The sequence below is a fragment of the Oncorhynchus gorbuscha genome, linkage group LG10 (assembly GCF_021184085.1).
Source record: "Oncorhynchus gorbuscha isolate QuinsamMale2020 ecotype Even-year linkage group LG10, OgorEven_v1.0, whole genome shotgun sequence".
In the NCBI taxonomy this organism is placed as follows: domain Eukaryota; kingdom Metazoa; phylum Chordata; class Actinopteri; order Salmoniformes; family Salmonidae; genus Oncorhynchus; species Oncorhynchus gorbuscha.
This window is the reverse complement of record NC_060182.1, coordinates 43,869,137-44,013,315: the sequence shown is the minus strand read 5'-3', so window position 1 is coordinate 44,013,315 and position 144,179 is coordinate 43,869,137. Positions and strand designations below refer to the sequence as shown.

The 144,179-nt window shown below is 42.1% G+C and overlaps 3 protein-coding genes across 5 annotated transcripts in view; 1 reads left to right on the top strand and 2 right to left on the bottom strand.

The window, feature by feature from the left end:
• The window catches only part of LOC124046162 (phosphatase and actin regulator 3-like), a 57,871-nt gene extending 10,698 nt beyond the window's left edge, over positions 1-47,173 (bottom strand). Inside the window, exons 1-7 of one of the 2 annotated variants that reach the window (XM_046366237.1) lie at positions 46,839-47,173; positions 10,562-10,726; positions 7,292-7,456; positions 6,259-6,477; positions 4,769-4,988; positions 3,861-4,102; positions 1,681-1,834 (exon numbers count right to left, since the gene is read on the bottom strand). In XM_046366237.1, the coding sequence (XP_046222193.1) occupies positions 1,681-1,834; positions 3,861-4,102; positions 4,769-4,988; positions 6,259-6,477; positions 7,292-7,456; positions 10,562-10,726; positions 46,839-46,950 (1,277 nt within the window). In that variant the 5' untranslated portion in view covers positions 46,951-47,173. The remainder of the gene's footprint in view (positions 1-1,680; positions 1,835-3,860; positions 4,103-4,768; positions 4,989-6,258; positions 6,478-7,291; positions 7,457-10,561; positions 10,727-46,838) is intronic. The other variant, XM_046366238.1, reaches the window with a different exon arrangement.
• A 7,141-nt stretch (positions 47,174-54,314) lies between these two features.
• Positions 54,315-91,260, top strand: LOC124046160 (GPI transamidase component PIG-T-like). Its single transcript, XM_046366233.1, has 12 exons — positions 54,315-54,904; positions 55,515-55,692; positions 57,833-57,960; positions 58,510-58,610; positions 58,841-58,927; positions 65,098-65,185; positions 66,565-66,662; positions 66,906-67,065; positions 73,906-74,106; positions 83,437-83,602; positions 83,915-83,998; positions 88,847-91,260. Exons 1-12 carry the CDS (start codon positions 54,361-54,363, stop codon positions 89,094-89,096), a joined length of 2,085 nt encoding a protein of 694 aa, XP_046222189.1. The 5' UTR covers positions 54,315-54,360; the 3' UTR covers positions 89,097-91,260.
• A 1,576-nt stretch (positions 91,261-92,836) lies between these two features.
• On the bottom strand, positions 92,837-94,520 carry LOC124046161 (whey acidic protein-like). Of its 2 annotated transcripts, none has more exons than XM_046366235.1 (4): positions 94,359-94,520; positions 93,847-93,993; positions 93,429-93,566; positions 92,837-93,126 (listed from the first exon to the last, which is right to left on the bottom strand). In XM_046366235.1, the coding sequence occupies exons 1-4, from the start codon at positions 94,459-94,461 to the stop codon at positions 92,990-92,992; spliced, it is 525 nt and encodes a 174-aa protein (XP_046222191.1). In that variant the 5' UTR covers positions 94,462-94,520; the 3' UTR covers positions 92,837-92,989. The 2 variants fall into 2 exon arrangements, with proteins under 2 accessions (XP_046222191.1, XP_046222190.1); XM_046366234.1 differs by having other exon boundaries at positions 93,847-94,020; positions 94,359-94,516.
• Positions 94,521-144,179: the final 49,659 nt, after the last annotated feature.

Here is a 144,179-nt window from a genome sequence, read left to right as displayed (position 1 = left end):
TGACTAGCATCACTACTCTGGACGGTTCTGACCTAGAATACGTGGACAACTACAAATAACTAGGTGTCTGGCTAGACTGTAAACTCTCTTTCCAGACTCATATCAAACATCTCCAATCCAAAATCAAATCTAGAATCGGCTTCCTATATCGCAACAAAGCCTCCTTCACTCACGCCGCCAAACTTACCCTAGTAAAACTGACTATCCTACTGATCCTTGACTTCGGCGATGTCATATACAAAATAGCTTCCAATACTCCACTCAGCTAATTGGATGTAGTCTATCACAGAGCCATCCGCTTTGTTACCAAAGCGCCTTATACCACCCACCACTGCGACCTGTATGCTCTAGTCGGCTAGCCCTCGCTACATATTCGTCGCCAGACCCACTGGCTCCAGGTCATCAATAAGTCTATGCTAGGTAAAGCCTTATCTCAGCTCACTGGTCACGATAACAACACCCACCCGTAGCACGCGCTCCAGCAGGTATATCTCACTGGTCATCCCCAAAGCCAACACCTCCTTTGGCTGCCTTTCCTTCCAGTTCTCTGCATCCAGTGACTTGAACGAATCGCTGAAGCTGGAGACTTACATTTCCCTCACTAACTTTAAAAACCAGCTATTTGAGCAGCTAACCGGTCGCTGCAGCTGTACATAGTCCATCTGTAAATAGCCCACCCAATCTACCTACCTCATCCCCATATTGGTTTTATTTACTTTGCTGCTCTTTTGCACACCAGTATCATTACTTACACACCATCATCTGCTAATCATCATCTGCTCATCTATCACTACAGTGTTAATCTGCTAAATTGTAATTACTTTGCTACTATGACCTATTTATTGCCTTACCTCCTCATGCCATTTGCACACACTGTATATAGACTTTCTTTTTTCTATTGTGTTATTGACTGTACGCTTGTTTATTCCATGTGTAACACTGTGTTGTTGTTTGTGTCGCACTGCTTTGCTTTATCTTGGCCACATGACTGTAAGTCGCTTTGGATAAAAGTGTCTGCTAAATGGCATATATTATTGGCCAGAGTGACTTATACATGAATATTGCATGGCCCACAGTGACATTCTGTGCATTAAGATTATTATTTTTGTTCAACTTTTTTTTTTACGTTGTTCTTCAGAAAACATGCACTTTATTTTATTTAAACGTTTTGTTCCTCAGCAATGTTGATGCAATTTTGCACATGTTTACATTTGAAAGAAGTTGTAATTCATTCAAATTCTTAGTCTCATTTAATGTACATTTTATATAACAACATGTTTCCTAAGTCCTAGATGACTATGTTTGTTACTACGCTGTACCACAGTGCTGATAAAGGACAATATCCATCCATACCTTTGTCATCTAGGGAATTTGGGTCACTGGACCTTCTCAATTATTAGTACCCCAGTTCTAGGGTAGGAAAGATGTTGAAGGGGAAGAGATGTCATAGAGGTCGGCCTACAGGATGTGATCTAGATGGGATTTTTCTCAATTGGCCTTTTCGGCATTCCTTGCTCCTTGCCTCCTTCCCAACCATATTGGACAAGAAGATCCAAGGTCCCTTTCCTTGGACCTTCTTCTCCAATGCCTTTTGAGAAACAGGGGTGACGAGACGATGTGAGGTGTTATGGAAAGATTAAGTGAGAAAGGAGTGGGTGAGGAGAGAAGATGACTACTTACTTGGCGAGTTTCATCTCGATCTGCTGGCGTATATCCTGACGCTCCTGTTCGGTCCGTGCTGGGAAGATATTCCGGTCTTCCAGCTCCTCCTTGCTGGGCCGATTCCGAAGTTTCACCGTCAACAGCTCCTTCCTTAGCCTGCGAGGTAGTGTACCTGCACACACACACACAAACGACATCAGCGATCACTTCAAGATCACTCTCACAAAAAATAAACCTAACCTAAAATGTTCACACGCAATTTAAACCTTATTGTAAATCATGTGGACCTCTCAAGTTTAGTCCATAATGCCCAACAATAAAAAAACAAGCTTTTTACATTTGTCAGATTAAAACTGCTGTGTCTGCCATTTGTGTCTGTCTGTTTTCCCCCAAAAAAATTAACACAGGAGTTAGAAAGAAAAAAAAAATGAAAGTCTATTTTTGAATTGTTATAACAGTTGAAGTCGGAAGTTTACATACACTTATGTTGGAGTCATTAAAACTCGTTTTTCAACCACTCCACAAATTTCTTGTTATACTATAGTTTTGGCAAGTCGGTTAGGACATCTACTTTGTGCATGACACAAGTCATTTTTCCAACAATTGTTTACAAACAGATTATTTCACTTATAAGTCACTGTATCACAATTCCAGGGGGTCAGAAGTTTGCATACACTAAGTTGACTGTGCCTTTAAACAGCTTGGAAGATTCCAAAAAATGATGTAATGGATTTAGAAGCTTCTGATAGGCTAATTGACATCATTTGAGTCAATTTGAGGTGTACCTGTGGATGTATTTCAAGGCCTTCCTTCAAACTCTGTGCCTCTTTGTTTGACATCATGGGAAAATAAAATGAAATCAGCAAATACCTCAGAAACCAAATTGTAGACCTCCACAAGTCTGGTTCATCCTTGGGAGCAATTTCCAAATGCCTGAAGGTACTACATTCATCTGTACAAACAATAGTACGCAAGTATAAACACCATGGGACCACGCAGCTGTCAATCCGCTCATGAAGGAGACGCATTCTGTCAACTAGAGATGGACTTTGGTGCGAAAAGTGCAAATCAATCCCAGAACAACAACAAAGGACCTTGTGAAGCTGCTGGAGGAAACAGGAGGAAACAGGTACAATCTATATCCACAGTAAATAGAGTCCTATGTCAACATAACCTGAAAGGCCACAAGCCTCAGCAAGGAAGAAGCCACTGCTCCAAAACCGCCATAAAAAAGTCTGACTACGGTTTGCAACTGCACATGGGGACAAAGATCATACTTTTTGGAGAAATGTCCTCTGGTCTGATGAAACAAAAGTAGAACTGTTTGGCCATAATGACCATCGTTATGTTTTGAGGAAAAGGGGGAGGCTTGCAAGCCGAAGAACACCATCCCAACCGTGAAGCATGGGGGTGGCAACCTCATGTTGTGGGGGTGCTTTGCTGCAGGAGGGACTGGTGCACTTCACGAAATAGATGGCTTCATGAGAGAGGAAAATTACGTGGATATATTGAAGCAACATCTCAAGAAATCAGTCAGGAAGTTAAAGCTTGGTTGCAAATGGGTCTTCCAAATGGACAAGGACCCCAAGCATACTTCCAAAGTTGTGGCAAAATGGCTTAAGGACAACAAAGTCAAGCTATTGGAGTGGCCATTACAAAGCCCTGACCTCAATCCTATAGAAAATCTGTGGGCAGAACTGAAAAAGCGTGTGTGAGCAAGGAGGCCTATAAACCTGACTCAGTTACACCAGCTCTGTCAGGAGGAATGGGCCAAAATTCACCCAACTTATTGTGGGAAGCTAGTGGAAGGCTACCTGAATTGTTTGACCCAAGTTAAACAATTTAAAGGCAATGCTACCAAATACGAATTGAGTGTATGTAAACTTCTGACCCACTGGGAACGTGATGAAAGAAATATAAGATGAAATAAATAATTTTCTCTACTATTATTCTGACATTTCACATTCTTAAAATTAAGTGGTGATCCTAACTGACCTAAGACAGGGAATGTTACTAGGATTAAATGTCAGGAATTGTGAAAAACTGAGTTTAAATATATTTGGCTAAGGTGTATGTAAACTTCCGACTTCAACTGTATATTGCTTGGGAATTAGTTTAACAAGGGGGATGTCATTAATCTATGTTGTTCATTTGGTGGATATCATTGTATGCGATCTTTCCTTTAAGAATGGACACACCGGAGATGACAGAGTCGTTCCAGTCGTCCTGATCATGGGGGAGGCCCGAGCTGTCGGAGAAGCACTGGTCCAGCCGCACATTCTCCTTGTTCTCCTCCGCCTCCATCTTCCTCTCCGCTTGGTGGAGCCAGTCGACAAAACCACCACCCGCCACCGACTGATTCTCCGAGCTGGAGGACCGAGAGATCCGCCCATCAGATCGCCGCCAAGGGGGCGAGCACGGCTCAGCAGGCCCATGCACACTGAGGGGACACGGGAGGGAGGAGGGAGGAGGGAACGTGGGGGTTAACAAAACAGGGGGGGTTAATGGATGGGTGAGCAAGGCAGTGCAGGTCTTATGGGAGGTAGCATTGGGTCAATTTGAAAGGTAACAGGTAGGAGTTAACATGGATGGGTGAGTGGGTGAGTGGTGAAAATACCATAGGAGTGAACACTGGGTTCTTCAATTATGGGATAGTGAAAATGCAACATGGCGGTAGTAAGCTAATTGGCTGCAACATCACTGAAAGGAATGATGTTGAGGTTAGATGTGGGGTTGAACATTAAATAACGCTTTACTCAACACCAGTAGGTATAATGCATTCTGATTCAGTTATAATGCATTGTAAGATATGAGAATGTCTAGTCGCATGTCTGACAGTGTTTATAATGTCTTGTCATAGTCTCATAATGAGCCTGACTAAATACCAGCCATTTTGAGTCAGTGGAACTGTTGATACAGAGACCTAACATATTATAATAAACGTTATTTTAAGACATTATAAAGGCTCATGTATGCTTATAACAAGTTATAAATTATTCTGCCCACAGGCTTTAAGTTTTACCAAACATTTGAGACAACATGAACTCCCGGTCACATGATGGGGAGATTATATGGCTGTTTGCTGTGAATGGGTTGTGCCCCTCACCTTTCTTGCCGATTCGCCTTTGAGGCAAAGGCTCGTTGTAGTTCTTCCATGATACAGCTAGGGGGCATTGGAGGGTGCATAATATTGGTGAGGTGAGGAGACCCTGAGGGGTTGGAGTGGGGCCCTCGCAGGGACACCATGGTGGCCAGGCTATCGGGAGCCCTGGGAGGCTCCTTAGGCAGGAAAGAGTTGGCCAAGTGTGAGGACACAGGGGATGGGTCTGAGGGGCAAAGAAAGACAAAGGTCAGGTATCTACTGTACTTTGTATTTGTTTATGCATACATGTGTAGATGACCTTATGTACAATGTAATAACTGATACCAATGATGTTTAGATGATGATGACTCCAAATTAAAATCTGTACTTTGTTTGTCTATGACAGCACAGTGTCTCAAAACGATTTGAGTGGTCCACAATGGGTACGTCCACATGTACAGGAATAATTCCATGTTAAACTGTTTATGGCAGTAGGCAGATTATGCAATTGTCATGTAAACCCCTTACTCGGCTTATCTTAACCGGTGTAAAGTCAAAAAAACGAAGTAAGCATACGCCGATTAAAACACCTGGTTTTCTGAGCAATCTTTCATCTTTTTAGGACATGTAAACTCTTTAATGGGCGTTCCAGCTGTGTATTTGATCTTTGCATGTGCCAGCACCAGCCGAGCGAGCCGAGTTCGGAACAACTGAATGTATGGGTCTTAGAAGTCGTTTTCAGAATCAAACATGCTTCCCAGAAATAACATGGTCCATGTTGTAGAACGTTTATTTTGATTGGCGATGTTTTGCATTTACATCAGAGTGCCATCAAGTAGCCTGATTTCAGATGTATCCATGTAAACAGGATTATTAGGGAAATCGGCCTCCTTGCAAAGCATGTAAACGCTTTAATTGAACTATTATATTCATCTGACTATCCACCATAATCGCATGCTCAATGTGAATTTTAAAAACGTACTCTCGTGGTATGGGTGGTCCATCCTCTTCATGCACAGATGTGTGATCCTTTGGTGTGTTGTGTACAGTATAGGTAGCAGATGTCAGCTAGTTAGCGGTGTGTGCTAGTAGTAAACCATCATGCCATGACAGAGTAGTATTACCCTCAGCCAAACAAAACTATTGGTACGGTAATGGTAGGAAGGAAGCATGCTATAGCTTTTGTAGTTTTGTGTCATTGGTGATGTGAGATTGAATCCTGGTCGGCCGTACATGGATGGTCTCCGTCACATGTTTGGGGGTGTTTATGTGCTTGTACATGTGGGGTTCACACTATCCTTGTCTGAGTGTGCAGTGCAGTACATGTGTATGTATTTGCTGGCTGATGTGTTTTGGCATGATGGTCCCTTCCTAATTATATACTCCAACCGGGTTTAATTCCATTTCAATCAATTCCAATTTTTCTCAATGCTTTTCAATTAGGAACAATTGGAATCGTAATGAGCTCGATTCGAATTGACCCCTACCCTGATACACTACACTCGTCTACTCACCCTCGCCACTGCTCAGCTGTGGCATCACCGGTTTGGCCGCTACTGGAGGTGGCGTGGTTCCTCGAGGTATTTCCTCTTCTAGTCTCTCCTCCGTCTCCTCTATGCCCTCCTGGACCTCGTCGGAGGCATCGGCACTAGGCTGCGCCTCCTCTTCTCCCTCCTCTTCTGTTTTCTGACTGCTCTCCTCCTCTGGCTCACAATCCTCTGGAGGCGCAGCCGCTGAAAGACATTTGTTTAATTGAGTTTAAATCAAAGTTTAATCAGGTGCCACCATTTACAGTGAGATAGTTGTTGTCAGTGAATGAACCATGCTATTATAAGTACCATTCTGGTTGTTTATACATTATCTCTGTTGCCCCCTAGTGGCTCTTAGGGAGTATCATGTGGCTAAACGTAACCTTTGAATAATTTGTACAGTATAAGAACATGAATAATAAAATGATCTCTCCATATCATAGATCATGTATCTTGAGTTTTTCCTATTGTAAATACTGTCAAAAGTGTATTAATAATTGTTCACAATTATAAAGAAAAAATAAAATAGTGGTTAGAAGATATATTTTGAAAGTCTATATAGTCCCTTTGACATGCCTATAAACTATTATCAAAGATACACACGAAGGATTCAGTCGAATTCCATGGCCCTCTGTAAGTTTGGTTACTCTGAAATGTGTCACTGGCTAAAGCAATACGGTTGATGGTAGACTTCACGGCTATCCTATCCTGTGTCAAATAATTCATCTTCTTCTAAAGGAGTACAAAACATAAAAGGCTAAGTTCAGTACATTCAGCTCATATTCATAATTTGATTTAGAATCCAGAATGCTGGAGTATATAGCCCAAATAAATCAAAAATGCTTCGCTGTGAAAATACTGAGGACTGTAGCTCCACCTTGCCCTATGACAGGCTAGGAGGTGGAAGTTTCATCATATATACCAATCAAATCCTCTCAGATCTCCATAAGTGCATAATAACCCATAGGATTTAGGATTGGGTCTTAGTTTTCTTTGTAGGGTTGTTGGGCTGTCCTACCTGGCGGGGGGAGTTCCTCCTCTGGGCCCAGGTACTCCACACTGCTGACCGTGAGAGTGGCACTGAGAGACCCCCCAAAACTCCCCAACATGCCTGTCCCGTCTGAGGAGCCCTGCAAGGGGGAGCCGGGCTCGGGAGAGATGCACCCACTGGACAATGCCACATCTGCAGGGAGACAACATACAAGGCTTAGTCTGCAGTATTCTACAAGTTGTACCTTCTATTTCACGCTCATGGTCTCCATAGCATGACTACATTACATTATTTTCATATTGGGTTTGATTTCAATCACTTTTTGACCACACCCATTTAGATTTAAACAAAACTTTCCATACATACAGTGCCTTCTGAAAGCAGACACCTTGACTTTTTCCAAATTTTGTTAAGTTACAGCCTTACTCAAAAAGGGAATGAAAATAAAATACTCAGCAATCACACACAATACCCCATAATGACAAAACAAAATTGTTTTTTTAGAAATTTTTGCAAATGTATTACAAAATAAAAAACAGAAATACCTTATGTACATAAATATTCAGACCCTATGCTATGAGACTAGAAATTGAGCTCAGGTGCATCCTGTTTCCATTGGCCATCATTGAGATGTTTCTACAACTTGATTGGAGTGCACCTGTGGTAAATTAAATTGATTTGACATGATTTGGAAAGGCACACACCTGTCTATATAAGGTCATATAAGGTTGAAGGAATTATCTGTAGAGCAGGATTGTGTCAAGGCACAGATCTGGGGAAGGGTTCCAAAACATTGCTGCAGCATTTAAGGTCCCCAAGAACAAAGTGGCCTCCATAATTCTTAACTGGAAGAAGCTTGGAACCACCAAGACTCTTCCTAGAGCTGGACCGCCCGGCCAAACTGAACAATTAGGGGAGAAGGGCCTTGGTCAGGGAGGTCACCAAGAACCTTATAATCACTCTGACAGCTCCAGAGTTCCTCTGTGATGGGAGAACATTCCAGAAGGACAACCATCTCTGCAGCACTCCACCTATCAGGCCTTTATGGTAGAGTGGCCAGACAGAGGCTACTCCTTAGTAAAAGGCAAATAACAGCCCTCTTGGAGTTTGCCAAAAGTCATCTTAAGGAGTCTCAGACCAGGAGAAACAAGATTATCTGCTCTAATGAAACCAAGATTGAACTCTTTGGCCTGAATACCAAACGTCATGTCTAGAGGAAACCTGGCACCATCCCTACAGTGAAGCATGGTGGTGGCAGCATCATGCTGTTGGGACGTTTTCAGAGGCAGGGACTGGGAGACTAGTCAGGATTTAGGCCAAGATGAATGGAGCAAAGTACAGAGAGATCCTTGATGAAAACCTGCTCAGGACCTCAAACTGGGGTAAAGGTTCACCTTCCAACAGGACAACGACCCTAATCACACAGCCAAGACAACGCAGGAGTGGCTTCGGGACAAGTCTCTGAATGTCCTTGAGAGGCCCGGCCACAGCCCAGACTTGAACCCGATTAAACATCTCTGGAAAGACCTGAAAATAGCTGTGCAGCAATGCTCCCCATCCAACCTGACAGAGCATGAGAGGATCTGCAGAGAAAAATGGGAGAAACTCCCCAAATACAGGTGTGCCAAGCGTGTAGCATCATACCCATGAAGACTCGATGCTGTAATCGCTGCCAAAGGCGCTTCAACAAAGTACTGAGTAAAGGGTCTGAATACTTATGTAAATGTAATATTTGAGTTTTTATAAATTTGATAACATTTCTATAAAGCTGTGTTCTCTTTGTCATTATGGGGTATTGTGTGTGGATTGATGAGGGGGAAAATCAATTTACACTCCAATTAGGATAATATGTTAGGTAGCCTAGTGGTTAGAGTGTTGGGCCAGTAACCAAAAGGTTGCTGGATCAAATCCCTGAGCTGACAAGGTAAAAAATATATGTTCTGCTCCTGAACAGTTGACCCACTGTTCCCCGGGAGTGCATCATTGTAAATAAGAATTTGTTTTTAACTGACTTGCCTAGTTAAATAAAGGATCAATAACAAAAATACTGTAAGTATTAATTTGTGTATGGCCACCACCCATTTCATATGATATGTGATGAATTACAATTTGTATTATATGTTACGAATTAGCAAAACATGTACACTGTGTTACAAATTTGCAAAATGCATGATTTGTTACGAATTCTAGCGAGGTGGCTAACGTTAGCTAGCTAGACTAGGGGCTAGGGTTAAGTTTAAGGGTTAGGGTTAGCTAAAAGGGTTAAGGTTAGCTTAAAGGGTTAAGGTTAGGGAAGTGGTAGCTAAAATACTAAAGTTATACGTGATGAGATTCAAGCTTGATGTTCGTGCTATACACTCACCCATTTTTGTTCGTGCATACGTTGTAGTTTAGACCCTAATTTGTGTCACCTGTGGTGTTTGTGTTGTGCCTGCAATCGGTTGAGACTTATTATACTCTTGAATAGAGAATCAGAGAATGTTATAACTTGAATGGGAATATAATTTGTTTTAAATTATACTGCCGATCTTCCATAGGAAACCTATTGAAATCATAGAAATATAGATAATAGAATATACATTTAAGTTGACATTCGGGCAGGGGATAGACCAGCAGACATCTTGTGGTAGTTTTAAATATCAATGGCATACCAGCTAAACTGTAGTGGCCTGAAGTGATTGAAATGACACGCACCCTGTATTCAAGGGTATGCAGCTGTCTCAACCGATGACGTGCACAGCACAAACACCTCAGATGATGCAAATTAGGGACTAAGCTACAGCATATGTGAAAATTAAATCCATCAGAGCTTACACGCTAAGACAATTCATGTTAAAGGTTAAAAAATAAATGATAAACTAGTTAAACTACTAACCTGATTGTAGTAAGCTTAGTAGTAAGCTTTTAAATGATATCAAACCATTAATATTTTTCATTGATGAAAAAATGGATGTCTCATGCTATGGTGGGGTATGCAATATGGGTGCGGTCAAAAAGTGATTCATTTAAAATGGAATGACCCTATTCTGAAATAGCTTCCTTTTTTGTGTCCTTTCTTTCATGACCCCTGATCTGACAGAAATGGAGAGTCCTATTTGGGGTCATGGTAAGTTGAGATAGAGGAAGCCATTTTAAATATTTGGGGAATTACTCAAGTCCCTTTACTCCTAATCCACTACGCCTGCATGTGTGCATGTTTGTGTAGATTCCATCTCTCTCTCTCTCTCACACTCACACTCACACTCACACACACACACGCACACGCACACGCACACGCACACGCACACGCACACGCACCAGTGGAGCTCTGCTTCAGCTTCTCGTTTTTCTTTTTCCTCCACTTCCAGGGTTTGAAGATGCGCCCCAGGCTGGCCAGCTTGCTGTTGCGGCGGATGGGCGGGGTGTGGACTCCCGACACCAGGCAGCCAGTATGCAGCACCCTCTGATGGTCCATCACCTCCACTGCAACCAGAGAGGTGTGTAGCAGACAGGGAGGATGGATATTAGTTAGCAGTCAATTATGCAAATCATGTCATGTGTCAATGTTCACCCTTTTCATTATGCAGATGAAACCTACTTTTGGCCACAAGGCCACAGGCCCACACAACAGCTGCACTGATGTACACATAGTCTTACGGATGTGTTGTGTTCATATTCAATTGCAAAGAAACAGGGTACATACATAGGAAATGTACAATAAATAGACCAGAAAGAATCCAAGCGATAAACATTAGTGTGACTAAACCTGCCCGCTTGACCCTATCCCCTCCTCTCTTCTCCAGACCATTTCCGGAGACCTTCTCCCTTACCTCACCTCGCTCATCAACTCATCCCTGACCGCTGGTTACGTCCCTTCCGTCTTCAAGAGAGCGAGAGTTGCACCCCTTCTGAAAAAACCTACACTCGATCCCTCCGATGTCAACAATTACAGACCAGTATCCCTTCTTTCTTTTCTCTCCAAAACTCTTGAACGTGCCGTCCTTGGCCAGCTCTCCCGCTATCTCTCTCTGAATGACCTTCTTGATCCAAATCAGTCAGGTTTCAAGACTAGTCATTCAACTGAGACTGCTCTCCTCTGTATCACGGAGGCGCTCCGCACTGCTAAAGCTAACTCTCTCTCCTCTGCTCTCATCCTTCTAGATCTATCGGCTGCCTTCGATACTGTGAACCATCAGATCCTCCTCTCCACCCTCTCCGAGTTGGGCATCTCCGGCGCGGCCCACGCTTGGATTGCGTCCTACCTGACAGGTCGCTCCTACCAGGTGGCGTGGCGAGAATCTGTCTCCTCACCACGCGCTCACCACTGGTGTCCCCCAGGGCTCTGTTCTTGGCCCTCTCCTATTCTCGCTATACACCAAGTCACTTGGCTCTGTCATAACCTCACATGGTCTCTCTTATCATTGCTATGCAGACGACACACAATTAATCTTCTCCTTTCCCCTTCTGACGACCAGGTGGCGAATCGCATCTCTGCATGTCTGGCAGACATATCAGTGTGGATGACGGATCACCACCTCAAGCTGAACCTCGGCAAGACGGAGCTGCTCTTCCTCCCGGGGAAGGACTGCCCGTTCCATGATCTCGCCATCACGGTTGACAACTCCATTGTGTCCTCCTCCCAGAGCGCCAAGAACCTTGGCGTGATCCTGGACAACACCCTGTCGTTCTCAACCAACATCAAGGCGGTGGCCCGTTCCTGTAGGTTCATGCTCTACAACATCCGCAGAGTATGACCCTGCCTCACACAGGAAGCGGCGCAGGTCCTAATCCAGGCACTTGTCATCTCCCGTCTGGATTACTGCAACTCGCTGTTGGCTGGGCTCCCTGCCTGTGCCATTAAACCCCTTCAACTCATCCAGAACGCCGCAGCCCGTCTGGTGTTCAACCTTCCCAAGTTCTCTCACGTCACCCCGCTCCTCCGTTCTCTCCACTGGCTTCCAGTTGAAGCTCGCATCCGCTACAAGACCATGGTGCTTGCCTACGGAGCTGTGAGGGGAACGGCACCTCAGTATCTCCAGGCTCTAATCAGGCCCTACACCCAAACAAGGGCACTGCGTTCATCCACCTCTGGCCTGCTCGCCTCCCTACCACTGAGGAAGTACAGCTCCCGCTCAGCCCAGTCAAAACTGTTCGCTGCCCTGGCCCCCAATGGTGGAACAAACTCCCTCACGACGCCAGGACAGCGGAGTCAATCACCACCTTCCGGAGACACCTGAAACCCCACCTCTTTAAGGAATACCTAGGATAGGATAAGTAATCCCTCTCACCCCCCCTTAAGTTTTAGATGCACTATTGTAAAGTGACTGTTCCACTGGATGTCATAAGGTGAATGCACCAATTTGTAAGTCGCTCTGGATAAGAGCGTCTGCTAAATGACTTAAATGTAAATGTAAATGTAAACCCATGACAACAGGAACAGGCAGGAGGCAGACATTTTGGTTTCTGTAGTCAGTACAGGCTACAGAGTCTTTCAACAAAACAGGGGGAAAAGGATGGGAAAACCTCACTTCACTGAGGAATTGAGTGTTGTTGGAGTACAGTGGAGAAGAGGGAGGGTGGACAGAGCCTCGATGCCTTGTGCAACATGCCTCGTTCTCTCTCTCTCTCTACAAATGCATGGGATGGGATGTGGGGGAGAAGCGGGCTCTGGAGTTTGACCCCAAATAATGGAGAAACGAGTCAGTTGACCGGCACACACGTCTGGCCGACTAACTGTCAACCAGCACACAACGGAATCCAGGTCAAGCCTGAAGACGCGCGGCAGCGAGCACAGCGAGATTAGAGAAGGGGGGAGGAGGTAGGAAGGAGGAGGGGGAGCATTGCTGTTGCCATGGCGACAACATCCAGATGCTGCAGTCAGTCGGGGGAGAGGAGCCTCCTTGGAGGCAGAGCAGCCCAACTGCATGCAGGGAAGGGGGTAAGCAGCATGGAGGAGGTCAGTGAGTAGAAAAGGGGAGGGGGGGGCTAGGTGGGAGGGAGGAGAGGAGAGTTGAGGGGGGATTCTAGGCTGTTGCCATACGGAAGGAGAATCTCCAGTAGCCAATCAGAGCCCAGTAATTCATAATGTATATCAAGTATTCCTACATTTTCCATAGAGGGAAACCTGTTTAAAAAAAATTGAATTTGGAGAAAGCTCAGAATTTGTTTCTTCACCGGATGGGGATATATTAAAAAAGTGTGCAAAATTTCCATCATGAATGGGCTGTACCACATGTGGTGAACAATACAATTTCAATTAATATGCTAATGTACATTTGGATGAATTAAATCCATGTATCGTGTTTAGGCAGCACCCCATTTCTTTGCAGTTATGTACATAGTCCACATTATGTATTAGTCTTCCAGCTGTTGCCTACAAGTGCTAAAAGTCTGGAAGACTTACCCAACCTATCACATTTAGGCTAAATACATTGATGGTGGGAAAAAAGGGAGATTTTATGATTGCAGCATAAGAAGTGTTCATGAGAGTCCAATGATTTTCATAGTAGACTCTGCATACAGTATTCTAGTTTTCACACGTGCTAGCCTCCTATAACCTTTAAGAAGGATGTTTTAAACGTGAAGAATATAGCAGAGATCCATATTCATTGCAATGTTACTTAATAATAATGAGGATTCAATAAAGAATCCTAGTGTACTAAACTCAGAACTACAGTGGTACTGCATGTCAAGGGGGACCCCACCCCGTTTAACCATGCTGTCAGTGAATTCAAAAACCGGAATATTTTCACAGAGAAAACCTGCTTTGTATAGCTCCACAGCTAGTATTTTACTGTGAAAATAAGGAGAACAAAGCAAATGTAATTTTAACTGCCGTTATGGTTTGCCACTCATGTACATATGACAGGACAGATTCAAAATTCAACATGAAAAAGATTTGAGCTACATCTAACCCTCCTAAAAGAATATGTGGTATCACTGCTGCACATCCGATGTCAATACACTCTGTTTTCCTGTGACTCCAGTGTCTCTTTGAATCACGGCAAAGTGCACAATCAACAGAGATATGTGCGACGCTCAGATATAGAGCAAGATGTATATTTTCAAGCATGATTGACAGTGTTGTGAGGTTACTGTTGTACGGTCACAATAAAACGATGAACTTCGTTTGCATCTTAATATGTTGTAATGCATACCCTGTTAGTGTGGAAGCTGTGGTCACTAAGAGTTCTTCAAATTGTGTGATTATAGTCACAACAATTGTGCCCTGCTGACTGGCCAAGATGAACTCCCTCACTGTTCACACACTTAAAGACCAGGGTCATGTTCCTACCAAACGGAAGAAAACAGATTGAAACAAGGAGGGACTAGTTAGACTTGTTGGTTTTCCAATGCAGATCATTAATAAAAATGTGTTATGTTGTGTGCGTTAATGAACACGACCCTGCTCTGTATTTGGTGCTACTTAGCTTGCCTTTTCCTGACATATCTCAGTAATACGTTACACTGAGTGAGATACTGCCAGCTCTAACAAATAATTGCAATTCATTTCTAGCTGTCTCTCTAATGACAAAAGTAAACTGTCATAAAACATGACTGACAGAATGCATGACTGACCGAATGCATGACTGACAGAGTGCATGACTGACAGAGTGCATGACTGACAGAATGCATGACTGACAGAGTGCATGACTGACAGAGTGCATGACTGACAGAGTGCATGACTGACAGAGTGCATGACTGACAGAGTGCATGACAGACAGAATGCATGACTGACAGAATGCATGACTGACAGAATGCATGATGACAGACATGATTGTAACTAAAAGGCTGTTGTCCTAAGGTAGAGTTGAAAGGTGGGCTGTTCATAGGTGCAATGACATAAGTAGGCCAAACATATGCCTTATGAGCGTGTTTCAAGGGCATTGTTGAAGGACACCTCATGGTGCAATATCACAGTTGATGGAGGTCACACAAACCATATACAGTACACATGGCTTGTAGAGTGACATGTCTCAAATCCTACATAGTGAAAACGAATGGATCCACCAACCTTCAGAAATCAATTCATACCTCAGGATATGGCTTTGTCTAGATATTTACATGTCAATTGCTCCCTCTGATAGGCCAGGTGGACTTGTTGCCATATCGCTTTCGCCTATCCAATCGTCTCATATCTATCCAAGTGTATAGGGGGTATTTGGGATTCAGGGTCTTCTCAGGTCAGCTCTGTTCAAATCCATTCCTCCCACCCCCCTCACCCTCTTCACTCGGAGGACTAACAATGTGCCCTTCAACAGGCCACTTCCTTACCCATGCTATGCCATGCCAGCTAACCTCCTCACTTACCCCCCTGGCATTGCAACTGTGCTGCCATCTGGCCATGGCCTACGGGCCTGTCACAGTCTGAGCACACAGCTAACTACCAGAAGAGAGTGAGAGGATGCTTGTGTCTATGCTTCCTAGTGAGCAGCCACACATTGATTTAAGACCCCTGATCTGAGAGACTAGCGAGCACCTGCACCACCATTACACAAAGGGAGGTGCAGAGTTCAGAGTGACCCAGTCTTTATGAAGAGTCCATGCTAGCAACTGGTCCCTTATATCTCAGTTATTGCATAGTACTGCCTTGAATGATAACATTGTATAATTGCATCTTTTTCAGATGCCAAAAATCTGAATGATCTGATAATTCCACTAACAGGCCAAATAGGGTTGACCAAGACCAGATTTGGGCTGCTATTTATATTTATATATATATATATATACAGTACCTAGTGAAAGTCTACACACCCCTTGCACAGTCTTCATATTTTGCTGCCTGAACATATAATCTAAAAAGGGATTAAATTAGTTTTCCTACAATTCTACACAACCTACTTTGTTTTCCAGAGTGAAAGAAAGCCATAGAACATTTTCCAGATTAATTAGAAGAAAAAAAAGAGAATGTCTTGATGTCTTAACACCCCAGAGTTAATACTTGGTGGAAACACCTTTGGCAGCCATTAGAGCTGTGAATTGTTTTGAATAATATTCTACCAACTTTGCACAACTCTCAGGGCAACATATGTCCATTGTTTTTGTCAAAATTGCTTCCACCAAGGATTAATTCTGGGGTGTGAAGACATATGCAATCAATACATCCTCACTTTGTATTTCTAAGTCATTTGGAAAATGTTCTATAATTTGTCTTTCATTTTGAAAATGTGGAGTAGGGTTGTCGGGATAGATAGTGAAAAAATCTAATTGAATCCCATTTAAGATGTTATTTTAAGGCAGCAAAATGTGAAGACTGTGCAAGTGATGTCCCCTTAGATTGATGAGGAATTGAAACATTTTATGGTTGAGAAAGGTATGGCAAATAAACCTGGCAGCACGACCGATTGGCAAAGAAACTATATAGAATAAAAAGAAAATAAAAATATAAAGAATGATAGTAAAAAGCTTTGGAGCACCTTAAATGAAAAAAAGCTAATTCATCACAAAACCCACTGATATTGCCAACTTTAATGATTTATTCATTGGCAAGATTAGCAAACTTAGGCATGACATGCCAGCAACAAACACTGACACTACACATCCAATTATATCTGACCAAATTCTGAAAGACAAGCATTGTACTTTTGAATTCCGTAAAGTGAGTGTGGAATAGGTGAAAAAATTATTGTTGTCTATCAACAATGACAAGCCACCAGGGTCTGACAACCTGGATGGAAAATGACTGAGGATAATAGCGGACAGTATTGCCACTCCTATTTGCCAGATTGTCACATTCTGACCTTAGTTCTTTTGTTATGTCTTTGTTTTAGTATGGTCAGGGCGTGAGTTGGGTGGGTTGTCTATGTTTGTTTTTCTATGAGTTGGTATTTCTGTGTTTGGCCTGGTATGGTTCTCAATCAGAGGCAGCTGTCAATCGTTGTCCCTGATTGAGAACCATATTTAGGCAGCCTGTTTTCACCCTTGGTTTGTGGGTGATTATTTTCTGTTTCATATCTGTTACCAGACAGAACTGTTTCGGTTTCATTTCGTTCTCTTGTTGGTTTTGTATTTTAGTGTTCTGAGTTCTATTAAAGAATATGAACACTTACCACGCTGCGCATTGGTCCTCACCTTTTTCCACCACAGACAACCGTTACGCATATCTTAAATTTAAGCCTACTAGAAAGTGTGTGCCCTCAGGCCTGGAGGGAAGCAAAAGTCATTCCGCTACCCAAGAATAGTAAAGCCCCCTTTACTGGCTCAAATAGCCGACCAATCAGCCTGTTACCAACCCTTAGTAAACTTCTGCAAAAAAAGGTTTGACCAGATACAATGCTATTTTACAGTAAACAAGTTGACAACAGACTTTCAGGACACTTATAGGGAAGGACATTCAACAAGCACAGCACTTACACAAATGACTGATGATTGGCTGAGAGAAATTGATGATACAGATATCGTGGGGGCTGTTTTGTTTGACTTCAGTGTGGCTTTTGACTTTATCAATCATAGTCTGCTGCTGGAAAAACGTATGTGTTATGGCTCTACACCCCCTGCTATATTGTGGATAAAGAGTTACTTGTCTAACAGAACACAGAGGGTGTTCTTTAATGGAAGCCTTGCCAACATAATCCAGGTAGAATCAGGAATTCCCCAGGGTAGCTGTTTAGACCCTTACGTTTTTCAATCTTTACTAATGACATGCCACTGGTTTTGAGTCAAGACAGAGTGTTTATGTACACAGATGACTCAACACTATACATGTCAGCTACTACAGCGACTGAAATGACTGCAACACTTAACAAAAAGATGCAGTTAGCTTCAGAATGGGTGGCAAGGAATAAGTTAGTCCTAAATGTTTCCAAAACTAAAAACATTGCATTTGGGACAAATCATTCACTACACCCTAAACCACAACTAAATATTGTAATGAATAGTGTGGAAATTGAGAAAGTTGAGGTGACTAAACTGCTTGGAGTAACCCAGGAATGTAAACTGTCATGGTCAAAACATACTGATACAACAGTAGCTAAGAGGGGAGGAGTCTATCCATAATAAAGCACTGCTCTGCCTTCTTAACAACACTTTCAACAAGGCAGGTCCTACAGGCCCTAGTTTTATCGCACCTGGACAAGTGTTCAGTAGTGTCGTCATGTGCCACAAAGAGGGACTTAGGAAAATTACAATTGGCTCAGAACAGCCATGACTACATGGAACTCTGTTCCACATCAGGTAACTGATGCAAGCAGTAGAATCAGATTTTAAAAAACAGGTAAAAATACACCTTATGGAACAGTGGGGATTGTGAAGAGACACACACAAAGGTACAAACACACGCACATGTACATTGTGATATTGTTTTATGGTGGTATTGTACATTTTGTATTGTAGATATGTAGTGGTGTAATAATGTTATAAGATGTACTATTGTATATTTTGTTTTATATGTAATGCAAGTGCCTTAATGTGTTTGGACCCCAGGAAGAGTAGCTGCTGCCTAGGCAGCTGCTAATGGGGATCCATAATAAATACAAATACAAAATAGATTTACTGTCTGAGAAACTGTCTGAGTCTGAGAAACCAGTCTATGTGTGGTATTGTCAAATGTGTTGCCTACTGGCTTTAAAGGAGAGAAGCAATGTCAGCAAGGAGAGCAGCCAATAGGAAGTGCCCGGGGGCCTTGTCTGCTACCATATGTTTCAGTTAAGATTGGGGACAGGTGGGGGAGTACTCAAATAGACTGCATGCAGCCTCACTACAAAACACTTAAGGATCAAGTCTTGTTTAACTTTTCAAAGAGGCCTGTTTTGGCCCTTTGGTTTGTACCTTGGTTTGTATGCTGCTTAGGTTAAGAGCTAAGTTGGTTTTGATTTTGACACACGCAAGTACACTACACACACACACGTATACACAAACACGGCACATGCTCATACACAAACACGCATGTACACAAACACGCATGTACACAAACAGGCATGTACACAAACAGGCATGTACACAAACAGGCATGTACACACACACACACACACACACACACACACACACACACACACACACACACACACACACACACACACACACACACACACACACACACACACACACACACACACACACACACACACACACACACACACACACACACACACACACACACACACACACACACACACAAAATCACCCTAGGGATCCAGCATCTCCCTGAAAGCCATAGCCAACAGATAACCCCAGTGGGATGTACTGTAGCCAGTCCTGCTAAAAGTCTCTCTCTTGCCCAACTCCTGTCACCCACATAATAGGCTCAGGCACTGAGAATAGACATGTGTCATTTTAGCCAGAAAAAGAGCACCTACAGGTCTTTGGTTTCCAACAGTTATCAGAGTAGACAGAGACGGCCTCCTGAGTGGTGCAGTGCTTGAGGCACTACAGATCCAGGTTCGATCCAGGGCTGTGTCGCAGCCGGCCCGAGACCGGGAGACCCATAAGGCGACAAACAATTGGCCCAGCGTCATCCGAGTTAGGGGAGGGTTTGGCTGGCCGGGATGTCCTTGTCCCATCACGCTCTAGCGACTCCTGTGGCGGGCAGGGCACATGCACACTGACACATCGACAAGCGTACTGTGTTTCCTCCGACACATTGGTGCGGCTGGCTTCCGGGTTAAGAGAGTAGTGTGTCAAGAAGCAGTGTGGCTTGGCAGAGTCGTGTTTCGGAGGATGCATGGCTCTCAACCTTCGCTATGGGAATTGCAGCGATGGGACAAGACTGTAACTACCAATTGGATATCACGAAATATCACGAAAACTAGACAGGCATCTTCCTCCTGTTTTTCCCCCTGTTTTTTTAAATTTGTCAGATGAACTACTAACATTTGAAGCGTTTTAAGCCCATGTTTTTCCAGCGGTAATTTGCAAGAGGGGGCACACTAACTGGACCAGGCAAAGGGTACCACCCTCTCTTATTCTTCCTAGTAAGTGTTTCCTTCCAAGGTGCACCAAGGAGCAAAGATATGCTAGACAGAATGTTAGCTACTCTAGTGAGTGCAAACAGTATCGTCAGTGGAGGGGAGAGAGAATGTAGAGTGACACACACACACAGTTTTGGATTTTATTTTAGCTGCCGGTGATGGGCAGGAGTCGCAGGAGGTACGTTTTAAAATGAATTTGATCAATCTATGTAGCCTATTGATTCCTACTTTATGAATAAATTATAATATAATGTAATGATTAATGTAATACTAGCCATCTAGCAATTTTATGAAGTTGGCTTTATCTAGCTAGATTGGTAGATTTGGAACCTATCTCATAACTAGCTACCAAGCCATTTCAGGCTATGAATGAAGTTAAAGTATCTTGTCTGACTATCTTAGCTGGCATGCCTGCTGGAAAGGTTGCTAAACTTGCTTTAATTCTTGGGTTATAATACTATATACCAGTGTGGCAGTTGTACTAAACTCCTAAGGCATAAAAGTTCTAAATAATAAATGTGCATCATTATTAGTTAAAATGACAATTGAACAGGTGAAGAGGTATGCTTAGATAACTATGCAGAAACATATACAGATCTTTGGCTCTAGATTGCAGGAAAAAGTCGTTTCAGGTATTTTGGGGCCCCTTTCTCTTGTGAATGGTGGTGGTTTCTGTCTACTTGATAGTTGCAGAGACTAGCAGGATCAGGTAGGTGTGTGCATGTATATTGCAGTTATTCCGCTGATTTAGGGCAATCCCTGAAAGATTTATATAAAACATGAGTGTGTGTGTGCGTGCATACGTGCGTGCATATGTGTGAGAGTGTATGTGCATGCGTTATGAGTTTGCAAAATTCTCTGTGTAGACCCTTGAAACCTATTTGTCTGTGTGCGCAGTGCATATGTGTAGGTGTGTGTGGTGTGTGTGGTGTTCACATACCAGTGAGTGTGTATGAGTGTGAATGGCTCTCTTCCATTGGGCCCCCTGCAGGCAACACACTACTGGAAGTCTACACTACAGCCTCATTGTGGTGAGGCAGGAAAGACAAAGAGAGGCGCACAGAACACGGAAAATCACTACCATTTACATTTAATGATACCTACATGGAATGGTTTTTACCACGAATAAGGAATAGATTCAGAAATAAGTTGACCATTATATTGATAAACTAAGTCAGACTACTATTGCAAGTACAATAACCTTGTTATGGGCTACAGTATGTCTGGGAATGATGTATCCTGAATAATAATGTGTAAAAAAAAAATTCTGATGCTGGATCCCAATGCGCTGACTCAACAAATACACAAACACATGGAAAATTCAGTTGGATACTGAATACAGCAGACAGTAGTAAAGCGTTAGCTTTCACAGACAGCAAGTGTACATTACTGTGTCAATGGCAATTGTGTGTGTGTGTGATTTGGTTTTACTATCCTTGTGGGGACCAGATGTCTTCACAACGATAGTAAAACAAGGACAATTCTGACAAGTGGGGACATTTTGCCGGTCCCCATAAGGAGAAGGGCTATTTTAGGCTTAGGGGTTAGGTTTATGGTCACAATTAGGGGGGGGGGGTGTGTGTGAGAGAGAGAGATGTGTCATATCTGCCATAAGAGGACAGAGACATGAACTGGGTGTGTCGGGAAAATAAACCAGTAAGAATAAGTAGCTATGATCCATTGTGTGTGTGCATATAGAGAGGTAACCCAGGTAACACTGTAATTGATACCTCTCTCTCTCTCATAAGGTTTGTGAATACAGGCCTAGGAGTTCCACTGCAATGCGAGTGTTTTGCTCTCCATGGTGCTGAAATCCCCAATGCTGCCATGTAAACATACAGAATGCCCACCATCCATACAATAGTGTTATACATCTCTCTCTCTTCTCTCTCTCACAGACATACACAAATGCCATGCATCCTACCACACACTCAAAACAGTCCGGCGAGACAATGAATAGATCAATTAATTTCCCTTACAACCAAATCGCTTCTATCACTGTCATCTAATACAGCTATGTATTTAATTTACCATCTCTAGAGAGGGCCTGTGAGGATTGTTGTGTTCAATACTGCTCTACTGTAAGTGCTTATCAAGCTAACAGTTACTCTGAAAGGGCTTCCTCTACTCTCACTCGGTAATGATTCGATGATGGCACCCATTGAGTGGCTGGGAAGACTAGCTCTTCTACCTTGTCCGCCTTGGGCTCATTGTTCTTTTTCAGTCCACCCCTCCCCCCTCCTTCTCTCCTTCTTTCTATTCCCTTGTGTTCCCAGCCCAGACAGTGTTTATTTGAGTAAGGGACTGGGAATTCCCTCTCCCTTGATCATCTATCTCTGACAGAATCGGCCACATCGTCAGAGTGGGAAACCCAGACTATAGATGGTGGGGAGAATCCTAACTTCCACTTAAGTCAAATTTTCACTAAGTAACACATAAATTTCAATGGGATACTATAAGTGAACATTTGACTAAAGTGGGAGTTAGGATTGGTTGTAATACCAGCCAAAACAAAGGGTGAGTGGGGCCCCTTAGTCTACAATGATTCTGTTCCTTGCTCCCCTTGATTAGAAAGGACTGGATAGTTGAAAGCAACCTCCTACCCAGTTGGATAGTGGGATTTAATTGCACCATATGGCTTTCACCAAACCAAGGTTTTTGTTTCTGATTGGAAAATTACTAACGAAAGGATACAAGGGAAAACACTTTAGAAGGATACCAGAGCATGGTATTGGTATAGAGCCTCAAAAAAGGTGAGAAGTTGTTGATTGATGTTGATGATTACAGAAACTATCCAAAAGAGCTCATGTAACTTTTACAACAAGTGTATTTACAGCAGATTCACACAGTCTATCCCTGTAATGTTGGCCAGATGCAGGCCCAGGAGGGCAATACTATAGTATCTCTCTGGCTTTTCACACAGGCAGAGTCTGTCTCGTCCTCTGTTGTACAAGGGCCAAAACTAGAGCTTTCCTCTTATTGCTCTACTCTAGTGTAGCTTGGCCTCCTAAATTCCTGTCTTTAGCTCCATTATTTTCTCCCTTAACACTGAGGCCTATGCTTTGCTTGGGTCCTAGTTCCACCACGGTCTCAAAGGGCTGACTGCTGACTGCTTTCCCACTCAGTCTGATTCCATCTGTGATTTTTCGGTGTTGCACAAGCTCAGGCAAGCATGCCCGTTCTCCAACACATCAACACACACACATGCTCGTAAGTACATGTATGCATATAGACACGCACAAACACACCACACACACACACAGTTCACACATTGACTACCTCAGGGAATAAGTATAACCATGAGGCTTGTTGCTGCTGTGTTCCATTTTCATTCGTGTGGAAATACAGCGACCCCACAGTGAGCAGTGCTCGACAAGGCATACACTAACAGTTTGTCCCATTCACTTCACTTGCAGTTCTTGTATTTACAATATTGCAGTACCACATGCAGTGATGCCACAGTACAGGTTGAATGGTAAGAACATAGCGAGTTGGTGTCAGTGGGGACAGTATATAACAGTAGTGGCAATACTTGTGTGACTGATGCTGGGTGGTACAGATGCTCCCGTGCACTCACTCTCATTTCAAATCAAATCAAATGTTATTTGTCACATACACATGGTTAGCAGATGTTAATGCGAGTGTAGCGAAATGCTTGTGCTTCTAGTTCCGACAATGCAGTAATAACCAACAAGTAATCTAACTAACAATTCCAAAACTACTGTCTTATACACAGTGTAAGGGGATAAAGAATATGTACATAAAGATATATGAATGAGTGATGGTACAGAGCAGCATAGGCAAGATACAGTAGATGGTATCGAGTACAGTATATACATATGAGATGAGTATGTAAACAAAGTGGCATAGTTAAAGTGGCTAGTGATACATGTATTACATAAGGATGCAGTAGATGGTATAGAGTACAGTATATACGTATGCATATGAGATGAATAATGTAGGGTATGTAACATTATATTAGGTAGCATTGTTTAAAGTGGCTAGTGATATATTTTACATCATTTCCCATCAATTCCCATTATTAAAGTGGCTGGAGTTGAGTCAGTGTCAGTGTGTTGGCAGCAGCCACTCAATGTTAGTGGTGGCTGTTTAACAGCCTGATGGCCTTGAGATAGAAGCTGTTTTTCAGTCTCTCGGTCCCAGCTTTGATGCACCTGTACTGACCTCGCCTTCTGGATGATAGCGGGGTGAACAGGCAGTGGCTCGGGTGGTTGTTGTCCTTGATGATCTTTATGGCCTCTTTAGTGCTTTTGGTGACAAGCCGAATTTCTTCAGCCTCCTGAGGTTGAAGAAGCAGTGCTGCGCCTTCTTCACGATGTGATGTGTATGCCAAGGAACTTAAAACTTACTACCCTTTCCACTACTGTTCCATCGATGTGGATAGGGGGGTGTTCCCTCTGCTGTTTCCTGAAGTCCACAATCATCTCCTTAGTTTTGTTGACGTTGAGTGTGAGGTTATTTTCCTGACACCACACTCCGAGGGCCCTCACCTCCTCCCTGTAGGCCATCTCGTCGTTGTTGGTAATCAAGCCTACCACTGTTGTGTTGTCCGCAAACTTGATGATTGAGTTGGAGGCGTGCGTGGCCACGCAGTCGTGGGTGAACAGGGAGTACAGGAGAGGGCTCAGAACGCACCCTTGTGGGGCCCCAGTGTTGAGGATCAGCGGGGTGGAGATGTTGTTGCCTACCCTCACCACCTGGGGGCGGCCCGTCAGGAAGTCCAGTACCCAGTTGCACAGGGCGGGGTCGAGACCCAGGGTCTCGAGCTTGATGACGAGCTTAGAGGGTACTATGGTGTTGAATGCCGAGCTTTAGTCGATGAACAGCATTCTCACATAGGTATTCCTCTTGTCCAGATGGGTTAGGGCAGTGTGCAGTGTGGTTGAGATTGCATCGTCTGTGGACCTATTTGGGTGGTAAGCAAATTGGAGTGGGTCTAGAGTGTCAGGTAGGGTGGAGGTGATATGGTCCTTGACTAGTCTCTCAAAGCATTTCATGATGACGGAAGTGAGTGCTACAGGGCGGTAGTCGTTTAGCTCAGTTACCTTAGCTTTCTTGGGAACAGGAACAATGGTGGCCCTCTTGAAGCATGTGGGAACAGCAGACTGGTATAGGTATTGATTGAATATGTCCGTAAACACACCGGCCAGCTGGTCTGCGCATGCTCTGAGGGCGCGGCTGGGGATGCCGTCTGGGCCTGCAGCCTTGCGAGGGTTAACACGTTTAAATGTCTTACTCACCTCGGCTGCAGTGAAGGAGAGTCCACATGTTTTCGTTGCAGGCCGTGTCAGTGGAACTGTATTGTCCTCAAAGCAGGCAAAAAAGTTATTTAGTCTGCCTGGGAGCAAGACATCCTGGTCCGTGACTGGGCAGGTTTTCTTCTTGTAGTCCATGATTGACTGTAGACCCTGCCACATACCTCTTGTGTCTGAGCCGTTGAATTGAGATTCTACTTTGTCTCTATACTGACGCTTAGCTTGTTTGATAGCCTTGTGGAGGGAGTAGCTGCACTGTTTGTATTCGGTCATGTTACCAGTCACCTTTCCCTGATTAAAAGCAGTGGTTCGCGCTTTCAGTTTCACGCGAATGCTGCCATCAATCCACGGTTTCTGGTTAGGGAATGTTTTAATCGTTGCTATGGGAATGACATCTTCAACGCACGTTCTAATGAACTCGCACACCGAATCAGCGTATTCGTCAATGTTGTTATCTGACGGAATACGAAACATATCCCAGTCCACGTGATGGAAGCAGTCTTGGAGTGTGGAATCAGCTTGGTCGGACCAGCGTTGGACAGACCTCAGCGTGGGAGCTTCTTGTTTTAGTTTCTGTCTGTAGGCAGGGATCAACAAAATGGAGTCGTGGTCAGCTTTTCCGAAAGGAGGGCGGGGCAGGGCCTTATATGCGTCGCGGAAGTTAGAGTAACAATGATCCAAGGTTTTTCCACCCCTGGTTGCGCAATCAATATGCTGATACAATTTAGGGAGTCTTGTTTTCAGATTAGCCTTGTTAAAATCCCCAGCTACAATGAATGCAGCCTCCGGATAAATGGATTCCAGTTTGCAAAGAGTCAAATAAAGTTAGTTCAGAGCCATCGATGTGTCTGCTTGGGGGGGAATATATACGGCTGTGATTATAATCGAAGAGAATTTACCAAGTGTAGGGCTGAAGAGACACAGTCACTCACTTTGAAAGTAGCAGCTACATTTACAACCAACTGATGAAATGCATGTTCATGGATCAAGTGTACAAGTCGTGGCCCACATCTCTCAATAAACGTTTTTGAACCTGCATGGGATTACTTGGAATATTGGTATTTCTTAGGAGTTCCTCTGTGATAATTATCAAGCTAAAAGTGCTTCTGTTGTCCTCTATGGAGAACATGAGTGGCTCAAGAGGAAAATGAACAGAGCTCCTGCCGCAACAAACAGGTGGCCTTAACTGGCATCCCAATCTTGGCAGGCTGAGATGAATGAGTCGTGAGCTGACAGCGTTGTGAATTACAGCTCTAGTTCTATAATAGAAATGGGTTTAAAGGGCTAGTTCACCCAAAGTCCATTATTGATGACCCAACAATCGTTATACAGTATCTAAATGAGGTGGGAAGAGAAGCTCGGAGAAGGGCCTCCCTCCCACCCTGTAGTGGCCGTGATCATTTTAACAAAGTGATGACTCATATCCTGCCAGCTTGGTCTCATGATATAACATAGTAAACGTAAATCCGGGACACTCAGATTAGTATGATATGTTACATTCGCTATGGTTACATCAGACAGAAGGTAAGGCCTCCCGAGTGGCGCAGTGGTCTAAGGCACTGCATCGCAGTGCTAGCTGTGCCACTAGAGATTCTGGGTTTGAGTCCAGGCTCTGTCGCAGCCGGCCGCGACCAGGAGACCCATGGGGCGGTGCACAATTGGTCCAGCGTCGTCCGGGTTAGGGGAGGTTTGGCCAGCAGGGATGTCCTTGTCCCAGCACGCACTAGCCACTCCTGCGCAGTGCACACTGACACGGTCGCCAGGTGCACGGTGTTTCCTCCACCACATTGGTGCTGGCTTCCAAGTTAAGTGGGCACTATGTCAAAAAGCAGTGCGGTTTGGTTGGGTTGTGTTTCGGAGGGAGCACGGCTCTCGATCTTCGCCTCTCCCAACTGTACGGGAGTTGCAGTGATGAGACAAGACTGTAACTACCAATTGGGGAGAAAAAATAAAAAATAAAATAATAATACATCTGACAGAAGGTTACTTCGACAAAAACTGAAGTACGGTGGATGGGTAGGTGTATGACGTGAATGGCTAGCAACCCAAAGGTTGCGTGTTCAAATGTCATTATGGACAAATGTAGCATTTTAGCTCATTAGCAACTTTGCAACAACTTACTACTTTTGAGTTATTTTGCAACTACTTAGAATGTTAGCTAACACTTCCCTTAACCCCTTAACCCTAACTTTAACTCCTAACCCCTAGCCTAGCTAACATTAGCCACCTAGTTAAGGTTAGCCACGACAAATTGGAATTTGTAACATATCATATGGAATGGATGCTGGACATCCACAAATGAATACATAGTACCATACAAAACGTAGCCCATCATACTATTTGGCATGTCACAGATTTACATTTACTATGTTATGTCTACCCGAGTCCAAGTTGATCCTGCTTCTGACTCGTTAATTACCCTGACATTGCATGCAGCGAGAGTGTGGGACGCCCAGCAGATCTAGGTGCAGAGGTAGGCTTCAAGACCAGGGTTACTGTGACACACTGAAGCAGCAGGTGAGATAGACAGCCAGAAATAGAGAGAGAGAAGGAATGAGTGAAAAATGTTGTTATGCAGGTGAATGAGGACCCAAAAGCGACTTAACAGAAACAGAGTTTATTCCAGTCTTAACAGAAAACCTGTGAATTCTTTCACAGGTAATGTCCAAACAGGAATAACAGAAATCCTCTAGTCTGTAGAGGGGAACAACTGGAGAAGCGGCCACAGACTGCAGGTCGCTTCGGGTTGGCGCAGGCCGTAGCTGATAGAGACACCTGCTCACACGCAGCATCTGATGAAGGCAAAAACACGACAGGACGGAACAAGAACACAGTACAGCAAACAAGGATCCGACAAGGACAGAAGCGGAAACAGAGGGAGAAATAGGGACACTAATCAGAGGGCAAAATAGGGGACAGGTGTGAAAGAGTAAACGAGGTAGTTAGGAAAATGAGGAACAGCTGGGAGCAGGAACGGAACGATAGAGAGAGAGAGAGAGAGAGAGAGAGAGAGAGAGAGAGAGAGAGAGAGAGAGAGAGAGAGAGAGAGAGAGAGAGAGAGAGAGAGAGAGAGAGAGAGAGAGAGAGAGAGAGAGAGAGAGGGAAAGAACCTAATAAGACCAGCAGGGGGAAATGAATAGAAGAGAAAGCACAGGGACAAGACATGACAATCTATGACAAAACATGACAGTACCCCCCCACTCACCGAGCGCCTCCTGGCGCACTCGAGGAGGAACCCTGGCGGCAACGGAGGAAATCATCGATCAACGAACGGTCCAGCACGTCCCGAGATGGAACCCAACTCCTCTCCTCAGGACCGTACCCCTCCCAATCCACTAAGTACTGGTGACCACGTCCCCGAGAACGCATGTCCATGATCTTCCGTACCCTGTAAATAGGTGCGCCCTCGACAAGGACGGGGGGGGGAGACGAACAGGGGTGCGAAGAAAAGGCTTGACACAGGAGACATGGAAGACTGGGTGGACGCGACGAAGATATCGTGGAAGAAGAAGACGCACTGCGACAGGATTAACGACCTGAGAAATACGGAACGGACCAATGAACCGCGGAGTCAACTTGCGAGAAGCTGTCGTAAGGGGAGGTTACGAGTGGAAAGCCACACTCTCTGACCGCGACAATACCTAGGACTCTTAATCCTACGTTTATTGGCGGCTCTCACAGTCTGCGCCCTAGAACGGCAAAGTGCAGACCTGACCCTCCTCCAGGTGCGCTCACAACGTTGGACAAAAGCCTGAGCGGAGGGAACGCTGGACTCGGCGAGCTGGGACGAGAACAGAGGAGGCTGGTACCCAAGACTACTCTGAAAAGGAGATAGCCCGGTAGCAGACGAAGGAAGCGAGTTGTGAGCGTATTCTGCCCAGGGGAGCTGTTCTGCCCAAGACGCAGGGTTTCGAAAAGAAAGACTGCGTAATATGCGACCAATCGTCTGATTGGCCCGTTCTGCTTGACCGTTAGACTGGGAATGAAAACCGGAAGAGAGACTGACGGAAGCACCAATCAAACGACAGAACTCCCTCCAAAACTGAGACGTGAATTGCGGACCTCTGTCCGAAACGGCGTCTAACGGGAGGCCATGAATTCTGAACACATTCTCAATGATGATTTGTGCCGTCTCCTTAGCGGAAGGAAGCTTAGCGAGGGGAATAAAATGAGCCGCTTTAGAGAACCTATCGACAACCGTTAGAATCACAGTCTTCCCCGCTGACGAAGGCAGACCGGTAATAAAGTCTAAGGCGATGTGAGACCATGGTCGAGAAGGAATGGGAAGCGGTCTGAGACGACCGGCAGGAGGAGAGTTACCTGCGCGCAGTCCGAACAAGCAGCCACGAAACGGCGCGTGTCACGCTCCTGAGTAGGCCACCAAAACCGCTGGCGAATAGAAGCAAGCGTACCCCGAACGCCGGGGTGGCCAGCTAACTTGGCAGAGTGAGCCCACTGAAGAACAGCCAGACGAGTAGAAACAGGAACGAAAAGAAGGTTACTAGGACAAGTGCGCGGCGACGGAGTGTGAGTGAGTGCTTGCTTTACCTGTCTCTCAATTCCCCAGACAGTCAACCCGACAACACGCCCTTCAGGGAGAATCCCCTCGGGGTCGGTAGAAGCTACAGAAGAACTGAAGAGACGGGATAAAGCATCAGGCTTGGTGTTCTTAGTACCCGGGCGATAAGAAATCACGAACTCGAAACGAGCGAAAAACAACGCCCAACGAGCTTGACGCGCATTGAGTCGTTTGGCAGAACGGATGTACTCAAGGTTCTTATGGTCAGTCCAAACGACAAAAGGAACCGTCGCCCCCTCCAACCACTGTCGCCATTCGCCTAGGGCTAAGCGGATGGCGAGCAGTTCGCGGTTACCCACATCATAGTTGCGTTCCGACGGCGACAGGCGATGAGAAAATACGCGCAAGGATGGACCTTATCGTCAGAATGGGAGCGCTGGGACAGAATGGCTCCCACGCCCACCTCTGATGCGTCAACCTCGACAATGAATTGTTTAGTGACGTCAGGAGTAACAAGGATAGGAGCGGATGTAAAACGCTTCTTGAGGAGATCAAAAGCTCCCTGGGCGGAACCGGACCACTTAAAGCACGTCTTGACAGAAGTAAGGGCTGTGAGAGGAGCTGCCACTTGACCGAAATTACGAATGAAACGCCGATAGAAATTCGCGAAACCGAGAAAGCGCTGCAACTCGACACGTGACTTAGGGACGGGCCAATCGCTGACAGCATGGACCTTAGCGGGATCCATCTGAATGCCTTCAGCGGAAATAACAGAACCGAGAAATGTGACGGAGGAGACATGAAAGGCGCACTTCTCAGCCTTCACATAGAGACAATTCTCTAAAAGGCGCTGGAGGACACGTCGAACGTGCTGAACATGAATCTGGAGTGACGGTGAAAAAAAATCAGGGTATCGTCAAGGTAAACGAAAACAAAGATGTTCAGCATGTCTCTCAGTACATCATTCACTAATGCCTGAAAGACAGCTGGAGCATTAGCGAGACCGAACGGCAGAACCCGGTATTCAAAATGCCTTAACGGAGTGTTAAACGCCGTTTTCCACTCGTCCCCCTCCCTGATGCGCACGAGATGGTAAGCGTTACGAAGGTCCAAATTAGTAAAGAACCTGGCTCCCTGCAGAATCTCGAAGGCTGACGACATAAGGGGAAGCGGATAACGATTCTTAACCGTTATGTCATTCAGCCCTCGATAATCCACGCAGGGGCGCAGGGTACCGTCCTTCTTCTTAACAAAAAAAAACCCCGCTCCGGCGGGAGAGGAAGAAGGCACAATGGTACCGGCGTCGAGAGAAACAGACAGATAATCTTCGAGAGCCTTACGTTCGGGAGCCGACAGAGAGTATAGTCTACCCCGGGGGGGAGTGGTCCCCGGAAGGAGATCAATACAACAATCATACGACCGGTGAGGAGGAAGGGAGGTGGCTCTGGACCGACTGAAGACCGTGCGCAGATCATGATATTCCTCCGGCACCCCTGTCAAATCACCAGGTTCCTCCTGAGAAGAGGGGACAGAAGAAACAGGAGGGATAGCAGACATTAAACATTTCACATGACAAGAAACGTTCCAGGATAGGATAGAATTACTAGACCAATTAATAGAAGGATTATGACATACTAGCCAGGGATGACCCAAAACAACAGGTGTAAAAGGTGAACGAAAAATCAAAAAGGAAATGGTCTCACTGTGGTTACCAGATACTGTGAGGGTTAAAGGTAGTGTCTCACATATGATACTGGGGAGGAGACTACCATCCAAGGCGAACATGGGCGTGGGCTCCCCTAACTGTCTGAGAGGAATGTCATGTTTCCGAGCCCATGCTTCGTCCATAAAACAGCCCTCAGCCCCAGAGTCTATCAAGGCACTGCAGGAAGCTGCCGAACCGGTCCAGCGTAGATGGACCGACAAGGTAGTACAGGATCTTGATGGAGAGACCTGAGTAGTAGCGCTCACCAGTAGCCCTCCGCTTACTGATGAGCTCTGGCTTTTACTGGACATGAAATGACAAAATGTCCAGCAGATCCGCAATAGAGGCAGAGGCAGTTGGTGATTCTCCGTTCCCTCTCCTTAGTCGAGATGCGAATACCTCCCAGCTGCATGGGCTCAATACCTGAGCCAGTGGGAGGAGATGGTTGAGATGCGGAGAGGAGGGACACCGTTAACGCGAGCTCTCTTCCACGAGCTCGGTGACGAAGATCTACCCGTCGTTCTATGCGGATGGCGAGTTCAATCAAAGAATCCACGCTGGAAGGAACCTCCCGGGAGAGAATCTCATCTTTAAACTCAGCGTGGAGTCCCTCCAGAAAACGAGCGAGCAACGCCGGCTCGTTCCAGTCACTGGAGGCAGCAAGAGTGCGAAACTCTATAGAGTAATCCGTTATGGATCGATCACCTTGACATAGGGAAGCCAGGGCCCTGGAAGCCTCCTTCCCAAAAACTGAACGATCAAAAACCCGTATCATCTCCTCTCTAAAGTTCTGATACTCGTTAGTACACTCAGCCCTTGCCTCCCAGATAGTTGTGCCCCACTCCCGAGCCCGTCCAGTAAGGAGTGATATGACGTAGGCGATACGAGCTCTATCTCTTGAGTATGTGTTGGGCTGGAGAGAGAACACAATATCACACTGGGTGAGAAAGGAGCGGCACTCAGTGGGCTGCCCAGAGTAACACGGTGGGTTATTAACTCTTGGTTCCGGAGACTCGGAAGACCAGGAAGTAGCTGGTGGCTCGAGACGGAGATTCTGAAACTGTCTCGAGAGGTCGGAGACCTGAGCGGCCAGGGTCTCAACGGCATGACGAGCAACAGACAATTCCTGCTCGTGTCTGCCGAGCATCGCTCCCTGGATCTCGACGGTTGAGTTGCGAGGATCCGTAGTCGCTGGGTCCATTCTTGGTCGGATCCTTCTGTTATGCAGGTGAATGAGGACCCAAAAGCGACTTAACAGAAACAGAGTTTATTCCAGTCTTAACAGAAAACGACTAATCCTGAATTCTTTCACAGGTAATGTCCAAACAGGAATAACAGAAATCCTCTAGTCTGTAGAGGGGAACAACTGGAGAAGCGACCACAGACTGCAGGTCGCTTCGGGTTGGCGCAGGCCGTAGCTGATAGAGACACCTGCTCACACGCAGCATCTGATGAAGGCAAAAACACGACAGGACGGAACAAGAACACAGTACAGCAAACAAGGATCCGACAAGGACAGAAGCGGAAACAGAGGGAGAAATAGGGACACTAATCAGAGGGCAAAATAGGGGACAGGTGTGAAAGAGTAAACGAGGTAGTTAGGAGAATGAGGAACAGCTGGGAGCAGGAATGGAACGATAGAGAGAGAGAGAGAGAGATAGAGAGAGGGAAAGAACCTAATAAGACCAGCAGGGGGAAACGAATAGAAGAGAAAGCACAGGGACAAGACATGACAATCTATGACAAAACATGACAAATGTAGATGTGGGGAGGTGGTCAGAGAGAAATTTAAACTGGCCTGGGCCCTAGGACCATGTCCCAGGACTACCTGACATGAGGACTCCTTGCTGTCCCCAGTCCACCTGGCCATGCTCCTGCTCCAGTTTCAACTGTTCTGCCTTACTATTATTCAACCATGCTGGTCATTTATGAACATTTGAACATCTTGGCCACGTTCTGTTATAATCTCCACCTGGCACAGCCAGAAGAGGACTGGCCACCCCACATATGCTCTCTCTAATTCTCTCTTTCTTTCTCTCTCTCGGAGGACCTGAGCCCTAGGACCGTGCCCCAGGACTACCTGACATGATGGCTCCTTGCTGTCCCCAGTCCATCTGACTGTGCTGCTGCTCCAGTTTCAACTGTTCTGCCTTATTATTATTTGACCATGCTGGTCATTTATGAACATTTGAACATCTTGGTCATGTTCTGTTATAATCTCTACCCGGCACAGCCAGAAGAGGACTGGCCACCCCACATAGCCCGGTTCCTCTCTAGGTTTCTTCCTAGGTTTTGGCCTTTCTAGGGAGTTTTTCCTAGCCACCGTGCTTTTACACCTGCATTGTTTGCTGTTTGGGGTTTTAGGCTGGGTTTCTGTACAGCACTTTGAGATATCAGCTGATGTACGAAGGGCTATATAAATAAATTTGATTTGATTTGATTTGAAACAGAGGGGCTGGAAACTTGAGGTGTGAATATCTGTTTAAATGTGGTTTACAGATCAGATATAAATAGTAAAACATATAAAATAGTAAATACAGACTCACAGCTAGAGCAAGAACAAACACAGAAACCCAAGTAGACCTTCGATCAAGCCTGAAATGAACTAGTTGCATGTGAGGTGAGATGGTATGAATGATACTGACAGAAAACAGTGGTAGGCCTATCACCTCATGTCACTAATACTGTGTAAAATACAGTGACTTCAGAAAGTATTCTTAACACTTGACTTATTCCACATGTTGTTGTTTTACAGCCTGAATTCAAACCATAACTGTTTTCTCACCCATCTACACATAATACCCCATAATTACAATGTGAAAACATGTTTTGGACATGATTTATATCTGGGGAAGTGTATAAAACAATTTCTACAGTGTTAAAAGTTTCCAAGAGCAGTGGTCTCCATCATTGGGAAATGGTAAAAATATAGAACTACACAGACTCTGCCTAGAGCTGGCCGTCCGACCAAACTGAGCAACTGCGCAAGAAGGACCTTAGTCGGGGAGGTGTCCAAGAACCCAATGACCACTCTGACAGAACAACAGAGTTCCTTGACTGAGATGGAAGAACCTGCCAGAAGTACAACAGTCTCTACAGCACTTCACCGATCTGGGATTTTTGGGAGAGCGGCCAGACAGAAGCCACTCCTGGGAGAAAAAAAGCACATGACAGCACATCTGAACTTTGCAAAAAGGCAAGTGAAAGACGTTAAGATCATAAGGCAAAAGATTATGTTGTCTAATGATGTAACTCTTTGATCTGGATGCAAAGTATATATCTGGAGAAAACCAGGCAGGAACTGGGAGACTGGTAAAGATAGAGGGAACAATGAATGGAGCCAAATACAGGGAAATCCTTGATGGTAACCTGCTTCAGAGTGCAAACAACCTTAGCCTGGGGGAAGATTTACGTTCCAACAGGACAATGACCCCAAGCATACAGCCAAAGCAATGCTGGAATGGCTTCAGAACAAGAATGTGAAAGTCCTTGAGGCTGCTGATTATCCCGCACACCTGTCACCATTGTCTCGCGCACCTGCGCCTCATGACAATCACCTGGACTCCATCACCTCCATCATTATCTTCCCTATATCTGTCACTCCCCTTGGTTCTTTCCTCAGGTGTTATTGACTCTGTTTTCATCTCGGTGCATTTGTGTTTCATGTTCATTGTTTATTTTATTTATTAAAACACTCCCTCCCTGAACTTGCTTCCCGACTCTCAGCACACTCGTTACACCCAGCCAAAGCCCAGACTTGAATCCCATTGAAAATCTGTGGAATGACTTGAAGATTGCTGTTCCCCATCTAACATAACAGAGCTTGAGAAAATCTACAAAGAATAATGGGATAAAATCCCCAGAAAACCTAATACAGACATACCCATGATGACTCAAAGCTAATACAGACATACCCATGATGACTCAAAGCTGTAATCGCCACCAAAAGTGCTTCTACAAAGTATTGACTCAGGGGTGTGAATACTTAGGATAAATGAGATAGTTCTGTATTTCATTTGCAATACATTTGGAAAAATGTCTAAACATGTTTTCACTTTGTCATTTTGGGGTATTGTGTGTAGATGGTTGAGAAAGAAAATCTATTTAATCCATTTTGAATTTATTGCTGCAACACATTTTTTTTGAATAAGCCAAGGGGTATGAATACTTTCTGAAGTCACTGTGTATGTATAAATACACTGAGTTGTCCTTATGTTAGGTCCTGATCTGGCTATGCCACATGGCTGTGGGCTATACTAGCTAATTTATCAGACAAGATTTGCTTAGAATTGCGTGCCATTATTTTATATTATTTTATAGTATGAAGTATACAGTTGAACAAAGCTGAATTAAATATAAGCATTTTCTCCAAACGATTTGAGAGTACATGCGGGCGGCTATTCTGTGTTGAGGGGTTAACAAAGAAATAGGTACTCCTATATGCTTCATTTAGTCATTATTGTAACTTTAGGTTGTACACACTTCATTAGTCTCTCATTCACAATTTGACAATCACTTGATAATGACTCAAATTTCACAGTGGCATCCCCTTTGTGGCTGTAATGCACAAAAGAAAATCCATGCCTTTTGTGGCCAGTGGCTGCATTGTGCCTTTCTCCCTGAGTGCTGCGTACTCCTAAGCACCTCTCACTCACATGGCTCTCCATGACATGATCGGGTCTTTCTTACAGGCTACAAGTGAAGAAAGACACATTGTGGACACAACTGCGTGTGTCCTTATCCAATTCCGAGGTGCATATCCATTATAAAGACATTGGAAGAACTGTCCACATTTACTTTTCGTCAGCCAACAAGATGAGTAGGCCTAACGAATAGCAAAAGCACTAGCCTATGTCAATCTACTATCCCACATAGTAGAAAAAAATCAACCTATTCTATTCTGTGTGATAAATAAATATTCCAAACATAGTCTGGGGCAGTTGTGGGAGGCAATAGATCTTAAATTAATACAAGCACAAGCATAAAAAAATGTGGCTGACGCAACAGATCAGAACGTTTAGCTTAAAATGTTAATAACTATCAGGCTGTTTCTTCACATTATAAGCGCAACAATGCACACATGGCGTAGGCTATAAGCGCCAATGTTCCATTAGTGGGAAAACACTATTATCAATTTCGTATGCTGGGCATCATTCACAAGTGATAAAATGTCATTCACAAGTGATGGGATCCATTTCTTTTTTTGTAGAGCCCATCACTCTGTTTTCTCCCGCAATTGCATAGCCTATAGAAATGTTGCGCAACATGAGATCATGGGCTCTCATGAAGTGTTTTAGTTTCTCAAATACATTTGCATTCATGTCAGAGTGATTAGAGGGACAATGGAGTGCTGAGAACCAGGCAGTTAACAGCATCAGAGCTGGGAGAAGTCTAATTACAAGTTGTAGAAACATTTCAAGGATGATCAACGGAAACAGGATGCACCTGAGGTCAATTTCTAGTCTCATAGCAAACGGTCTGAATACTTATGTAAATAAGGTATTTCTGTTTTTTATTTTTAATCCATTTGCGAACATTTCTAAAAACCTGTTTTTGCTTTGTCATAATTGTTGAGGAAAAATGTTATTTAATCAACTTTAGAATAAGGCTGTTACATAAACAAAATATGGAAAAAGTCAAAAGCGCCGACAGAGATGGCCGCCTCGCTTCGCGTTCCTAGGAACCTATGCAGTTTTTTGTTTTTTTACGTGTTAGTTCTTACATTAGTACCCCAGGTCATCTTAGGTTTCATTACATACAGTCGAGAAGAACTACTGAATATAAGATCAGCGTCAACTCACCATCAGTACGACCAAGAATATGTTTTTCGTGACGCGGATCCTGTGTTCTGCCTTACAAACAGGACAACGGAATGGATCGCATGAAGCGACCCAAAAAAACGACTCCGAAAAAGAGGGAAACGAGGCGGTCTTCTGGTCAGACTCCGGAGACGGGCACACCGTGCACCACTCCCTAGCATTCTTCTTGCCAATGTCCAGTCTCTTGACAACAAGGTTGATGAAATCCGAGCAAGGGTAGCATTCTAGAGGGACATCAGAGACTGTAACGTTCTGTGCTTCACGGAAACATGGCTCACTGGAGAGACGCTATCCGAGGCGGTGCAGCCAACGGGTTTCTCCACGCATCGCGCCGACAGAAACAAACACCTTTCTGGTAAGAAGAGGGGCGGGGGCATATGCCTTATGGCTAACGAGACATGGTGTGATGAAAGAAACATACAGGAACTCAAATCCTTCTGTTCACCTGATTTAGAATTCCTCACAATCAAATGTAGACCGCATTATCTACCAAGAGAATTCTCTTCGATTATAATCACATCCGTATATATCCCCCCCCAAGCAGACACATCGATGGCTCTGAACAAACTTTATTTAACTCTTTGCAAACTGGAAACCATTTATCCGGAGGCTGCATTCATTGTAGCTGGGGATTTTAACAAGGCTAATCTGAAAACAAGAATCCCTAAATTTTATCAGCATATCGATTGCGCAACCAGGGGTGGAAAAACCTTGGATCATTGTTACTCTAACTTCCGCGACGCATATAAGGCCCTGCCCCGCCCCCCTTTCGGAAAAGCTGACCACGACTCCATTTTGTTGATCCCTGCCTACAGACAGAAACTAAAACAAGAAGCTCCCACGCTGAGGTCTGTCCAACGCTGGTCCGACCAAGCTGATTCCACACTCCAAGACTGCTTCCATCACGTGGACTGGGATATGTTTCGTATTCCGTCAGATAACAACATTGACGAATACGCTGATTCGGTGTGCGAGTTCATTAGAACGTGCGTTGAAGATGTCGTTCCCATAGCAACGATTAAAACATTCCCTAACCAGAAACCGTGGATTGATGGCAGCATTCGCGTGAAACTGAAAGCGCGAACCACTGCTTTTAATCAGGGCAAGGTGTCTGGTAACATGACCGAATACAAACAGTGCAGCTATTCACTCCGCAAGGCTATCAAACAAGCTAAGCGTCAGTACAGAGACAAAGTAGAATCTCAATTCAACGGCTCAGACACAAGAGGCATGTGGCAGGGTCTACAGTCAATCACGGACTACAGGAAGAAATCCAGCCCAGTCACGGACCAGGATGTCTTGCTCCCAGGAAGACTAAATAACTTCTTTGCCCGCTTTGAGGACAATACAGTGCCACTGACACGGCCTGCAACGAAAACATGCGGTCTCTCCTTCACTGCAGCCGAGGTGTGTAAGACATTTAAACGTGTTAACCCTCGCAAGGCTGCAGGCCCAGACGGCATCCCCAGCCGCGCCCTCAGAGCATGCGCAGACCAGCTGGCCGGTGTGTTTACGGACATATTCAATCAATCCCTATACCAGTCTGCTGTTCCCACATGCTTCAAGAGGGCCACCATTGTTCCTGTTCCCAAGAAAGCTAAGGTAATTTAGCTAAACGACTACCGCCCCGTAGCACTCACTTCCGTCATCATGAAGTGCTTTGAGAGACTAGTCAAGGACCATATCACCTCCACCCTACCTGACACCCTAGACCCACTCCAATTTGCTTACCGCCCAAATAGCTCCACAGACGATGCTATCTCAAACACACTGCACACTGCCCTAACCCATCTGGACAAGAGGAATACCTATGTGAGAATGCTGTTCATCGACTACAGCTCGGCATTCAACACCATAGTACCCTCCAAGCTCGTCATAAAGCTCGAGACCCTGGGTCTCGACCCCCGCCCTGTGCAACTGAGTACTGGACTCTTCAACCTCAGGAGGCTAGGTGGTCCTTCTGTAGCTCAGTTGGTAGAGCATGGCGCTTGTAACGCCAGGGTAGTGGGTTCGATCCCCGGGACCACCCATACGTAGAATGTATGCACACATGACTGTAAGTCGCTTTGGATAAAAGCGTCTGCTAAATGGCATATATTATTATTATATTATGGACTTCCTGAAAAGGCCGCCCCCAGGTGGTGAGGGTAGGCAACAACATCTCCTCCCCGCTGATCCTCAACACTGGGGCCCCACAAGGGTGCGTTCTGAGCCCTCTCCTGTACTCCCTGTTCACCCACGACTGCGTGGCCACGCACGCCTCCAACTCAATCATCAAGTTTGCGGACGACACAACAGTGGTAGGCTTAATTACCAACAGCGACGAGACGGCCTACAGGGAGGAGGTGAGGGCCCTCGGAGTGTGGTGTCAGGAAAATAACCTCACACTCAACGTCAACAAAACTAAGGAGATGATTGTGGACTTCAGGAAACAGCAGAGGGAACACCCCCCCTATCCACATCGATGGAACAGTAGTGGAGAGGGTAGCAAGTTTTAAGTTCCTCGACATACACATCACAGACAAACTGAATTGGTCCACTCACACAGACAGCATCGTGAAGAAGGCGCAGCAGCACCTCTTCAACCTCAGGAGGCTGAAGAAATTCGGCTTGTCACCAAAAGCACTCACAAACTTCTACAGATGCACAATCGAGAGCATCCTGGCGGGCTGTATCACCGCCTGGTACGGCAACTGCTCCGCCCTCAACTGTAAGGCTCTCCAGAGGGTAGTGAGGTCTGCACAGCGCATCACCTGGGGCAAACTACCTGCCCTCCAGGACACCTACACCACCCGATGTTACAGGAAGGCCATAAAGATCATCAAGGATATCAACCACCCGAGCCACTGCCTGTTCACCCCGCTATCATCCAGAAGGCGAGGTCAGTACAGGTGCATCAAAACTGGGACCGAGAGACTGAAAAACAGCTTCTGTCTCAAGGCCATCAGACTGTTAAACAGCCACCACTAACATTGAGTGGCTGCTGCCAACACACTGACACTGACTCAACTCCCGCCACTTTAATAATGGGAATTGATGGGGAATGATGTAAATATATCACTAGCCACAGTATATAATATAATGTTACTTACCCTACATTATTCATCTCATATGCATATGTATATACTGTACTCTATATCATCGACTGCATCCTTATGTAATACATGTATCACTAGCCACTTTAACTATGCCACTTTGTTTACATACTCATCTCATATGTATATACTGTACTCGATACCATCTACTGTATCTTGCCTATGCTGCTCTGTACCATCACTCATTCATATATCCTTATGTACATATTCTTTATCCCCTTACACTGTGTATAAGACAGTAGTTTTGGAATTGTTAGTTAGATTACTTGTTGGTTATTACTGCATTGTCGGAACTAGAAGCACAAGCATTTCGCTACACTCGCATTAACATCTGCTAACCAGACAGTAGTTTTGGAATTGTTAGCAAATAAAATTTGATTTGATTTTTGATTTGATACTTTCCGAATGCACTGTTTATGACAAGAATGAACACAAAGCTCAAACGTGAGACTTTATAATTAATATAAGTGCTTCAATCTGATCGCAATGCATGTTTTAAAGTCACTTTAATTCATATTATTATTAAGTTGTAGGAGGTCTCTTTCACAGACATGTCAAATGAGAGGGTAGCTAAGTCAAATTATTGGTTCATTCAACTCGTGTTCATACCACATTCCAACCATATATTTTTTTGAAATTTTACCCCTTTTTCTCCCCAATTTCGTGGTATCCAATAGTAGCTACTATCTTGTCTCATCGCTACAACTCCTGTACGAGCTCGGGAGAGACGAAGATTGAAAGTCACGCGTCCTCCGATACACAACCCAACCAAGCCCACTGCTTCTTAACACTGCGCCAACCCGGAAGCCAGCCACACCAATGTGTCGGAGGAAACACCGTGCACCTGGCAACCTTGGTTAGCGCGCACTTCACCCGGCCCACCACAGGAGTCGCTGGTGCGACTCCAATGAGACAAGGATTTCCCTACCGGCCAAACCCTCCCTAACCCGGAAGACGCTAGGCCAATTGTGCGTCGCCCCACAGACCTCCCGGTCGCGGCCGGTTACAACAGAGCCTGGGCGCGAACCCAGAGTCTCTGGTGGCACAGCTGGCGCTGCAGTACAGTGCCCTTAACCACTGCGCCACCCGGGAGGCCCTACCAACCATATTGTTAACAAAAAATATGCTCATTATGTGGTGGAAACATGGAAATGACCTGAATGAAGCTAATATATGACAGTATTTCAAGTGCCACAGATGACTGGGGTTATTGACAAATGCCTATAAGTCTCAAGCCGGTTACTCAGGACGATAGTAATTGAAAGCACCTTCAAGCGCAGTTGAAAAGACAGACGTGCTAGGCTTCTAGCGTTGCTGTAACTTCCAGTCCATTGTCTGCATGACTTGACTGACAGCACTGAGCACATCATGACTACTTCTAGTTTACTACTCCTGACGACAGGTCCAGGCTGGTGTCAGGATTCCTTTCCAACTGAAAGACATTTTCTCACTGCTGCTGTCCCATCTTGTCCAGTGAGGTCCTCACCATGGGCCTCAGATCTGAGGCATTTTCCTAATGCCACTTCCTCTTGATACCAGCTTTTCTGCTAAAAGAGCAGTAGGAGTGCTGATTTAGGATCGGTTTTGTCTTTTAGATCACAAAGAATAGGATTACATGGACAGGGGGGTCCTGAGACTCTTGATACTTACGGCCCTGTGTCTCCTTTATTTGGTGCCTTGGTGCTCAGGAGCAGGAGGCAGAGAAGAGGTGCATGAAGTGTGAACTCAGTCAGGTCAGGGAAGAGGAGGCACATTAGGCAGCTCTATGAACAGTATACCTTGGTTGTATTCGTTAGGGCACATTGTACCAAAATGTTGTGCAACGGAAACCGAAATAAAAATTGTGTTTCTTATTGGACAACTTCAGATAGTACCTCCATGTTTATGACAATGTTCTTACGTTTAGTAAATACGACCCAATTCAGTCCATCTTGTGGAACAAAGCCTTCGAGCCTTCGAAGATGAAGTAAATCTCTGCTTGTGTAATTTTTGTAGGGCTTCAACACCTTTTTTTTAATCAAGAATAAGTCCACTACTGGAAGTTTTTCCTGCATGGGTAGGCCTTTTGTGGATTCCTATCTTTGTTGTTGAGCATCCTCCTCCTACTGTCATTTGTTCGCTGAATCAATCAATCACATTTATTTATAAAGCCCTTTTTACATCAGCCGATGTCATAAAGTGCTATACAGAAACCCAGCCTAAAAACCCAAACAGCAAGCAATGCAGATGTTGAACCACAGTGGCTAGGAAAAACTTCCTAGAAAAGCAGGAATCTAGGAATAAACCTAGAGAGGAACCAGTCTCTGAGGGGAGGCCAGTCCTCTTCTGGCTATGCCGGGTGAAGATTATAACAGTACATCGCCAAGATGTTCAAATGCTGAGGTCTATCTTAACTTGCTTAATGAGCATTTGAGCAGATTTGTATGGTGTGAGTGTGGTGGTGTGTGTGCGTGCGTGCATGTGTTTGTGTAAATAGTTTTATGGTATCATTTTATTTGGATAGTCCACAGTAGATAGTTTGTAGATGTTTATCTAACTGTACTATTCTGAAGTCTTGCATATTGTCAAGGTTTCTGATAAACTTCACTTGTCTACATTCAGAGTGAAGGGGGGGAGGTTATGATGCTTGAGCGTAAACTCAAACCTTTTACATTAGCAATCAAAATGCTGTTCTTTATAATAAAGAACGCTTGGCTAATTGAGCATGTACACAAAATAATCTGAGTCACAACAGTTTAAAATATCATGATGGGGAAAGATTATACATGCGCTTGAAAAAGTCCTTGAAAATGGTTGAATTTGACCTGCCAGTGTCTGTTTCGAACCCTGTATATGCTACTTGCTCAACCCGCAAATGAAAGATAAAATCATCTGCTATTGTCAGTATTTTTTAAAATTCTGGCCAATAGCTTTCCGTTGACACTGGCCCGGACTGCTGACAAATTTACCTGAATGTCGAACCCTGTGTTGTGCAGTGTGTGTAGCCATTAGCCAAGTGAATGAGAGGCTAAACATCTGCCGGTAGATGGAAAGGCAAATAAAAGGGAACTACAACGTAGCCTATGCCTACCTGGCAGAATCATGATCATTTGCATCAATGGTCATTGCACCAGTGGTCATTTGTTTTGAAAACTCCCATCACAACTGCACGACACTGCTAGCCAAACACAACTTACACTGGTGCTTAACTGAGTTAAAGGCCAACTACAGAGAAAAAAAATTGACGTTTCTCTGATTTTTCCCAAACCCCAAGAATTGTCCCCAGATGTGGTTTAAGCATTGTTGAGGACTTAGCGACATCCAATGTTGCTTATTTCAAATATGGCTAGTAAATATTAGCCTTGTTCTGTATGGAATACGGTTATATTATGGGACACAGGCCAGGTTATTATAAATTATTTAAAAAATTGGTGCGAGCAAATCATTTGCTGGTGCCACTAACTGAAAAAGTTAGTGTAGAGCCCTGCATTACCGTGTCAAACATAGGTTTGTTCACAACAATGGCTAGTGTTACATACACATTCCAACTGGAATATAAGACCCTGCAGTGTTTTCCCTAAAGGTCTTTAAGCGGGGTGCAAACCCCCCCAAAGTAACATCCTGTCCTGGCAACAACACCTCAGACTAATATTTCATATAACCCATAGTATTTTAAATACAAATCAGCCCTTGAAATAATACAAACTTAGTGGTACAGTACATTGCCCCGACAAGGATAGAGGGTAAAATTGCCTTGAACGTTCTACAACTAATATACTCACACTCTCTCTCTCTCTCTCTCTCTCTCTCTCTCTCTCTCTCTCTCTCTCTCTCTCTCTCTCTCTCTCTCTCTCTCTCTCTCTCTCTCTCTCTCTCTCTCTCTCTCTCTCTCTCTCTCTCTCTCTCTCTCTCTCTCTCTCTCTCTCTCTCTCTCTCTCTCTCTCTCTCTCTCTCTCTCTCTCTCTCTCTCTCTCTCTCTCTCTGCAGCTGCAAAGGCCACTGTGTAAAAGGCTTAGTAATCCTTTGGCAAAGACTGTGAGCCGCGACGCTCACACAGTGATGATACACTGAGGACGGACAATGTGTACTTTGGGTCACCAGACACTGCTATTGCTCTCTTGAATGCCACAGAACTGTATTTACGCTATAGTCCATTAGCAGTGCCCTGTGAATGGGTGCAGGCTACATGTGTAGGCACATTCAAGTATAAGACACAGTTATCATAGCCACTGCTTCAATGCTTCAGGACAATAACCTAAAACACAAGGGCCAAATCTACACTACAGTTGCTTACCAATGTTATGAGTGTTCGAGTTACAGTTTTTTTTACTTAAATCTACTTAAAAATCTATGGCAAGACCTGAAAATGGTTATCTAGCAATGATCAACAACCAATTTGACAGAGCTTGAAGAATTGTGAAAAGATTGGGGCAAATGTTGCACAATCCAGGTGTGGAAAGCTCTTAGAGACTTACCCAGAAAGACTCACAACTGTAATCACTGCCAAAGGCGCATCTACAAAGTATTGACTCAGGGGTGTGAATACTTATGTAAATTAGATATTTCTGTAATTAATTTTCAATAAATTTGCAAACATTTCAAATAACATGTTTTCACTTTGTCATTATGGGGTATTGTGTGTAGATGGTTGGGGAAAATAATCACTTTAACCCATTTTGAAATCAGGCTGTAACACAACTAAATTTGGAATTAGTCAAGGAGTATGAATACTTTCTGAAGGCACTGTAGCAGTCTTTTTTTAAAACCTTTATTCAACTCAGCAAGTCAGTTAAGAACAAATTCTTATTTACAATGACGGCCTAGGAACAGTGGGTTAACTGCCTTGTTCGGGGGCAGAACGACAGATTTGTACCTTGTCAGCTCGGGGATTTGATCTAGCAACCTTTCAGTGTGTGTGTGTGTGTGTGTGTGTGTGTGTGTGTGTGTGTGTGTGTGTGTGTGTGTGTGTGTGTGTGTGTGTGTGTGTGTGTGTGTGTGTGTGTGTGTGTGTGTGTGTGTGTGTGTGTGTGTGTGTGTGTGTGTGTGTGTGTGTGTTAGAAAGGGAGAGGGAACAGTAAAAGGTCAAGAACCTGCTCAATTTAGCCATGAATATGCCATAAACATACTGACTTCCTAAACTGATACAGCCTGGCACCAACACTTAATAGCTGTCCAATAAAATACTTTATTAAACGGTTTAAAAAAGATATATATTATAACAAAATGCCATTAAGCTAGCAGACTATTGCCTAAAAGCACTTGAGAATAAAAATGCTTGGTTGGTAAATAACATGCTTCTAGGCAGGGAGGGCCTGTTTATTTATGAAGGGTAAGATCACCCATATAAGTGAGAACAGCTGAGAGGTAGGCTGAGAGGATGGTTAACTTAAAGGGGAGTAGCCTATGATTGCTCTAGGTGCTCTGTGCACACCTGCATGGTCCACACCATAGGGAATTATTCTATATGTCGGGCAGCACTGACGTCGAAGTCTTTGATCCTATACATCACGTGGAACGCTGGGTCATTGATCATAGGACTGTTTGATCAGCTCAACCTCAACATGGGATCCAATTGATGCTGCCAAGCGCAGTGGCCGAGTCGGGATAGGCAAGGGTCCATTGAATGAAGGTCCAATATATGCTACCACCGAAACCGAGGCTTATGCAGAACGAAATTGCTCAAATAATAATTATAAATGTGTCTGCTCAATGTCAGTGTCTGTGCGCTCAATGTAACATTGAATCCTAATATAACCTAGCGACGCAAAAATGTGTCTAGACATTTCGCCTAAAATGATGGACCACACAATGAGCTTTCTTCACTGTAGCCATATGTATGTCATCTTTGCGTCCAATCTTATTGGGCCTATATATAAATGTATTTAAATTGATGCAATGATGTCTGAAATATTATGGGTTTGTGTACAATAGGCTTCGCATTATAGGCTCAAGTTAATTTATAATCTTCACATTTACTGCAAAACCACATAGCATTTCACGAACAAACAGCTTATTTTGGGAGAGCATCCATTCATTGAAATAGAACTGGAGGAAAATGGCAAACGCGTCATGATATTTTCCTACCAATTGTCTGCGAATCTTTTTTTATTGTGTTTTCTGTCAAATGGAAGCGTGGAGTACTTATTATTCTGATATGGTCCTCAAATCCCATTTAGCAATTGGGGATGGCTTTAGGAGACTACTGTAGCCTATCGCCAAAACGATGAAAATAATACAACGCCAATACATTAGTCTATAACGTTTGAATATCCAGATAAAAAAAATCATGTATCTTACCTGTGCTGTGCACTAGATCGATGCCGGACTCTGTGAGTAGGTTTGGGTCACTTTGAGATCTGCCTCTATGCAGAAGACAGCCATCTATTCCATTTCCATCGGATGTAGCCATTGGGGATAGAGCACATGAATACTGAATCAAATATTCAAAACCCTACCAGAGGCAGGCAAGGTCAGAAGTAAGCAGCAGTAGTGCAGATATAATTCGTTCTGACAACAGCCGCTTTGAGCATCTAATGGGGAGCCATGGGTGCTGAGCAGAAATTCCTAGTATGTTGGAGCCACTGAAGTATAATAAGAACGGTTGAAGCGCGCGTGTGTGTCTGTGCGCGCTCGTGTGGGCGTGGGAGGGGTGATACGGATGTGCCGGTCTATATGTCACTACGGCCTGATTGTTCCTCGCAACATTGTAGCCGGCGTACCCCCTAGCTCGATTGTCCATTGTTTGTAATCTATGTATGCTTGTGTTCCCTCATATGCTTTATGTATTGATTTGTTGTTAATATATAAATAAATAAAATATTTTTTAAACATTGTAGCCGGCGACACAAATTTAGGCCAGGCCGCCTACTTACACAATCTGAATGTATTAATGTAGCCTACTGATTTATGATGCTGGTTTGGTCTATATGGATGGTGATGAGGTTGTATAGAGCAGAACATCAACACGTGGTGAAATTGGTTCATTGAATAAATCTCAGGACTAACGTTATTAGTTTTGAATTGTTTAAAAAAATACTGCAATGTATCCCAATATTTCAATGTAATGCATTTATGAATGGCATTGAAGGGATTCAGAGACAACAGCTGCATAGGCCTAGTGGTATTGGCTGAAGGGAGATCAGTAGGCCGATTGATATAGTAGAGAGCTTAATAGACAGAAATGTCTAACATTGGCTTTAATACCTTGAGAAACGACAATGTATCCTAAGCCTCCTGCTCAACGACTGTATAGGCTATGAAAAACACATACATTATTATATTATATTCAAATGTAAATATGTTAGGTTCAATTGATCAAACAATTAATAATACTTAAAAATGTAAGGTAACAAGCAAAGCCATTTTAGACTTTATGCGCATATTTTGCGCCTTGATGATTGTCCATTGGAAGTAATTTCATCCTATTGGTCAACCCTGCTATGATGCGCCGATGAGGAAGTAGTTGCCGTTGCAGAGATTTTGGATATACTGACAAGATACACGTGTCTCCGCCCTAACAAATTGGAGTCGTTGTCCACAAAGTGGCACGGGGGGCTGTCTAGCTCCCGCCTATCCTTTCTTTGGATTGGTGGATACATCTCATTGTTGTAAACATTCTGAATCGTCGATGGGGGTTTGTTGACGTCAACCGCCTGTATTCAATGAATGGCGAGAGAGAGACACTACGCCGCTAGCCTCACGCATGACTATGCATAGCCATCTAGAGACAACTCCAATATGAAGTGTTTTTTTCTTGCCGGGATGTCACGTGTCCTACTTATATCAGTACACTATTAACAACGTAAGCATTACGAAACTTTTATTCAGTCAAATAAACCTCACGCAGCAAATAAGTCATTCGTTTTTTGTTGTTGACAAAATTCGAAACTCTTGACCTCCACATCAAATGACTGTGATTGGTTTACGAAAATACGCCACCTGTTGGAGGGCGACAGATTTTCCGCCTAGTTGGGCCACTCTTTCTCTGCCTGTCTGGTATTAGAACATACTGTACTGTCTTCCGTATTAGCGTTACTGCATCAACATTCGCGTTCTGGCAGCAACATTAAGACTTCCGGTTTTCTGCTTTTGCTTCAAAATAAAAGACAACGGTAAAACGCTATGCGTATGATACGAAATCAATAATAGTGCATGATGTTAAAATAATGATACAAAATTAAAACTACATATGGGGAAAATCTAAATGAACATATTGTCTTACTGAGAAAAAACTATTCTATGGGCCGATGTAAAAGTGGGGTTGGGAAGTAGACCCTACGTCTGGAGAATGTATGTATGGTGTCATTTCAAGGGGCACGGAATAATAGTGTTGCTGGTCTTTTACTCCGCCCATTACATTGGCCACAATTCAAATCACTGTATTACATATTGGTTTATAGAGAGACAGCTATGTAGAGGATTTCTCACTAGGGTCTGTAGAATATATATACAGTGAGCTCCAAAAGTATTGGGGCAGTGGCACATTTTGTGTTGTTTTGACTCAGTATTCCAGCACGTTGGATTTGAAATGATACAATCACTATGAGGTTAATATGCAGACTGTCAGGGTATTTTCATCCATATTTGGGGAACCATTTAGAAATTACAGCACGTTTTGTACATAAGTCCCACCATTTTAGGGGACCAAAATGATTTGGACAAATTCAATTATATGTGTATTAAAGTAGTCTAAAGTTGAGTATTTGGTCCCATATTGGCCCCATATTCCTAGCACGCAATGATTACATCAAGCTTGAGTGAGAAAGTTACAGAGGCACAAATATCATACCCAGACAAAAAACTCAATAAGGTCTGTAGAAACTACCTCCAAATTAACCGGTGCTATCCACGTAGTAGTCAATGCTTATATACACGCTAAACTATCAACACTCAAAATCAAACACACGAGGCAAACTTTTTAGTCTAAACGAAAATCGTATTTATTTAAAATGTAAATGTAATGAATATCAACCAGGCTATAGGTACATTCACTTACAGTCACCAATTTTCTTAAATGTGTCAGTTGAAATTGATGGTCTAACACACTTTATGATAGATTCATTCGTTTCAATCCCTCATTCGTTAAATTAGCGATGTACCATTTTGTTTCATATGGAAAACCTATGTCAAAATCAGTTGCATTTTAAAATTAGATTTTCATATATCAGTTCGGAGAAAATACATTGCAACTGTGTGAATGTCACTAGCAATAGAATGTATACATGTGTCACAGTTCTCTTTAAGACTAAATCCATTTCTCCTCTCCACTCTGTTTGATTGGTGTTTTTGTATCAATTAGTTTGTCTTTGATTGTGTTGCACTGACTTAGCTTGTGCTGTCACCCTCATCTCCTATTTCATTACATATGGGTGACGGGATCAAGGAGATGGTCAACTCAACCTGTTCCTCCATCGGATTAACAAGACTGAATGTAACCTCTATTCTAGTCCCACATACTGTACTCCTAAGATTTTTAACACTACATTGAGTGACAAAACGTTTTGGCAACTTCCTCCTAAAATTGGAAATCACATTTTTTCTGCATAAACGGAATGTATTGCCATTGAAATAGCATGGTAATCCAACATCCCACATTTTTTTTGTGATTCTTAACAGCACAAAAAGGTTGACATCAGCAAGAGCAGGGCAGGTCAGGGTTTAGGATTGGGATATCCATCCAGTGTGTAATGAAGTTTTATTTACATCATTCCAGCAGCGCACAACTTGGGAAGGAAGTACATTTTCTTAGAAATATACCTTTTCCCTGTGCTTCTCCAAGCATGCACTTCATATAGCCTCGGCCTATTGCCTAGTATTAGGCTATGGATCATTTGACTGAGACCACACTAAATATAGGGTCACTTGCTACTGCGCGCCCAGCAGAGAATCAGGGATGAGAGGCAGCACATACATACATTTTACTTTGGCACCTAGATTAGTTCTCTCTCTGTAAGCTAATATGGAATTTATGGGCCTATTTGTATTGTATTGGGACCAATGGAGTGGGTGGAATAGAAAGTGTTGCCGGGCACGTACTGCAGACCTCAGTCCACCATGGAATAACACCATACAGTGCATTCGAAAAGTATTCAGACCCCTTCCCTTTTTCCACATTTTGTTACGTTACAGCCTTATTTTAAAATGTATTACATATGTTTCCCCCCTCACCAGTCTACACACAATACCCTATAACAACAAAGCAAAAACAGGTTAAGACATTTTTGCAAATTTACTAAAAAAGAAAACAGAAATACCTTATTTCCATAAGTATTCAGACCATTTGCTGTGAGACTCAAAATTATGCTCAGGTTCATCCTGTTTCCATTGATCATCCTTGAAATGTTTCTACAACTTGATTGGAGTCCACCTGTGGTGAATTATTTTGTTTGGACATGTGGAAAGGCACACACCTGTCTATATAAGGTCCCACAGTTGACAATGCATGTCAGAGCAAAAACCAAGCCATGAGGTCGAAGGAATTGTCCGAAGTGCTCCGAGACAGGATTGAGTCAATGCACAGATCTGGGGAAGGGAACCAAAACATTTCTGCAGCATTGAAGGAGCCAAGAACACAGTGGCCTCCATCATTCTTATATGTAATACGTTTGGAACCACCAAGACTCTTTCTTCCTAGAGCTGGCCGCTCAGCCAAAATGCAGGGTGGGACTAATAACAAGGTAACTAATGTAAAATATACTGTGTCCATCAAAATATATATAGGTTCAAAACTTGTGAAACAGCACAGTTAAAAATATATGACAAAAATAAATCCAACTGGATGGTCTTCAGAAATAGATGGGAGGGGTTGAGGGTAGCAGAAGGATAGGAGTAAAAACAAACAAAAGAAAATCTGTTTTTGAATAGCTGTGTCCGTAAAATGTACATAGTATGTATGAGCTGGAAGTAGAATCCTTAGTGTTGTTGTTCATTAGTTTACTCTAATTAGGGGAGGGGTGGTAGGGTTAGTGGAAAAGTACATGGAATGTCCCAATGCTGAAACACCAGCGTAACAAAGCAAAAACATAAACTAAGCCGTTGACCAAAAGAGAAAACTATTCTAGCTTCATACCCAAGACTTCTAGACTGTAATCGCTGCCAAATCTGCTTCAACAAAGTATTGAGGTAAAGGGCCTGAATACTTATGTGCAGTTGAAGTCAGAAGTTTACATACACTTAGGTTGGAGTCATTAAAACATGTATTTCAACCACTCCACAAATTTCTTGTTCACCAAGTATAGTTTTGGTAAGTCGGTTAGGACATCTACTTTGTGCATGACACAAGTCATTTTTACAACAATTGTTTACAGACAGATATAATTCACTGCATCACAATTCCAGTGGGTTAGAAGTTCACATACACAAAGTTGACTGTACCTTTAAACAGCTTGGGAAATTCTAGAAAGTGATGTCATGGCTTTAGAAGCTTCTGATAAGCTAATTGACATCATTTGAGTCAATTGGAGGTGTACCTGTGGATGTATTTCAAGGCTTACCTTCAAACTCAGTGCCTCTTTGCTTGACACCATAGGAAAATCTAAAGAAATCAGCCAAGACCTCAGGAAAAACATTGTCGACCTCCACAAGTCTGGTTCATCCTTGGGAGCAATTTCCAAACGCCTGAAGGTGCCACAAACAATAGTATGCAAGTACAAACAATAGTATGCAAACAATAGTATGCAAGTATAAACACCATTGGACCACGCAGCCGTCATACCGCTCAGGAAGGAAACAAGTTCTGTCTCCTAGAGATGAAAGCACTTTGGTGCGAAATGTGCAAATCAATCCCAGAACAACAGCAAAGGACCTTGCGAAGATGCTGGAGGAAACAGGTACAGATTTATCTATATTCACAGTAAAAGGAGTCCTATATCGACATAACCTGAAAGGCCACTCAGCAAGGAAGAAGCAACTGCTCCAAAACCGCCATAAAAAAAGCCATACTACGTTTTGCATGAGGACAAAGATCATACTTTTTGGAGAAATATCCTCTGGTCTGATGAAACAAAAATAGAACTGTTTAGCCATAATGACCATCAGGTACACCTCCAATTGACTTAAATTATGTTTTGAGGAAAAAGGGGATGCTTGCAAGTCGATGAACACCATCCCAACTGTGAAGCACGGGGGTGGCAGCATCATGTTGTGGGGGTGCTTTGCTGCAGGAGGGACTGGTGCAATTCACAAAATAGATATGAAAATATGTGGATATATTGAAGCAACATCTTGGTCGCAAATGGGTCTTCCAAATGTACAATGACCACAAGCATACATCCAAAGTTGTGGCAACATGGCTTAAGGACAACAAAGTCAAGGTATTGGAGTGTCCATCACAAAGCCCTGACCTCAATCCTATAGAACATTTGTGTGCAGAACAGAAAAAGGGATGTGCGAGCAAGAAGGCCTACAAACCTGACTCAGTTACACTAGCTCTGTCAGGGGGAATGGGCCAAAATTCACCCAATTTATTGTGGGAAGCTTGTGGAAGGCTACCCAAAACATTTGACCCAAGTTAAACAATTTAAAGGCAATGCTAACAAATACTAATTGAGTGTATGTAAACTTCTGACCCACTGGGAATGTGATGAAAGAAATAAAAGCTGAAATAAACCACTCTCTTATTATTCTGACATTTCACATTCTTAAAGTGGTGATCCTAACTGACCTAAAACAGGGAATTTTTAGTAGGATTAAATGTCAGGAATTGTGAAAAACTGAGTTTAAATGTACAGTATTTAGCTAAGCTCTATGTAAACTTCGGACTTCAACTGTAAATGTTATATTTTCATTTTTAATACATTTGCAAAAATTTCTACAAACAAGTTTTTTCTTTGTCAATTCATCCCCTTTTTTACACTGCAAGCATATGAGTATGTTTCAACAATGCATCTTTTCTCTTTGGAAGTTTCAACATCCATTATCTCAGCAACAGTTTGGTCATGTCCTGACTCCATGCTACTAGCTATGAAGACATTAGCAGGCTTACTTAACTACACACGCTGAAACTTTTTGATAACTAACGTTTTTTATTTTACCTTTATTTAACTAGGCAAGTCAGTTAAGAACAAATTCTTATGTTCAATGACTGCCTAGGAACAGTGGGTTAACTGGCTGTTCAGGAGCAGAACGACAGTTGTACCTTGTCAGCTCGGGGATTTGATATAGCAACCTTTCAGTTACTAGTCCAACACTCTAACCACTAGGCTACCCTGCCGCCACAACGTTAGCTTGTTCATTGGAAATCTTCAAAAGTTTGATTAATTACAGTTTGATTAATTAATTATTTTTGTGAAAAAAACAAATTTCAACTGCAGTCTAACACTATAAACCTTGTGAGAAAACCCTAAAATTGATCCTCAGCTGGAAATGTCATGCCGCCATCTTGAGCATCCCCCCAAACAGTATCCATGCACTGGCCAGCAACACTCCGTATTATTCGGCCCCATGAAATGACACCATATATACATACATTCTACAGACCCTACTTAGTATTCCCCAAAATACGTTTACTGTGGCACCCATAATTTAGTAATATAATAATAGTTTTTTCTCTTTTAAGTTAATATGTGTTACATATAAAGTGATTCATTTGGGGCATTTATTTGAAAACCCAAATGTAATGCAAATGTCACATAAATATAAACAAATATGCTTCATTAATCTTTAGACAATTATTTCCATATATCATGAATAGATACAGGTTATTGACACCTTTCTATTATTACGTAGGGGAGTTTTATTTTGAAACATCTCGCTATTTCGTGAGCCGGAAGTACTTTTTTAGTGTTGCTAATGGCACGCTGATTGTTCAGCAATCGGAAAAATGGCAGCGCACAGGTGCAATATTTTTATGCTGGTGTTCGTTCTTTGTGGATTAACATATGTGTTTGTTAGAGCGGACATAGAAGATACAAATCACGTGAAAGATGCTGAAAGCGTGGCCGTTGATATTGCACCGAAGGCGAATATAGGCGCGTCACTGCGATCAACTAAAACCGAGGACCAAACCCAGGCCGCTGAAGAGGAGAGGCAATGGGAGACCGAAACGAATCCCGCAGATGCCCCCAGCGACAACAAGGCTGACCATGTCCATGATACCATGCAAAACCTCGACAGTCGTCCAGCACCGTATGCAAAAGACCAAACCCAAGAGGCAGCGGAAGAGGAGAGGCAATGGGAGGCTACCGAGGTCAAAGAAGCTGACCATGTCCCTGACACCATGCAAACCCCAGACGTCCCTCCACCAACGCCCGCAAAAGATCAGTTTCAGGAAGAGTTGGTGATCAGACCATTGCATTCTGGGGATATCTATGCCAGCTTCCAGTTCCGCACCATGTGGGATACAGACTTCTTACGAGGAAGTAAAGGTAAATATTGTGGTTCAATATGATGCGTGGGTCAATCACATAATTTATCAAGTAGTCACACAGGGACACCACCAGTCGTCAGTGCATATCCAGCACAGGAGGTTGGTGGCATCTTAATTGGGGAGGACAGGCTCGTGGTAAGGGCAGGAGCAGAGTAAGTGAAATGGTATGGAAGACATGGTTTCCAGGTGTTTGATGCCATTCCTTCCGCTCCGTTACAGCCATTATTATGAGCCGTCCTCCCCTCAGCAGCCTCCACTGAATTCGTCATGGTCCTGTAGACTCACAGAGCAGGCTTTTGTTCCAGCCCAGCACTAAACATTTTATTCAACCAGTCAAGGGCTTGATAAGTTGAATAGTTGAACCAGGTGTCTTATTGCTGCTGTGCTATGTTGACTAGACGTGCATTCATTGTCATCAGTACATAGGACCTAGGCCTAATTTGTATGAGGTATGTCCACTGTCCAGTGCACACTTTTGGGAGATTATAGGCCTAGATCTGGTACGTGCACACCCCTAAACTCAAGGATGGATTTTATGAACGACATATCAAGTCAACATATTAGTGTTCTATGAAACTCACTGTTTCCTCCCAAATGTTCATTTTCAGTCTCCCACTACCGACTCTTCCCAAAGTCGCTGGGCCAGGTGATTTCAAAGTTCTCTGTGCGTGAGCTCCACATCTCCTTCACTCAGGGCTACTGGAGGACCATGCAGTGGGGCCAGCCATTCCTACCATCGCCCCCTGGTGCTGAACTGTGGGTATGGTTCCAGGACACTGTCACTGAGTGAGTACATATAATATAACTGTGTATTTATTTATCCCTACAAGTTCACGTTCTTTATTGTAGAAGATAATGGAGTAGCTTTGGATCTGTTGAATCATTGTTAGTCGGTTCTGGTGTCAACAGGGGCTGTATGAATACATCTGTGTGGCTCTAGGCTTGTTCATATGATGTTAATCACTTTTCGACTGTACCCCCTTTAGATTTGAATGAAACCTTTCATACATTTTGTCCCACGGATGAAGTTGTCAGAAAGTGACTTCAAATGGATGTCAAACTCAACCATTTCTATTTTCCAGTGATGAAGACACTGTTGATGAATCATGGTGGGGTATGCAAAATGGTTCAAATTTGAGCACCTCTATCTCCTGACTGTTTTGGCATTCAGTTCCAAAAAGTCCCTTTCTGACTACTTCTACCATGGGCAAACATGTATGGAAGGTTTCGTCCAAATCAAAAGGGGTGCTGTCCGAAAGTGGTTGAAATCATATGGAACGACCCTGTAGTCTCACCCATTTTGTAAAGTATGACCGCAGGTACCGCTATTATTTGCTCCATTGAGTCTTCGCCCATGAACATATCGCAACATTTGACAGGCATGTCTATCTGGTGGCTGGTTGCAGATACTACCATTCTCCCAAACTATATGGGCATTAAAAGTGATCGAGTTGTCTATTAAAGTGAATGTCCACTGATGTGAATGATCCAGTGCCTTCAGAAAGTATTCACACCCCTTGAATTTTTACACATTTTGTTGTTACAAAGTGGGATTAAAATGTTTTTTTTTTGTCAATGATTTACACCAAATAATTATCTTCACTATCTTGATTTATATCGTTTGTGTTAAATCACCTTTGGCAGCGTTTACAGCTGTGATTCTTTCTGGTAAGTCTGAGAGCTTTGCACACTTGGATTGTACAATATTAGCCCATTTTATTATTTTTAAAAGTGTCAAGCTCTGTCAAGTTAGTTGTTGGTCGTTGCTAGACAGACATGTTTAAGTCTTGCCATATATTTTCAATACTTTTTTTTTTAAAGTAAACTATAACTCAGGAACATTCAATGTCAACTTGCTCAGCAACTCCAGTGTATTGTGTTCTAGGTTATTGTCCTGCTGAAAGATTAATTTATCACCCAGTGTCTGTTGGAAAGCAGACTGAACCAGGTTTTCCTCTAGGATTTTGCCTGTGCTTAGCTCTATTCTGTTTCTTTTTATCCTAAAAAAGCTTTCATGTGTTGTTGGATTTGTCCTAAACATAATGCTTTGTATCCAGGACATAAAGTTAATTTCTTTGTCACATTTTTTTCAGTCTTACTTTAGTGCCTTATTGCAAACAATATGCATATTTTTTAATATTTGTATTCTGTACAGGCTTCCTTCTTTTCACTCTCCTTTATTTTAGTATCGTGGAGTAGGCTTAACTACAATTTTGTTGATCCATCCTCCATTATCTTTTGTCAGAGTCATGTTTTAGCTGTTTTAAAATCCCCATTGGCCTCCTGGTGAAATCCCTGAGTGGTTTCCTTCCTTTCCAGCAACTGATTTAGGACGGTCGCCTATGTCTTTGTAGTGACTGGGCGTATTGTTACACCATCCAAAGTGTAAAATGAATAACTGCACCATGCTCAAAGGGATATTCAATGTCTGCTTTTTCTTTTAATCCATCTCCCTTCTAAGTAAGTGCCCTTGTTTGCGAACGATAGGACAACCTCCCTGGTCTTTGTAGTTGAATCTGTGCTGTTCACCTTGAACCTTAAAGATAATTGTATGTGTGGGGTAAACCAGTAGGGTAGTGATTTTAAACATGTTAAACACTATTTTTGCACATAGTGAATCCATGCAACTTATTACGTGACTTGTTAAGAACATTTATACTCCTGAACTTTAGGCTTGCCATATCAAAAGGGTTGAGTACTTATTGGCTGAAGACATTTCAGCTTTTCATTTTTTACATTAATATGTAAACATTTATAAAAACACAATTCCACTTTGACATTATGGGGTATTGTATGTAGATCAGTGACACAATTTCAATTTTAAATTCAGGCTGTAACACAACAAAATGTGGAAGAAAAAAACAAGGTGTGAATTATTTCTGAAGGCCCTGTAACTGTACCCTTCGTTTGATCCTTCGTCTTATAGTGTGGACGGTGCCTGGAAGGAGCTGACCAACGTTCTCTCAGGGATCTTCTGTGCCTCCCTGAACTTCATTGACTCCACCAACACGGTGCAGCCCAGTGCCTCCTTCAAACCTCTTGGCTTGGGCAACGGTATGTTTCCTCACACTCAACAGTCTCTACAGTAGCTCGCCTACCTCTGAACTGAGAGCAGTGCTCATGAAGCACCAGAGTGAAACAGAGGTACCATCTGTAATTGTCCAGTAAAGGAAGACTTCTACGGTGTGACCATGAATAATGATCCGGTGCCAACCAATGCTTTGTTGTTATGGCAAACTGAAAAGACAATGCCTTTAGTCTTTACAGCAGGGGTGGGAAATCCTATGTCTGGTTCGGGGGGAGTTTTTACTCAAGCCAAGCGGTTAAACACCCCATTCAACTACCTAACTAGTCATATTCAGGTGTGCATCTTGGCTAGAATATAAGCCTGCAATCTTACCAGCCCTGGTGGGGTATGAATCCTACTCCTGAACAGAGGGCAGTGCTTTAGAACAGCCATATTTTTGTCATATGTACTCAAAAGGATTCTCAAAGAAGTGAGTTAAAGATGTGAGACACTACAGTTGTGATGTGTGACTCTCCATAATGTCTTGTCTGTTGATTTTTGTCGTTTCATGTACCTTCTTTGTATCCTCTAATCAGTAACAGACCAGCGCTTCCTCCGCTATGCTGTGTTGCCGCGGGAGATCGTCTGTACTGAGAACCTGACTCCGTGGAAGAAACTCCTCCCCTGTGGCTCCAAGGTACCTGTCTGTCTTATGTTTGATGCTCTTATGAAAGTTGCATCTAGCCAAAGCTTTTAGACTTTTGTACAATACATCTGAAGTCTGTCATAACTCCTATGAGTGCAATGGCTTCCTTCTTGGCTTATGTGTTTCGCTTTGGGTGGTTATTTTTGTTATCAATTTCTTGTAGTTAACTTTGTGTGTGTGGTGATTAACCATGTCATTCATGTTGCCCCTCCTTCCACTAGGCTGGTCTGGCAGTCCTGATGAAGTCTGAGAAACTCTTCCACAGCAGCTTCCACTCCCAGGCTCTACACTTCAGACCTGTGTGTCAGGTAATACAGTTTGTAGTGCACATACACTACCAGTCAAAAGTTTTAGAACACCTCATCAATCTAAACGCAATACCCCATAATGACAAATATATATATATACACACACATAAACTCAGCAAAAAAAGAAACGTCCCTTTTTCAGGACCCTGTCTTTCAAAGATCATTTGTAAAAATCAAAATAACTTCCCAGATCTTTAATTGTAAAGGGTTTTAACACTGTTTCTCATGCTTGTTCAATGAACCATAAACAATGAATGAACATGCACCTGTGGAACGGTCGTTAAGGCACTAACAGCTTACAGACTGTATGCAATTAAGGTCACAGTTATGAAAACTTAGGACACTGAAGAGGCCTTTCTACTGACTCTGAAAAACACCAAAAAAAAGATGTCCAAGGTCCCTGCTCATCTGTGTGAATGTGCCTTGGGCCATGCTGCAATGAGGACTGCAGGATTGGCCAATAAATTGCCATGTCCGTACTGTGTGACGCCTAAGACAGAGCTACAGGGAGACAGGACGGACAGCTGATCATCCTCGCAGTGGCAGACCACGTGTAACAACACCCGCACAGGATCGGTACATCCAAACATTACACCTGCGGGACAGGTACAGGATGGCAACAATAACTGTCCGAGTTACACCAGGAACACACAATCCCTCCATCAGTGCTCAGACTGATGGAGGGATAGGCCGAGAGAGGCTGGACTGAGGGCTTGTAGGCCTGTTGTACGGCATTCGTGTTTATCGTTGAAGGAATGAGCGTTACACTGAGGCCTGTACTTTGGAGCGGGATCGATTTGGAGGTGGAGGGTCCATCATGGTCTGGGGCAGTGTGTCACAGCATCATCGGACGGAGCTTGTTGTCATTGCAGGCAATCTTAAAGCTGTGCGGCCCAGGGAAGACATCCTCCTCCCTCATGTGGTACTCTTCCTTCAGGCTCATCCTGACATGACCCTCCAGCATGACAATGCCACCAGCCGTACTTCTAATTCTGTGCGTGATTTGCTGCAAGACAGGAATGTCAGTGTTCTGCCATGGCCAACGAAGAGCCCGGATCTCAATCCCATTGAGCACGCCTGGGACCTGTTGGATCGGAGGTTGAGGGCTAGGGCCATTCCCCCCAGAAATGTCCGGGAACTTGCAGGTGCCTTGGTGGAAGAGGGGGGGTAACATCTCACAGCAAAAACTGGCAAATATTGTGCAGTCCATGAGGAGGAGATGCACTGCAGTACTGAATGTAGTTGGTGTCCACACCAGATGCTGACTGTTACTTTTGGTTTTGACCTCCCTCCCCCTTTGTCCAGGGACACATTATTCAATTTCTGTTAGTCACGTGTCTGTGGGACATGTTCAGTCTGTCTCAGTTGTTGAATCATGTTATGTTCATGCAAATATTTACACATGTCAATTTTGCTGAAAATAAATGCAGTTGACAGTGAGTGGACGTTCCTTTTTTTGCTGTGTGTGTATATATATATACACACACAGCATATATATATATATATATATATATATATATATATATATATATATATATATATATATATTAGGCACACACAGTATATCACAAAAGTGAGTACACCCCTCGCATTTTTGTAAATATTTGAATAAATCCTTTCATGTGACAACACTGAAGAAATGACACTTTGCTACAATGTAAAGTGGTGAGTGTACAGCTTGTATAACAGTGTAAATTTGCTAAACCGCTGGCAACAAAAGTGAGTACACCCCATGAAAATGTCCAAATTGGGCCAAATTAGCCATTTCCCTCCCTGGTGTCATGTGACTCGTTAGTGTTACAAGGTCTCCGGTGTGAATGGGGAGCAGGTGTGTTAAATTTGGTGTCATCGTTCTCACACTCCCTCATACTGACTGGTCACTGGAAGTTCAACATGGCACCTCATGGCAAAGAACTCTCTGAGGATCTGCAAAAAAATAATTGTTGCTCTACATAAAGATGGCCTGGGATATAAGAAGATTGCCAAGACCCTGAAACTGAGCTGCAGCACGGTGGCCAAGACCATACAGCGGTTTAACTGGACAGGTTCCACTCAGAACAGGCCTTGCCATGGTCGACCAAAGAAGTTAAGTGCACGTGCTCAGCGTCATATCCAGAAGTTGTCTTTGGGAAATAGACGTATGAGTGCTGCCAGCATTGCTGCAGAGGTTGAAGGGGTGGGGGGTCAGCCTGTCAGTGATCAGACCATACGCCGTACACTGCATCAAATTGGTCTGCATGGCTGTCGTCCCAGAAGGAAGCCTCTTCTAAAGATGATGCACAAGAAAGCCCGCAAACAGTTTGCTGAAGACAAGCAGACTAAGGACATGGATTACTGGAACCATGTCCTGTGGTCTGATGAGACCAAGAAACTTATTTGGTTCAGATGGTGTCAAGCGTTTGTGGCGACAACCAGGTGAGGAGTACAAAGACAAGTGTGTCTTGCCTACAGTCAAGCATGGTGGTGGGAGTGTCATGTTCTGGGGCTGCATGAGTGCTGCCGGCACTGGGGAGCTACAGTTCATTGAGGGAACCATGAATGCCAACATGTACTGTGACATACTGAAGCAGAGCATGATCCCCTCCCTTCGGAGACTGGGCCGCAGGGCAGTATTCCAACATGATAATGACCCCAAACACACCTCCAAGACGACCACTGCCTTGCTAAAGTAGCTGAGGGTAAAGGTGATGGACTGGCCAAGCATGTCTCCAGACCTAAACCCTATTGAGCATCTGTGGGGCATCCTCAAACGGAAGGTGGAGGAGTGCAAGGTCTCTAACTTCCACCAGCTCCGGGATGTCGTCATGGAGGCGTGGAAGAGGACTCCAGTGGCAACCTGTGAAGCTCTGGTGAACTCCATGCCCAAGAGAGTTAAGGCAGTGCTGGAAAATGATGGTGGCCACACAAAATATTGACACTTTGGGCCCAATTTGGACATTTTCACTTAGGGCTGTACTCACTTTTGTTGCCAGCGGTTTAGACATTAATGGCTGTGTGTTGAGTTATTTTGAGGGGACAGCAAATTTACACTGTTATACAAGCTGTACACTCACTACTTTACATTGTAGCAAAGTGTCATTTCTTCAGTGTTGTCACATGAAAAGATATACTAAAATATTTACAAAATTTGTGGGGTGTACTCACGTTTGTGATATACTGTATATTATAGTTGAAGTCGGAAGTTTACATACATCTTAGCCAAATACATTTAAACTCCGTTTTTAACAATTCTTGACATTTAATCCAAGTAAAAATTCCCTGTCTTAGGTTAGTTAGGATCACCACTTTATTTTAAGAATCTGAAATGTCAGAATAATAGTAGATATATATTTTTTTATTTCAGCTTTTATTTCTTTAATCACATTCACAGTGGGTCAGAGGTTTACATACATGCAATTAGTATTTGGTAGCATTGTCTTTTAAATTGTTTAACTTGGGTCAAATGTTTCGGGTAGTCTTCCTCAAGCTTCCCACAATAAGTTGGGTGAATTTTGTCCCAATCCTCCTGACAGAGCTGGTGTAACTGAGTCAGGTTTGTGGGCCTCCTTGCTCGCACACGCTTTTTCAGTTCTGCCCACAAATTTAATATAGGATTGAGGTCAGGGCTTTGTGATGGCCACTCCAATAGCTTGACTTTGTTGTCCTTAAGCCTTTTTGCCACAACTTTGGAAGTATGCTTGGGGGTCCTTTTCCATTTGGAAGACCCATTTGCGACCAAGCTTTAACTTCCTGACTGATGTCTTGAGATGTTGCTTCAATACATATCCACATCAGTTCCTTTCCTCATGATGCCATCTATTTTGTGAAGTGCGACAGTCCCTCCTGCAGCAAAGCACATGATGCTGCCACCCTAGTGCTTCATGGTTGGGATGGTGTTTTTTGGCTTGCAAGCCTCCCCCTTTTCCCTCCAAACATAATGGTCATTATGGCCAAACAGTTCTATTTCTTTTTCATCAGACCAGAGGACATTTCTCCAAAAAGTACGATCTTTGTCCCCATGTGCAGTTGCAAACAGTAGTCTGGCTTTTTTATGGTGGTTTTGGAGCAGGCCACTCAACCTGATAGTGGCTTCTTCCTTGCTAAGTTGACATAGGACTCGTTTTACTGTGGATATAGATACTTTTGTACCTATCTTCACAAGGTCCTTTGCTGTTGTTCTGGGGTTGATTTGCACTTTTCGCATCAAAGTACATGAATCTCTAGGAGACAGAACACATCTCCTTCATGAGTGGATTGACAGCTGCGTGGTCCCATGGTGTTTATACTTGCGTACTATTGTTTGTACAGATGAATGTGGTACCTTCAGGCGTTTGGAAATTGCTCCCAAGGATGAACCAGACTTGTGGAGGTCTACAATGTTTTCTGAAGTATTGGCTGATTACTTTTGATTTTCCCATGATGTCAAGCAAAGAGGCATTGAGTTTGAAGGTAGGCCTTGAAATACATCCACAAGCACGCCTCCAATTGACTCAAATTATGTTAATTAGCCTGTCAGAAGCTTCTAGAGCCATAACATCATTTTCTGGAATTTTCCAAGCTGTTTAAAGGCACAGTCAACTTAGTGTATGTAAACTTCGGACCCACTGGAATTGTGATTAAGTGAAATAATCTGTCTGTAAACATCTTGTCATTGTCATGCACAAAGTAGATGTCCTAACTGACTTGCCAAAACTATAGTTTGTTAACAAGAAATTTGTGGAGTGGTTGAAAAACAAGTTTTAATGACTTCAACCTAAGTGTATGTAAACTTCTGACTTCGACTGTATGTGTGTGTGACACTTTTTTTTGGTTACTACAATATTCCATGTGTGTTATTTCATAGTTCTGATATCTTCACTATCATTCTACAATGTGGAAAGTAGTAAAGATAAAGAAAATCCCTTGAATGAGTAGGCGTGTCCAAACTTTTCACTGGTGTTATTTACACACACACACACACAAAGAAGCAATAAAACTGGCCATCTGTTGACTAGTTGAGTATCTGGAGCATCAGCATTTGTGGGTTTGATTACAGGCTCAAAATGGCCCGAAACAAAGAACTTTCTTCTGAAACTCGTCAGTCTAGTCGTGTTTTGAGAAATGAAGGCTATTCCATGCGAGAAAATGAATAACCAGAATAGAAAGAGGTGTGGTAGGCCCCAGTGCACAACTGAGCAAGAGGACAAGTACATTAGTGTCTAGTTTGAGACTTCATTAAATAATACTCGCAAAACACCAATCTCAATGTCAACAGTGAAGAGGCGACTCCGGGGTGCTGGCCTTCTAGGCAGAGTTGCAAAGAAAAAGCCATATGTCAGACTAGCCAATAAAAATAAAAGATTAAGATGGGCAAAAGAACACAGACACTGGACAGAGTCGCCGCTTCACTGTTGACGTTGAGACTTGTGTTTTGCGGGTACTATTTAATGAAGCTGCCAGTTGAGGACTTTTTTTTAGATTTACTTTTCAAACAACCGAATGTGAGAGGTTTTAATTTGAATTAAGGGAAAAAGGCCGTTATTGAACATAAGTTGAGACATTCTTACTAATCTGCTAGAGAACCAGTTCTGATTTAAGTATAACTTTTGTGTGAGTTCTAATGCCCTCCGAATTCAAATTAATTATATAAATGGGCCCATTTTAATTTTGTCTGGCTTGCCTTTCCAAATAAAATGTAATTTTTTTGCTCATCGTTTAAAAAGCAAGTCGCTAGGTGTAGGCAAGGTCATAAGCAAATAGGTAACCTGGGATATGACTAAAAAGTTAAATCGGTGTGAATTCTTTCCACAAATAGATAGATCTTGCTACCATGGAAAGCAAAATACCTATCTATTTTTGTTTACCTTCTATTCAAATGTATTATAGTGAGAGAATATTTATTTTGGGATATGAAATAAGCTTTTTGTGCATATGGAACATTTCTGTGATATTTTATTTCAGCTCATGAAAAATGGGACCAACACGTTACATGTTCATATTTTTGTTCAGTGTAGTTGGTCGTAGTCATTTTTTAATGTAAGAGTGTAGGAATAGAGAATCTTCGTTAATTGTCTCACGGTCTTCATTGTCTCAAACAAAACCACTGGTTTCTCCTTCCATGTTACATCTTTCCTTCCTATCCTAATCCCATTTGAAATCTTGTCACTTTTGATGAGCCCCAGCCTTGATATGACACTCTACGGTTGTTTCAGGACTGGAAGTGCAAATCCACAGTGTGGGAGCTGAGACAGACACTGAATGTGGTGTTCGACCTGCACACCTCTGGCCAGGGCAAACGAGGTGAGAGGTCTCTTGCATTCAATATTATACCCCTTTCACACACACCTAAGCTGAGCCGAACTGTACTGCACTGGCCTGTTTATGCATCCACCATATATTTGCTGGAAACTTAAAGGAAAATAACAGAGCCAGCGCAGTATGGTTCGGGTCTGCATGATAGTGTGAAAATGATATAAGCAATTTCACCCCACTATTGCTAAAACACACCGGTGTCACCAAAATCTACCGTACCTTCCACCGATTCATGTAGGTGCTAGGCTTGAACGGGATATCATATATATATATATGTACTGTATACTGAGGTATTTGGGGAAAAAATACGGGATGGTTTTTCAATACTGTCAAATATTTGAAGTTTTTCAATAAATCTGAATATTTTTTGCTTTTTAAGCAAATACCTGCAGTGTAATAAATTAGGAGATTAAGCAGATTGCGTTCTTCATTTGACCTTTCTCGTAAGTCCAGCTATGTATTAGGTTTAACTTACTAGTTAGCTAAGTAAGTGGCTAAATTAATAAGGAGGTTGGGCGTCATATAGTTTTATCTTTCTGCCGTGTTTGAGAAGTCAAATCGCTTTGGATGAGTTATCTGTACAATTGCCACTGCTGCCATCTTGATTTCCTTGCGTTTATTTTTTCCCCTATCCATTCTCGGCCCGTCCGCTTCTTCCCCCTCTTCCCTGAGCAGAGCAGGCAGGCCTGTGGCCATAGCGACTCCACACAGACTCAGTGTGTACACATGTTGCTCCAGAGCCAGTACTATTCTTCCTTCAGACAAGCATGCATCAAAACGTTGTTCTTTTGCACAATGTGTCTCGTTCATATTTGTTTGAAAATGCCCAGACTCACCAAACATTACATTCGGTGGCTCCTACCTACACTTGTATAGACATTATGAGCTGGATTGCCTGTCTTTGCAATTAGTTTATTTTCAAATGTTCTTAGCTTTCTGGTAATGGTCGCCCCCTGTGGTCTTTAAAAAAGAAAAATGTGTGCCCCTTGTGTACTAAGACGGTAATACTGTAAATCCCGTGATGAGAGAAGGACGATATTAACATTTGGATACCCCACAACCCAGGTAGGTGGATTTGTGTTCTAGCTGGATGATACAAAGCAAAAAGGGCATGTTTTTCAAATAAAATCAAACTTGATTTAAAGTGCATTTTTAAAGTTGCAAAACCTGTTAGTGAAACAATAAAATTAAAGAAATAAAGAACAACTTTTCATATAAAAGTTGCTTATGTCTAATGCGGTGTACAAACATGGACCTTTCTGTGCTCCTTGAAAAAGACTGTTCAATACCTTTTTTAAATACAAAAAGGGGCCAAGATGAATGTGTTGTTACAATGGTGATGTTGGTTATTGGGTGTTTTTTGACAGAGTGGTCCCTGTTCAAGATGTTCTCTCGCACCCTGACTGAAGCCTGCCCGCTGGCCTCCTCCAGTAAAGTGTACGTGGATGTCACAGACAACCCTCAGGTCTGCATCTTTACACGACTGTTAACTTTACCCAACTCCACATTTTATTCAGTTGGCAGACAATTTTACTCTTGAGCGCATATGCATTATTGTTAATTCATTGATTGGCGAATCAATATTTGTCTTTGTATATGAATGCTTGCATGTGTGTGATTTGTTAACTCTAAAACATCAGACAACACTATGGAGAAGTGTTATTCTATGGTAATTATGCAGGCAGGTGTTGTTGTATTTCCCCTACAGGGAGAGCTGTTTGAGCTGAGCCCAACCACTCCCCTGCTCAGCCAGGCTGTGGTGCTTGGGGACCGGAGAACCTACTCGGTTTATGACCTCACTAACCAGGCCACGTTTGGACAAACACGCTCCCTCAACATGCTGCTGCGCTGGCGAGCAGCTGAGAGTGGTGAGTGACCTGTTTTTTAAAATTATTTTTTAACCTTTATTTAACTAGGCAAGTCAGTTAAGAACAAATTCTTATTTTCAATGACGGCCTAGGAACAGTGGGTTAACTGCCAGTTCAGGGGCAGAACGACAGATTTGTACCTTGTCAGCTCGGGGGTTTGAACTCACAACCTTCCGGTTACTAGTCCAACGCTCTAACCACTAGGCTACCCTAGTGAACACAACACGTGAGCTGCGTTTTAATTCCCGAAAATATGTCCTTTCCCTCGACTGTCTGTTCCCCTCCATTCACAAATTGCTGTTACACAAGTGGAATAAGGAACAATCCCTATCCGTCTTGTATAATTACAAAAACTGCTCAACCCCATTTACAATACAATTATTATGCAGTTACTAAAATACTAAGAAACTGCATGTTAATACAATGTTACTAGTATAATTTGCAGTTGCTGCCAGGGCTGTTGCGGTGACCGTATTACCGCCACTCCGGCGGTCAGGAGTCATGAAGACAGTCAAATTCCACATGACCGCTTAGTCATGTTAATTAGGCTTCTCCAAGCTCTGATGCTGCTGCTGATCATTAGTAGCCTATCAAACTTGCTGACTGCCTGGCATACTCAGCACTCTCTTGTCCCTCTAATCACTTTGACATCAATGCAAATGTGTTTGAAAATCTGAACAAACACTAAATGAAAGCCCATGAGCTCATGTTGTGCAACATTTCTGTAGGTTATGCAATTGCGGGAGAAAACAGAGTGATGGCCTCTACTAAAGAGAGGAGGATCCCATCAGCTTTCTATAGGCTAGGCCTACTATATTTATTTCTTAACTTTCCTAATATTAAGCACATAGGCTATGCCATGTTTGGAAGATAAACAATCTGGCTGGCATGAAAATGAACACTGGTTTCAAGACCGGTGCATGGTAATGGTCCATTCTAAATCAAAACAAATTTCTCACACCTTATTTACTATATGTAAAGACAAGATTCGATCAAGAATAGAATATCACTTGTGAATTATATACATTTGAAGTCAGAAGTTTACATACACCTTAAACAAATATTTAAACTCACTTTTTCACAATTCCTGACATTTAATTATTGTAAAAATTCCCTGTCTTTGGTCAGTTAGGATCACCACTTTATTTTAAGATATGAAATGTCAGAATAATAGTAGTGATTTATTTCATCTTTTATCACATTCCCAGTGGGTCAGAAGTTTACATACACTCAATAAGTATTTGGAAGTATTGCCTTTGAATTACTTAACTTGGGTCAAATGTTTTGGGTAGCCTTACACAAGCTTCCCACAATAAGTTGGGTGAATTTTGGCCCATTCCTCCTGACAGAGCTGGTGTAACTGAGTCAGGTTTATAGGCCTCCTTGCTTGCAAACATTTTTTTAGTTCTGCCCACACATTTTCTATAAGATTGAGGTCACAGCTTTGTGATGGCCACTCCAATAGCTTGACTTCATTGTCATTAAGCCATTTTGTCACAACTTTGGAAGTATGCTTGGGGTCATTGTCCATTTGGAAGACCCATTTGTGACCAAGCTTCAACTTCCTGACTGATGTCTTGAGATGTTGCTTCAATATATCCACATAATTTATTTTCCTCATGATGCCATCTATTTTGTGAAGTGCACCAGTCCCTCCTGCAGCAAAGCACCCCCACAACATGATGCTGCCACCCCCGTGCTTCACGGTTGGGGTGGTATTCTTTGGCTTGCAAGCCTCCCCCTTTTTCCTCCAAACATAACAATGGTCATTATGGCCAAACAGTTATATTTTTGTTTCATCAGACCAGGGGACATTTCTCCAAATTGTATGGTCTTTGTCCCCATGTGCAGTTGCAAACCATAGTCTGGCTTTTTGTGGTGGTTTTGGAGCAGTGGCTTCTTCCTTGCTAAGCGGCCTTTCATTGTATGTCAATATAGGACTCGTTTTCCTGTGAATATAGATACTTTTGTACTTGTTTCCTCCAACATCTTCACAAGGTCCTTTGCTGTTGTTCTGGGATTGATTTGCACTTTTCGCATCAAAGTACATTTATCTCTAGGAGACAGAACGCATCTCCTCCCTGAGCGGATTGACGGCTGCCTGGTCCCATGGTGTTTATACCTGCGTACTATTGTTTGTACAGATGAACGTGGTACTTTAAGGTGTTTGGAAATTGCTCCCAAGGATGAACCAGACTTGTGGAGGTCTACAATATTTTTTCCTGAGTTCTTGGCTGATTTATTTTGATTTTCCAATGGTGTCAAGCAAAGAGGCACTGAGTTTGAAGGTAGGCCTTGAAATACATCCAGCTCAAACTGACTCAAATTATGTCAATTAGCCTATCAGAAACTTCTAAGGCCATGACATCATTTTCTGGAATTTTCCAAGCTGTTTAAAGGTACATGTATGTAGTGTATGTAAACTTCTGACCCACTGGAATTGTGATACAGTGAAATAATCTGTCTAAACAATTGTTGGAAAAAGTACTTGTCATGCACAAAGTAGATGTCTTAACTGACTTGCCAAAACTATAGAAATTTGTGGCGTGGTTGAGAAACGAGTTTTAATGACTCCAACCTAAGTGTATGGAATCTACTCTATCACTTGTGAATGATGTCCAGCAAAAAAAACTGCCTTTGTTTTTTGCGTCTTTTCCGAATCATAGTCGCACACCTCATGTAACCTAGGTCCACAGACGATGCAATCTCAACCACACTGCACACTGCCCTAACCCATCTGGACAAGAGGAATACCTATGTGAGAATGCTGTTCATCGACTACAGCTCAGCATTTAACACCATAGTACCCTCCAAACTCGTCATCAAGCTCGAGACCCTGGGTCTCGACCCCGCCCTGTGCAACTGGGTACTGGACTTCCTGACGGGCCTCCCCCAGGTGGTGAGGGTAGGTAACATCTCCACCCCGCTGATCAACACTGGGGCCCCACAAGGGTGTGTTCTGAGCCCTCTCCTGTACACCCTGTTCACCCACGACTGCGTAGCCACGCACGCCTCCAACTCAATCATCAAGTTTGCGGACGACACAACAGTGGTAGGCTTGATTACCAACAACGACGAGACGGCCTACAGGGAGGAGGTGAGGGCCCTCGGAGTGTGGTGTCAGGAAAATAACCTCGCACTCAACGTCAGCAAAACTAAGATGATTGTGGACTTCAGGAAACAGCAGAGGGAACACCCCCCTATCCACATCGATGGAACAGTAGTGGAGAGGGTAGTAAGTTTTAAGTTCCTCGGCGTACACATCACAGACAAACTGAATTGGTCCACCTACACAGACAGCATCGTGAAGAAGGAGCAGCAGCGCCTCTTCAACCTCAGGAGGCTGAAGAAATTCGGCTTGTCACCAAAAGCACTCACAAACTTCTACAGATGCACAATCGAGAGCATCCTGGCGGGCTGTATCACCGCCTGGTACGGCAACTGCTCTGCCCACAACCGTAAGGCTCTCCAGAGGGTAGTGAGGTCTGCACAACGCATCACCGGGGGCAAACTACCTGCCCTCCAGGACACCTACACCACCCGATGTCACAGGAAGGCCATAAAGATCATCAAGGACAACAACCACCCGAGCCACTGCCTGTTGACCCCGCTATCATCCAGAAGGCGAGGTCAGTACAGGTGCATCAAAGCTGGGACCGAGAGACTGAAAAACAGCTTCTATCTCAAGGCCATCAGACTGTTAAAACCTGTTAAGGATGATGCGAATTTTCGCAGCTTTTCGCAGCTTTTTGTTAAAAATCGCGCAACATTTCAAAGTCCTGCTACTCATGCCAGGAATATAGTATATGCATATGATAAGTATGTGTGTATAGAAAACACTCTGAAGTCTCTAAAACTGGTTAAATCGTGTCTGTGGCTATAACAGAACGTGTTTAGGAGTAAAAATCCCTGGGAAAACTGTTCACCAAAAACTCAATGTATTGTCTAAGGCGACAGAAAATAAATGAGGCTCCCATTAGAATGCCTACAGCTTCCACACGATGTCTCCAGTACTGGCATTTCATGGCTGTTTTATCCTTGGTTAGATGACGTATAGGCACTTCCTGTCTTGGGGCGCACCGCAGGATGTTATGAAAGTGAAAACATGGACGATGATTTCAAGACTTGCTGCTATCGAATACAGATCACCCCGTGATCAATTTGATAGATTATTAACGTTTATTAATACCTAAAGTTGGTTTAGAAAAGTAGTTTGAAGTGATTTGTAAAAGTTTATAGGCAACTTTTGTAATTTTAAAAAGTGACGTTGTGTCTTGTAAAGGGGAATTTTCCTGGATCAGACCGGCCTTCATAAAATGACATTTTACCTATACAATGACTGATTTAATTGGGAAAAAGACCCAATTGTGATGTTTATGGGATATATAAGAGTGCCAACAAAGAAGCTCGTCAAAGGTAATGAATGTTTTATATTTAATTTCTGCGTTTTGTGTAGCGCCGGCTACCGCAAAATCTTTTGTTTAGGTGTCGTTCAGGTATTTTGCGGGGGTGCATGCTATCAGATAATAGCTTCTCATGCTTTTGCCGAAAAGCATTTTACAAATCTGACTTGGTGGCTAGATTCACAACGAGTGTAGCTTTAATTCAGTACCTTGCATGTGTGTTTTAATGAAAGTTTGAGTTTTATCAAAAACTATAGGTGGCGCTCTAAAATTTCCGCTGATTTGGTCTTTGCACAGGGACACCCATCCATAAGAAATTGCCACCACTAACATTGAGTGGCTGCTGCCAACACACTGACTCAACTCCAGCCACTTTAATAATGGGAATTGATGTAAAATATATCACTAGCCACTTGCTACAATGCTACTTAATATAATGTTTACAAACCCTACATTATTCATCTCATATGTCTACGTATATACTATACTCTATCATCTACTGCATCTTTATGTAATACATGTAACACTAGCCACTTTAAACTATGCCACTTTGTTTACATACTCATCTCATATGTATATACTGTACTCGATACCATCTACTGCATCTTGCCTATGCCGTTCTGTACCATCACTCATTCATATATCTTTATGTACATATTCTTTATCCCTTTACACTTGTGTGTGTATAAGGTAGTAGTTTTGGAATTGTTAGTTAGATTACTCGTTGGTTATTACTGCATTGTCGGAACTAGAAGCACAAGCATTTCGCTACACTCGCATTAACATCTGCTAACCATGTGTATGTGACAAATAAAATTGGATTTGATTTGACCTAGCCCATAGGCATATGTTTTGATAAGGTTTGTATCACAAGTAAAGTGGCCAAATAATTTCTTTAAAATTTAGCACATTAATCTGCTTTACAAGGGGTGTAGAGCCTAACTGGCATACATAAGCAGTGTGTGAGTTTCAAGTTTGGGGAAAATCATTTTTCTATAAAAATACACCTTTTATAATGAAAGCATTAGATGCATAATCACATTAGCGGTCAGTTTTGATAATGGTGTTTTCCCACTAATGGAACATTGGCCCTTATTGCCTACTACCATGTTGCACTTATAATGTAAAGAAATACAATTTTAACCGAAAATGTTGTGATCTGTTGCATCAGCTACATAGTCTGAGACAATTGTGGAATACAATGTTTTGGATATTTATTTCTCACATAGAATATGTTGGTTTTTGTACTATGGGGGATAGAAGATTGACTTAGGCTAGTGATTTTGTTGTTCGTTAGGCCTACTCATCTTGTTGGCTGACGAAAAGTGAATGTGGACAGTTTTTCCAATATCTTCAATACGCACCTCGGAATTGGATTAGGACGCACGCAGTTGTGTTCCCCGAAGTGTCTGTTTTCACCCGATCATGTGATGGAGAGCCATGTGAGTGAGAGATGCCTAGGAGCATGCAACACTCAGGGAGAAAGGCACAACGCAGCACTCTCATTCACAATTTATCCAAATCTTGTCTGTATGATATGACTAATGATGATTTGAAAAAAGTTTGTAGAACAAACACATTTACATGAATATCTTTAAATTAAGCATATAGGAGTACCCATTTCTTTGTTAACCACTCAACACAGAATAGCCGCATGTGAGCAGTCCCTCAAATCGTTTGGAGCTTTGTTCAATTCTATTCTTCATAGGGCACAACGGCCACTGGCCGCAAAAAGCATGGATTTTTTTAAGGGTGCATTACGGCCACAAAGGGGATGCCGCTGTGAAATTTGAGGCATTATCAAGTGCTTGTCAAATTGTGAATGAGAGCCTAATGAAGTGTCTACAACCTGTGCAAGAAACTAAGCAGAACTCTTCAAATCATCATCATCAAACTAAGCAGAACTTTTCAAATCATCATTAGTCGTAGCATACAGCCTTACAATGAATTAAACATCTAACCATATAGCCCAACGTTTGTAGAACTACATTTACATTAATAACTCTAAATTAAGCATATAGGAGTATCTATTACTTTGTTAAACGCTCAACACGAATAGAGCAGTCCCTCGTTTCGAGCTTTGTTCAATTGTATTCTTCATACTATAAGATAATGCCACGGAATTCTAAGCAAATCTTGTCTGCTAAATTAACTAGTGTAGCCCACAGCCATATGGCATAGCCAGATCAGGACCTAACATAAGGACAACTCAGAGTATGCTATTCTGTTCTTCTGAAATAGTCTACATAGCCCTAGTTACTGCACAGTAAGATCAGGTAATGTGTTACCGAAAAAGGTGAAAAAATTGTGATATAAATTCATTTCCATGTAGAGCATTTAAAATGGTGTCTGTATAAAACTCACCATAGAAATTATATTTATGTTTTAATAATTTTATGATTGACAATATGAACACTCCCTCCTTCCCCCACCCCAGGAGACATGCTGCGTCCCCTACTGCATGGAGAGCGCTACGTGGCTGGCTACGGGCTGCAGACGGGAGAGATCCACACCCTGATGTACAACAACCACCCATACCGGGCCTTCCCCGTGCTCCTGCTAGACACTGTGCCTTGGTACCTGCGCCTCTACATCCACACGCTCACTGTCACCAGCAAGGGCCGTGACAACAAACCCAGTGAGTACTTCAGTCCCGCTGTTCACCTGCTGACCCTGGTCCACCTAAGCCTGATATAAATGGCAGTTACCTATTGATAGCAGTTGAGGGAAAGGCCATTTCTTCCCACATGGGGGAGCACATGCTTCAGTATCATAAAGCCTCATGCAGCCACAAAATGTGCCTGACCTAAAATGTTATATTTTGAAGAGAACTTGACAAAGCAAAAACAGGTTTTTGACATTTCTAGAAATGTCTTAAAAATAAAGAACATACCTTATTTACATAAGTATTCAGACCCTTTGCTATCAGACTCTAAATTAATCTCAGATGCATCCTTTTTCCATTTATCATTCCTGCGATGTTTCTACAACTTGATTGTCATCCATTTGTGGTAAATTCAATTAATTTGAAAAGGCACACACCTGTCCCATAATTGACAGTGCATGTCAGATCAAAAACCAAGCCATGAGGTGAAACTAATTGTCCATAGATCTCCAAAACAGGATTTTGTTGAAGCACAGATCTGGGGAAGGGTACCAACAAATATCTGCAGCATTTAAGGTTCCCAAGAACACAGTGGCCTCATTCGTTCTTAAATGGAAGAAGTATGGAACCACCAAGACCCTTCCTAGAGCTGGCCGGACGGCCAAACTGAGCAATCGGGAGAAGGACCCGATGGTCCCTCTGACAAATCTCCATAGTTCTTCTGTGGACATGGTTATCCTTCTGGAAGGTTCTCCCATCTCTGTAGCACCCCACTAATCAGGGCTTTATGGTTGAGTGGCCAGATGGAAGCCACTCCTCAGTAAAAGGCACATGAGGACTCTGGCCATGAGAAACAAGATTCTCTGGTCTAATGAAACCAAGATTGAACTGTTTAGCCTGAATGCGTCACGTCTGGAGGAAACCTGGCACCATCCTTATGGTAAAACAAGGTGGCGGCTGCATCATGCTGTGGGGATGCTTTTCAGCGGCAGGGACTGGGAGACTAGTCCGGATCGAGGGAAAGATCAACGGCGCAAAGTACAGAAAGATCCTTGATGAAAACCTGCTCAAGAGCACTCAGGACCTGGCTGGGGCGAAGGTTCACCTTCCGTCAAGACAATGACCCTAAGAACACAGCCAAGACAACGCAGGAGTGGCTTCGGGACAAGTCTCTGAATAACATCTTTGTGTGGCACAGCCAGAGCTCGGACTTGAACCCGATTGGACATCTCTGAAGAGACCTGAAAATTGCTGTGCAGCAACGTTCCCCATCCAACCTGACAGAGCTTGAGAGGATCTGCAGAGAAGAATGGGAGAAACTCCCCAAATACAGGTGCGCCAAGCTTGTAGCGTCATACCCAAGAAGAATCTGGTCTGTAATCGCTGCCAAAGGTGCTTCAACAAGTAACTGAGTAAAGGGTCTGAATACTTATGTAAATGTGATATTTAAGTTTTTTTTCTATTTTATGAATCTGTACAATTTTTTTTTTTTTACTGTTCGCTAAGTGTTTGTAGATTGAGGGAATATTTATTTCTTTTTTTTAATAAGGCTGTAACGTAACAAAATGTGGAAAAAGTCAAGGGGTCTGAATACTTTTCGGTTAGGACATTGTCAGTTCCAACAATTGTTTACAGACAGATTATTTCACTTATAATTGACTGTATGACAATTCCAGTGGGTCCGAAGTTTACATACACTAAGTTGATTGTGCCTTTAAACAGCTTGGAAAATGACAGAAAATTGTGTCATGGCTTTAGAAGCTTTTGATAGGCTAATTGACATAATTTTAGTCAATTGGAGGTGTACCTTGCCTTGGTTTCTCAAATGATTGCCTCGCCTGGTTCACCAACTACTTCTCTGATGGAGTTCAGTGTGTCAAATCGGAGGGTCTGCTGTCCAGACCTCTGGCAGTCTCTATGGGGGTGCCACAGGGTTCAATTCTTGGACCGACTCTCTTCTATGTATACATCAATGATGTCGCTCTTGCTGCTGGTGAGTCTCTGATCCACCTCTACGCAGACGACACCATTCTGTATACTTTTGGCCCTTTGGACACTGTTAACAACCCTCCAGACAAGCTTCAATGCCATACAACTCTCCTTCCGTGCCTCCAATTGCTCTTAAATACAAGTAAAACCAAAGGCATGCTCTTCAACTGATCGCTGCCTGCACCTGCCCGCCTGTCCAACATCACTACTCTGGACGGCTCTGACTTAGAATACGTGGACAACTACAAATACCTAGGTGTCTGGTTAGACTGCAAACTCTCCTTCCAGACCCACATCAAACATCTCCAATCCAAAGTTAAATCTGAATTGGCTTCCTATTTCGCAACAAAGCATCCTTCACTCATGCTGCCAAACATTCCCTTGTAAAACTGACCATCCTACCAATCCTCGACTTAGGCGATGTCATTTACAAAATAGCCTCCTTCACTACTCAACAAATTGGATGCAGTCTATCACAGTGCAATCGGTTTTGTCACCAAAGCCCCATATACTACCCACCATTGCGACCTATACGCTCTCGTTGGCTGGCCCTCGCTTCATACCCGTTGCCAAACCCACTGGCTCCATGTCATCTACAAGACCCTGCTAGGTAAAGTACCCCCTTATCTCAGCTCGCTGGTCACCATAGCATCACCCACCTGTAGCACGCGCTTCAGCAGGTGTATCTCTCTGGTCACCCCCAAAACCAATTCTTTCTTTGACTGGAACGAACTACAAAAATCTCTGAAACTGGAAACACTTCTCCCCCTCACTAGCTTTAAGCACCAACTGTCAGAGCAGCTCACAGATTACTGCACCTGTACATAGCCCACCTATAATTTAGCCCAAACAACTACCTCTTTCCCTACAGTATTTATTTATTTATTTTTCTCCTTTGCACCCCATTATTTTTATTTCTACTTTGCACATTCTTCCACTGAAAATCTACCATTCCAATGTTTTACTTGCTATATTGTATTTACTTTGCCACCGTGGCCTTTTTTTTGCCTTTTACCTCCCTTATCTCACCTCATTTGCTCACATCGTATATAGACTTGTTTATACTGTATTATTGACTGTGTTTGTTTTACTCCATGTGTAACTCTGTCGTTGTATGTGTCGAACTGCTTTGCTTTATCTTGGCACGGTCGCAATTGTAAATGAGAACTTGTTCTCAACTTGCCTACCTGGTTAAATAAAGTTGAAATAAACTTTTTTTAAAACCTGTGGATGTATTTCAAGGTCTACCTTCAAACTCAGTGCCTTTGCCTGACATCATGGGAAAATCAAAAGAAATCAGCCAAGACCTCAGGAAAAACATTGTAGACCTCCACAAGTCATCCTTGGGAGCAATTTCCAAACGCCTGAATGTACCACGTTCATCTGTACAAACAATAGTACACAAGTATAAACACCATGGGACCACACAACCTTCATAGAGCTCAGGAAGGAGATGCGTTCTGTCTCCTAGAGACTTTGGTGCGAAAAGTGCAAATCAATCCCAGAACAACAGCAAAGGACCTTGTGAAGATGCTGGAGCAAACCGGCACAAAAGTATCTATATCGACATATCCTGAAAGGCCGCTCAGCAAAGAAGAAGGCACTGCGCCAAAACGGCTATAAAAAAGCCAGACTACGGTTTGCAACTGCACATGGAGACAAAAATCGTACTTTTTGGAGAAATGTCCTCTTTTCTGATGAAACAAAAATATAACTGTTTGGCCATAATGACCATTGTTATGTTTGGAGGAAAAAGGGGGAGGCTTGCAAGCTGAAGAACACCATCCCAACCGTGAAGCACGTGGGTGGCAGCATCATGTTGTGGGGGTGCTTTGCTGCAGGAGGGTCTGGTGCACTTCACAAAATAGATGGCACCATGAGGAACGGAAATGATGTGGATATATTGAAGCAACAGCTCAAGACATCAGTCAGGAAGTTAAAGCTTGGTCGCAAATGGTCTTCCAAATAGAAAAGGACCCCAAACACACTTCCAAAGTTGTGGCAAAATGGCTTAATGACAACAAAGTCGAGCTATTAGAGTGGCCATCACAAAGCCCTGACCTCAATCCTATATTAAATTTGTGGGCAGAACTGAAAAAGCGTGTGCGAGCAAGGATGCCTACCAACCTGACTCAGTTACACCAGCTATGTCAGGAGGATTGGGACAAAATTCACCCAATTTATTGTGGGAAGCTTGTGGAAGACTACCCGAAACGTTTGACCCAAGTTAAACAATTTTTAAACAAGTTAAACAGTGTACGTAAACTTCTGACCCACTGGGAATGTGATGAAAGAAATAAGATTAAGTAAATTCTTCTCTCTACTATTATTCTGACATTTCACATTCTTAAAATAAATTGGTGATCCCAACTGACCTAAGACAGGGAATTTTTACTATGATTAAATGTCAGGAATTGTGAAACACTGCATTTAAATGTATTTGGCTCAGGTGTATGTGAACTTCCGACTTCAATTGTATGGTCTTCTCTATTCGCAACAGAAAATTGACAGTCAAATGATTTGGCATAAATAAAAGCAAGCACCAAATGCTTGATAAGTGTATGACATGTGAAAGCTTAATTACAATATTAGTGGGAATGGAATATAATTGGATAATTACAGGGAAGTTCAGATTGATGCAGCGTGTGGATCGCTATTTCTAAGATCAATATGGACAATGCTCTGTGCTTGAAGTTGAATAGGCACTTTACTAACAAGGGGGCTTTGTTAGAGCACTATTTAAGAAATGAGAGAGAGGCTTACCGGTTTGACAGATGCAATTATGTCATCCATATATTTTTGTCGATAGGCCTATAGCTATTTCCTCCCATTCTGTCGTCATGCACTCCTGTGTCAGACTCGGGCCTCAAGTCTGGGGTGGAAAATGTACTTCTGAAAGTACCATGCTTAGATTCCTAATGACATTTCAGATTGATTTCTTTGCAAACAGCGATAGTTTAGTTCTGAACAAGACCCACTAGTTTTGCTTTGAAGAAACACTTCATATTTAATATATTTTAATAGAGTATGTAGGCTTATTAACATAGTTATTGGTGATTCTACCACTGTAATCAGATCTTCATTTTTATATTTTCAATAAATTAGACCACTAACCACATGTTAATTGTGTAGTTTAACCTATTGTGTAGGGCTGTGAATTGGGCAGCTAGTAGGCTATTTGCTAATAGGCTAATTATGTTCAGCCCACAGACAAGCTCAGGAACAAATTGGCTGGAGGCCAAACCTAGCTGTATATTGTAAATTCAACCATCATTCAGATCATCCAAATGTGTGGATATAGGCCTAGTACTAAACTTGAAGAACTTGTGGTTTGTCTCTGAAATTGTAGTTGCTCACCAGTGTTATTTTTATTGCTATATATATATCCTCTTACATTTAAATTCCAGGTTGCATATCACAATATTTAAGCGCATATCGGATGGTCTGCTCTGCCCATAAGTCACACCAAGCATAGGGTCACTTTTTTTATATCATTTTTACCCTGCTCTGTGTATTCAATGTATTCCATTTAAAATGTGACTCCCAGTGTGGCTAGTTCCAGGGCTATTATGACGCATCTGACAGTTCCTTCTCTATATGTGCCTAGGGCAAGTGCAGGGGGTTGCCTAGCAACACATGCCTCGGCGGGAGACACGGTCTGCATATTCCCATGATTTGTGAATCTATGCGGACAGTACAGCTAGCGCGACAACTAAAATGGCTTTAAAAAAATATGATTTCATCTAATAGGGAGAAGTAGCTAACAAAATAACTACATTATGGTATTCACTTATCATAAACTATTTACATAATATAAATTTGTGTACACAATTCTTACTTACCTACTGTTTTATATTGATCATTTTATGGGAGAAGTTTTTGTTTAAGCTGTTGGGTTTCTCACCTCTGCTACACCTATATATTATGTTCCTGTCACTATTAGGGCTGTGACGGTATTTGTATAACCATGTAATCAATGATATTGGATGATTGTTGTTTTAAAATCAACTTCAAACTTTACTCAAAAGCAGCAAATTAAAAGGAAGCCTGTTTTATGTCTAAACTCTGATATAAGGAGAGCTAGGATGAGGGAAAAAAATGACAGGTGCGGTTGAGTCTGTTTCCACGTTAACATGGACTCTTTACAACATGTTTAAACTTGGCTGCTCCTTGGTTCAGCAAGCAAACAAATCTTCAGTTGCCTAGGCTATGCATAGGATAATTTTATATCTATCTATCTAAGATTTGAGAATGACACAAATATAAATTTTCACAGTCTGCTGCCTCAGTTTGTATGATGGCAATTTGAATATACTCCAGAATGTTATGAAGAGTGATCAGATTAATTGCAAAGTCCCTTTTTGCCATGCAAATGAGCTGAATCCCCCCCAAAACATTTCCACTGCATTCCAGCTGACATGTCATTGATGCTCTTGTTAACACAGGTGTGAGTGTTGACAAGGCTGGCGATCACTCTGTCATGCTGATTGAGTTCGAACAACAGACTGGAAGCTTCAAAAGGAGGGTGGAGCTTGGAATCATTGTTCTTCCTCTGTCAAATATGGTTACTTGCAAGGAAACACGTGCTGTCATCATTGCTTTGCACAAAAAGGGCTTCACAGGCAAGGATATTGCTGCCAGTAAGATTGCATCTAAATCAACCATTTATCGGATCATCAAGAACTTCAAGGAGAGAGGTTCAATTGTTGTCAAGAAGGCTTCAGGGCGCCCAAGAAAGTCCAGCAAGTGCCACGACCGTCTCCTAAAGTTGATTCAGCTCCGGGATCGGTGCACCACCAGTACAAAGCTTGCTCAGGAATGGCAGCAGGCAGGTGTGAGTGCATCTGCACGCACAGTGAGGCGAAGACTTTTGGAGGATGGCCTGCAAGAAGGGCAGCAAAAAAGCCACTTCTCTCCAGGAAAAACATCAGGGACAGACTGATATTCTGCAAAAGGTACAGGGATTGGACTGCTGGGGTAAAGTCAATTTCTCTGAATCCACTTTCCGATTGTTTGGGGCATCTGGAAAAACGCTTTTCCGGAGAAGACAAGGTGAGCGCTACCATCAGTCCTGTGTCATGCCAACAGTAAAGCATCCTGAGACCATTCATGTGTGGGGTTGCTTCTCAGCCAAGGGAGTGGGCTCACTCACAATTTTGCCTAAGAACACAGCCATGAATAAAGAATGGTACCAACACACCTCCGAGAGCAACTTCTCTCAACCATCCAGGAACAGTTTGGTGACAAACAGTGCCTTTTCCAGCATGATGGCGCACCTTGCCATAAGGCAAACGTGATAACTAAGTGGCTCGGGGAACAAAGCATCGATATTTTGGGTCCATGGCTAGGAAACTCCCCAGACCTTAATCCCATTGAGAACTTGTGGTCAATCCTCAAGAGGCGGGTGGTCAAACAAAACCCCTCAAATTCTGACAAACTCCAAGCATTGATTATGCAAGAATGGGCTGCCATCAGTCAGGATGTGGCCCAGAAGTCAATTGACAGCATGCCAGGGCGGATTGCAGAAGTCTTGAAAAACAAGGTTCAGCACTGCAAATATTGACTCTTTGCATCAACTTCATGTAATTGTCAATAACAGCCTTTGACACTTATGAAATGCTTGTAATTATACTTCAGTGTTCCATAGTAACATCTGACAAAAATATCTAGACTCTGAAGCAGCAAACTTTGTGAAAATGTATATTTGTGTCATTCTCAACTTTTGGCCACGACTGTACACATATGTACAGTGGCAAGAAAGAGTATGTGAACCCTTTGGAATTACCTGGACTTCAGCATAAATTCGTCATAATATAAACATTCACAAAGCAGGGTTGGAAAAGTATGTGAACCCTTGGATTTAACTGGTTGACGCTCTTGGCAGCAATAACCTCAACCAAACGTTTTCTGTAGTTGTGGATCAGACACAACGGTCAGGAGGAATTTTGGACCATTCCTCTTTCCAAAATTGTTTCAGTTTAGCAATACTCTCGGGATGTCTGGTGTGAACCGCTCTCGATGTCATGCCACAGCATCTCGATCTGTGTTTAGGTCAGGACTCTGACTGGGCCACTCCAGAAGGTGTGTTTTCTTCTTTTGAAGCCATTCTATTGTTGGTTTACTTCTATGTTTTGGGTTGTTGTCTTGATGCATCACCCAACTTCTGTTGAGCCTCAGTTGGTGGACAGATGGCCTTATATTCTCCTGCGAAATGTCTTGATGAACTTGGTTATTCATTTTTCCGTTGACGATAGCAAGCCGTCCAGGCCCTGAGGCAGCAAAGCAGCTCCAAACCATGATGCTCCCTCCATCATACTTTACAGATGGGTTGAGGTTTTGATGTTGGTGTGCTGTGCCTTTTTTTTCTCCACACCTAGTGTTGTGTTCCTTCCAAACAACTCAACTGTAGTTTAATCTGTCCACAGAGTATTTTGCCAGTAGAACTGTGGAACATCCAGATGCTCTTTTGCGAACTTCAGACATGCAGCAATGTTTTTTTTGGACAGCAGTGGCTTCTTCCGTGGTGACCTCCCATGAACACCATTCTTGTTTGGTGTTTTACGTAATCGTAGACTCGTCAACAGATGTTAGCATGTTCCAGAGATTTCTGTAAATCTTTAGCTGACACTCTAGGATTCTTCAGGACGGCAACAGTGCTGAACTTTCTCACTTTATAGACAATTTGTCTTACTGTGGACTAATGAACATCAAAGGCTTTTAGATATACTTTTGTAACCCTTTCCAGCTTTACGCAAGTCAACAGTTCTTAATCTTGGGTTTTCTGAAATCTCTTTTGTTCGGGGGGATGGTTCACATCAGGCAATGCTTCTTGTGAATAGCAAACTCAAATTTTGTGAGGTTTTTTTTTATAAGGCAAGGCAGCTCTAACCAACATCTCCGATCTCGTCTCAATGATTGTACTCCAGGTTAGCTGACTCCTGACTCCAGTTAGCTTTTGGAGAAGTCATTAGTCTAGGGGTTCATATACTTTTTCCAACTATATAATGATTGCTATTCGGCCAATTTTTATGATGGTGACTTCAGTCATTTGACTGACAAATCCTCCATCCAAAATGCCATGACCTTCACATTTGGGGCGGCAGGTAGCCTGGTGGTTAGCGCGTTGGGCCAGTAACCGAAGGGTTGCTGGATCGAATCCCCAAGCTGTCATTCTGCTCCTGAGCAAGGCAGTTAAGTTAACCCACTGTTCCCGGGTAGGCCGTCATTGTAAATAACAATTTGTTCTTAAATGACTTGCGTAGTTAAATAAAGGTAAAAAAAATATATAAAAACAGCCCAAGTCGTCATTTTACTTGTCTTTCATTGTTGTGAGTAAATAAATACAATTTCTCTTACTCCCCTCTTTCTACCTAGGCTACATTCACTACCAGCCATCCAAGGACCGCCTTCGGCCCCACCTGCTCGAGATGCTGGTCCAGCTGCCCCCTAACTCTGTGACCGAGGTGACCATGCAGTTTGAGAGGGCACTCCTCAAGTGGACCGAGTACACCCCCGACCCCAACCATGGCTTCTACATCGGGTATCACTTGACTTTGACTTTGATTCATGTTCACTTTTTACAGAAACTGAAAAAGAGCAATGCTATGGGTGAAGTTCTGTACTCTGTCTCTGTCTAATGAAATGCAAACTGTGATTGAAATTGTAGGTATAAATACATTTTTCATGTTTGCCAAGTGCTGTCAGCTTTTAAACGTGCCCTTTTCTCTTGTCTTGCTTCAATTCTGATTGAAGATGGGGCCATTGCTGAAATTGAGATGCTACTTGCTTGTAATCTCTCGACGTTCAGGTTTGCAGTAGAAGATATCTGATTAAATGTTGTCCCTCGCTTCAGGTCTTCTGTTATCAGCGCTCTCGTGCCCAGTGTCGTTGCCATGGATACCAACAGCACTCGGGAATGCCCACTTTTCAGCAGCTTGTGAGTAATGAGGCTGTTTTTTTTAAGTAGTGTTTGAGCACTTACGTAGTAGTTGTCTTAAGTGTGTTAGTTTATCACCTGAGGTAATGCAATTTGAATGCATCTCAAGGAAATTACACCAAATAAAATCCTATTTTAAAAGTAGTGTACTAATCCTCAATTCCATTGATTTGAAATGGAATTGACCCCTAACTCTCATACAGCGGTTCCTCCTTTAAAAGTTTCGAGCTTACACCACGGGACTTAGAGGTACACCTTCATTGCTCCAGACCACCACAAGGGAGAGTTAAAGCACTCATTATGCGTTTGTGTCCCAAGGTTTTAATATGACTAATCATATCGTTATGTTTGGAGGAAAAAGGGGGATGCTTGCAAACCGAAGAACACCATCCCAACCGTGAAGCATGGGGGTGGCAGCATCATGTTGTGGGGGTGCTTTGCTGCAGGAGGGACGGGTGCACTTCACAAAATAGATGGCATCATGAGGAAAGGAAAATATGCAGATATATTGAAGCAACATCTCAAGACATCAGTCAGGAAGTTAAAGCTTGGTCGCTAATGGGTCCTCCAAATGGACAATGACCCTAAGCATACTTCCAAAGTTGTGGAAAAATGGCTTAAGGACAACAAATTCAAGCTATTGGAGTGGCCATCACAAAGCCCTGACCTCAATCCTATAGAACATTGTGGGCAGAACTGAAAAAGCGTGTGCGAAGCAAGGAGGCCTACAAACCTGACTCAGTTTCACCAGCTCTGTCAGGAGGGATGGGCCAAAATTCACCTAACTTATTGTGGGACACTTGTGGAAGGCTATCCAAAACATTTGACCCCAAGTTAAACAATTTGAAGGCAATGCTACCAAATACTAATTGAGTGTATGTAAATTTCTGCCCCACTGGGAATGTGATGAAAGAAATAAAAGCTCAAATGAATCACTCTCTACAATTATTCAGACATTTCACATTCTTAAAATAAAATGGTGATCCTACCTGACCTAAAACAGTGAATTTTTACTAGGATTAAATGTCAGGAATTGTGAAACTGAGTTTAAATGTATTTGGCTAAGGTGTATGTAAACTTCCGACTTCAACTGTAAATATATATATATATGTGTGTGTATATATAACATTTCTTATCGAGCCGTGATGCCTGCAGATTACAGATTGCCTTTGCCGATCACTCATCTTCCTTCATCAGTGAGTCAATGGCTTGAATAGTCATTGACTCACTCACACATTGAAAAAGAACAAGATGGGAGTCACAATCCATGCCAGCCACACCTGTGTGCTCAGGAACTCCACCTCCTACAGGAAGAGTCAATATACAGTACGTGGCGGGTTCGTCAGGTTTTTGGTTCACCCTGACATTTCCATTCCTCTTCTGACAACAGAACTTGACCAACTGCTCACCAGGCAGAGCAAGGGATACCGGGCCTGTTCTGCTATTCCAAGGATGTGTAACCGAAGAGATGCCACGTGTGGGCACAGAATACAGTACATAGCCTTCCCCCTGTGGGCCTCTATTTCAGCATAGTTTCGCGCTGCTCTGAGACAAGCATGGAGAAACGAAAATGTCAAATATTCCATGATATTCTTAAGATATGTGTTGACTGAATATAAGTAAGTGATGTCTGCTAAATAATCAAGTTGTAACGGCGTTCGTCTGTTGAATGAAGAGAGTCAGACCGAAATGCAGCGTGTAGGTTACTCATGACTTTAATGAAAGTATCGCGGTACATGAAATAACTGAACTAAATACAAAAACAACAGAACGGAATGTGAAACTAATTACAGCCTATCTGGTGACTACAACACAGAGACAGGAACAAACACCCACAAAATACAAAGCGAAACTCAGGCTACCTAAATACGGTTCCCAATCAGAGACAACGATAAGCACCTGACTCCAATTGAGAATCGCCTCAGGCAGCCAAGCCTATACAACACCCCTAATTAGCCGCAATCCCAAATACTACAAACCCTAATACAAAAAAACAACATATAAACCCATGTCACACCCTGGCCTACCCAAACATATTAAAAAAACACAAAATACAATGACCAAGGTGTGACACAAGTTAGGTTTCTCCAGAAATAAATCATTCTAAATAACTGGCTTTATTTACAAATGAGTGAGAATGTCTCACCCCATGTTCAAGAATTGCCTTTTTCTCGCTCGTGCTGGGTTAAATGAAAACGAAATCTCCAAAATATTTTTACTTTTAATTCATTTATAATGATATAAAAGCCCCTTAGATATTCTCACAGATCCTAACGGAAAATGCCCCTTAGATATTAATATAGAGTACTCAAATCCTATAAATGTAATTATTGTCTGAAAGTCACATCATTGAAAACATATTTTAAGATACATTGTTGGTCTTATTTATTTAAAGAGCATATTGAATTTAGAAGCAAAAGCCTACAACTATTTTAGTACTGTTTCGGCTGCTCTGAGACAAGCACGACACAGAGATTCTTTAGCTAAATAGCCCAGTACTGTACTGCCGGACCTCGCGTTGTGCAGTGTAGAGGTCGACCGATTAATCGGAATGGCCGATTTAATTGGGGCCGATTATAAAATTTTGATAGCAATCGGTAATCTGCATTTTTGGGCATTGCACTCCACAGGAGACTGCGTGGCAGGCTGACTACCTGTTATGCGAGTGCAGCAAGGAGCCAAGGTAAGGTGGTAGCTAGCATTAAACTTATTAAAAAACAATTAATCTTAACATAATCACTAACTACACATGGTTGATGATATTACTAGTTTATTTAGATTGTCCTGAGTTGCATATAATTGATGCAGTGCCTGTTAATTTATCATTGAATGCCAAACGGGTGATTTAACAAGCTCATTCGTGAAAAAAATCACCTTCGTTGCACCAATGTGTACCTAACCATAAATATCAATGCCTTTCTTAAAATCAATACACAAGTATATATTTTTAAACGTGCATATTTAGTTAATATTGCCTGTTAACATGAATTTCTTTTAACTTGGGAAATTGTGTCACTTCTCTTGCATTCTGTGCAAGCAGAGTCAGGGTATATGCAGCAGAATTGTACATAATTATGACATAACATCGAAGGTTGTGCAATGTAACAGCAATATTTAGACCAAAAAACGTTTTATTTTCTAAATTATTTTAGCATATTAATTACCTAAGGCTCGTATTTCTGTGTGTTATTATATTATAATTAAGTCTATGATTTGATAGAGCAGTCTGATAGAGCAGGCTCGTAAGCATTCATTCAAGCAACACTTTCCTGCGTTTACCAGCAGGTCTTCGCTGTGCTTCAAGTATTGCGCCGTTTATGACTTCAAGCCTATCAACTCCCGAGATTAGGCTGGTAATACTCAAGTACCCATTAGAACATCCAATATTCAAAGCTATATGAAATACAAATGGTATAGAGAGAAATAGTCCTATAATAACTACAACCTAAAACTTCTTACCTGGTAATATTGAAGACTCATGTTAAAAGGAACCACCAGCTTTCATATGTTCTGAGCGAGGAACTAAAACGTTAGCTTTTTTACATGGCACATATTGCACTTTTACTTCTCCAACACTTTGTTTTTGCATTATTTAAACATGTTTCATGATTTATTTGAGACTAAATTGATTTTATTGATGTATTATATTAAGTTAAAATAAGTGTTCATTCAGTATTGTTGTATTTTATATATATAAAATTGGCCGTTTTTTAATCTGTACCTCCTTTTTTTGGTCCTCCAATAATCGGTATCGGCGTTGAAAAATCATAATCGGTCGACCTCTAGCTACAGTGCCATATTTTCTGTTCCATCCTAACAGTTTTTCATGGAACGGAAACACCATCATTTTAATCAAATGAATTAAGCGAGTACCAGTCAAAGGTTTGGACACCTATTCATTCCAGGATTTTTCTATATTTGTTATTGTTTTCTACATTTTAGAATAGCAGTGAAGACATCACAACTATGAAATAACACGTATAGAATCAGTTAGGAACAAATTTATATTTACAAGGACAGCATACTCTTTCCTCCCCAACATGGATTTGAACCCCGGTCTCACACGTGCCCTGCATTCTGTAGTACAGACATGGTCTGCTCTCCCTTATGTATAAGGAATTAGGCACATTCCAATGTTTACTACAGTATGTATTGTAGACTGCACAATAGCCTAATAAAATAATGATAAAAAAATACTCTTTCAAAATGCAGATGTTGATTTAGTTATGGATCCATAACAAATTACTATGGGAATAAATATCACTTATTTACAGAAATATTGGAACAAAGTTGTCTAATGAAGGCAAACCATTTAGAATCCTCCAATCCTATAGCCTACTCCTAAATGTCATGTTGTACATCGCCATATTTTCCATACTAGCGGAAACCCTGAGGGTTTCGTTTTTCATTTTTCTCTGAATAGAAACGCCATAATATTAATCAAATAAATTAAGCCACATTTCTTAAATCAATCCCATATACTATGTTATTACAAAAAAGGTTTTAAATTCTCTGGTAATGCCAATAAGGAATACAATCAAATGCTTCTCAAAGATGCCATCTGGGGATCAAACTAGCGATAACTTGCAGTAACAGAAAAAATGGCTGAGAATTAAATGATGTGCCACAGAATGCTGCGGCAGCACACAAGGTGTACTCCAGTATGACGCAACTTTTAAAGGAGGAACCACTGTAGGTTTTTGTTATAAGACATTTCATTTGCATAGGACTTTTTCTTTACAGAGGAATCTCACTAGCTCTACATTGGCAAAAACAAAGGCATTCAATTTTAAATATTAAAAACACATTTTTTACAATAAACATACCTCACCTTGTCTTTCTTCCCAGTTTCCCCTGTAAAGAGGAGTCCAGTTACTTCATGCGGGTCTACACGGAGCCCTTGCTGGTGAACCTGCCCACCCCTGACTTCAGCATGCCCTACAACGTCATCTGCCTCACTTGCACTGTGGTGGCCGTGGGTTACGGTTCCCTCTACAATCTCCTGACCCGCACCTTCCAGGTGGAGGAGCCCAGTCCGGGCCTGGCCAAACGGCTAGCCAACATCATCCGCAGGCTACGGGGTGTGCCACTGCTGTGATGAGCCAAAATGCTAACTTAAACAACAACAACAGCAGAGGTCGGTGGCTACATCACTTGGGAACTGTGAATGTAAAGTTTCAGGAAGATAACTCTTTAAGTGCTGGAAGCTTCGACAAAGAAAATAAATGACTCCTTAAGTTTGTTTCGTGAATGATAAAGGAGTTGATGAACAATGAAGTCTCATGGATTCGATGGACGTTAAAGGCTTTTTCTTGCCCGTGAGAAGCAAAAAGGGTGGCCTTTCTTCAGTGCACTACTACTGCTGTTGGTCTAGTTAAACAGAGAATAATGCATTTTTCATGTTTAAGGCAGGAACCAAATTGTTTGCTCCAGGGTTTCAGTGGGGACAGATGGCTGCAAGAATCACAGCAAGCTCATATTGGTTCCTGGAAAAAGTAATTGTCTGTTATAGATCACTAGGAAGCCATTGCTCTGAGATCTGGGGTCGTACGTATCAAGCATCTCGAAGTATGAGTGCTGATCTAGGATCGTTGTGTTCTAGAAAACAACTGGTCCTAATCAGCACTCCTCCTCTGAGACGTTTGGTACATTTTGGCTCCAGATTCATCTCTTAAATCTTTACTGAGATAAATAAGGTTTGTGTTTTTAGTTGATGTTGAAATGCTAAATGCACTGACTTACAGAACTTTCATGAACAGTTGTCTTTTGTTTTGATACGTGGGATTTCGTATCACATTTGTTCATTAATCATAGAACCAGTCAAAACGTTTGCACTTGTAGAAGACCCCCAAATCTCTACTGGAAACGACTGTTGATTTTAACTTGCGTTTGTCCAAATTTCTGTTTGAAGTTGTAGTGTTCTCTAATTGGCATTATCTTTTGGTAAGCCTTTGTAGCACAAATACCCAACAGACAACATTTTAAAAAGATGAGTTTGCCATTCATTTCTATTAGGAACTTGACTAAGGCTAAGCACCCTCCATGCATTTACTTTTTAAAACTGCTCGTTCTTTGTATATTAAACTGTGCTTGATACATTAATTTTACTGAACGACATTCAAATGTGTGAACATATATTGGGTAATCTTGGGTATATAAAAAAATAATACATCTATAAAACTGGCCAACTGACCAAACATTTGTCTTTTTTGTTTGAATCCAATGGCTTTAAGTCAAGGCACCACACCCTAATAAGGTACATCCCCCCCCCCCTTATTCATATCACAATTTTACCAGTTGAATGTAGACACAAACATAATACATTTTGTATTACAACTTTCCTGAAATGTTGTATTAAAATATGCAAATGGGGCTCATTAAATATGTGTACATTTGCATATACTGCAGAATCTGTTTTTCTGGACACTGGATGAAGTCAGCCTTATTTGGTGTCATTTTTTTAAGACACTCCAGGACCAGACGTGTTGTGGATAAATATTGTTTTTAATCTTTCTATCTGTGAAAAACTAAAGTCACATGTAAAATGCATTTTAGGTGCGTTTTTTTTTATTTTTAAGAAAATGTGATCTAGAATAAAACATTTACAACATATCAACAATTCCCTCTACACAAGTCTGGAGAATATATCTAAGGATAACCACACAACATTTGGTGAATGCAGAAGCTTCTGAAGCTGAGAAAAAACATGTTTTCATGTGAGAAGGTCTGACTTTTGGGAAATGGCAGTTAAAGAGCAGTACAAGGAATTTATCTTAGCAAATGCAAAACACCTAATTAGACCCAATCGCAATCTCTTCAAAGTTAGTTACTACATATAGTCCAGATTGTAACGTTCTCTACGAAATGGGATTTTAATTGCCTGACGACTCAAACCGAGTTCTGGTCTTCCGCTGCTCAATTGTTCCCTACATACAATCTGAGACTGCAATCATTGAAGTTGTTTTGGGTGATGTCAAAATGAGGGAGGGGTTTGTTGTACAAAGCAAAGTCATTAGCGATTGAATTGTCTCTAACCAATCACAGTATCAAAGCCAATGATGCATTTTCAAACTTGGTTTTTGGGACCAATCAGATGGTCTAGAATATATTTCCATGTAATGTGGCGGCGCAACGGGTTTAGGTAGCCAGGAAAGGCTTTTGAATGATGTATTACTAAATGTAGTAAGCTTCGAAATTATGGATGTATGTCCATTTGAATGACGGTACTATGATAAACTAAATCAAATAAACATTTACATCAAGTTTTTACATTTTTATGTTTACATTTTGAAATACCTAATTTAGGGACAGAAATACCCCAAAATTCTAAATCGATAAGTAGATGCAAACGAAGTAAGTTAATCCTGTGGTGCCTCGCCTTAAAAGAAGAAATACATGGAGGCTTGTAGATGGGCCATGTGAATCTCAATTGTCTCAGACTAGGATCAGGTCACTCCTGTCCATATAATATTATCCATTATGATCCAAGTCAACACTCATTCTAGATCAGCACTCCTACTCTCGGTTGATACATACAGCCCATTGAAAGTCGAATTGTGCCCTTGATGAATGCTGTGTATCCCTGCTTCTCAGTCTAAAACATTATTTTTGGACTGCTAGGAGAACTCTTGGGGATTCCTGAGAATAAATGATGAGGAACCACTTGGCTGCAACTAAGCATGGATCAACTGTATCAATATATAGCAAAAGAGTATTCCCGACATCACCCCAAAAATCTGAGGGGGCACAAAGTACGTAAGGATGGCTGCGGGGTTCTCTAGAAGTTGGACAATGTTGCATTTTTCAAATACCTGAAATCGCTTTTTCCTGCAATCTAAAGCCATAATGATTATGCTTAATTCTATTTTATTTTTTATTTTAAAGACTTTCTGCATGCTCTTGAGCTGTCTTTATCCTCCTAACTGGGGGTTCCTTTTTTAAAAGAAACTAAATATGCTACCCTGCATCTCGGCAAACATCTTGGTAGAAGATACATATGCACATATGCCTCTGATGACATAACATGTCATAAGCATTCAAAACGACTGATGTCATTTTATGACAAGCCATAGAGTATGGATCTATTCAGTAGAAGGTAACATTACATTTCTACTTGAATGTTTTGTTTCGTGAAGAATAGATCATATCCCTATTCTATCTGATAGAGGAGACAATGTGTCATCACTATTCATTCTATTTCTGTCTGTAATGTTCAGAACGTTTCACATCACTGAATTACACCCCAGGTCCAGGAGTTCACTTTCTGTATTCCATCTCAATTGCACCAGTTATGGAAGTGCGTGTATGTGGAGGGTAGGGGAGGGAGCGGCTGATTATTTTCTCTATAAACAAACTTGGCCTAACTCCTGCCAAGTTCCAGCAGAACAGACAGACACAGAGACCCCTTTCTTTGTCAGCCAGTCATTTTCTCTCTTGCATGTGTCTGGCACTCTAGAGTGGAACAAAAAAGCCCTCTGCATTCCTAATCAGTGATGGTCATGTCCGGTTTAATAGCTCTGCTTAACTCTGTCCATTTAGGCAGGGAAGTGGGTATACCTTGGCATGGAGCGTAGACACTTTGTGCAGAGTTGAAGGTTCGAGGAGGTGTAGTAGCACACTAGAATGTTTTCTACAGCTTTTCTTTATCCCAAATCACTGGTCAAATAGAAGTATATGTACTGACTCTGGTGGACAGCCAGTACATACTTTAACAATTTCCATTCTTGGAGTGTTCCATAATTTGTTATTGTAGCTCAGTGCCGCCATAAAAAACCCATAAAAAGGCATCTCAGACGCTCAAGACTTCCACCAACAAGGTCATAAATGCACAGGAATGTATTTAAAGGCTACAAAGATGGTTTTATTGATTGGAATACAAACAAGAACAAAAAACACCCCCTCTAAAAAAAAGAAAAGCCAACAAGCATTCTTGTTCTTGAAAGAGGAGTCTATTAGCATTGTCACTAATCTCCCGACCCAAACCTTGCCGTCCTATGAACATGGCTCGCTGCAGGCGTGGCCGCAGGTTGTCCGGCAACACTTCTGTTCTTCTGGGCACTGGCCGTCATGGTAACAGTACTCAGCACACATAGGGGTCCCCTTGGGCAGGGCACATCGACCGGGCTTCACTGTGGTAACAGAAAAGAGGTGTTCAGTTATACTGTAGCAACATTGGTCTCTAGTAACAACTTGTCTGTCGACACTGACTGTTCCCATTTTGAAGTCTTACTATTACAATGCTCAAGGTCATATGGACTCTATAGACATACATGGCTCTGGGAATTCTGAAGTGTCTCAGCTCTAGAAAGAGTATATGAAATGGATCTTCCCATGTGCATGACATGTACATAACTAGCCCAGCTTTCTTGTTTCCAGAGTAATGCAGCAATAATGGATGGGGCGTATCTGTCACTTTGGGACCATCTCCTACCTGTGTAAGGTGTAATGCACTCATGCCCACATCCGTTGTGGCAGCATTTTTCATCATTGGAGCAGTCACTGTCGTTGGAACAGAACTCTGCACACATCCCTGAGCCCCATAGTCTTCGAGGGCACATTCCTGGCTTTGCTTTTGGTACACAATTTGCAGAGCAGACATGTCAGGGAACCCAACTTACTGCAAAAGGACATGAACATATGGATACAATTGGACTACCATTTTCTGAAAATCTCATATATGTGTGGAGATGGTTAGCCTACTATAAATAGGCATTTGCATTTGTGGGAAGAATGCAGACTCCAAGTATTTTTCTGTCTAAGTATAGGAATCATCCATGTTTTTCACATATCACCCATGAAAATGCATGACAGCATTCTGAACATTGTTAATAAACCAGTCAGGTTCTTACTGAAGGCAGGTGGGACACACACGGCGCCACAGTCAAAGACACAGCACTTGTCATCTCCAGGACAGTCGTCGTCACAGACACATCCCTTGTGTGACGGCACGACGTTCAGAAGCCGTGGGCAGTGACCTGCCTTCTGGAGGGTCGGCACTGTGAGAGAGCAGGAGGTATCGTGAACTGTGGAGACCTCATATCAAGTTAATTACGGTGTAATTACGCAGTAACACAGCAACCTTGTGGCAATGGGTTACAAAACCAATTTCAGCTAATAGTTTTTCTCTCAACAGAAGCTTTCTAGTTCACACGCAGACTCTGTATATGCTTTCAACCAGCAAATGAAAGTCATATATTTAGTAAGTAACAACAAAATAGGTTGCAAATGGGCTTATGCACAACTATAGCCTAGTGTGTCTCACCACATAGGTACGCCTACAAGAAAGCAGTCAAATGTAGTAGGCAATACTTCAACAAATCCGTTTCATGACAAATAATGCAAAGTAATTAGAACAACTCACCTGTAGATTTGCCTCCAGTTTCAGCAGCAGAGACTATTTTCAAATCTACAATTGCCAACAGAACAACAGCCAAAGCACAAAGCGCTGAGGAATTCATCTCCATGCGGACTTCAAGACTGGAGTCTACTTGTTGGAGCAAATTCTCCAAATCGATTACATAAAAAGGGGGAGAGACCAAAAGAGAGACGAAAGCACAGGGAACAATGCGCCTGTAGGGTCCCTATGCCCCTCAATTTACATTCCGAGTTCGGAGCCGAACACGCGCTTAAGGTCACATGTAATAACAATAATTCATAGATGGAAAAAGGGGTCCCCCAAATGGATATAAATTCATAATTGGACAGAAAGGGACTCACCTTTCCCAAATCCATGAGCAAAAGCAAATATTGTTAACCTAAAACTAAGGGTTTCTGTGTGGTTTCCTTAGATAAGAAATTGGTTAATATTACAGTGCCTTCAGAAAGTATTCTTACCTCTTGACTTATTCCACATTTTGTTGTATGAATTCTAAATGGACTAACTCTATTTTTTTGTCTAACCCATATACACACACAATACCCCATAATGACAAAGTGAAAACATGTTTTTAGAAATGTTTGCAAATGTATTAAAAATTAAATGTAGAAATACATCATTTACATAAGTATTCACACCCCTGAGTCAATACTTTGTAGAAGCACCTTTGGCGGCGATTACAGTCTTTTCGGGTTAGTCTCTAAGAGCTTTGCACACAATATTCGCCAATGTATTATTAAATAAATTCTTCATGTTCTGTCATTGCTAGACAGACATTTAAGTCTTGCCATAGATTTTAAAGCCAAAACTGTGACTAGGCCCACTCAGGAACATTCAATGTCGTCTTGGTCAGAAACTTGGTTATTGTCCTGCTAAAAGGTGAATTTGTCTCCCAGTGTCTGTTGGAACACAGACTGAACCAGGTTTTCCTCTAGGATTTTGCCTGTGCTTATACCTCTATTCCATAATTTTATCTTAAAGAACTCCCTAGTCCATGCCGATGACAAGTCTACCCATAACTGAATGCAGCCACCACCATGCTTGAAAATATGAAGTGGTACTTAGTAGCTAGGTTTCCGTCCAATTAGCAACACATTTTCATGCGAGTATTCAAAAATCAAGTTATTTTTACTTGTGAAATGGCTGCCAAGCATCGACGATCATGTCACCCAAATAAGACTCTCGATATTTATTGGAAAGGAGCATCAAAGCTCATCTTGCATTTTTCACCACCCTGTGAAGTTCATCATAACTTATTTCATCTTTTGCCTAATAAACTGCATGCTTTCCCGACGAGTCGTAGTGGGAGGACCACACATGTCATCATGTGACTCCCCAGTTTACTTCAATGGTTATTATATCAATATTTAGGCATGAAAGCGTTTCCACTGACATTTCTCGCATAATTCATTTTACAGACACAAAAAGATCCCACCTTGTCTAGCGTGTTTTGTAGACATTTGGAAAGTTTACCGACAAATTTTCTGTGTCTATAAGGCATCTCATTACATTTTTCTCGCATAAATAGGTTCAATGGAAACCTGGTTAGTGGTGGGTTGAGTTGGATTTGCCCCAAACACGACGCTTTGTATTCACACTTTTTTGCAGTATTACTTAGTGACTTGTCGCTAACTGGATGCGTGTTTGGAAATATTTATATATATTTATATATTTATTATATATATTTATTTGGTGCAGGCTTCCTTTTTTTCACACTGTCATTTCGGTTAGTATTGTGGAGTAACTACAATGTTGACCCATCCTCAGTTTTGTCATATTAAACCATTAAACTCTGTAACTGTTTTAAAATCACCATTGGCCTCATGGTAAAATCCTTCCTTCCTTCCTTTCCGGCAACTGAGTTAGAAAGGACGCCTGTATCTTGGTAGTGACTGGATGTAATCCCTGAGCAGTTTCCTTCCTTTCCGGCAACTGAGTTAGGAAGGACGCCTGTATCTTGGTAGTGACTGGATGTAATCCCTGAGCAGTTTCCTTCCTTTCCGGCAACTGAGTTAGGAAGGACGCCTGTATCTTGGTAGTGACTGGATGTAATCCCTGAGCAGTTTCCTTCCTTTCCGGCAACTGAGTTAGAAAGGACGCCTGTATCTTGGTAGTGACTGGATGTAATCCCTGAGCAGTTTCCTTCCTTTCCGGCAACTGAGTTAGGAAGGACGCCTGTATCTTTGTATTACCATCCAAAGCCTAATTAATGTGCTCAAATGGATATTCAGAATCTCCTTTGTTTATTTTCACACATCTATCAATCATTGACAAAACTCCCTGGTATTTGTGGTTGAGTCTATGCTTGAAATTCCCTACTCGATTGAGGGACCTTACAGATAGTTGTATGTGTGGGGTACAGAGATCATGTTAACCGTAATTATTGAACATGGAATGAGTCCACGCAATTTATGCAATTTGTTAAGCACCTTTTTTACTCCTGAACTTATTTAAGCTTGCCATAGCGAAGAGGTTGAATACTTATTGACTCAATACATTTCAGATTAAGTTTTAATTATTATTTTTTCATTCTACAAACAAAGTTCCACTTTGGAATTAGTGGCACACAATCTCAATTTAAAACATTTCAAATTCAGACTGTAACACAACAAAATATGGAAAAAGTCAAGAGGTGTGAATACTTTCTGAAGGCACTATTCCATACCCTCAACATTCAAGACAAAATTTGATGCAACCGATAGGTAAGTAAACTTACATAGTGTTTTTTCAACTGAGTTGGTAGGTCAGTGACCACGTTTACAGTATTCCGGATAGTAGCTCATATCCCGCTTAAGGTCTTATTTGCTATAAGCTTTTTACATGCACCTTTTGATATCCCACGTACGAGTATCCCTCTATCCATGAATACAAATAACATTCCTCATTTAAATTCATATGGGTTAAATGGAATAGTAACTGAAATATGGACACTCACTGTAGGCCTATAACCTCTCACATGTAGTGTAATATTAACTCCTGCAGAATTATGCATTTCTTGCAGTAAAATAATGGACTGAATTTTTATTTTGTCTCTGGAACAGGAGTGGAGAAATATATGATTTATTTATTTCAGCATCTTGAGAAAATGCAAATGTGCATGTAATTGTGTTATCTTTGACACTTATGCAAGCCGACAGTATTTCAACCAAATAAATTATGCACCCAAGGCAAAACTGAAGTATTAGCGGAAACGTATTGCATCGTTTTCTCAGCTTTTCATTTCCTTAAACCCGGTCAAACACATGACACAATCTTTCTACTGTTTCTTTTTTACCGATGGCCTGGACCCTTAACATTCTTGCTCCACGAGTGTACTGCCTATCAATGTAAGACATTATTCTGGTGAGCACTGCTTTATTTAGTATTCTAGGGAAACAAGTTATGACAGAAGAGAAGCTGCATGTAGGCCTACCAAATGTCAGAAATTATAATATGGCCTACCAAATTATTGGAAATTATGAATTAGGGGTGAAAGTAGCCTAAACCAGTCAATCAAGAACAGAGTATCAGCTAAATCAATTATGGAATTATTATGGTGGATCGAACTGCACAGGTAGCCTACTTTTTGAAGTGATTTGTTTAACAATCTGATAACCTCACACAACACCCATGATATGTGAAACTGAAAAAACTCAAGTAAACGGGAGAAGATATTTACATGACACAGTATCCCATCTAAGATCAGCATATCCCAGGCCATTTATCCGGGTTTCTCATAACCGGGATACAAGCTTTTTCAGGTTATTGTAAACAGGATATGATACAGTGGGGCAAAAAGTATTTAGTCAGCCACCAATTGTGCAAGTTCTCCCACTTAAAAAGGTGAGAGAGGCCTGTAATTTTCATCATAGGTACACTTCAACTATGACAGACAATGAGAAAAAAAATCCAGAAAATCACGTTGTAGGATTTTTTATGAATTTATTTGCAAATTATGGTGGAAAATAAGTATTTGGTCACCTACAAACAAGCAAGATTTCTGGCTCTCACAGACCTGTAACTTCTTCTTTAAGAGGCTCCTCTGTCCTCCACTCATTACCTGTATTAATGGCACCTGTTTGAACTTGTTATCAGTTTAAAAGACACCTGTCCACAACCTCAAACAACATAGTAATACTGCTACTGTATTTCAACTTGCCTCAAAACATTTTTAGGACTATACACGTCATTCTATATGACTAAAGAAAACTCCACTTAGGTTAAACACAGGCTGCATGAGCAAATGTTTAAGAGGAGCCTATTGCTTGAAACCCCACCTCTTTAAGGAATACCTAGGATAGGATAAGTAATCCCTCTCACCCCCCCCTTAAGATTTAGATGCACTATTGTAAAGTGACTGTTCCACTGGATGTCATAAGGTGAATGCACCAATTTGTAAGTCTCTCTGGATAAGAGCGTCTGCTAAATGACTTAAATGTAAATGTAATGTAATGTTAATTACTTAATAATATATAACATGTTATGGTTGATAGTGATGGAAAATGCATGTATCAGGGGAAGGGAATTTGGTCAAATCGGGCTGAGACTTTAGATGGGTAGCAACATATGCTACTTGCTACACAGCAATTTACAGAGCATTGTTGCGTTTGTCAAGGGCCACCAATACTTCTAAGGTCAGCCAGGAACCAATTCATAGCAAGGTCCAATTTTCCAGTCCATACAGTAGCTCATCACCCTGCCAGCATTAATGGAGATAGGCCCAATACTGAAAATAAATATTTCACTAAACCCATGATGGTCTGAAACACAGGATGTTATATGCATGTAGAATTAAATAGTGTATACTTTTTTTCCTTCTCAAACAAACCAAGTATTGGTGTTAAAAACCGTGTTTTATTCCACATGCAGGCGTTTGTCATTAGTTTGATATACCGTACATACCGTCCAGTTTCCATAAAGCTCTCATAAACATAAATGACATGTTTACATGTCATAGACATAATTATACATGCAATAATTGAGAATTTCTTAAAATCATGTCCAATAAAGCTCCCAAGATTAATCTGAAGGCAAAGTTATGCTATCTTGTAGCCTATTAGAGCATCGTCATCCCCCACCAAAATATTCTGAAAGAATTTAAGATAAATCCTACATTTTTGGCCCCTGTTCCCACCAAACATGAGATACCAGCTTCTAGGACTTCTCTCTGAGAGATTGCAGAAGGTTTACATGATATTGGATTTCAGATGAGAGCCAGGCTAGATGTGCATCCCAAATGGCACCCTATTCCTTATATAGTGCACTACTTTTGACCAGAGTCCTATGGGCCCTGGTCAAAAGTATTCTGGTCAAAAGAAGTGCACTAAATTGGGAATAAGGTACCATTTGGAATCCCAACTCTGAGATTGCCCTGTCTCTCTGATTCAGCTCCTTGATCTTGATCTAAAGTAGTGTCTGCCTGCTCAAGCAATATAGTTCACTCTGTCACATCCCACCACAAGCAGAGAACCCCTACGTAAGCATTACGTGGTTATGTTACAGTGAAAACTGCCACTAGAGATAAGAAGTACATCATTACACAACACTGTATCTGCTCAATTATTAGTAGGGTCATGGAAATGACAGTGGAAATGTGCGAGGTATTTGTAATGATAATTGTAAGGCAATTGTAAGTTTGTGGTTGAAAATTCCAGATATTGTCATGCCTTTAGAAGCTTCTGATAGGCTAATTGACATAATTTGAGTCTACCTTCAAACTCAGTGCCTCTTTGCTTGACATCATGGGAAAATCAAAAGAAATCTGCCAATATATTTTTGTGTAGACCTCAACAAGTCTGGTTCATCCTTGGGAGCAATTTCCAAACGCCTGAAGGTACCGCGTTCATCTGTACAAACAATAGTACGCAAGTATAAACACCATGGGACCACGCAGCCGTCATACCGCTCAGGAAGGAGACGCGTTCTGTCTCCTAGAGATGAATGTACTTTGGTGCGAAAAGTGCAAGTCAATTCCAGAACAACAGCAAAGGACCTTGTGAAGATGCTGGAGGAAACAGGTACAAAGTATCTATATCTACAGTAAAACGAGTCCTATATCGACATAACCTGAAGGAAGAAGCCACTGCTCCAAAACCGCCATGACAAAAGTCAGACTACGGTTTGCAACTGCACATGGGGACAAAGATCATACTTTTTGGGGAAATGTCCTCTGGTCTGATGAAACAAAATTAGAATTGTTTGGCCATGATGACCATCGTTATGTTTGGGGAAAAAAGGGGGAGGCTTCCAACTGTGAAGCACGGGGGTGGCAGCATCATGTTGTGGGGGTGCTTTGCTGCAAGAGGGACTGGTGCACTTCACAAAATAGATGGCATCATGAGGTAGGAAAAGTATGTGTCTATATGGAAGCAACATCTCAAGACATCAGTCAGGAAGTTAAAGCTTGGTCGCAAATGGGTCTTCCAAAAGCATACTTCCAAAGTTGTGGCAAAATGGCTTGAGGACAACAAATTCAAGCTATTGGAGTGGCCATCACAAAGCCCTGACCTCAATCCTATAGAACATTTGTGGGCAGAACTGAAAAAGTGTGTGTGAGCAAGGAGGCCTATACCAACCTAACTTACACCTGCTCTGTCAGGAGGAATGGGCCAAAATTCACCCAACTTATTGTGGGAAGCTTGTGGAAGACTACCCAAAACATTTGACCTAAGTTAAACAATTTAAAGGCAATGCTACCAAATACTAATTGAGTGTTGTAAACTTCTGACCCACTGGGAATGTGATGAATGAAATATAAGCTGATATAAATTATTCTTTCTACTATTATTCTAATATTTGACATTCTTTAAATAACTGACCTAAAACAGGGAATTGTTATTGGGATTAAATGTCAGGAATTGTGAAAAACTGAGTTTAAATGTATTTAGGCTAAGATGTATGTAAACGTCTGACTTCAACTGTATTGGCACTTCAAGACAGGGCATGAATACGAACAATAACTAGTCAGCACAGACAGTCAAAGCTGATTTTTTTTCATGGCCTGTATTAACGAGGGGGGGATCTCCATTTTGATAGACATGCATGAGTGCACTTGATGTCTGGCTTTCTCAATGAGTATTTCTGCGATTGCTTGCATACTTTCCTTGCCACCTCTCCTCCCCTCAACCACATGGAGAACATCCAAGGTCCCTTCTCCAATGTGTTTTAATGAAGGAAGCTAGGAGAGGGAATTCGAAGGAAGAGGAATTGAGAAATAGCCACTGTAGTGATTTCACTGCAGTACCACCGTTTTTCTTTAGATGGGTGTATTTGCTTGAAGATGGGGCTGCAGTGTAGTTGCTTAAATTCTCCTACAGATTTTCTGTACCTAATAATGACCTATTCTGAAAATCCCACAAATTTAGTCACCTCGACAAAAAATGAAATGCCCAAAACAACAACTTACAGTATTTGAAAGATTTTTGTGCAACATTTATTTAAAGGCCCCATTCTATTGTGAAATATGAAAAGACATAATAAGCCAGTCAGTGGCTGCAATTTGTCTTCTGTGTCAATGAATGCTGCTGTCTGTGTTCATTTGCATTGACAGCTATCTCCAGATCCCTCAGACACAGACAGAACCCAGAGTGTTATTATACAGGGTGCAGTGAGGAGTAGTTTCTCTCCAAGAAAGGAAAGCCCATGCAATTTACAGACCCAAGAAAATGCAGGACTGCAGTGCTAGATAGAGTGCACAGTCAGTAACCAATGGAATTGTTGCTGTAGTCTGTTCAAGACTTGCTCTCTTAGTGTCTTCTGTAAGAGCATCATCTTCTTAGCCACATACCATAGCACTTCATATTTCATTTTGTAAGTAGGCTACAGTATCTGCCATACACACTAATTATGGCATTGCCTATTTCCTCCATATTGTTTGTCTACACACAGTTGTATTTGTACCAATTATGTATCCCCATTAGCTGCTGCCAAGGCAGCAGCTACTCTTCCTGGGGTCCAGCAAAATGAAGGCAGTTAAACATTAAGTGTGTGTGCCCTCAGGCCCCTACTCTACTACCACATGTCTACAACACAAAATCCATTGTATGTGTGTGTGTATAGTATGTAAACTCAGCACAAAAAGAAACATCCCTTTTTCAGGACCCTTTCTTTCAAAGAGAATTCGTAAAAATCAAAATACCTTCCCAGATCTTCATTGTAAATGGTTTAAACACGGTTTCCCATGCTTGTTCAATGAACCATAAACAATTAATGAACATGCATCTGTAGAACGGTCGTTAAGACACTAACAGCTTACAGACTGTAGGCAATTAAGGTCACAGTTATGAAAACGTAGGACACTAAAGAGGCCTTTCTACTTACTCTAAAAAACACCAAAAGAAAGATGCCCAAGGTCCCTGCTCATCTGTGTGAATGTGCCTTAGGCATGCTGCAAGGAGGCATGAAAACTGCAGATGTGGCCAGGGCAATAAATTGCAATGTCCGTACTGTGTGATGCCTAAGACAGAGCTACAGGGAGACAGGACGGACAGCTGATCGTTCTCACAGTGGCAGACCACGTGTAACAACACCCGCACAGGATCGGTACATCCGAACACCACACCTGCTGGACAGGTACAGGTTGGCAACAACTGCCCGAGTTACACCAGGAACGCACAATCCCTCCATCAGTGCTCAGACTGTCCGCAATAGGCTGAGAGACGCTGGACTGAGGGCTTGTAGGCCTGTTGCAAGGCAGGTCCTCACCAGATATCATCGGAAACAACATTGCCTATGGGCACAAACCCACCGTTGCTGGACCAGACAGGACTGGCAAAAAGTGCTCTTTGCTGACAAGTCGCAGTTCTGTCTCAAAACTTGCATTGATTGATTTAAAAAATATATATTTCACCTTTATTTAACCAGGTAGGCTAATTGAGAATAAGTTCTCATTTGCAACTGCGACCTGGCCAAGATAAAGCATAGCAGTTAGACACAAACAACAACACAGAGTTACACATGGAGTAACCAAAACATAATACAGTAGAAAAAAAGAAAACAAAAAGTCTATATACAGTGAGTGCAAATGAGGTAAGATAAGGGAGTTAAGGCAATAAATAGCCGATGGTGGCAAAGTAATTACAATACAGCAATTAAACACTGGAATGGTAGATTTGCAGACCAGGGGTATTGCGTTGAAGCAGGATCGATTTGGAGGTGGAGGATCCATCATGGTCTGGAGCGGTGTGTCATAGCATCATCCGACTGAGCTTGTTGTCATTGTAAGCAATCTCAACGCTTAAAACCTAGCAGTACTACTTATCCGATAGTGAAGCAGATATATAGCTGTTTGCAACAAAACTCTTTGTCTCTCTGAAATGCCTGTCATTTAATTACCCATGCCATGATTGGATGAGGAAAAAACAAGCCAATCTCTTTCATGTAAGTTCTTCAAACAGTAAAGCTAATTTACAAACATTTCTGAAAATGGATATGTAGCGTTTTGTGATCCAACTCTTCACAAGTAAGACCATGAAAAGATGGAGATTTCAATTTATGTGAATGATATCTATGCAACAATATGGTTGAAGTATTGAGTATGGTACCATTCAGTAAACTGAACTTAAATCAATACTCCACCAACTGCAATATGAATATATACCAGTCAAAGGTTTAGACACAGTCATTCAAGGGTTTTCATTTGTACTATTTTCTACATTGTAGAATAATAGTGAAGTACCCACATACTCTGGACACTTGTTGGCTGCTTTTCCTACACTCTGTAGTCCAACTCATCCCAAACAGTCTCATTTGGGTTGAGGTCGGGTGATTATGTAGGCCAGGTCATGTGATGCAGCAGTCCATCACTCTCCTTGATAAATAGCCCTTACACAGCCTGGAGGTGTGTTGGATCATTGTCCTGTTGAAAAACAAATGATAGTGGGACTAAGCGCAAACCAGATGGGATGGCGTATGGGATGCTGTGGTAGTCATGCTGGTTAAGTGTGCCTTGAATTCTAAATAAATCACGGACAGTGTCACCAGCATAGCACCTCCACATCATCACACCTCCTCTATGCTTCACGGTGGGAACCACACATTTGCAGATCATCCGTTTATCGACTCTGCGCCTCATAAAGACACGGCGGTTGGAACCAAAATGTCAAATTTGGACGTATCAGATTTCCACCGGTCTAATGTCCATTGCTCGTGTTTCTTGGCCCAAGCAAGTTTCTTCTTCTTATTGGTGTACTTTAGTAGTGGTATCTTTGCAGCAGTTCGACCATGAAGGCCTGTTTCACGCAGTCTCCTCTGAACAGTTAATGTTGAGATGTGTCTGTTACTTGAACTCTGTGAAACATTTATTTGGGCTATAATTTCTGAGGCTGGTAACTCTAATGAACTTATCCTCTGCAGCAGAGGTAATTCTGGGTCTTCCTTTCCTGTGGCGGCTTTTATGAGAGCCAGTTTCAATCATAGCGCTTGATGGTTTTTGCAAACTTCACTTGAAGAAAAGTTATTGAAATTTTCCGTATTGACTAACCTTCATGTCTTAAAGTAATGATGGACTATCATTTCTCTTTGCTTATTTGAGCTGTTCTTTCCATAATATGGATTAAGACTTACCAAATAGGGCTTCTATATGTCACAACACAACTGATTGGCTCAAACGCATTAAGAATGAAATAAATAACACAAATGAACTTTTAACAAGGCACACCTGTTAAATGCACTCCAGGTTACTACCTCAGGAAGCTGGTTGAGAGAATGACAACACTTCTTGTTATTGAATCCTTAGTGGATCCATTGTCTTTCGACAGACCTAAGCATTTCTGATTTTGACCTTTGAGAATGCCCCCCGCGCCCCCACACACACACACACACACACACACACACACACACACACACACACACACACACACACACACACACACACACACACACACACACACACACACACACACACACACACACACACACACACACACACACACACAATAATATTCTGTATAGCACTGTACATGCCCTGGATTTGACCCCCATGCTAAACCCAATTGCCACATTATCTGCACTCTAATGTTCCTCTCATCCTAGTCATATCGCAGAGAGAGAATCAGATTTAGTGCCTAGAATGCCCTGAGGCATCTTCAAATGACTGTTAGGCACATGCAGGGTAAAGGGCTTGTCATATCAATCTGACAAGCCCATTGGGAATTCCGGGATACAGAGCATGCAGGGTGTGTAAGGGATTGGCTGTGATAGGTTTAGGAGGAAACATGATTCCCATTGTTGGGAGGTGAGAGAGAGCCTTATTCCGTTGATGTCGTATGGCCCTTTGTCAGTTAGAAACCTTGAATAGAGTGCATTTAAAATGCAATGAGTAGTACTGTTCTACAGCTATTTATAGTGTATACTTATACTATGACAACTAATACTACTTCTACGATTACTACTCTGCTTCTACCACTACAATTACAACAACCACTACTAATAATAATACATATTCAATAGTGAAACTGAGGCTAATAACAACGATGGTGATAATAACAATGCTTTTTTGAAATCCTTCCCATAATCTTATATATGTATGAGGACCCCAAGATCCCTTGGGAAATCTCTAATGTATTCAGCACAAGCCTTGGGAGTAAAATGAAAACAAATGTGGTGTAATAAAGCCGAGAAGATGAAGCGATTCCGTGATGATGCTCTCCACCACCCCTATAAATCAAAATAAAAGTGGAGCAGGTCATATTGGCCGCCTCCGCCTCCCGCATGCATACAGATATGGGGTGCATATAAGACAGAAGGGGCCTGAAGTTGATCCTATCTCCCCCAACTACAACACCAGTAGGAATATTATCTAGTGAGAGAGAGAGAGAGCAGCAAGGACCTCAATATGACAGCCACATATATGCCCAGGTTGTGAGCAGAGCAACAAGCCCAACTCCTACACAAGCCGAAATCCATTGACCTAAGAGGCATTCACCAGATGCTTAGCGTGCTCTGATCAAACCTAATCGTCCAAAACTAAACCACAACAAATAACAAAACTGGATACTATGGAACACAGTGCGTTTACCATCTCATGCTGGAATATACAAGGTCTGAGGTCAACTGCCCTTGCCCTAAAGAGCAGGAACCCAGACTTCACCAATGAAATACAGACATTGTTATCCTACAAAAAACATTGTATCGAGGAGACGGACCCATTGGTTGTCCTATGTTACAGGGAGCTGGTAGTTCCTTCCATCAAGCTACCAGGAGTAAAACAGGGAAGGAACTCGGGGGTATACTAATATAGTCCAGACAACTCATTCTATTATATTAATCAAAACACATATGGTTAGAAATGAATAGGGAAATAAAAGAGACGTTTCCTCATGTGTGCTACTACCTATATCCCGCCAACAGAGTCCCCATACTTAAAGGACGACAGCTTCTCCACCCTAGAGGGGGAAATCAACAATTTCAAGGCCCAGGGACATTTACTAGTCTCTGGCGACCTAAATGGCTGAACTGGACAAGAACCTGACAACCTCAGCACACAGGGGGACAAGCACCTACCTGAAGGTGACAGCATCTCTCCCCAATATGCCTCCCTAGATACAACTACGACAAAACAACAACAAAAACGGGTCACAATTCCTGCAGCTCTGTCGCACGCTGGGTCTGTACATAGTCAATGGTAAGCTTAGAGGGGACTCCTACCGCAAGTACACCTATAGCTCATCTCTTGGCAGTAGTACTGTAGACTACTTTATCATCTGCCCCAACCCAGAGTCTGTTAGCACGTTCACAGACAACCAACTGACACCCCTATCAGACCACAGAAAAATCACAATTTTGAACAGAACAATACTCAACCACGAAGCATCAAGGCCAAAACAAACTGCATGCTATTTAAGAAATGCAATAGATGGAAGGTTGGTAGTGTAGAAGCCTACCCAAAAAATATTGACCAACAAATCCTTTCCCTCCTAGACAACGTCCAGGGCAAAATGTTTCCCTGCAATAGTGAAGGTGTAAACTTAGCAGTTTGAAGTCCGAACAGTATATTTAACCTATCAGCTAACATATCACATTTAAAACCGAAGCAAACTCAAAACAATGAGAAATGGTTTTATAAAAAACCTTAGTAAAGAAATTGAGAAACCTATCCAACCTAAAGCACACTGGCCCAGAAAAACTTAGCTTAGGCCTTCACTATGGGGGAACCCTAAAACAGTACAGAAATACACAAAGAAAACAAAGAAGGATCAGCATGTCATAAAACAGCTCAATGTGATTGAAGAATCCATAGAATCAAAAACACACTAATCAAACAACAACATGAAGAGCTACCTATCCAAAAATGGAGATGGATGGATAAACAACAACTTCTCCAACCTTTTCGGACATATAACAAAGAACCGAGAACATGATAATTTACAAAACTTAGAATCAGTTATGAAAGACTACCATAACCCACTGGATTCTCAAATGACATTGAATGAGCTACAGGACAAAATACAAACCCTCCAACCCAAAAAGTCCTGTTGGGTTGATGCTTTACTTATCGAAATGATGATAAAATATACAGATCCCAATTCAAATTGGCTATACTTAAACTATTCAACATTATCCTTAGCTCTGGTATCTTCCCCAATATTTGGAACCACGGTCTAGTCACCCCTAATCCACAAAAGTGGAGGCAAATTTAACCACAATAATTACTGTGGAATGTGCGTCAACAGTAATCTTGGAAATAATCCTCTGCACTATCATCAACAGCAGAGTCCAACATTTCCTCAGTGAAAACGATGTCCTGAGCAAATGTCAAATTGGCTTCTCACCAAAATATCGTATGACAAACCACGTATACACCCTGCACACCCTTATTGACAAACAAACGAATCAAAACAAAAGCAAAGTCTTGCTTTGTTGACTTCAAAAAAACGTTTGAGTTGTGATGGTATGATGGTCTGTTATATAATGGGCTCCCGAGTGGCTCAGCAATCTAAGGCACTGCATCTCAGTGCTAGAGGCGTCACTACAGACCCAGGTTTGTTTCCAGAGTCCCATAGGGCGACGCACAATTGGTCCAGCGTCGTCCGGGTTAGGGTTTGTCTGGAGTAGGCCATCATTGTAAATAAGAATTTGTTTAAATAAATAAATATATATATAAATTGTGTGCAGTATTCTGCAAAAATATACTTTGTATTCAAGCAAAACCCCAAACAATATAATTAGGACTACACCCGCTAGTTATCAAAATCCAGAAAAGATGTCCACATGTTCCACCACAAAGCCCTCACCTACAGAGAGGTGAACCTAGAGAAGAGTCCCCATCAGACAGCTGGTTTTGGGGTTCTGTTCACAAAAAGAACACAATTAGAACCATCAAAATGACAAGAAAGCAAAAAGATAACTACTTGACACACGGGAAAGAATGAACCAAAAACCAGAGCAAATTGGAATTCTATTTGGCCCTAAACTGAGAGTATACAGTGGCAGAATACCTGACCACTGTGACTGACCCAAAATGAAGAAAATCCTTTCCATAGGAAGACCTGGCTCTCAAGAGAAGACAGGATATGTGCCCATTGTCCACAAAATGAGGTGGAAACTGAGCTGGACTTACTAACCTGCTGCCAAATGCATAACCACAAACAATGATAAACTCCCATATCTGTTAGGGCGAAATACTGCAATATCCAATCACAGCAACACGATGTGTGGCCTGCTATCATGTGAAAAAGGCAACCAGTGGAGCACAAATAACATTGTTAAAACCACCAATATTTATCTGTTTAGTTATCTTCCCCCACTATTCAAGAGAGAAACCGAGAGAGACTATTATATGTACTGCACATTTGTCTTTTGTCTCACTGCATGACGACGTAAGTACATAGTTCTCCCTGTAAAATGTGTGTTTGCACTTCCCTGAATGTTTCATAGAACCTCAACATCTAAATACTACTGCACTGTGAGACGGATCCAATAAAGAAAAGTGGCATTATAGATTTTAATATCGAGAGAGAGAGAGAGTTATGTTTCCCTTGCCAATATAGCCCTTTGATTTGAATTGAATTTAAATTCATTGAGAGAGAGAGAGGGTTGGGCGGGGGGGGAATACAGGGAACAACTTAGCAAAATGTGCCATCTTCCATTTGGTGCTTAATTAATACAAGATGTATAACAGAGAGAAATCACAAGCTCACTTTTACTAGTACAGTACCTCAACGGTCCTCTAAGGGCCACTGTTGTGTAATTGTACCATAATGAGACAAGCCCTCCAAAACAGAGTTAAATATAATGCCAGTAGTTTTGAACAATATCAGAGGGAAAATGTCTGTTTAACATACAATAATTAATATAAAATAAATGTTTCCTATTAAACAACAACAACAAAGACTATCAAACATAAGGAAGGAAACTGAGGGGTTTGGAATAGGGCACATTTTTTACAGATGTGAATCAGGCAGTGTAGAATGAATCAACACTAACTAGAGCTGGTTTCTGTTCTCTCTCTAATAACACATCTACTGTAGTAGTCTACTGTAGGAGTCATACCTGGTGGTTATGAAACCCATTCAATGCCATTCAAAGCAACTGACTCCCTGACAAGGAGCCTACTTATTACACAGATAAAGAATAGTAAACAGTATACGCACAATAAGTAATTGATACCAAATAAGTCATGGGAGCGTGCCACAGCCCTTTCCAGGCCAGGAAAGGACAGAGCTCCCAAGTTGTTTATTTTTGTCCCCCTTTTCATGTCCCTCTCATTTTACGAGCCATGAGTCAACAGCACACGTAAATGATATTTTGACACAGAGAGACATAAATTATTCAATGGAATTTACTTCTATGCTAGAATTTAGACCGTTTCAGAACCCTTTCTCTCTATCCCTCCCTCCTCTACCCAGTCCTGCCAGCCAGCCAGCCAGTAGAAACTATTCAGAGACGGATCAGAGGCTGAGAGAGGGACATTCTGCAGTGACTTGAAGATCCATCAGTGACTTGTTTCATATTCAGCCCTCTAAGCTCCCCGATCCCTGACACACTTCCTCAATCATGTGCTCTGAAAAGATTAGGGAAGACACGAAAAGCCTCCGAAACCATTTTTTGATGACTGAGATATCAGTTCAATGTGGTCATTAGGTCATCCGAGTAAGGCCTGGCCATGGTTGGATTGTGCTTTGTTTTGATACCAAAACTTTCAAGATTTTTTTTCTTCTTGTTATATGATTCATCTTTGGCCACGTTGCAGGGGTGTTTACTACGGAGGGGTCAGTTCAATGAAAGGTGTAATTCAATCTAAGACACATTGTGAATATTGCTATGATGGGTATGATTGAATTCCAGCCTCACTCACATTAAGCTGCCACTCAAAAAGGAAACCAAAGCATTCCAATAGGGGGCTATTTTCTGTATACTTGTCATCTTATCATGGTTGCGGTAAAACAGCCATCTTAGAATTCACAACATACTTCCCATTTCGGTACGACAATAATGGGTATGGTTACATGCACACAATAATGTGATTTGTTGTAAAATAGTCCGATTAATAAGTCGTTTGATTTCAAACGTTTACAGGCTCTGCAAGAAGAATGATTTCCCTAATAATCCTGTTTACATGAACACATCAGATGGCACCGATAAACGCAGACAAGCTGCATTCAAAATACTCGTTCTACCACAGTGACCATGTTATTTTGGGATGGATATTTGATTCTGAGTTCAGACGTATAAAGTTTGTATGTGAAAACTATTTACAAGACACATACATTCAGTTGTTCCGAACTTACTTCAGTCCCGCTTAAGAGGGAGGCTTGCCCTGCTGGTGCTAGCACATATGCACAGATGAAATACACAGCTGAAACACCGATTAAGGTGTTTACATGCCCTAATAAGATGGCTCAGAAACCAAAGTGTTTTAATCTCTGTATGTTTACTTCGATGTTGACCGTACGCCGGCTAAACAGAGTAAGGTGTTTACATGACTATTGCATAATCTGCCTAGTGCCATAATCAGTTTATTATCGAATTATAACTGCATGTAAACATACTCAATAATGTTGTTCTAGTGCAAAATGGATTCCTGTCATCTCCAAAATGGGCGAAACACTCCATCATCATCAGAATTATAATCTTGCCACAGATAATAGTCCCTGCCTGTAACTATAATCTACTACTAAGTCATCACTTGTGGGTAATCCTCAATCACTCATCCTCCATGTGGTTCTTCATTCATAATTTACCATCCTCATCACATTTGATGAATGTCACTGACCTAGAACTACCAAGAGAGTCAACTCTTTTAAGTAGCATTAACATTGTACATCCACCCACCACCACGTCTTCAAGAAACAGCAATAAACTCTCCGGTATCAATATTAGGATCCCACTTTTATGCTCTGCTACATATATATTCCTCATGGAAAAAATACAAGTTAGGCAAATGACAAAATATCCAAACATAGCTGTTCTATTACATTTACATTACATTACATTTAAGTCGTTTAGCAGACGCTCTTATCCAGAGCGACTTACAAATTGGTGCATTCACCTTATGACATCCAGTAGAACAGTCACTTTACAATAGTGCATCTAAATCTTAAAGGGGGGAGGAGGGTGAGAAGGATTACTTATCCTATCCTAGGTATTCCTTAAAGAGGTGGGGTTTCAGGTGTCTCCGGAAGGTGGTGATTGACTCCGCTGTCCTGGCGTCGTGAGGGAGTTTGTTCCACCATTGGGGGGGCCAGAGCAGCGAACAGTTTTGACTGGGCTGAGCGGGAACTGTACTTCCTCAGTGGCAGGGAGGCGAGCAGGCCAGAGGTGGATGACCGCAGTGCCCTTGTTTGGGTGTAGGGCCTGATCAGAGCCTGGAGGTACTGAGGTGCCGTTCCCCTCACAGCTCCGTAGGCAAGCACCATGGTCTTGTAGCGGATGCGAGCTTCAACTGGAAGCCAGTGGAGAGAGCGGAGGAGCGGGGTGACGTGAGAGAACTTGGGAAGGTTAAACACCAGACGGGCTGCGGCGTTCTGGATGAGTTGTAGGGGTTTAATGGCACAGGCAGGGAGCCCAGCCAACAGCGAGTTGCAGTAATCCAGACGGGAGATGACAAGTGCCTGGATTAGGACCTGCGCCGCTTCCTGTGTGAGGCAGGGTCGTACTCTGCGGATGTTGTAGAGCATGAACCTACAGGAACGGGCCACCGCCTTGATGTTAGTTGAGAACGACAGGGTGTTGTCCAGGATCACGCCAAGGTTCTTAGCGCTCTGGGAGGAGGACACAATGGAGTTGTCAACCGTGATGGTGAGATCATGGAACGGGCAGTCCTTCCCCGGGAGGAAGAGCAGCTCCGTCTTGCCGAAGTTCAGCTTGAGGTGGTGATCCGTCATCCACACTGATATGTCTGCCAGACATGCAGAGATGCGATTCGCCACCTGGTCATCAGAAGGGGGAAAGGAGAAGATTAATTGTGTGTCGTCTGCATAGCAATGATAGGAGAGACCATGTGAGGTTATGACAGAGCCAAGTGACTTGGTGTATAGCGAGAATAGGAGAGGGCCTAGAAGAGAGCCCTGGGGGACACCAGTGGTGAGAGCGCGTGGTGAGGAGACAGATTCTCGCCACGCCACCTGGTAGGAGCGACCTGTCAGGTAGGACGCAATCTAAGCGTGGGCCGCGCCGGAGATGCCCAACTCGGAGAGGGTGGAGAGGAGGATCTGATGGTTCACAGTATCGTAGGCAGCCGATAGGTCTAGAAGGATGAGAGCAGAGTAGAGAGAGTTAGCTTTAGCGGTGCGGAGCGCCTCCGTGATACAGAGAAGAGCAGTCTCAGTTGAATGACTAGTCTTGAAACCTGACTGATTTGGATCAAGAAGGTCATTCTGAGAGAGATAGCGGGAGAGCTGACCAAGGACGGCACGTTCAAGAGTTTTGGAGAGAAAAGAAAGAAGGGATACTGGTCTGTAGTTGTTAACATCGGAGGGATCGAGTGTAGGTTTTTTCAGAAGGGGTGCAACTCTCGCTCTCTTGAAGACGGAAGGGACGTAGCCAGCGGTCAGGGATAAGTTGATGAGCGAGGTGAGGTAAGGGAGAAGGTCTCCAGAAATGGTCTGGAGAAGAGAGGATTACAAAATGTAACTTTCCTTTTTCAACTTCACACAGTGCCTTCAGAAAGCATTGACGGCCCTGGACTTTCGTCCTCTTGTGATCGTTTCATGTGAATTAATTCTGTGTTCCCGGTCCAAAATGACCGCCCCATTATAGCTGATTATAAATCCATAATAATACATATATTATAATAATAATAATAATATGCCATTTAGCAGACACTTTTATCCAAAGCGACTTACAGTCATGTGTGCATACATTCTACGTATGGGTGGTCCCGGGAATCGAACCCACTACCCTGGCGTTACAAGCGCCATGCTCTACCAACTGAGCTACAGAAGGACCATATTATCACCTAATGTTGTGTTAGATCTTTTTATAAACTTAAGCTATTGTGAACATTAAACGTTTTGAACTTCTATTTGCTATTTATGGCCTGTAGGGCTCATTTACCTGAGCTCATACAACTCATTTTTGAGAAAATAAAATGTATAATGTATGGATTATTTTGACTATAACAGATACTCAGATGAACATATTGTGCTATTTATCACAGACTACTTTGTGTCAAAGTTTAACAAGGACATTTGTTTTGAAACCATTTAAAATGTTTAAAGAGTGGCAGGATTTTATGTCATCAAACCGGGATATGGCGTATCTCGTTGGTCCTGATAACATTTTCAGCTGACCTCTCCTCTCAGGTGGGGATGAAGATCAGGACAAATTCCCATTCTTTGACCGGAATGTATCAGCAACCTCAGCAGGGCCCTCTTCCTCATCACTGGATTGTTCCACATCAGTTGTCTCTTGGTCTGGATCATATTCTGTGTTGTCTTCAACTTCTGACACTTCCTCCTCTAATGCATCTTTACTGTCAGTTTCCTGGACTCTCTCCTCCTCACCAGTGTCATGATCAAGAGCCTCACATACAGTATATTGTTTGGTCATTGTGTTGCCACAGAATTAATTGTGAGCAAGGCCTCAAAAAAGCTTTGAGAGAGCTGCGAGAAAAGTTCTATATATTATTGAAACAATGTTGCGATTGTTTGTGAGAATGCCAACAGGTGTGGTTCCCGTGGGGGAAAGATTATATTGGGGGAAAGGTTCCCGTGGGGTTGCCATGAAAGCCAAGAAGGGGAGGGAGTTGTGTGTGTGTGTGTGCTCAAACACACATGCTTGTGGGGGTCTGGAGTGGAAGTGTGTCTATCTGATGAATGGACATATGCCTGAACTCAATTTTATAACTGTAGTCTCACCCATTCATTTCTAATGACTGGTCATTTTATTACCTGGAACACCATAGGTGTACAAAACCATAGGTGTACAAAAGTTAAATAAAACATCCACAATTTCATGAAAATCATCCAAATGTATTTTGTGTGTTCAGATGCCATGTGTGGACAAAGTCATGGAACCTTGTGACAATCAGATTAAATTAACTACATTTTTTCAGAGAGAAAACTTCGGTCCAATTCGGTCCAATTCGACCGGAACACAGCATGAGGGTTATTGTCAATTTCTGTCAACAATCTATACAAAATATTCTCTAAGAACATTAAAAAAAGTGTATATATATATTAATGGAAAATAAATATATTTTGATTAAGTATTCAACCCATGTTAGGATCACCTTTGGAAGCGATTACAGCTGTGAGTCTTTCTGGGTAAGTCTAAGAGGTTCGCAAATCTAGATTGTACAATATTTGCCAATTATTCTTGAATTAATTCTTCAAGCTCTGTCAAGGTGATTGTCAACAGACATTTTCAAGTTTTGCCATATATCTTCAAGACGATTTTAAGTCAAAACTGTAACTATGCCACTCAGGAACAAACTATGTTTTCTTGATAAGCAACTCCAGTGTATATTTGGCCTTACGAACCAGGTTTTCCTCTAGGACTTCGCCTCTGCTTAGCTCTATTCCTTTTATTTTTATCCTAAAAAAAACTCCATAGTACTTGCAGATGACAAGTATACCCACAACATGATGCATCCATCACCATGCTTGAAAATACAAAGAGTGGTACTCTGTGATGTGTTGTGTTGGGATTTGCTCCGAATATAATGCCTTGTATTCAGGACAAAATTTTAATTTCTCTGACACATTTTTTACAGTATTACTTTAGTGCCTTATTGCATGTTTTGGAATATTCTGTACAGGCTTCCTTATTTTTCACTCAGTGTTTTAGGTTAGTATTGTGGAGTAACTACAATGTTGATCCATCCTCAGTTTTCTATCACAGCCATTTAACTCTTTAAATGTTTTAAAATCCCAAATTGGCCTCATGATGAAATCAAATCAAATCAAATTTTATTGGTCGCATACACTGTTACATTCCCACAAGACAAACTCAATATGTGGCTCAGAACAAAGACAACAAAGAAAATCAATTCGACAACCAAAACAAGACAGAAAGGGGTTCAAAATGGGTTGGGAAAGGCACCCATATGGTTGCCACTGAAAATTGGCAAAGCCACTAGTAAGGGGTTCTAAAAGACATCCACCGTGGATGCCCACTAGGTTTGCCTCCAAATAGACAAACTAAAAGAAAAACCCACAACAACTTAGGGCGTAAAAAGGATATGGTGTCACATTCGTCGTATAGAGGAGACCAAGGCGCAGCGTGATGAGAATACATTCTTCTTTAATGAAAGAAAGAACAATAAACTATACAAAACGACCGTGATGCTATAAAAACAAGTGCTGACATGCAACTACACATAGACAATAACCCACAAACTACCAAAGCATATGGCTACCTAAATATGGTCCCCAATCAGAGACAACGTTAAACTGCTGACTCTGATTGAGAACCAATCTAGGCAACCATAGACATAAAAACACCTAGACCGGTAAACCCCATAAACAAACAAAAACCCTAGGCAGGACAAAAACGCATATATCACCCTCGTCACACCCTGACCTAACCAAAATAATAAAGAAAACAAAGATAACTAAGGTCAGGGTGTGACAGTACCCCCCCCCCCCTCCCGGCTGCAAACCTCAATGTATATGGGAGGGTCTGGGTGGGCATCTAACTTCGGTGGTGGCTCTGGTTCTGGACGCCGTCCCCTTCTTTACACTGAGTCCGCTCTTGTAGCACCGACCCGTGGATCATCGTCGGAGGCTCTGGACTGCAGATCCTCAACGTAGGCCCCGGGCTGGGAACCCTCGCTGTGTGGATCATCGCCGGATGTTCTGGACTGGAGACCGTTGCTGGAGACCCCGGACTGGGGACCTTTGCTGGAGACCCCGGGCTGGGGACCGCCGTTTGAGGTTCCGGACTGTGGCCCGTCGTTGGAAGTTCTGGTCTGTGAACTGTCGCCGGAAGCTCTGGACTGGGTACTGTCGCCGGATGCTCTGGACTGGGTACTGTCGCCAGACGGTCCGCGGTCCGGAACCTCCTGAGATGGTCCGCAGTCCGGAGCCTCAAACGACGGTCTGCGGTCCGGGGCCTCCAGTGACGGTCTGCGGTCCGGAGCCAAAAGCAGGGGTTCTCGGACCGGAGCCAACAGCAGGGGTTCTCAGTCCAGAGTCTCCGGCGACGATCCCCGCACCAGAGCCACCATGGAGGAAGACATCGGATCTGCGAGCGGAGTGGGTACTTCATCCCGCACCGGAACCGCCCGGGAAGGGTCCGGGTAGATGCCCACCCGGACCCTCCCCTATTGAGTCAGATTTTGTGGTCGGAGGCCGCACCTTTGGGGGGGGGGATCATATTTAAGTAGCCATTCAGGTAGCCATTTCCTCATTTGTGTTTGTGGGATCTTGTCTACATTTAGTTGCCTGAGTGCACACCAGTAGCATCACGTTTCGTTTGTGCGTTTTTGTTTTGGTGAGTTTCAGTTTATTTCAATATGTGGAACTCTATTCACGCTGCGCCTTGGTCGACTCCTTTCGACGAGCGTGACAGGGGTTGAATAATTATTGACTGAAGACATTTCAGCTTAGAATGTTTTATAAAAACATAATTCCACTTTGATGTTATGGAGTATTGTGTGTTGATCATTGACCCAAAGTCTAAATGTAATCCATTTTAAATTCAGGCTGTAACACAACAAAATAAGGAAAAATTCAAGGTGTGTGAATATTTTCTGAAGGCACTGTAGTATAGATATTCATTCGGTGCACTACAAATGATCAACCTCAGGTAAATGATCAAGTGTTTCTTAAATTCAGTGGAAGGACACCAAAAGTCTATGCCAGGGCCCATATTCGCAAAGTGTCTCAGAGTAGGAGTACTAGGATAATCTTTTAAATGGATTTTGTTCCTCGATGACTTGGTTTAAAATTATTTTGGGACGATTTGAGCATGACATTTCAAACCTACTAAATGGGGGAGATTGGATTAAATGGCGGTTATTAGCATTTGTTGGCAGTGGTAGTGTGGATAGCAGTCACTATTTGGAAACTAAAACACATTGATTTATCTAAAGCTATGCATTTCCCCTTGCAGTGACCCAGAAAATTAATTTTCCCAAATGTATTTTCAAAGTGCAAACATACACAGTATGCACTCGCATATTATATCATGTAAGGTGTGTGTGTGCAGGTCATATACAATTGAAAGTGCAGCTCACATTAACATTATGCTTCCTTGCGTTGTACTATTTCCTGAGCTCAATGCTTTCAATAGACATGCCTTTGTCCTATAATTGGATTCCAGGGAACAATAGAAACGCTTACCATAACAAGTAATTAGTACATTGCCCCATCCTTTTCCCATAATGCACTGCCCATTATAGAAAACACAAGAATACAGACCAAGTGTTGAACTGGTTGAATGGTATTAGCTGTACAAGAAATGTGTATTTTAAGTACACTGAATTAATTCTACACTATTTTGGTTTTGTACTACCAACACTGTGGAAACTTCTCAGAATCACAAAATGTTTATATCCATGTGTGTTGTTCTTTATCATTTCTTTCTGAAATGAGAAAACTTGAACAGGTAAATACATGTAACGTAATCCTAATTAAAGGCATATAAGACATAGTTAAGTGTTAGCGAGAACTAAAGGCAACATGTTTTCAGCGTTTCATTTGATATCCATTGATACAGCACCCCTTTAGTTGCCTGGTTTCATAACACAATATTGAACTAAAATGCACATTTACCATGTTTTCTGTTTCCTTTGGCACACTTGCCAATGTCAAGCTCCTCCTAGCTGATGACCAAATATACTCTTAACCCCAAAATCCGCTGTAATCATTTCATGGTCTGTTCTCATTTAGACATTTCAAAAGTGATGCAAAATCATTAGATTACCAACACTGGGCTCCTAGTCAGACACCCGCAATGATGAAAACTATTCATATGTTGAAAAATTAAATCCTTGGCATGCCTTCTCTTTGTGAACAGATGTGCCGTCACCTGGGAGCACAAGGTCTGACAGGGAGAATCACAATCCTTGACAATTACAAGTAAACACTCATTGAATGACTTAGTGTATGATTCAGTCTCTGATTGCTCTACCCCCTTTCCCTTCCCTTAACTAGATGGCAGGAGGACCAGCATTCATATAGTGAGAAAGTGACTCACTGACTACACAACACCCATATACAGTGGGACAAAAAAGTCACCTATTGTGCAAGTTCTCCCACTTAAAAAGATGAGAGTGGCCTGTAATTTTCATCATAGGTACACTTCAACTATGACAGACAAAATGAGAAAATAAAATCCAGAAAATCACATTGTAGGATTTGTAATGAATTTATTTGCAAATGATGGTGGAAAATAAGTATTTGGTCAATAACAAAAGTTTATCTCAATACTTTGTTATATACCCTTTGTTGGCAATGACAGAGGTCAAACGTTTTCTGTAAGTCTTCACACGGTTTTCACACACTGTTGCTGGTATTTTTCTCTCATCTTTTTAAGGGGGAGAACTTGCACAATTGGTGGCTGACTAAATACTTTTTTGCCCCACTGTACAAACGGAATATGGTTTATGTCAACAATCAAATTCACCTCGCTCAGAAATCATGCAGACACAGTTGAATTGTATAGTGAACCATAGGGTGGGCTTCACAATCTATTTCAATTCTGCTACGAGGAATTTATGATTTTAATCTGAAAGCCCTGATATTTAACAAAGAGCTATTATTTGCACACACACACCCATACCCAAATGCACATGCTCCACACTTCTGAAACACTTGCTCCGCTTATGATTAATCAAGTAAACTTCATCTGAAGTTGCAGCCTCTCTTTGAAATGGATTGCATCAGCGTCATTGTGGTAAGAAATAATTGTGGTCACTTTTATCTCAGCACAATGAAACTATTTTTTGTGAAGTTGTTTTGTCATACAAAGGACAAGAGCCGATAGAACCTTTGTTACTTTCATCATTGCTTCTCTTTTTCTAAATCTAAATGTGAATCAATACCTAACAGTTGAATGTCAACAACTCCAAATGCCCTTCAACCTGTTTATAATGGGCTTTTCAAGATGAGCTGTCCAGGCAGCTCCTGTACAGAAAATGATATTCATCATCAACCTTTACAATCACAGTGACTGTTTACCCCATGTCATGACTATTAGTCTATCACAGGGTTTCCCAACCCCCGGGCCACGGATAGTTTAGTACCAGGCCGCCTGGCCTTGGAATAAAATATATACAAAGCCTTGTGAAAGTCGACACATCGCTTGCACAGTCGACACATTTTGCTGCCATAACATATAAAAAGGAACTAAATAAACTTGTCTTCAAACATCTACAAAAGTGAAAGAAAAAGTATAGAAAATGTTTTCCGTGAAAATATTTCTGTCTGCTCCGTTCCTGAAAAAGAAATCTACACTGATTGAAGTGGATTTAACAAGTGGCATCAATAAGGAATCACATCTTTCACCTGGATTCAGCTGGTCAGTCTATGTGATGGAAAGACATTCATGTTATGTATACATTTTGTAAACTGGTACCAGGCTACCTTCAGACAAGCCTTGTAAGGCTACTGGGAGCAAAACAACATGTTCGTGAGAGTCATATCTTTCAATAGAGTGCTCATATCCGATTTTAGGCCAAACTGTTCGGATGCTACAGACTTTTTTAGTGAGAAGAACAATCTCATGGTCTGACAAACAGCGCAGTAGCTCAGTCACCTTTTACCGCAGATGCGGAAGGCCGACATAGACGGATTCAGTGGATTGAGACACAGCCCAAGCAAAAAAATATATCATTAGCTTAAAGGGGGGCAGGGTAGCCTAGTGGTTAGAGCGTTGGACTAGTAACTGAAAGGTTGCAAGTTCAAACCCCCGAGCTCACAAGGTACAGATCTGTCGTTCTGCCCCTGAACAGGCAGTTAACCCACTGTTCCTAGGCCGTCATTGAAAATAAGAATTTGTTCTTAACTGACCTGCCTTTGAGCATCTAGAGATCATCTGTAGACTACTATCCAAATGAAGTAATCCCAGTCATGTTTTGATTTGTCAATCAATGTGCGTAAACTAATTTCAACACATAATTACATATATATGTGATTGTACAATAGGTCATTATGGATATTAGTTGCCTTTACCCTTGCCAACAAAACAGTCTTTAGCTTTCAGCGAAACCAAATATCAACAGCACTCAAATGCCAAATTCTGGCTCTTTGGACATACAAGTCTTCCTCTTGAATAATTCAGCATTAACACAAGATGCCCAGACATGATTAAATTTTGCATAAGCGTTAATTGAACACACACATTAGAAAAGGTCTTTGCTGTGTCAATTAGTTGATTAAGTTCATCTACATCCCGTGGGCTCTGGCAACCTGATCTGTTTTTAAATGGATTCGTATTACAGAGCGAACTGAGAGCAGAGAAAGGGGACATTTTCAATTACATGTCACTATGTTGACTGACAGTCAGGGACTATTTGATAGGGCTTTTATTATTAATTGCTTGCATTTCATTAAGGGAATAATTTATCATGGAAATTGTTCTGTTTGGATTTTCAGCAATGCATTAGTTCAGGTATGGCCAGCAGTCTGTCGACTACATTCAACTATGGTATGAGAAGCCAGGTCTGACAATACGGGCTCTATTTTAACAAACTTAACGCAATGGTAAATCTAAGCGCAGGCGGTTGCGCTATATGTTCAGGGGTGTGTCAGAAATATTTTCACTATCACAATTATTGGGGCACTTGCTTGCGTTGGCAAGAAAAGGTTGGGTTTTGATGAATAAACAAGTTGTGGATGTGTCGATGCTCACTGGCCAATCAGAACATGCTCCATGCCGAAATATGTGGTTGCTTCATGTTGTGTATTTACGGTATTTTATGTATTGCCTTGGAATAAACGCCAATGTAAGTCCGTTATAGTTTGTTAAAGGGCTTCCAGAAACAAAATAACAAAATGTAGACCTATCTTTGCTAAAGATGTTAACTTGAACCCATTTGCAGTCCACATTGTTCTAAGTAATTGCATGGCTTCAATAATTCGCACTGATGTAGGGGCTAGAGGCCTATTGTAAATTGCATTATGGCTGAGCATTGACATGCCAAATGTTGTCAATAAACAAGATTAAATTAATTATTGATAAGGCCTAAAAAAAGAACAAATAATTCTAATCAAAACTTAAAAACAACTAGTTTTAAATAGGCTATGTAACACTTACAGGCACCATCATTTCTCCCTGTGGGTATCTAATAATAAAACAATGCAGGTTATAGAGGGTTTTACCCACATCCAAACTTTTCACAATTGCTGGACAAAGATCCAATATAAATAGAAAGGGAGAAGGGAGAGAGAGAGAGAGACTCTCTCCAAGGTAGGAGGATGAAGGCCCCTGTCAGAGCAAGAAACCCTTATCCTTCAAGAAGTTCCAAGCACCTGATCATCAGCTGATTTTAAAAGACTCCGGGCATATTTGGACTGGAGCATCACAAAGCCTGTGTGCCAGAAGCACACTCACAATATTCAACCACGATAACTACCGCTGATTAGTATTTCCTCAGGGCTGTAAACCCCAGCGGCTTGCCAGTTTGACTTATTTCTATTCCATCAGTCTCTATAAGGCCAGACACAATTTTAAAATAGATTACATTTAATCTGAATGAAAGTTGGGGAGAAGCAAACAGAGGGAGAAAACAAAAGGGTTCTAAGAATATCTTGTTTATCAAAATAATCCATCTGAATCTGCAACTACTGGCCATATAATGACATTTCAGCTCTGCTTGGAAATGTATGGCTCTGGACTTGTTCTGATTTATCCATTATGCACACAACTCGGATCCTCCATCGACTCCATTGCTTGGAGTTGTGCTCATAGCTCAAGTAAGGATATGGCTTACACTGTTTTAATAGGCTGCATTACCAATGACAGACTCAAGAGGTTAGCATCACTTTTGCACCCTGGTAGTTAATTCAAGGGCAGATTTCCAAGAACTGTATGCATTGGCCTTTGACAGCATACATTATGTAATCCCTTATATTTCTAGTGTCCTTTCTATGGTCCTTCGTTGATTTTGACACATTTTGAACATATTCTCCTTTTCAGTCAAACACTGCATACAGTTGCACACCATTGATGTGTTGTTAGCTCAAAAGAGAAGCCCACTGGTCTGTTCTCACAGTGCTTTTAGTTCAAATGTGAACTCCATAAACTTGAATACCCCCTCAGTTTTCAAATCATGTAGAGGGCTTGGGCTGTTGCACGATAGCAACCAAAGCCCATGTAAGTCCGTTTGTAACATTCCATCATTGGTTACTCTGAGAGTTCCTCGTATTGACATTGGCTGCGGCCTCAGGCCCTATGGTGCTAACCTTGGAAAAGTAATTCCACTTTCTACTCCTTCCTCTTATACTAATAGGGATAGACCAAATGGTGCAGTTCTATGCAATCTTATAGCCATACTAACTACATAATATCAATCATCAGACAGGGCCTGCAACCGCCTATTGAACATAGTTTTCATGTGACTTAAATAATTGTAAAGGACTTGGGTTGATGCAGCTGAACATTAGGAGCTTCCTTCCTAAACTGGATTACATCAAGATCTGGACATTCTGGTATTGACTGAAACTTGGATCTCTGGGGACATTCTGGACTTGGAGATTAATGTTAAGGGTTCTAATGTGTTCAGAGCTGTCAGACAGGGTAGAGGTGGTGGAGTTGTCAGGTTTAAAAAATATAATATCTCTCTTTACTGATATCCATTTCCCTTGTCAATTATTTTTAGCTTCTATCTTTAACCCTTTGTTATAGGGGTGTCATGACGTTGGCTTGATGGGGAGGTTTATGACCCCCATAAATACCTTCCCCCCGTTTCTCTCTCCCTACTCTATAGATTGGACTCTTGAAAAAGCCCTTTGTTAACAGAGATTCTGGTGACATCAAAAGATGGGGAACGGAACCATATTTCGGTAATCCAACCAGTTGAAAATATGCGTCGGGACTTAATGAATATGATGTCAGTTCAGTTGGCGTCTGAGACATGATTACTGATGATAGGACGACATAAACTGTATCTTGGAAAGCCTACACATTATAACAATGGAATTGTTGTGCAATTTAAATGGTCAAATATGAAACTATTTGTGAAAAGATGAAATGTAATTTAGCTTCTTAATGAGAGAACGGTTTGTCATAGAGTAAACTCTGCCAACTCAGTGGCCCCGCCCATGTGAATAGACAGTGGTTGTAACTTATGAAACACGGCCCTCTCTCCCAATCCTATATAAGCCCCTTCGCGAAAATGTAACTTCCTGTTCTGAGGACGTTAGGGCAACAGTCCTACATTAAAAGGGCTCAGATAATAACCTGTTCCAAGGACGTGCGGACTGGCAGTCCCCACGTTGAAAGGACAAAGACCACCTACAGAACTAAGCCAACCTCAGCAAGAATCTAACGAAATCAGCATCGGATTTCAATGTGAAGGCGACGACATACACGCCGGAAGGATGAATTTCGACTATACTAGTCAGAATATAGCATGAGCATATAGCATGGCAACTTGGTATGAACTTTGAACCCTTATTCACTAAAGAAGTGATAGCGCCTTGCTGTTGCGTTTGCGCAGCAACTGTAGACGTGGGCTAGGAGAGGACGGACAGAGTATCCAACCTACCACACTCCAGTTCACCAAGAGACATTCTGCAAAGGACAAACCGGCCTTCCATCGACGACCAATCCACCGAAGCGCAGCTCAGAGTAAATATTTATTGCATTCTCCTTTTTCAAATGGGCGGTAATTTATAATGCATAAGATACTGTATTTACGATAGCATAGCTTCTCCCTTTGTTCCCCAGTCTTCCCGCTCTTTCACTCATCCCCCCTTTCTTTGTGTAACCAGCCACTATATCGGCTCCGTTCACCAGGTCCATCAATGTATGATTCATTCTGTGTATATGTAATTCTGTGTGATTAGTTAGGTATTTAGTAAATAAATAATTTAACCAAATGTTGTATTGCTGATTCAACTTGTTAGCCAGGGTTTGTGAAGAACCAAGAATTTACAACTTTCAGATGAGACTAAATAAGGTGAGGATTAAATATTGACTGCTACTGACATAAAAGATGACCATGTCTTTAAGAGTTTATTCGGAAGATAACAGCTCTATAAACATTATTTCGGGGTGCCCTGACTTTCTAGTTAATTATTTACCTGAGTAGCTTAATCAGGTAATATTAATTACAGAGAAATGATTTGATAGAATACCATGTCATATCACTTAATCCGGCATAGCCTAAAACACGGCAGGGGTCTACTACAGTCCTCCCTCGGCTAACCTTTGTGCCATTGAGGAGTTACTAGTTTGTTGTCTTCTTTTACAAAATCAGAAGTTATTTTCCTGGGTGACCTGAATTATGATTAGGAAATGCAGGCTTCAGACAATCTAAAAGACATGTGCAATGATCAAAACCAGGTATTCCCAAACGTACGCGCAATGTCATCGAGGGTACGCTAAATAAAAATGTGATTCACATTAAACATTTTTAAAAAATGTAAACACACCAACACCACTTGGGTACACTGCAGCATCCACCGAGATGCTGCCAAGGGAATGCCTGACAGCTTGAAATACATTTTGGACACTACAGTGAAAATGGTTAACTTTGTTCAAGCAAGGCCCCTGAACTCTCATGTATTTTCTGCACTATACAATGATTTGAAGCTCGCATCCGCTACAAGACCATGGTGCTTGCCTACGGAGCTGTGAGGGGAACGGCACCTCAGTACCTCCAGGCTCTGATCAGGCCCTACACCCAAATAAGGGCACTGCGTTCATCCACCCCTGGCCTGCTCGCCTCCCTACCACTGAGGAAGTACAGTTCCCGCTCAGCCCAGTCAAAACTGTTCGCTGCTCTGGCTCCCCAATGGTGGAACAAACTCCCTCACGACGCCAGGACAGCGGAGTCAATCACCACCTTCCGGAGACACCTGAAACCCCACCTCTTTAAGGAATACCTAGGATAGGATAAAGTAATCCTTCTCACCCCCCCCCCTTTAAATATGTAGATGCATATTGTAAAGTGGCTGTTCCACTGGATGTCATAAGGTGAATGCACCAATTTGTAAGTCGCTCTGGATAATAGCGTCTGCTAAATGACTTAAATGTAATGTAAATGTAAATATGGGCAGCGACCATGTAACACTTTTACAACATACAGAAGTGCGCTGGTTATCAAGGCGGGACAAAATTGAGGCCATGATTAAGAAGTTGGAGCTCTTCTCTGTCTGCATTAACAACACACAGGTTTTTCCATATGATGTTTTGTCTGCAAATGAACTCAAGCTTACGGACAACGTCAAATGGAATATAGCGAAGCTGGGTGGTAATATTTCCTAAGCGGACGACACAAACAACTGAATTCATTATCCTTTTCATGCCCCGCCTCCAGTCCACTTACCGATATCTGAACAAGAGACCTTCATCGAAATTGCAACGAGTGGTTCTGTGAAAATGTAATTTAATCAGAAGCCACTGCCAGATTTCTGGATAGAGTATCCTACCTTGGTAAATCGCGCTGGACACTGATGCCCTTTGCAAACATGTATCTATGTGAGAGTGGATACCCTCACCAGCATGAAAACTAAATACAGGCACAGACTGTGTGTGGAAAATGATTTCAGACGCCAATAAAACCCAACATTGCAGAGTTATGTGCATCCTTTCAAGCACACCCTTCTCATTAACCTGTGGTGAGTTATTCACAAGTTTCAATGAACAAATTAGAATTTATATGTAAGATGGTTAAATAAAGAGCAAAATTATTGATAATTATTATTATTATATTATTTGTGCCCTGGTCCTATAAGATCTCTTTGTCACTTCCCACGAGCCGGGTTGTGACAAAAACTGACACGCATTCTTATCTTTAAGAAATGTATCGTATATTGTGTGTGTGGCAGGCTTACAATGCAATGATGGCAAAAACCAACATTTGAGAGTGCGCCGACTGACCCTGGTGCTAGAGAGGGTACGCAGCTGGAGGTTGAATGTTTAAAGGTGTACGGGACTATAAAAAAGTTTGGGAACCACTGATCTAAACCTTCAGATATCCCTGTACCCGATTTAGTTGTAAGACTTTTTGCAGATGTATTCAATACTACTGTGGATAATCATGCTCCCTTCAAAAAATGAAGGGTTAAAAGTAGATTGAATGCCTGGTACACTCCGGAATTATCAGAAGTCATTCATAAAAGAGATGACACTTGGTTCAAGGCCAGGAACACAGGCTTAGGCCCGGAAAGCTTTTAAGCAACTGAGGAATCATAGGCAGCATGCATGTAACTGACATTAAATTAAGCACTGGTCTTGCAATATTATATACAAGGACCTTTTTTCTTTCTTCAATTATTTATTTTTCCTCATTTTTTCAAACAATCGATTCCATTGAACTGAGCAGGCTGGGCTGACATGCTTATAGCCTTTGCTAGGATGTTCTTAATATAAAGCATACATCTATAACATTGTGCTATTGCTATCATTTCTATTTTCTATTTCTATGTATTATTATTTTTGTTATTCTTTTATTTTTATGACTGTTTTCCATGTTATTAGGCTATTAGGTTATTATTCTTAAGAAGCACCCTCATTGGGGCTTTGGGGCTTTGCATGTATGAGTGAAGTGTGGCAGTATCGAATTAGGTTATCATGGGACTGCCCACATTTCCATTGGGCCCACGCCAGTTGATGCCCAAAGGTTTGCTTTGGACGCAAAGGCGAGTAATGAGTCAGGAAGGTAGTCTGATGGTCTTAAAAGGACAACAGACCTCATAGATAGGGGAGGTTTAATTGGGTGAATATCAGTGGACAATTGGAGGTTTAAACAATTGCAGCCACAGTATGCTGAACAGATATTATGGTACAGCTATATGGTCACTCAATCATCACGGTGCTTTTTCATGGTAAGTTTACAAGCATTGGTTGTGGTAAGTATAACTGAAACGTGTCTCATTCTGGTAAGTGGGAAAATAAATATAGCCAGTTACAATTGTAATGGCTTAGCAGATTGTTAGAGCCGATTTGGATATATTTGTGTAAAAGACTGAACATACGGAGCTCCATGTATATTTGTGTAAATATATTAAATATTAATGGACATGATGAAATATTATGATTTATATTTACTTGATTGAGCGATCATTTGTTAGTGTAATTCAGTTTTTGCCCCCCCCCCACTTGCCCATTCATTGTATTGTGGTAAGTGTGTTAGGATAAAGGCAGGAAATTGGGCCTTCGGGGGGGGGGGGGGGGTGGAGTCCTTGCTAGATGCGGGAGCGGTATAGTTTCTTTTGACCATACAGACAGACAGACAGACATACAAACAGGTCATATTATGTATTTTCCATATTTTAAGTTGATTGGAGAATCACTTCTTTGTTAGATATAAGAGGAATAAACATTTATGTTGCACCATATCCCTGGATCTCATTGAATGTTTGGTCGTTTGGAAACCTTGAGTGTGGACTGTATGTGTACCAAACAACCCCGCTTCAGGCTTGGGCAGTGGCTATGGTAAAGAGGAAGCCACTAGACAGATCATGAAAAAAGATGATCCATTTTTACATGGCTAAAAGAGAGAGAATGTCTATTGTTTACATGAAACTCACTCTACAACTAGAGATGAGGTTGTGTGGAAAAAGTACTGGGAGGGAGAAACATATTTTTGTCATGGGCAAAGAAAGTCAAAGGGGATGATTGTTAATTAACAACTATTTTGATCCGTTTGTGCAAACTGTGCAAACATATCCTCGAGGAAGAAGGATCATTTTAAATATGCTATTGGACCAAAAACAGACTTGGCTAATTCATCTATATGGTCCAAATAATGATGATCTACACTTCCTCAGAAATATATAGAACAACTTATTGAGTAACCAAGTAACAAATTAATCTATTATTATGGTGGGAGATTATAATAAAAATTTAAGTACCTCAATGGATCACAAAGAAAATCACACTACAAACTATCACCCTCATGCACTTAAGGAGATCACTAATATCATGGATACATTAGAACTAGTGGATTTATGGAGGCAGAAAAACCCTGACCTAGTGAGATGTACTTGGAGGAGGTTTAATCAAGCTAGCCTTCTTGACTACTTTCTTGTGTCATTCTTGATGGCATCAACAGTTTAAAAGGTATTGATAGGAGACCGAATGTCTCCTATCGAAGGACCACCATCTAATTGGCCTCCACAAAACTCTTACAGAGAATGTCTACGTGGACGGGGATATTGGACATTTTATCAAAACCTACTGTATTACTATTTGTTCTTAACTAAGACGAAATATAGGTAAAGCAGATCCCCTTATTGTATGGGATACTTTCAAATGTACTTTTGGAGACCATTCAATTCAATGATCATCATGAAAACTAAAGCAGTAAAAGAGATTAGAGTAATAAAAGAAATAGAGGGAATAACAGCGCAGGTGGATGGTAATGGAAACGGTATTAAAGAGGCACAAAATAAGTTCGAGGAAAATAAAAAGAATTGGAGAAACGGGCGCAGTGCGCGCTAACCAAGGTAGCCAGGTGCACGGTGTTTCCTCCGACACATTGGTGCTGCTGGCTACGTGCTGTGTCAAGAAGTAATGTTGTAGTGATGAGACAAGATAGTAGCTACTAACAATTGGATACCATGAAATTGGGGATAAAAGGGGTGTAAAAAAAAAACTATCACCCTTTCTTAAAATAGCTATAGAAAGCTGGTTACAAATTTAAGTATTATCCTCCAGAAAAAAAAAACACAACAAATACTACAACAAATATTATGGTTAAACTAAAACACACAAAAAAATGTATCTTTTTGGAATTGTTTTTTTATTTTTATTGTTTGACTTAATAATTCAATTCTGAATAGGAATGATGAAGTTCTGTCACATTTGCAGCTATCGAAAATATATGGGTGTCACGTTCTGACCTTTATTTCCTTTGTTTTGTCATTATTTAGTATGGTCAGGGCGTGAGTTGGGGTGGGCAGTCTGTTTGTTTTTCTATAATTTGGGTATTTCTATGTTTCGGCCTAGTATGGTTCTCAATCAGAGGCAGGTGTCATTAGTTGTCTCTGATTGAGAATCATACTTAGGTAGCCTGGGTTTCACTGTGTGTTTGTGGGTGATTGTTCCTGTCTCTGTGTTTGCACCAGATAGGGCTGTTTAGGTTTTCTCACGTTTATTGTTTTTTTAGTTTGTTCATGTGTAGAGTCTTTATTAAAGAGCCATGAATAGAAACCACGCTGCATTTTGGTCCGCCTCTCCTTCAAAGAGATTTTCGGTGTCCCAATTCCATAGGACACGGTAAATGAACTGATACAAAAAAAAACAACAACACTTGATTCAACACTTCGAGTTTTTCAGTTTAAATTATTGTATAAAATTCTTGCCAACAACAGATACAGTTGAAGTCGGATGTTTGCAGTCATTTAAACTCATTTTTCAACCACTCCACAAATTTCAGGACATCTACTCTGTGCATGACACAAGTAATTCTCCCAACAATTGTTTAAGGACAGATTATTTCACTTATAATTCATTGTATCACAATTCCAGTGGGTCAGAGTTTTATACACACTAAAATGTGTGTGCCTTCCTGAAAATGATGTCATGGCTTTAGAAGCTTCTGATAGGCTCATTTGAGTCAATTAGAGGTCTACCTGTGGATGTATTTCAAGGCCTACCTTCAAACTCAGTTCTTCTTTGATTGACATCATGGGAAAATCAAAAGAAATCAGCCAAGACCTCAGAACATTTTTTTGTAGACCACAAGTCTGGGAGCAATTTACAAACACCTGAAGGTACCGCGTTCATCTATACAAACAATAGTACACAAGTGTAAACACCACAGGACCACACAGCCGTCATACCGCTCAGGAAGGAGACGCATTCTGTCTCCTAGAGATGAACATACTTTTGTGCGAAAAGTGCAAATATAGAATTGTTTGGCCATGATGACCATTGTGTTTGGAGGAAAAAGGGGGAGGCTTGCAAGCCGAAGAACACCATCCCAACTGTGAAGCACGGGGGTGGCAGCATCATGTTGTGGGGGTGCTTTGCTACAGGATGGATTGGTGCACTTCACAAAATAGATGGCATCATGAGGTAGGAAAAGTATGTGGATATATTGAAGCAACATCTCAAGACATCAGTCAGGAAGTTAAAGCTTGGTCGCAAATGGGTCTTCCAAATGGACAATGACCTAAATCATACTTCCAAAGTTGAGGCAAAATGGACAACAAAGTCAAGGGATTGGAGTGGTCATCACTAAGCTCTGACCTCAATCCTATAGAACATTTGTGAGCAGCACTGAAAAGATGTGTGCGAGCAAGGAGACTTACAAACCTGACTCTGTTACACCAGCTCTGAGGAATGATCCAAAATTCACCCAACTTATTGTGAGAAGCTTGTGGAAGGCTACCCGAAACGTTTGACCCAAGTTAAACAATTTAAAGGCAATGCTACCAAATACTAATTGAGTGTATGTAAACTTCTGACGAACTGGGAATGAGATGAAAGAAATAAAAGCTGAATTAAATAATTCTCTCTACTATTATTCTGATATTTCACATTCTTAAAATAAAGTGGTGATCCTAACTGACCTAAGACAGGGAATTTTTATGATAATTAAATGTCAGGAATTGTGAAAAAATGAGGTTAAATGTATTTGGCTAAGGTGTTTGTAAAATTCCGACTTCAGCTGTAAATGTATATATTTACATTTGGCTATTCAACAATCTCAGCTCTTCAGATGTTGGTGCGAAGAGACAGAATCATTAGGTCATTCATTCTGGTACTACCCCTATGTTGTTTGTTTCCGGTCACAGTTTCAGGAATGGCAACAACAAAAGATTAACCATATAAAATTAGCAGTGTTGGTTGATTTGGAAAGCCATAGTCAATCAATCAACAACATAATTATACTCATCGGAAAGGCTTTCATCTTTAGCTGACAATCTGTGGATAGTATGCGATCAGAAAGGTTCAAAATCCATGTAAAACTTCACAGCACAGTTGAAAAATACATGGCACATGGAAACCAAACGAGGGTGGTCTACGGTGATAGGTGGGATGGACTCATGGTAGCTGAGGGGTGGGATTAAAGACCTCGTGATCGGTATTGGTATTATTAAAAACACTATATATAATATAAAGTATAAATCCAATTTTATTGGTCACATAAACATGGTTAGCAGATGTTATTGCGAGTGTGGCGAAATGCTTGTGCTTCTAGTTCCGACAGTGCAGCAATATCTAACATGCAATCTAACAATTCTACAACAGCTACCTAATACACATAAATCTAAGAAAAGGAATGGATTTTTGTTTATACATATAAATATATGGATGAGCAATGGCAGAGCGGCATAGGCAAGATGCAATAGATGTTATAAAATACTGTATATACATATCAGATGAGTAATCCAAGATATGTAAACATTATTAAAGTGGCATTATTGAAGTGACTAGTGATCCATTTATTAAAGTGGTCCAATGATTTCAAGTCTGTATGTAGGCAGCAGCCTCTCTGTGGCAGTGATGGTTGTTTAACAGTCTGATGGCCTTGAGATAGAAGCTATTTTTCAGTCTATTGGTCCCAGCTTTGATGCACCTGTACTGACCTCGACATCTGGATGGTGCGGGGTGAACAGGCAGTGGCTCAGGTGGTTGATGACCTTGATGATCTTTTTGACCTTCCTGTGACATCTGGTGCTGTAGGTGTCCTGGAGGGCAGATAGTTTGCCCCCGGTGATGCGTTGTGCAAAGAACATCACCCTCTGGAGACCCTGCGATTGTGGGCGGATGCATTTGCCATACCAGTTAGTGATACAGCCCGACAGAATGCTCTCAATTGTGCATCTGTAAAAGTTTGTGGGGGTTTTAGGTGACAAGCCAAATTTCTTCAGCCTCCTGTTGCGCCTTCTTCACCACACTGTCTGTGTGGATGGACCAGTTCAGTTTGTCTGTGATGTGTACGCCAAGGAACTTAAATTTCCACCTTCTCCACTGCTGTCCTGTCGATGTGGATAGGGGGGTGCTCCCTCTGCTGTTTCCTGAAGTCCACGATCATCTCCTTTGTTTTGTTGATGTTGAGTGTGAGGTTATTTTCCTGACACCACACTCGGCGTGCCTTCACCTCCTCCCTGTAGGCTGTCTCGTCATTGTTGGTAATCAAGCCTACAACTGTTGTGTCGTCTGCAAACTTGATGATTGAGTTGGAGGCGTGCATGGCCACGCAGTCATGGGTGAATAGGGAGTCCATGAGGGGGCTGAGCACGCAACCTTGTGGGGCCCCAGTGTTGAGGATCAGCGAAGTGGAGATGTTGTTTCCTACTTTCACCACCTGGGGGCGGCCCGTCAGGAAGTCCAGGACCCAATTGCACAGGGCGGGGTTGAGACCCAGGGCCTTCAATGATGAGCTTGAAGGTACTATGGTATTGAATGCTGAGCTGTAGTCAATGAACAGCATACTTACATAGGTATTCCTCTTGGGATAGGGCAGTGTGCAGTGTGATGGTGATTGAATCGTCTGTGGACCTATACCAGATTAAAATCTAATCATGTATGTGTGTATGTATACTGTATGTGTGTATGTATACACTACCGTTCAAAAGTTTGGGGTCACTTAGAAATGTCCTTGTTTTTGAAAAAAAAAGCACATTTTTGTCCATTAAAATAACATCATATGGATCAGAATTACAGTGTAGACATTGTTAATGCTGTAAATGACTATTGTAGCTGGAAATGGCTGATTTTAATGGAATACCTACATAGGCGTACAGAGGCCCATTATCAGCAACCTGTTATGCAGGTGAATGAGGACCCAAAAGCGATTTAGCGAAAACAGAGTCTTTATTCCAGTAAAACTCAAGACGAAAACAAAACATGAAAAAACTTAAATCCACTCGTAGTGACGAGGACAGACTGGAGACTCGACCATTGACTGCAGGTTGCCTCGGGAAGGCACCGACCGTAGCAGACTAAGACACCTGCTACACGCAGCATCTGAAGGAGACAAGACACGACAGGGCGAGACAATGACACAGCACAGCGAACATCATACAAGGATCCGACAGGACAGAAACGGAAAACAAGGGGAGAAATAGGGACTCTAATCAGAGGACAAGATAGGGGACAGGTGTGAAAAGACTAAATGAGTGAGTAGGAGAATGAGGAACAGCTGGGAGCAGGAACGGAACGATAGAGAGAGGAGAGAGAGGGAGGGGGAGAGAGAGGGATAGAAAAATGGAACGAACCTAATAAGACCAGCAGGGGGAAACGAACAGAAGGGAAAGCATAATGACAAGACAATATAAGACAAAACATGACAGTACCCCCCCACTCACCGAGCGCCTCCTGGCGCACTCAAGGAGGAATCCTGGCGGCAACGGAGGAAATCATCAATCAGCGAACGGTCCAACACGTCCCGAGATGGAACCCAACTCCTCTCCTCAGGACCGTAACCCTCCCAATCCACTAAGTATTGGTGACCACGTCCCCGAGAACGCCCCCCGAGAACCCTTTTGCAATTATGTTAGCACAGCTGAAAACTGTTGTGCTCATTAAACATGCAAAAAATGGCCTTTAGACATGTTGAGTATCTGGAGCCTCAGCATATGTGGGTTTGATTACAGGCTCAAAATTGCCAGAAACAAATAACTTTCCTCTGAAACTCGTATTCTTGTTCTAAGAAATGAAGGGGAATCCATGCAAAAAATTGCCAAGAAACTGAAGATCTCATACAACGCTGAGTACTACTCCCTTCACAGAACAGCACAAACTGGCCCTAACCATAGAAAGAGGAGTGGGAGGCCAAGTGTCTAGTTTGAGAAACAGATGCCTCACAAGTCCTCAACTGGCAGCTTCATTAAATAGTACCCGCAAAACACCAATCTCAACGTAAACGGTGAAGAGGTGACTCCGGGATGCTGGCCTTCTGGTCAGTTTTCTTTTTATTTGCCAATAAAACTACAAGATTAAGATAGGCAAAAGAACACAGACACCGGGCAAAAGAACACGGACACCGAACAGAGGAACTCAACCACAGATGGATTGAGGTCAGGGCACTGTGCAGGCCAGTCAAGTTCTTCCACAACGATCTCGACAAACCATTTCTGTACGGACCTTGCTTTGTGCACCATGGCATTGTCACGCTGAAACAGGAAAGGGTCTTCCCCAAACTGTTACCACATCAGTTGGAAGCACAGAATTGTCTAGAATGTCATTATATGCTGTAGCGTTAAGATTTCCCTTCAATAGAGCTAAGGGATCTAGCCCGAACCATGAAAAACTGCCCCAGACCATTATTCCTCCCCCACCATACTTTACAATTGGCACTATGCATTGGGGCAGGTAGTGTTTTCCTGGCATCCGCAAAACACAGATTTGTCATTCGGACTGCCAGATGGTGAAGTGTGATTCATCACTCCAGAGAACAAGTTTCCACTGCTCCAGAGTTCAATTGCAGCGAGCTTTACACCATTCCAGCCGATGCGTGGCATTGTACATGGTGATATTAGGCTTGTGTGCAGCTGCTTGGCCATGGAAACCCATTTCATGAAGCTCCCGACGGACAGTTATTGTGCTGACGTTGCTTCCAGAGGCAGTTTGGAACTCGGTAGTGAGTGTTGATACCGAGAACAGCGGATTTTTACGTGCCGTGTGCTTCATAACATGGCAGTCCCGTTCTGTGAGCTGGTGTGGCATACCACTTCACGGCTGAGCCGTTGTTGCTCCTAGATGTTTCTGCTTCACAGTACCAGCACTTGATCGGGGAAGCATCTTAGGGCTGAAATTTGATGAACTGACTTGTTGGAAAGGTGGCATCCTATTACGGTGCCACGTTGAAAGTCACTGAGCTTTTCAGAACGGGCCATTCTACTGCCAATGTTTATCTATTGAGATTGAATGGCTGTGTGCTCAATTTTCTACACCTGTCGGCAACAGGTGTGGCTGAAATAGCCAAATCTACTAATTTGAAGTTGTCCACCTACTTTTGTATGTTGTATATAAAAGTCCCATGTTTGTAGTATGTAAAATGTAATATGCAACAAAAAATCTGTAAAACAAAAAAAGCGATTTATTTAATTATTATTATTTTTATTTTTTGTCCGCCGAAGAGTGTGGATGGGATAATACATTTTAAAAATCATTGTGTCAGACAAATCAGAAAGGCTAAATGTGATTATTATGTAACTGCTCTTTCGGATTGTAATGGGAACCAGGCTACATTCTGGAAAACTGTCAAATCCCTGAAGGTTTCTACTTCCTCTTCTCTGCCATAACAAATTCATTCAGACACTGGCCTCATTACAGATAAAAATGCCATCATTGATGCATTTAATCACTATTTTATTTCAGGGGGCTAACTCTTTGAAATAAATTCTTAGCCTATTCACAATTATATTGAGCTGGATTCTGATAGGGACAACTTGCTGAATGATCAGAGAAATGATAGTCAAAGCCTTTCTTATGGACTATATACAGAAAAAGAAGTCCTGGATGCTTTGCTAGAAATAGACAACAAGAAATCGACAGGGGCTGACCAATTGTATCCTGGGCTGCTTCCGTGTGCAGCGCCCATCATTGTTGGCTCCATAACCCACGTGTTTTATTTAACATATTATTCATAAAGTATGGAAATCAGCAGAGTGCAGCCACTCCATAAGGGAGGGGATAGTAGTGATCTTAAAAATGATCGCTTTCTTGTCTTGCTCGTATTCTTGAATCCTTGGTAAATGTACAACTTTGCTCTTTTCTATCTGAGAAATATATTTTAAATGTAAACCAATCAGGCCTGGGCATAGCACTATTACAGCAACCACTTTAGTTGTTCATGATCTTGTTAGTGCTTTAGACACTAAAATAAAATGTGCTGCTTGGTTTGTGGACCTTTCAAAAGCTTTTGATACTGTTGATCATGCTATTTTATTGAATAAGTTGTCCTCGGTAGACCTGAGCTCTGACACCTGTTCATGGTTTCACGATTATCTTAATGACAGAACTCAGGCCATCGTGATTGATGGAGTTAAGTCTGAATTTCTTGAAGTACATAAAGGTGTACCACAGGAGTCGATTTTGGGACCTCTTCTCTTCACTATTTATATAAACACCATTGGTCTATCTGTTGAAAATGGTTAACTTCATCTAAATGCAGATGATACTATTATGTATGCTATTGCCCTGACTGTTGATCTGGCTGTGTCCAAACTACAGTCAGATTTGATTGCTATGCATGAATCCCTTGCTGATTTAAAACGTGCTTAATATGGGCCAAACTCTAAATGTTTCAGATTAACTACATGTTCACTCATTAGATGGTTCTCCGATCAAACGTGTTCCCGCATATAAGTACTTAGGCATTTGGATTGATATGGATTTGACATTTAAAAACATATACTGTAGATGAGCTGGTTATTAAGAAGAGATTGAAAGTTAGCTTTTTCTACAGAAACAGATTGTGCCTTTTACTAAGCAGTAGGAAGAATATTATTCATTAGCCTTTATCTGTTCTTAATTATGGTGATATTATATATCAAAGTGTAGCTGCTACTACTTTTAAACCTTTGGATGTCATCTACCATACTACGCTTTGTTTTGTTACAGGTGACAGTTTTGATACTCCTCACTGCATCCTGTATCAAAATGTTTGCTGGATGCAAATACCCGTTGATCTCTACATGGGCCATTACTGTCTTATCTAACTTTGCTGTTGAAGTACAGACACCTGAGTTGCCTAACCCGTTCACAGGATTGGTTAACCCTTGAGTTTCCAAGGGTCTACACCGAGCTACGTAAATCTGTTTTTAGTTTTAATGCACTGTATTGTCATGGTTCCACCGGGCACCAGAGGGTTGCAGAGACCGCCCTAGAGACTATGGTACCCAGGGGTTTCTTATCATTTCATTATTGTTTCCCCTTTAACTTCCTCAGGCTAGGGGGCAGTATTCGGAAGTTTGGATGAATGAGGTAAACAAAGTACTGCCTGATACTCAGGCCCAGAAGCTAGGGTATGCATATAATTGGTAGTGTTGGATAGAAAACTCTAAAGTTTCCAAAACTGTTAAAATAATGTCTGTGAGTATAACAGAACTGATATGGCAGGCAAAAACCCGAGGACAATCCATCCAGAATATTTTTCAGCTCACCCATGATTACTATGGCTGTCAATGGGAATATAAAAGGAATACCTCCCAGATTGCAGTTCCTAGGGCTTCCACTAGATGTCAACAGTCTTTAGAAAGAGTTTCAGGCTTGTTTTTTCAAAAATTAGTAGTTTTAGTAAGTGGCTCCCATTTTGGCTGTAGTGTTTATTGCGCATTCCGGAGAGTGTGCGTACTTTGTTATTTATCTCCGGTAATGGTCTCCGGTATTCTCCATCTTAAATTTGATAATTTATTTACATATTAAGGTACATGTGGATTGATTAGGAATGTTGTTTGATATGTTTGGAAGAAGGTTATTGGTAACTTCATTTGTATGCATTTTGAACGAGGGAAGGCCTTCAGTAAGAGTTAAGCCGCCACCCTTCCCCCTCATCGTCCTTACGACTGTGCCATAGAACTCCTACCCGGCGCCACACTTCCCCAGGGTCATCTGACTCCCTTTCGACACCTGAAGCAGCCATCATGGACAATTGCAGTATATCTGGGATTCGATGGAGGTTTCATTCGCCCCTCTATATCCCCTGCTGGTGCTGGTCCAATGGGCCCGATTCTTTACCAAACTGGACCTCTGCAATGCTTACAATCTGGTGAGAATCAGGGAGGGAGATAGGTAGAAGACCGACTTTAACACCCCTAGTGTCCACACTGAGTATTTAGTCATGCACTTTGGATTATTGAACTCCCCGTCAGACTTTCAAGCATTGGTCAATGACACCCTGAGGGATATGTATAATCGGTTCATCTTAGTTTACCCCGATGACATCCTGGTCTTCTCCAAGACCCTTCCGGAAAACATTCTGCATGTCCGCCAATTCCTGAGATGCCTCCTGCAGAGTCAACTATATGTCAAGACAGAGAAGTGTGAGTTCCACGTATCCAAGTTTCCTTCCTGGGTCACATTATCTCTACCACAGGCATCCAAATGGACCCCGTTAAGATTGAGGCAGTCGCGGACTGGACCTCTCCCACCTCACTCAGAGGTCCAGAGGTTCCTCGGGTCTGCCAATTGTTACACGCAGCTTTGGTGTGGTGGCAGCGTCTCTCACGGTCCTAACCTGTAAGTCCCAGACCCGTTTTTGCTGGACCCCCGAGGCTGACAGGGCATTCATGGAGCTCAAGGGATGTTTCACCTCTGGACCTATCCTCGTTCATCCTGATCAAACTTGTCCCTTTGTGGTGGAGGTGGACTCCTTGTACACCTGAGCAGGGGTGGTCCTTTCACAGCGGAACAAGGAGGACAAGAAACTGCACCTACTCGCCTTTCTCTCCAAGCGGTTCATGCCAAGGGACGCAACTGCGATGTAAGCAAACCGGGGGCTCTTGGCAGTTAAGTGGGCCTTTGAGGGTTGGAGACACTGGTTGGAGGGGGTACCTCATCCTTTCGTGATCTGGGCGGACCATAAGCACTTGGTCTCCATTCAAGAGGTTGAACGCTCGCCAGGCTAAATGGGCTCTGTTTTTTAACAGGTTCAACTTCCCACTAGCACTGTAAGCACTGTATGTCTTGGCCTTAACGTATGACAGCATACATTATGTAATCCCTTATATTTCTATTGTCCTTTCTATGGTCCTTTGTTGATTTTGCCACATTTTTTACATTTTCAGTAAAACACTGCATACAGATGCACACCATCCATGTCGAAAGATCTCTTTCAACATTAAATAAAACATGGATTAAAATGTAGTTGAGGTTTTATGTTTTTTTTTTTTAAATATTGTTTTGTGGGCCTGTGTCATTTTCAAAGGTGTCATTTCAGTGAAAATTCCATTCATATTGGAAAGAAAAAACACAAATGAACATAAATGAAAAGCAGAACCCTGAGAGGCAGGCATAATAAACCTTTTGACTGCCATTCTCTCACATTGTTTGGAGTGGATTTCGGGCAAATGATGAGGTGGCACTATTCCCCCATACACAACACTTTGTGTGGGAGTGTGCAAACAGATGGAAGACCTGATCTAAATTATAATCTGGTTATCCAATGAGAAGAGGGACAGCTCTAAATTGACAGGCATGAAATTTGCATGAATCTATGTCTAAATCACCACAATGGAACCAAGAGGAGGGAGACAATAGTCGTGCAGAAAGCAACAAACCTGCATTCATGAAAATGTGATTGAGATTCATTTGTGCCATTTTTTCTGTGGATCACTTTGTATTTTATCCATATTTTTGTGACTTAGAACAGTAAGTCAAACTGTGTTTGAACGGTCATCAGACTTGTTAGATACCTCATCAATATAGAATGTGATTGAGAGGGACAATGAACAAGATCTATTGGGGGAAATGCTACAGTCATTCAGTCATTTGGAACCCATCGAAATAAAGGTGCAGCAGCTTGCTTTAAATGACATTTCTGGTGTCATCACACTGAGAAGCACAATGACTGCCCTTGCATTGGAGGGGTTCTCTAAGGGCCTAAGATCAGTGGGCGTAACCTGAGTTTTCACTGAAGTCTATCATTGATGGTCAAGTTAAGTATGCACATCTCAAGCTAGGATTCTGCCCTCAATTTCTTTTAAGTCTAAGTGTCCAAAAGCATTGATCATTATCCCCGTGCCAGTTTTCTCTAATACATATTAACTCAAATCAAAATGTTGATAAAATTGGCAATACCTTACAGATACCTACAACCAAAGGGGATTTTAATATTTCGTTCAAAAATGTGCTTTACCCTTTTGAGATCTCAGAACAAATAACAAATGTGGTTAAAATGTATGTTTTTATTTCAAGTGTTTACTCTTTTGTATCATAATGGCAATATTTCCACAGTGCTCTCCACCATCTGTGGGGATGTGATACCTTTCTGTAGCACAGTGAACGGGGGGTGGAAATGGTGTTTTCTGTAATCCCAGAATCCCTCACATCGAATCATGCAAATTTGGTGCACTTTGAAGCGAATCCAGCTCCCACCATATGCACAGTGAAAACAACAATTTATTATGCATGCATTGCACCAAGCTTATGGTAATGTTATTTCACTGGTATTCAAAAAACTCCAATTTGAGGATGTATACATATCTAAGTTATTTTTCAAATGTATATGTTGTATCTGATTGTGTTGTGCATTCATGCATATCAAGTGATGCATTTAAAGATAGTTGATGTTAGTTGTTTGTTTTAAGGTTACATGTCTGCAATTGCTAGTTTAAACAGTACTGCTTTATTGTACAGCTCTGTTTCAGCTGCCTAGTATTTACTATAAACTATATAGTAATATGTAATAAAAGTATGACAGTCACACAATATTCATGATTGTAGATTTTAGTGAAAGACTAGGGCTTTTGGAAAGTGTACAAAGAAAATGCATTTCAGTGGACAAATGCTGTAACATAAGGGAATGAAATAGTTATGTTTTCCTCATGTGACATACTATTCAACACTCATTTCACTTATGAGCAGCATTTATGCACTATGCAGTTCTTTATGAATGTTTACTTACACCTTCATGAATATGTTATGAATGTTCTGTGAATGCTGTTATGAACCCAGCATTGATATGCATTGCTTATGACACCCTTATGACACCATTTGCCAAGAACATTTTTTAATCTCAGCTAATTCCTAATTTAGGGGAAGAATCATACAATCTGTAATTGGCAAGCAGGGATATGAAAGAGAACTACTGGTGGTTTTGTTTCCACATGGAATTTTAAATGAAGAGAGGAGTCAGTCACTGGTGCTGCTGGTTTGATGACGTTGTGTTCAATACTTTTATCTAACACTGCTTCAGATTGACTTGTAATGAAACGACATCATCCATGAAGGCTTCCCACTGGGCACAAAATGGCTGAATCAATGTTGACATTTAAACCTAAAAAAGAAAACTACGTAATGACGTTGAATCAATGTGGAAAACTGAATGGATTTGAAAGAAGTTTTTTTTTTACCCAATTTTTAAACTAAATCCAATGACATGGTGATTTTTGCGGGATTTCACGTCGGATTCACGTTAGTTGACAACTCAACCAAATGTAAATCAAAACTAGTCATTGAACTGACGTCTGTGCCCAGTGGGTTAATACTTAAATTGCAACTTCTGTCAAGGCCTGGTTAATCCTGCCATCATGACAGCTGTTGTCAGCATATTACAACGGGTTTTACAGAATAATGTAATTGATTTAAAGGGGAATTTCACCCTGGGGAACCCCTGGGTTTGTTTTTATCATGTCCTGAGTGATTCCTAGGTTAATGAGATGTGTTTCACACATAATTGTACACGAAGAGGGCGGGACTGGCCTTCGCACACTGAACGATATACCCTTTGATGACTGTTGGTCTATTAAGGGTGGTGCGAGATCTGAAAATAAATGTAGTCCTGCTTTGGTATTTCGCAAAGCATCTATGTTATACTGATCGCACTTGTCATGTTTGTCATTTATTATCATGTCTTGTCCCTGTGCTCCCCATTCTATTCGTTTCCCTCTGCTGGTCTTATTTGGTTCTTTCCCTCCTTCTATCCCTCTCTCTCCCCCTCCCTCTCTCACTCTCTCGCTCTCTCTTCTCTCTATCGTTCCGTTCCTGCTCCCAGCTGTTCCTATTCCCCTAATCATCATTTAGTCTTCCCACACCTGTTCCCGATCCTTTCCCCTGATTAGAGTCCCTATTTATTCCTTTGTGTTCCGTTCCTGTCCCGTCGGTTCCTTGTTTAGTATTCACCATGCTGTGATTGCGTTTCGCCCTGTCCTGTCGTGTTTTTGCTGTGATTGTGTATCGCCCTGTCCTGTCGTGTTTTTTGCCTTCATCAGATGCTGCGTGTGAGCAGGTGTCTCTGTCAACTACGGCCTGCGCCTACCCGAAGCGACCTGCAGTCTGTGGCCGCTTCTCCAGTTATTCCCCTCTACAGACTAGAGGATTTCTGTTATTCCCTGTTTGGACTTAAATAAACTCTGTTTCTGTTAAGTCGCTTTTGGGTCCTCTTTCACCTGCATGACAGAAGGAACCGACCAAGGAATGGACCCAGCGACTTCAGACGCTCGTTACACTGCCGTCGAGATCCAAGGAGCCATGCTCGGCAGACACGAGCAGGAATTGTCTGCTGCTCGCCATGCCGTGGAGAACCTGGCCGCTCAGGTTTCCGACCTCTCTGGACAGTTCCAGAGTCTACGTCTCGTGCCACCTGTTACTTCCTGGCCTGCCGAGCCTCCAGAACCTAGGGTTAATAACCCACCTTGCTACTCCGGGCAGCCCACTGAGTGCCGCTCCTTTCTCACGCAGTGTGAGATTGTGTTCTCTCTCCAACCCAACACATACTCTAGAGAGAGCTCGGGTTGCTTACGTCATTTCACTCCTTACTGGCCGGGCTCGAGAATGGGGCACAGCTATCTGGGAGGCAAGGGCTGATTGCTCTAACAAGTTCCAGAACTTTAAAGATGAGATGATTCGGGTTTTTGACCGTTCAGTTTTTGGTAGGGAGGCTTCTAGGGCCCTGGCTTCCTTATGCCAAGGTGAACGGTCCATAACGGATTATTCTATTGAGTTTCGCACTCTTGCTGCCTCTAGTGAGTGGAACGAGCCGGCGCTGCTCGCTCGTTTTCTGGAGGGACTCCACGCAGTGGTTAAGGATGAGATTCTCTCCCGGGAGGTTCCTTCAGATGTGGACTCTTTGATTGCTCTCGCCATCCGCATAGAACGACGGGTAGATCTTCGTCACCGGGCTCGTGGAAGAGAGCTCGCATCAACGGTGTTTCCCTGCTCCGCATCGCAACCATCTCCTCCTCTGGCTCAGAGTCTGAGCCCATGCAGCTGGGAGGGATTCGCATCTCGACTAAGGAGAGGGAACGGAGGATCACCAACCGCCTGTGCCTCTATTGCGGAGTTGCTGGACATTTTGTTAATTCATGTCCAGTAAAAGCCAGAGCTCATCTGTAAGCGGAGGGCTACAGGTGAGCGCAACTACTCAAGTCTCTCCATCAAAATCCTGTACTACTTTGTCGGTCCATCTACGCTGGACCGGTTCGGGTGCTACATGTAGTGCCTTGATAGACTCTGGGGCTGAGGGTTGTTTCATGGACGAAGCATGGGTTCGGAAACATGACATTCCTTTCAGAGAGTTAGATAAGCCTACGCCCATGTTCGCCTTAGATGGTAGTCATCTTCCCAGTATCAGATTTGAGACACTACCTTTAACCCTCACAGTATCTGGTAACCACAGTGAGACTATTTCTTTTTGATTTTTCGTTCACCGTT

Coding starts and splice junctions, on each gene's coding strand:
- LOC124046160 (XM_046366233.1), top strand. CDS start 54,361: ATGGCAGCGCACAGGTGCAATATTTTTATGCTGGTGTTCGTTCTTTGT. Junction 54,905..55,514: donor CTTCTTACGAGGAAGTAAAG/GTAAATATTGTG, acceptor GTTCATTTTCAG/TCTCCCACTACCGACTCTTC. Junction 83,999..88,846: donor TGCCCACTTTTCAGCAGCTT/GTGAGTAATGAG, acceptor CTTTCTTCCCAG/TTTCCCCTGTAAAGAGGAGT.
- LOC124046161 (XM_046366234.1), bottom strand. CDS start 94,461: ATGGAGATGAATTCCTCAGCGCTTTGTGCTTTGGCTGTTGTTCTGTTG. Junction 93,567..93,846: donor GTGTGTCCCACCTGCCTTCA/GTAAGAACCTGA, acceptor GTGTACCAAAAG/CAAAGCCAGGAATGTGCCCT. Junction 93,127..93,428: donor GTGCATTACACCTTACACAG/GTAGGAGATGGT, acceptor CTGTTACCACAG/TGAAGCCCGGTCGATGTGCC.